The 144,179-nt window shown below is 34.7% G+C and overlaps 3 protein-coding genes across 3 annotated transcripts; 1 reads left to right on the top strand and 2 right to left on the bottom strand.

Moving 5' to 3' along the window:
* Positions 1-1,219: 1,219 nt before the first annotated feature.
* On the bottom strand, positions 1,220-29,644 carry LOC128983110 (uncharacterized). The gene is made up of 3 exons (XM_054402273.1): positions 29,609-29,644; positions 3,109-3,300; positions 1,220-1,530 (listed from the first exon to the last, which is right to left on the bottom strand). The coding sequence occupies exons 2-3, from the start codon at positions 3,297-3,299 to the stop codon at positions 1,371-1,373; spliced, it is 351 nt and encodes a 116-aa protein (XP_054258248.1). The 5' UTR covers position 3,300; positions 29,609-29,644; the 3' UTR covers positions 1,220-1,370.
* Positions 29,645-60,727: 31,083 nt separating this feature from the next.
* Positions 60,728-121,432, top strand: LOC128984787 (uncharacterized). Its single transcript, XM_054404157.1, has 17 exons — positions 60,728-60,859; positions 63,595-63,754; positions 64,165-64,266; positions 67,304-67,503; positions 75,973-76,179; positions 78,322-78,661; positions 81,175-81,330; positions 84,952-85,165; positions 86,336-86,524; positions 89,696-89,828; positions 91,375-91,471; positions 92,363-92,538; positions 93,114-93,279; positions 93,531-93,658; positions 99,258-99,613; positions 113,932-113,997; positions 119,844-121,432. The coding sequence occupies exons 1-17, from the start codon at positions 60,827-60,829 to the stop codon at positions 119,956-119,958; spliced, it is 2,838 nt and encodes a 945-aa protein (XP_054260132.1). The 5' UTR covers positions 60,728-60,826; the 3' UTR covers positions 119,959-121,432.
* Positions 121,433-123,954: 2,522 nt separating this feature from the next.
* On the bottom strand, positions 123,955-141,727 carry LOC128984780 (retinal rod rhodopsin-sensitive cGMP 3',5'-cyclic phosphodiesterase subunit delta-like). Its single transcript, XM_054404149.1, has 5 exons — positions 141,425-141,727; positions 138,978-139,040; positions 135,143-135,278; positions 129,987-130,108; positions 123,955-127,100 (listed from the first exon to the last, which is right to left on the bottom strand). Exons 1-5 carry the CDS (start codon positions 141,463-141,465, stop codon positions 127,019-127,021), a joined length of 444 nt encoding a protein of 147 aa, XP_054260124.1. The 5' UTR covers positions 141,466-141,727; the 3' UTR covers positions 123,955-127,018.
* Between the last annotated feature and the right edge of the window lie 2,452 nt (positions 141,728-144,179).

Raw genomic sequence — 144,179 nt, 5'->3', positions numbered from 1 at the left:
ACTTTGACAAATATTTCTCACTCATTCTCAGCCACTTCACTATTCTCACAGAGGTAAGGTATAGAGAAAACTTGCAGGACGACCAACCATGCACCTTCTGCTCTAGTATGTTTGCTGAAAAATATACTTGTGACGAGCAAGAGCCCAAGCACCAAGCACTGTACTGGACCTATTGCTCAGGGCACAGCGTCTTCCTTTACCATAAGCGTTGTGCAGTAGTACATGAGGGTGAGGAGGGTGGTGTTGGACTTTGCCGTAGACCCCAGCGGCTAGTGATGGACACCACTCAGGTCAACCATTGAGTGTTTCCTCTGGCCCTTACTTCTGTGTGCAAACCTGAATGCTGCTGCATTATTGGTTTTAATTTCTATCACTGTCTTTTTGTGAACTAACTGCCAATCAAGAGCACAGAAGTAGTGGTAGCTGCAGACTACCTCCTAAATGTGACACCCTCTCTATACGGAGGCCGGGAGCTGCCACCCAGAATAACAAGATGGTCTCACATGAAACATATACACTCTTTTGTTGGCGCTCTGTAATCGTAATTAGAACAAGACTCATGTTTTAGAACCCTGGTTTACAAATAGATGTAATAAGCTAAAAGTAAAAAATAAGTGGGTTGAATAATTTAGGATACTAGTGAATTATTGTTTTTGAATATTTTATGATCTAAAAAATCAATAGATTGGAAATATAATTTGTCTGTAGACTTACGTGACCATTTGTATCTATTTTTGTCATACTTGTCTTCAAATTTAACGGTCTTGTTGTGTTATAAATGTTTGCTATGATTCTTCTAACTTTTCTACCAATTTGTACAGTTAATTATATTCATTCTCATTTATAAGGAAAATCCATCCTCTATGTTTTCCATAGGAACAAACAACATATAACTCACATAAGCTTGGTTAAGAAGTGATACAACACGTATTCATATTAATTTTTATTAGTTTTTGTGTGTTATAATTTGCATCCCTTTGCTCAACAACAAAACATGCATCTGTAGTTTTACTTCAAAATGTTTGGTCTATTGAAAAGGCTCAATACATGACAGATATCCACTTTCTTAGACACCCTTGATACAATTTGACCTTTTAGTTCACCAATGTGTGTCATGTCCTCATTAGATGAATTCAAAGCATCTTCTTCATTTAAAACCCTATAGAAGTGATAGCTTGTTAAAAATATACAATTTCAGAGAAGGCGAGGGAAACACAACTTACCAAGAGAACCTTAAGTATTTACTTATTTTCAAATTGTACAATGGGTGATATCTAAGTTCACTCAGTCAAGTAAGTCTCATTTCACAAACACTACACGGACATTACTGTATAAAAGGAAACAACAAAACAAAACAGGTGATTGACAGTCTACTCTTGCTGACGAGGTTGGTAATACTGAAAGATGTCGTAAACATCTGGTGAGTCTGCTTGTAACGTCTTCTGGGCAGGAGCTGCATAGTTTGAGTAGCTTGGGATCCCTGAGCCCACAGACGTATCCCTTGATGCCGAAGACGTCCTCTTGCCGAATCTGAAATGTTTAAACTTGTTAAAATTCAACTCTTCCTGATCATCGTATTGTCATGTGAGCCAAATTAATGTGTTTACAGGGTGGAATGCTGAACATTTTTATAACAGCAAATTTTCATAGTAATTTGGTCCACAATGTGTGAACAGTATCGTGTCGTGGGGGTTGTTGGGGCTTAGGCAGTGGCGTCATTTCACCAAATCCTTGGGGGGGGGGGCAAAAACCGGGGAGTATGGAATACCCCCCAGCAACAAAGGGGGGTCCGGGGGAAATTTTGCAGTTTTGAAACAAAAAAAGAGGGGTTTAAGCTTATTTTAACTGTCAAAAACACTTCAAATAAAAAAAAAATTATGAGTAAAATTTATTTAAATTTAGAAAGAAAATTAATCAAACTAAGAATTATTGAAAACGGACAGAAACACAATAATTTTATGTTGGTAAGTTAGTCGTCTATGAAACGTGATCAATAGTTCCATGATGTATTAATATTATGTTTGTTACTAGATGCATGACCAATTTCTCTTGTACAACATTTAGCAATGAACATGGTTGTTCATAGCCTATAGTTTTTAACAGTTTATTTTGATTTTTAAATAAAATACAAGTATTTAAGAACTTAAAAGCAAATCAAATTTTATCACCAATAAAATAATTTGACACAAAAGTACAAAAGGTTCTATTTAACTATATTAAATTGGTAGTCTACAATGTTAAAAAATTACGTAAAATTTATACACATGTATAATTTTAATGCTTGAATAATTCATAAAAGTAAATGACAAAGCAATGCTTCTAAAAAATCTGAATTTTTATTTATACTGTCCAGCACCAAACAGAAAAAGTAAATGAATAACAAAACTACTAATTTATGTAAACTCAAAATGTGCTATCTAAGACAATAAAACAATAATAATTTTTGTTTCAAATTACTGTACAAGAATATACAGATTTTTGTCTGCTGTGCTTTTTTGGATTTGACAGGAGAAAATAATTGTTTATTGGCTAGTACAGCATATTTTTTTCTCTAGCCCAGGATCCAGAAGGGGGCAAATGCCCCCCCCCGCCCCTCCCCAAATGACGCCCCTGGGCTTAGGGTGAGATTTAATGACTCCACAAACTAGCTTATTCACTCTATCAACTACAACTGAACATGGCAAGAATCACGATCACAATAAAGTTTTATAGTGCCAATCATCTTGTGGCATTTGGAATAATTAATTTCACTTAAATAATATTCTTTACTTGATAGTTTAATGCAGGTATTGAGGAAATTTCTTAACTAATAAACAAGATGAATTTTGCTTTTCTATCAATGGACCAAACCTTGAAATGCCAATCTTTGATGAAATTTTGCTCACTATCAGTCAACTTGTAGGTCTTGTTTGTGGTTTAATGAAGAAAGATTCCAATTAGGTAAAGGCACAGCTTAACATTTTGAGAACCTCAAGGGCCTACAATACCAGTTCCTGTGTAATAGTATGAGCAACAGGAGTGACTATAAGTTATGAGAAAAGTAAACCTATACTCTTGGAACTATGACTGATAACAATCTACTTTTGTAGAAGACTAAATTATTGATACCTTGGTCTTCCGACAACAGCAAAGTACTGGCCGAGCTGATCGAGGTAGAGGCGCAGGTCGTCTGGGGAGGCAAAGGACTTGGGACGCGCCAGCCTGGGGTCAGGGCCTCCTAGGGGTTCGCAGCAGCAAGGTGCTGCTAGGACTAGCAGGCACAGCCATCCTGCCAATGCAACGTTTACGGTCCACAGCATCCTGCAAAATAACACCGAAACTAAGTCTACAGCATCAGGAAAGATTCAAGATTCACTAAAATCTAACAACATTCTTTACCACTGCCAAAAGTCGGAAAAGGATTAATACCTGAGCATAACAATACCTAAATAGCAACAATGTAGGCTAAATAAATATTAATGTAAACCATTTACAATTAATCAGGCCATGTGATTAGAAACAGACAACAGATTTAAATTTAGCTGAGTTGAATAACATTTTACTATTTAAAATTAAACCAGAGAGAAACTTTGTTTTTATTATCAAAAACAAATTCCTGTTTCATAATAAACTACAAGTTCCATTAGGTTTGCATCCGGCGATCATCTGATTTACTAATAATAGTTTGTAGTTTATTATGAAACATGCCCCAGGTGTGCCAATTCAAAATGTTTAAAACCCAGTTATGGTAAAATCTTTGGACTATGGGACTAAAAGAATTTTACATAAATATAATTTTAAATAATATTAGGTTAACGAGTGCTTAGGTTTGTTACTACAGGGAAGGTAAAAAGTTTTTTTTGCCAAATATTAATAGCTTAGAATGAAATAAATAAATTTGGCAATTCAAATTTAAAGTCCGTAAAATCCCGTTCCCATAGTCGGATCAGGGTGTTTCGTAAACTTGCTAAAATAAACGTAGTTTTACGCGTTTCTACAAAATTTCATCGAAATCGGAGCATTTTTACTCGAATTATCGTGTTAACAGACATGTATTTATACGTGAATATGAACTAATACTATGTAGTGTTTTTACACTCTGTGGACTTAAAAACGAAACAATAAATCGGTCCCAAAGGTCCAGAGCACGGTTTTTGGTAATAGCTTATTTCCTAGGCTATAGGGACAGCACAAATGTTCCAGACAGTTCTATTTACATCTCATACATTAATTGTTTGTCCATTTGTTTGGATGTGTTTAGAAATACGAGCAACTCTTCCTTTGGGAAAATATTACAAACAAAACATCAAGGACTGTAAACTTGCTACAAAATATTTATATCAGCAACGATTACAATGAATAGACCGTGCTTCTAAAGTAACAATGAATCATTGTTGATGACGTAACTCTCGTCTGAGAAGCTAACAATTGCGACGGTCAACCAAACCCAGCTGGATACGGTAAACAACATAGCTAAACATAACCCATACACACTAACACGATCTAATAGGACTAGGCATTCTTTTGTTGTTCTCTGATAACGAAGAGAGCTTAAGCGGTTCATTTCTCGGCGTTTTCGATGTACTGAATGTCCCTGAAAGACAAACGGGTTCTAAGCTCATTGCTATAATCTCATAGTAATAATACATAATGTATAATACGGAAAGTAAATAAAAGAAACGTCTTATAACACTTAAAACATAGATTTACGCTTATACTGTTACTCACAAGACGGTAAGTATACAAAAAAGATGGTAAGTGGTGATCGATTTCGATTGGAAACTCCAATCATCATCAGACCCAATAGGCGAATAGACGTTTCTTTTATTTACTTTCCGTAAATTTAATACGTACAATGCTGATCAAGAAGTTTTTTAGTATAATAATAATAATAATATACATTATTATGTATTATTACTCTGAGCTATCATTAAAAATGAGGTAATCTATAATGTTTTTCGAGAGCGTAAGTTATAAGACTCGTTTCACTTAACACAACATACAACGTCAGTGACTTTGACACACGATGTACAAATAAAAGTAATAATAAAAATAATGTTTTCTATATTTTGTATTATATTTTATAATTTTTATGCAGGTTAAGTGTAAGAGAGGGCCATGTGGCCCTAACTTTGCCTGTTGAAATCAAGGATTTTAATTTCATTTACAAAATTTACGTCAATGAAGGTTGCTGATAAAACGAAACCAAATCTTCTTACGAGTAATTTATTCGTTCTCCTAATTCATAGTTGTATTTTCTTTAAACGATAATGATAATTGTTTACTATTGTAGGTTATTTCAGATTCATGAGCAATTCTTTTATGCAGTGTCAATTCAAGTTGCACAATTCACTTCGTATATATCCCCTAAAGTATATGTAACATATTTTCTTGAGTTTTTTGGCACCAACACATTAAACAATTAGTGTACTTGGTGACGTTTTTATGGAAACTAGTTTTGTCTCAAATGGGCGTCTTGTCGCTTCACGTGAATTCTATAATCACGAAAAGTAAATTAGTTAACCACACATACATAGGCATTTAAAACAACAATATGAAATCTATAATGACAAGTTAACGGCACACGTATTGATCGGTTGTAATTAAAGTGTAAATGTAGACTTTTTAGTACAAGGTACAAGTTAATTTATTTGACTATGCATAATTGATGCAGCGATCTTTTACATATTATCTAATTGTAATAATGTAACCTAGTGGTTGGCTAAAAACACAGCTCTATATGGGTTTCCGCTATACTGTCTAGCGAGTGTAAGCTATGTTCAATCAATATATGGATGGTGATTAAATTAGGTCCAATTAGTTTGAAGTTGGTAGCAGTGTTTTCTAATGCTAATTAAAAATTTGATATTTTGGACATTGTTGTTTAATAACATTTGTTATTACGGTGCGTTATTCGATGGAAGAAAATGTTGGAAAACTTTCGGGTAATTCCCCTTATTTTCCTAAATACTCTGGGTAATGCAGTTAAAATCAATATAATGACGTTATGGGGAGACGATAAGTGATATTTTTTGAAACAGTTTAAAGATTCGGGTGGTGGTGCCAATTTATACGACTTTCGGTTTCAAATATACGGTAATTTAAACGTTTGATCTCTCGTTTTAACCATCAACATCGGCCAGCAAAATCATGTGGCCTCAAATCACTAGATTGTTTCCTTGGGAGTTACTTGAGGCAAGTTTATGCAAAAATGCTCAACTCTATTCGAAACTAAAGGGAAAGATTAACATATTTATCCACCAAATTCCAAAAAATTACCAAAAATACATTAAATATTTCACCAAAAGTGCTTAAGTATTTAGGGTACGGTGGTAATTTTGATAATTGTTTCACGTTCAATGCCAGAGTCTAATAAATACCTATAATTGCACTACGTATTATTAAACTTTTAAACTGTATAATCTTTAACTGGATCACCTTACATATACAGTGTGTTACATTACTGTAACATACTAACAACATAAAAAGCCGTAGGTGGATGTGGGAGGAATATCGGTTGAGGACAGACTCAGGTGCAGACAGAAAACTGTTGATCGTGCCTCTCGTTCGAATGTTTCTCACTTATCGAGAGGGACATGGAGCCTTTCAATTCATTACTAGATGCAATCTTCGATATTTCTTTCCCGTATGCTGCTCGAGCGTTTCAATTTCTCTGTATTATCTCCCTGTTATAAACGACGAAGAGCACTTCCTGCTTATTGTGTTCAAATTTAAAACAATGTTTCAGTTCACTTAGAGACTTACATCAAACATGTCTTTGTTTCGTGAACACTGAGGTAACGGTTTTTATACAAACATTGTGAGCAAAGTTTTGATGACAATTTAGACTTCGGAAATACATATATAACCTACCAGGGGAATATTCTCATGTTAAAACTAACATTTTAAATATAACAAAAAATGTATAATTTATTATTATTGTGCGAATATATTTTTTTATAACCTTAAGATTTACGCATTACCTACTGTACTTCTTTGAGGTGCATAAAATGTTTCGTATTTTGGCTTTAAAAGCTTGCTGGATAAAAACCATGTTAGGTTTCCAACAACCAAAATAATCAAGTTCTCTATCATGTTCAGAAATAAAAACCACAACTGAGTCTGAATTAAACCCAGTTATAGTAGTTAGTTTGCGCAACGATCGCGTAAAGATAGTGTTAATCACACGAGTAGAAATTTAAGGTACATTCCTTGGCGAGTTCCTTAAAACTTCTACAAGTATCGTTAAAGGTTAAGACTATTTACGCGAGTTGCTTACACTACTTTACCTACGACCGTTTTTTAATTACTAACAAATGCGCAACTCATAACTTCCAAGAGAGGTTACGTTTTCGTTTATAACCTCTCATTGCCACTGACAGTGACAGTGATGCAACAGCTCATTTGACCAACCACCAAAAATTACACCACTCATTAACAATTAAATTAGTCTGAACAGCTGATTAGTTGAAGTTCGAAGCATTGCAATTTTACTTCTTTTCTCTCAATCCTTGAACCTCATTTGGTACATTTTCTCGTGTTGTAATGTAAAACAATGCTGTTAAGTAAAAACAATGCTTTTAAGTGAATCTTTTCAATTCTAAGAACTGAACTGGGCTAGTTTCAAAAACGAGCGTAGGTAAAAACTGTATTACCAAATTAGGCCTATGGTCGATTTAATATCAATACACTACAACAACTATTTGCGTTAATATTACGTGTAACCAAAAGCAATAATCTCCACGACTTTGAGTTTATTATGGCGCCATTATAAGGAAACACTTTGTAGAGATAATCTCTTAAAGTATTATGTTTAGCTGTAAATACCAATTTCATATCGTTTTCATCTTACAAAGCCCATAAAGTTTTAGATATCCTTTTCTGTTTTTATAACAGTTAAGATATTGCATTCCAGTAAGGGGAAAGGCGGTATACTCTCCCACTTTATTACGTTAAGGACATTTTTCATTCTGGACATTGTTCAATTGACAGTTTCAACCACAACATAGCGCACTTAACAGCGTAAACGAGTTTTAAGTTTGAGGTAAGACTTGGCTATTGACTTTGCCGTTAGATAATCCGTCTATTGGAATGTTACCAATTACATGACGATGTTTACACCAAAGATTGCTTTTCCAACAGATGTAAATGCACTTTTATGAATAGCTGAAAATAAAATCCCTTACAACCTATGAATATAAATATTTTTTAATTCGATATGGTAATTTGGCTACCTATTCCTTATGTGAATTAGTTTGAATTGTAAGTGGAGATGAAACTGTGTTGATAGAAAATTATGTTGACAAATAAAAACCATTTCGTTGTCGGAAGCCTCAATTTAGCTAATATGTTCGTTTAGTGCAATTTTAAGCCAGGATTTTAGTTATGATAGTTTAAAAATATAACATGATAAAATAATGAGAAATATGATTCATGGAATAAGTTACTTTGTTCAACAATTTTTTTTCTCGTGTTAAAAAGTGATTGTAGATACCGGTGTGCTTCCTCTTATAGTGAACTACACTGGTCTTTAATCTTCAACCAATACATGAAAATAATTAAAATAGGATTTCAACTGTTATAATTTAATAATAACGATTAATAGTTGTTCAAATTGAATTCTCTAATTCATTTCTTTAGTTAAAAATATAATTTATATTTTACTTATTCTATACTACATCATAGTGTCCTAGCTTTGATTTAACTAACCTGTTCACTACTATTTAAAATTTTGAACATTAAACACGATTTATCACGATAAAAGAATTTTACAACCAATTACATTGTATTGTTAACTTTTCATATTAGTTATACAAGGTGAATAACAAGTCGAAGACCCCCATTTAAAATTGTTCTAAGTAATTATACAGAGATATCCTTTTGGTGGTCGTGCACCATTAGCAGGAAGTTTCATTTTATGATTTTGAAAGTTTTGAGTGTCCCCCAAAAATAAGGGATTTTGGAGGCAACTCAAACTTTTTAAATTTACACCCTTCAAGTGACACCTTATTTTGAAGTGTTTCCAAAAACTTGAAGAATGGTGAAGCCGGAGTCCGCTATCTCTTCTCTATCCAAAATGGTAGCCCGTCATAAGTTTAATGACGTCTACTTGTACATTAACTTTATTGTGTGAAAAAGCTATTTCCCCCCCCCTCTAATTTGTTCCTAGTTAAATATTACAGAGTTATCCTTTGGGAGGTCATGCAGCCTTGGTAGGAAGTTTCATTTTGTGACTTTTAAAATGTATAGCGTCCCCCCAAAATGCGGGATTTGGGGGAAACAAAAAATGATAAATGTAAACCCCCTTCAAGTGATACCTCATTTTGAAGTGTTTACAAAAACTTAAAGAATGGTGACATACAGATTTTGCTATCTTTTCTCTATCCAAAATTGTAGCCAATATTACCATTACATTGATTGCTCATTTTCTCTCAATCCTTGAACCTCATTGGTCCGTTACCCGTGTTGTTATGAGTAAAATGCTGCTAAGTGAATCTTTTTAATTCTAAGAACTGAACTGAAACCTCTAGTTTAAAAAAGGTCGTAGGTAAGTTTTTTATCAGGATCGGACCAGTGATTTTTTTTATTGTGAAATGATCACTATAAACAATCCGCCACTCCCTTATACTTATAATGCAAACAAATTGTTAACTGTATGTCTAACCCCAATTCTAATCGCTTTACAATTCCTTGTCACCTTAAAGCGATCCTTATTTAAATGTTGATGAGACAATCCGCAACCCACGAAGGAATATTTAAGAGAAACAATTTATGTCCGGGCTCTGGTGTCACGTGCGGTGTAGATGGCCTGTTAACATATTTCTTAACACATTGTCAACAATTGTAAGGAAACAATCTGCAATTTTCCAGCCAATGTAACCTCAGGTGGACTGTTAGGTGTAATTTGTCTGCGTTTTAGTGAACTTCCGCCATAGAGAAGTAGTTATTACCGTGGGTCTCATGGTAAGACTCAGGACCGATTTACTTTTCCCTTTTGATGTCCTGGGAGGTCAAGAACACTTCTCGTAAAAATTTGTATACATGTATACGGTGATTTTGTATACTAAAGTTTTCTGTACGATTAAAGGTTAAGGAGAAAATTCCCGAAAACTGAATTTTTAAAAATGACATATTACTCTTATGGAGAAAAATAACTGTTATAGTTTGTTTATGGATACATTCGGCAAATCTATCCATTTCACATTTCATATTATACTATTAACAATTTAAAAAAGCAAGTTTTCCTTTTCTGTTGCAGAAAATAAGTACTGTACTCGTTAAACATAATGTTATTTATATGGGGAATGAATCTGACATGTTTAACAAAATATTTTTCTACGTATAAATCTAACTAAGCAAATGCAAATTTGGTAAGTATGCAGGTTTCATACGAATATTCATTTTAATAAGAGCACATTTAAAAGAATCTTGAAACCTTAAAGAAGCTTATTCATAATCGTTATACGAAAGTAACAAACTAGTTGTGTACAATAAAAGGGGTTTCTTAGAGTGGTTTTACTAATCTGTTACATCTCTTGATAAAACGCAACCTAATTTAATAATATTTTGATTTATTCTAATACTATTGGAATATATGTTTTTGGTGGGTGAACATTTCTTTAAATGACGATTATAAGGGTTATACGGTTAAGTAAGGGGAGGGTTACACCTCATTAAGATTATAAGGGTTTATTTTTGGAATGTTTTATTTAACTTTACAAGAAAATGTTATTTTCTAAAGAAAATTATGATTTAAAATCTACGAGTTGTTTATAAAACCCCCGGACGAAATTACCCGCGCTTAGACTGTTTTATCCGAGAAAATTTATTTGTGAGGCACGCTTTTCGTAATACCCGGAATTTCGACCTCACAAGATACATTTATGTCAGAACAAAGGGTATCATGATTTATGTTGAATTGATATCAATGCATGTTATAATTAATCCATGTTAATGAATTTAGATTCATGTAGTGTAAATGTTTTGTATTATCTTTTTTCTTTGATTCCAATAAGTTCTGCCCTATAGGCGAATATCGCAGATACATTGTTAAATAAGATCTCAGAAAACCTTACAAAAACTTTAATTTGAATATTTAATTCATATGGGAAAATTCAAAGCAGATTTTGTAGGCACTACGGATATTCCAGCACTAATCATGACGTCAATTTTGTTCCTAGTTCAAATTCACTGAATGATTAATTTTGTACATATATTTCCCCCCCAATAATAATCACCAAAGTAGCTGTTTGAAAATTCTCTATGATACTAATAAAAATCACTTAAATCTTTTGCTAAACTCAGTTCAGGTCATCCAGGGCCTTCAAAGTTGAGTTACACATTTTTTCTGTGAATGCTATTTATGCTTGTAAAACATAACTCGATACAGTAATGTGAGACCGAATACCCGTGTGCAAGCATGTAACATGGCACATGGCACCGGTAGCAGAGCGCTCAACATGTTTTGTTGTTTTTAAACTGTCAAATTAAACAATTACATTGTCACTTTAATGATTATTTGATCTCTTTATGTTTATAACATATCCGAGGCTACTATTAATGTTTTATACGAAGATTTTTTTGATTAACTGTATTGTATTAAAAATCTCCAATCGGGGTGAAAATAGCCAGGTTTAGCTGATGAAAGGGTGACGTGGTTCCGTTTTTCCTGTATAAATAAATATTTGTATGTAAATAAAGGCTTTATTTAAGCTGTTGGATTGTGTTATGGATATGCTAAATACATTGACCTTTTTTAACTAGCCGTTTTAGTTCAGTTCTTAGAATTCAGTTAAATTATAATTAAGTCAGAAGATTCACTTAATAGCATTGTTTTTTTACTTAACCACACGAGTAACAGACCAATGAGGTTCAATGATTGAGAGAAAAGAATTAAAATTGTAATGGTCCGAACTTCAACTAATCAGGTGTTAAGACCAATTAATTTAATTGTTAATGAGTGGTGCAATTTGTGTTTTTTTACAATCGTTGCATCACTGCCAGTGGCAATGAGAGTTTATAAACGAAAACATAACCTCTCTTAGAAGTTATGAGTAATGATTGTTAGTAATTAAAAAACTGTCATAGGTTAAGTAGTGTACGCAACTCGCGTAAATAGTATTAAATTTCTACTCGTGTCGTTAACACTATCTTTACGCGATCGTTGCGTAAACAAACCACTATTACAACCTATTAAGTTATTGTTATTGTTAGTACAGTTTTTGAGGTATACAATATATTGAAACATTTTTAATAAACTAAGAAAAAATATCTTTTTTAGAGATGTTGTACTCATAATGCTTTGATGATAATAGGGTGGCATAAATCGTAATCAAAAAGAAAATTGTTTTCCTTCAAATTTTATTGCATTGTGCCAACATCAAAGCCTTCGGGGTATCAAATAGTTCTATGGTATTGGGTAGTGATTGAATATAAATATGCCGGGTGTTCCATAAATGAAGAATGTATCAAAAGTAAACTGGCATTAACACTTTCTTATTAAAGATAAAAGGTAAATTTATATTATATTCACATGGTTTCACCGCCTAACCTCTACATGTTCTCCATAATTTGCTCGAAGAAAGTCAATTCGGTGTTCCAGCTCTGACCACAAATTGTGGCGCATTTTATTAGATATTTTTCCAAAGTTTCCCTTATTTTTGCTTTAAGTTCAACTTTGTTTGAGATCGGCGGGCGATAGATACACTCGATCTTTCTCAAACCCCTGGCAAAAACAATCACACCACAGATTTCGTCTCTATAAACGCTCTAACAATAATTGAACAGCTGACTGTTGAAAGGTACTAAAAAACTTAAAGATGTGCCAGCTTTAAAATTAGCCATAGTTCACTTTTTTACGATCCTTGGTAACTCGTATGATTTGATCCATTCAACAGCTTTAGATTTGATCCATTCTTTTTGGGACAAGGTGTATATCAAATACAATTGTTACATTGCTTTTATTTGAAAATTTTCTTTAAATTTGTGACCGTTCTGACCATTGGAGAATTTTTTAAACATATCCGATCCTCATATGTTATTCCATTTTAATGGATTAATTACTTTGTTTTGGTGGTAACATACGTGATGGTGACATGGAATTAAAAAGTGTTAATAGAAGCTGAAACAAAGAGCATTTAAATTGATTTTGGAATTCTTTAGATTGTTTTTGTTTATACGTTCTGCGTATCCTCCATTACGAGCTACAGCGTGTATTCCATGTGGTTAGATGGATGACTAACATTATCAGCAAATCGATAAAGAGACATGTTTCCTGAAATCCCTTTAAGCTGGTCTTTTATCTCATCTAGATTTCATGGAAAAATGTGGATAGGAAAATCCTAGATTCAACCTTACAAAACCCCATTACAAAATTTTTTATCTAAACTTCTTGAGAAAAGAGATAGTTCAAGGCACTGGCCTAATGTGAATACAAAACTGAAGCATAGGAAAACCTATCCCGATATGTGACAATTTGGATTTATATAGAGAAGGGATACTTCTCCAAACCAAAATGGAATAGTATTTTTTCAACCCTAAGAACCCCTATTTCCACCTGTGCTGGACTACTAGAATGAAGTAATACAGCAGTAATCATATACTCTACACCATAAATACTCGTATTATACTTAAAAACATGAATGCAACCATATGTTCCAACATAATATACGAACACTGGAAATAATGCAATCATACAATCGATAATAAAATATATCCCTAATGATGATTATGCTTTGTAAAGTTTAGTAATGTATACCAGTAGGCAGGACATTAAAGTATGGAAATTTTAATACAACCAGAAGGACGCGTTTATATCTTGTACGTAAGAAATACACTAGAATATAGGAGGGTTATCCGTAAGTCTCCAAAGAGACCCGTCACTGTCAAGTGAGCTAGTTCAAATCCTAACACCAAGGTCACGTTCCTTAATTCATCCATCACTACCCATCGAGGTAGACTTCCCTCGATGTCACTACCTAGCCGATCCCCCCCCCCCAGGGACTATGATAGGTCGTAGTGTTAAAAAATGTTTTGATAGAAAATTGACTCTAACAAATGTATAAATCAAGTTATATATATTTCGATTTCGGACACACACACAGGTATCATGGTACCTAGACACAGGACAGGTCTCATGTTACCTAGACCCGGGATCGATTTACTTTTTCGTTTTGATGTCCCTATATGTCAAAAACACTACCCGTTTAAATTCATGTACTGTATATGAATACGCGAACCAGCATGATTGAACCATGGGAACGGGGTTTTATGGGGTAGAAATTGGGTTTTCTCGTTTTTGACCCTAAAAACATATTTTTTTCAATTTCTCTCTAGACCACTTTGAAGACCTTAAAAAACAAATAATTTTGTATATTAAAGTGTTTTTGTACGGTTATTGGTTAAGGAGAAAATTCTAAAAACGGTTAATCAAAATTTCCTATGCTATTATTATGGAGAACAAGTAAACAGGGGCCCGTTTCATAATAAACTACAAGTTACAAGCCGTCACTTGTAATTTGTAATTTCTAATATATTTGCATTGGGCAATCAGCTGATTTACTAATAATATTAGTTTGTAGTTTATTATGAAACAGGCCCCAGGTTGTAGTTTGATTGTTTATGGATACATTGTGTTCAAACTTGGATTTTTTTACTAAGGTATTAATATTTTACTAAAAAACATACTTTACCAACCTCCCTGTAGCAGCAAACCTAGGTACTCGTTAAACCTCGTGTTAATTAAGTAGACTTAGCAGACGCACAGGTAGCACTGCCTATGTCTGCTAGTTCCTTTGTTTATTGTTGAATATTTTGGCTCGTTAAAACTTGTACGTATTTTTAGTGTCATAAGTATTTGATTTTATAATCACTGTTTGTAGCCAATGTTTTTTGGAATAAACTATATATTCATTCATTCATTCATTAAGATTTCAGTGAAAATCCAATCAAGCAAATGGAAATTCGCTTTTATTCTCGTAAACATATGAAGGGGGTTGGTCCCGCCAGTTACGTACATGTAGCCACAAACAAATATATTTCATATCGAGACTCGTAAAACGTTGCATAATCGTGCACATAGATTTAATAATTTAAAACACGAATAAATTATTGGTAGATTAACTGTCACAATGTCATTTTATACTACATATAAAATTAAAATAATTTTAAAATTTTAAATTTGAATACAAAGACAGTAGGAAGCGGACCTTTAGCTCGCTGTGGGCGGTGGAATGCCCTATCAATCAATGGCTAGCGTCCATCTACTAATGGGTCATTTGTTAACTCTTTTCCCCACTACACCTGTTCCATCCTGACAAGGATACTTGACAACTAACACCATACAAAGTACAATGTCTACTTACGTTTTTGTTTATCTTCTTAGTTGTGTTTGATGTTCTTACTAGTTATCTTTCTAAAGTAATATTGACGAGTTTATTTAACATCTTACACTACAAAAAGTACAAAGTCAAATTTGTTAATCCACTTTAGTAACTGTGTAGGATTTATTTTTTACTGGAAGATAAAGCCTTATTTTTATAATTGTTCGAATAACCAGTGTGAATTGTTTGTCGGGTCAATTTTAAATACAAACTTTAGGTTATCAGTGCACCATCCTTTTATGCATCATCCGTTTACAAGTTACACAATTTTTTTAATGTTTTCTGTAAGTTTTATTGATTTTTTCATTATTATGGTACATAGTCGTGGTGCTGTTTTTTAATGCAAATTACAATTTTCTCGAATTTCTTTCTCACATTGTTCAATTGTATTGTACTATCACTGTATTATGTTATTCCTACACGATTTAATAATTTTTTAAAACAACCACCGATTGGTATTTTGATCACGATGATATTTTTTGTGGTGGCGATTTTTCAGAGTACCCCTAGCTAGTTTCTTACTATAGTTAGTATACTATAGTTTGTAATTTCGCCACGATTGGTTTTAAATACGTTCCGAGTAATCAAGCCTTTACTGACTGGTTAATCTTGTATTGTATTGGGGTTCCTCACCTGGATTTGTTTGTAGTGTTCCACACACAGGCGATGCCATTTTAATTGTGAAAAGATGTACGAAATGACATGATCATCTCATATTTAATATAGAGCTTCAGAATATGTATTTACAATTGTACCTTAAATAAAAAAAAAACTAGTATCAACCGTTGTCACTTTTAATGAAAATTCGTCAATTTACTGTGACGTGTATGTTTTTGTGAAGACACGTAAAACTGTACTCCAACTAGAAACTAATTCGTAACTAATAGAGAAAAATATGCCTTCTTGATCATTGTTGTCAAGTACATTGAATGGAATACCACTTCCAAATTACCACTCCAAATCCCTCAACTTTATACATAAAGGTTAACAATTAAAGGTAATGTACACTTAATAAAAACAACATGTTCAATGCGTACCCAAATCTACTTCATAAATAACAAAGAAAATATTTTATATTCTCAAGCCTACTATGGTATAAGAAAAATTGGTAAATAATTTGAATCTTGGATTGTCATTGCCATAATTTACATACTCTACTCGTAATACAGGGTGTCCACAAAAGATAAGTACAATTTCATACCTAAGCCATATTATTATTTTTTAACGTACGATGCTCTCTCTCCCTGTGTTAGTTGTTTCGGCCACACATCACAGTAGTTTAGTTTTACACCCAATTGTTGGCCACTTTACTCATCTGAATATATATTGTGACCTTAAGTTTACATTTTTGACTAGCAGATAAAATAGTCGAGGATGGCAAACAAACAAACTTCCTTCTTTTCCTGACGTCACCCCTTATGATAGAGTTTACCCTTATTATATAGTAAATAAGGTACATAGCCTACCAGACAAAACACCTCAGTTGATTAATTAAAGAAGAAAATTACGACAGCATTTTTCTCAAATCGAGACAAAATGCAAACAACCGATTTTTTACATGAATTTAAATGAAAATGGTGTTATTTGGAATCCTGGAGAAAGGCATTCATAATTTTCCCTCTTAGTTCATTATCTGAGATGTTTTTGACGAGTAGACAAAATCCTTTATTCACCCAATAAGGAGAAAACACAGAGTGATATCGAAAAACTAGGAAGCCAGTATGCCAACTCGTCCATTAAATCTGCTGGCAAAATTTTCTATTTGAGGTCACAATATTTATTCGGATGAACAAACTTTGGCAAAAAATATGAGTAATACTAAACTTTAGCATGTAGCCGATACAACAAAGGTAGAACATCGTGTGTTGAAATGTATAGCTAATGTATGAAATTGTACTGATCTTTTGTGGACACCCTGTAAAGCACATTTTATTGCCTTAGCTGCTTGTCGGCTGTAGAGGACCCTGGTCCTAGAATAGCCTCAGTAGGCTAATCACCTAACGATCGCGTCTGTTTTAGCATATTCATGCTAAAAGTTCCCTCTGCGTGGGACAACATAACTATAAAACACCATTCTCTGTCCGTGGGCCTTTGACACACCAAACCTGGCTATTATAGTACGGCGAGTGTCTATCATCTATCAGGGTTTTTAAAATTAGAAATTAGAGTTAAAAAAGAATCTAGAATTTAGAGTCTAAAATTAGAATTAGAAATTAGAGATCAGGTTCCATTTACATTAAACGTAACATAAATTTGTTCATAGGTCGTGACTGCTCCTTCTTGCATATGTTATAATTGTCGGGACCACATAAATTTGCAGTTGGTGGCAGCCAATCACAAGACAAGGCTAGTGCGACGTTGCCACATCGCCAATGACAACACTAATTAAAATACACAAAGCAATATTTTCAAATCAGCTGGTATAATTAGATTTGGCAACACTGCACCGTTCTCATTGGTCCATTCAAACCATATGGTATGGTAAATAGGCTCCTCCCTCAACTGCAAACATATGTGGTCCCGACTTTAGTAATCATTCAATTGATATTACCAACCGTACTATCTTTAGCAACTTAAATACCATTACTCATTGTCATACAGATCACTAAATATGTATGTATATATGGGCCGTATTTGACAATTTTATTAAGGTTAGAGCTCAATAATTCAACATTAGTGCTTTGAAAAACATTGAGGCTAACCTGTCCAAACACAAGCACTCCAGCTTGATCATTTAATTTTTCTTAAGGAAAACATAGGAGACATCATTGTATTTACCAATTTAACTATCTCGGGAAATAATACGCCTGGAATAATAATGAACAGCACTAAATTGTTTTCCCACTACAACTAAATTAATTGTTGAAAAAATAATTATGACTTTTAAATTTTGGTTGAACCATAGTATCAATCTACCAGATAACTATAGCCAATGGTAAATCCCAAAGGCCACTTTTGTAATGCAAAACAATCCCGAAATTCCCTTTCATGATCTGACCTATGTTGGTAAGCATTAATTGGTCCTAATTCTATCACAATCTTGAAGTGTTCTCAACAGTTATTATTGTACAATAATATTGTGCGCAGAAAAACGAAGGTCTCAGAACTAGACCATGAAGACTATGATAATCGCTACTTCCCTGTAGGGAAATTCGCTATAAATACTATATAATCATATCGCAACGGGGTTTGCGATAAAGTAGCTCAATAAATAAAGCCCAACCGGTGTCAAACGTCCTCCGGGCTCGTTCATCATCGTTCTTTGCCAAAGTAAATCCTTTCCTGTATTTACTTAATCTTTAAAATAATCTAAACATATACAAAGCTAAAATTGACCAAACCATATTTACCGGTTGTCTGGAAATTAAAATCCTAAATATATTCATTCTGTATTTATAAAAGCCAAAACCACTGTTTAGGGTTGCCACCAGCCATGAAAACCTTGAAAAGCTTGAATTATGCATGAATTCTTGTGACCATGAAAAAAGGCATGGATTATGCATGGATTTCTCAAATGGACCATGAATTTTCAAAATCAGGAACAATTATTCAACCAGTAGGCCTACCATTAAATTTTCCAAATAAAAAATATTTCATATTTAAAAACAGTTTGTAGAAACGAAAACCATGAAAATACTGCGTGGAGATGATTATTTAACATGTTCCACGGTCAGAAACAATTGCTTATTTCATTCAAAGTCATTCAAAGATGCTGATGTCAGCTGAGACTTCCCGAGGACTGTATATGGTTCGAAAAATCATTAGTAGGCCAACCCCTGCGTATGAAAAAGGGGTATGGGGACTTCAATCACAAAAACAGAAGTTTTAGACCATGCACGGAATTTAAACGGGGTGCGCAATAGAACCGAATTTCCGACTCTGACGCCTGATTTTTTTAGCTTTTTGGATAAAACCACCATATAAAACCGTACGTTGTGGAATAAGATAAACCAGAACGCACATTTTATGACAATTATGTAGGGGGATTAAACTGGATGAAACAGGACTTTTTTGGCTGGGTGAGGGATTTTTGTTTTATTCCGGTGGAAAGACTGATTTAGACCTAGACTTAATATATTTTACAATTCTTCTCCAATATCTCATATAGAATATGAGCTGGACCAGTTTTGTTGTCAACTTTGTTTTGAATGTTTATAAATCACTCTAATAATTTGTATATTAAGTATGAAAGGTTATTCAAAAGTAACACACAAAGAAACTGCCTCTTTAATGTCAGCATAGTTTATGAAATCAGCAAAACTCAATTGTGTTGAAATTGTATAAGCGCATCGACCATGAATTTTTTGTAAACTACCAATGAAAACCATGAATTCTGCATGAATTTTATCATCCCACTGTGGTGGCAACCCTAAAAATTGGATAATGACGCAATCGCTGGATTGAATTGGCCTTGAGGTTTAGAAATTCCATTCACAGTATCCTGAGTTTTTTTAGGTGAACTAAGGAAAGGTTATAACAATAATTGTAAGAATTGCCATAATCCCTATTTCCATACAGTATATTGGCTGAATCTTTTGTGACATAAGGGTCAAATTTCATTTGTCATGTTGTGTTTCTTCAAATAAATGTGTAATGTTTTAAAACTGTTGTTTTCATCCCATGGATAAAATGTGGCAAATTGTATTCCTCCTCACAATACATTTGTACATGACAAAAGCATCTGTAAACGATATGGAGTAACTATATTTGACAACCAGATGCAATATTAAGGTTGATCAAATCACCTGTGTTCTAAAATTAGAAGTGCGTCCTATCACAGCAGTTTCATCCTCTCTGTATTTGCTATGATACCGGGTGGCAACAAATAATTCACTCATTTAACATTGCTGCACATTTAGTAATTTGGTCACTTCAGTAGTTTATTTCATTTTAAATAGCCCGATTTCAATAGGCTGTAAGTAGTTGAATACAGTATTTCATTTATGCCGTGCATACTAAATCTTGCATATTGAACCTTTAGACTACTTACTAAATAACCTATATGTGTTAAATTTCTGCATAATGTCGAAAATGTAGCATTATTTGCAAACGGTAGGCTCTTAAATATGGAAATCTTAAACACTGTATGAGAAAATCAAATTGTTTATTACTTTAAACATTAAAATGTCGTGATATTTACAATTTAAGGTATAAAAATACCCCGAAAAGTCTTGTCAATTTTTATTTGACAGTCTATTTTGTTTACTGTGTGTTTCAAAAACCAAAAGCCTTACAATTTTGTTCATACTTAACATGTGCTTTTTCTGTTTTAATTTGTTACAATGATGTAATTTTAACTTACATTTATGGAATTCTCTAAACTTACTTATACAGTATTTGACTAAAAATCGTATGCATTAAAATTTGAGCATGTTTAGGCTGTTACTGTGATGAAAACCTTTTTATGCCATAAAATTCAAATAAACCATTGTACCTAAGATTGAAGTATTTAAATACTTTACTTTTTCTTGAAAATTTTATAGTAATGTGTTAGCATTTTTATCTGCTAGTTAACATGGAAAATTTACTTCTACATTTTGAGAGATATACGACATTATATTAATTCGAATTCAAGTCATAATTTTACTATAAACATCTTAAAGCGAACTGTAGTTTAACTCTATAGTAAACCAAATCAAAACAGTTTATTCAGATACAATTGACTAATTTAACAAGCTTCGTAATCATTGAAAATATTAACCACACATGTGTATCACACATATTACTTCTGAAAAGGTCCTTAGGTTAAGAGCTTTTAGCATTCTTAAAGCTTTTCTTGTGCATTATCATTCTATTTAAGCCGTTTTCAACCCAATCCAACTTTTGTGGTCAACAATTACATGATTGAAAATAACTTAATTCGTGAATGGACATCAATAAATATAAATTGGAAATAGTTCGTAAAGGGAAAGTTTTATTATTTTTTGAAGTGAGAAGACGTGCTTCTATCTACACTACCGACACTAATGGATATTTGTCTTTTGGTAACATCTTCATCGTAAAAACTGTTATGTCTTGATTTAGTAAATTTCTTTGTATTTTTGGATGATCGAGAATGCTTCAAACACAAGAAATACTTAGATTAGTGGAAAATACATGTTTTATAATGTTCAATAGTTTCGTAATCACTAACATGACAACAGAATTGTGTATTTGAATGTCATATTTTGGCTCCTGACCGCTCGTTCTCCACCATGCGAAGCAAGATAGTTATTTTTGAATATATCATTGATTTGTATTGGCTTGTGTCAAATTTGTATTATGAAATAATATTTTATCAAAATCAAAACTAATTAGTAAATGAGCACCTGAAAAGCAAATACGCTAATGGCAGCAAACCTACAGACTAAGCGAATTTCCGTCTGTCTGATTGGAATTTTACTCAAACATTTTCCTAAACTTGTCAGATTTATTCTTTTTTTAAAATAACATTGGATATAATGAGTGTTTAGGTTTGCGTCTTCAGGTAATAAACAGTGTAGTATAAAATAATTAAATTTTCCACATTTGATCATCGAGTTTAGGAAAGAAATTTGTTTCAAAATATGTATTTTTTTCGAGTCAGGTTTTCAATCCAGTTTTACTACTTAGCCTCATTTTCCTCTAAACATGTAAATTTCCCTACCCTTATTACGAATCGCTGTTTTCTAATTTGATAGTAAAAATTATTTATACCATATTATCATTCTTAAAACGTCTTTAAATTTCTAAACTATAATACTTAAACCCAAGTGGGCTGATAGGGCAGGTCCAATGCCTGGCCATGCAACTGAAAAGATTATCGTACGGTTTTTGTAGAGAAGGTCTGCCATTAAAGAGGAAGTTCTTCTTGAGAAACTTATTTTCCCAATAATCACACATTCGTATATCACATTATCAAATATCTACAACTGTTATTGACTTACATGATTTGAACCCGTTCCTCCCGGATATAACCCCTTTACTTCATCCAAGAGCATTCAAAAGCCTTCATACAGTGGGAACCAGGTATAACCATATACCTCTTTGAGTAGTAAAATTTTGATTTTTATAAGAATAATTTTCAATATTTTTTTTGATTGTCCGTTAATCCGTTAAATTGACAATGAACTACTTTTTGTAAACATTCTAAAATAAACTAAAATGTAATTAATGGCAAACATGTTTTCTTGTTTGACACTAGTACAAAGTTCAAGTATTGTGTGATAAAATAATTTTCTTTGACAAAAATCAATAAGTATAATGATTATACTATATCATATATTATCATTACCATTTTAGATGGGGACGCTACCTAGGTGCGTATTTTAACCCAAATATGTGTGAAGTATTGATGTCGAATGAAGCGTGATGATCTGTGTAGTTTTGTTACTGACTAAGATCAGCTGTTTCATTAGCCAGGATAATTTATTTAAAGCCCAATGATGAGGAACAGCTGGATCCAGTTTCGAACCATCAAAAAGCTACACACTTTTTCAGGATCGAACCGGTGACCTTTTGATTACTAGGCGAGCACTATAACCACTCAGCTACTCAACCAGTTTCAATGATTCACAGGTAACACTGTTCATGATGGTTGTTATTTAGTAGCTTTTATATTTGTGCATATTATTACAGAATAAATCATAATTAGTATCTATAATACGGATTCAAGCTTGTATAATAATGTTTGTAAATAATAAATACCTGAGGTTACAGTTTCATTGCACATCTCTGTGCATCAGAGCGTACAAGACGATACAACGGACATGTACAGACATGTCCAGTAGGGGCTCTGTCTTTGATCTCAAAATGTTGTCCAGAATCCGGATTCAATAGATGTATCAATCGTTATTTCAGGAACCTTAAATATAGGGTGTCCTAAAAAGTACTTTGACACTGACAGCTTGTAGAGTAATAATCATTATACTTGTTGACATGGTTTTGGTGATAAAACGTATCCAAATACAGTTTTAGTCCTATAACTAACATTGTCCTCTTCAGATGATGGTGTGGTATACTTTTAGGTGTATATAAATATATATATTTAATGACTAATAAATTGAAGGTGGTTCGCCCTTGTGTTGAGCTTTTATAGAAATGTTGGCAAAGGTGTGATAGTTACCTTAAAAAAAACTCCTGTAATGTAAAAAATACACCCACCTCAAAAAACTTGCCGACATAGCGAACTAAAAATTTAGCTAATTGGATTTTTATTTTCTTATTCCATTGACCAAATTTAATTCTTGAGCACGCAAAACAAAGATTTTCCAGTGTCACAAACCTGGTAAAGCAACGTATTGGTGTAATATACAATTATTTATGCTAACATCTGAAAAATATCAACGTTTTATAATGCTTAAAAATACAGTTGTGAACACTATTTGGACTTCGTTTATTGTGTTTGAAACAGCTGTAGTTGATGTAAATGTAAAATTAGTTTAATCAAACTATCAAACCGTTCTTGTATGTTTTCCGGCGTTCTCTGATTGGCCATATGTAGTCTGTTTTTTTTTTTTCAAAAATAGTTTTACAACAGTTTTACTGGTTCCTATAAAGTTGACAATTTTTGGTAAAGTAGTTGTTTAAGACTGTACAGCCCTTTGACATTATTTTGCTTGAATTCAAACCGTTTTAATTTATTTTGTATTACGTTTTCAGCAAATCATTAAGATTTTCCATATAAAAATTATACATTCACTTGATAATGTGTTAAAAGACAAAATTGATTTGAATGTTTAGAAAAAGTTATATAATAAAGAGTAGTTTTCCTTAGTTACCATATTAATTATAATTACAACTCTATATTGAAGCATTTCTTTTTAAAATTACATGTTGCAAACGAAACCTTTTTTATCAATTTTTAAATATTTTGTATGAATATCTTCAAATAATTATGGTTATGAACAGCTGAAACTAGAGCCTCAACAAGTGTTCAAATGTTCAAAGTTGAGAAACTCCATCTCGTGTGTAGATAATGTCCCTCAATGACAGGGCTGTTCTAACCTAATTAACTTTCTATGGAATGCAATTTATACGATGTTTCTCATTTAGATGTCCTGGCTGTGTAAGAAACTTGATTCGTGTTAATTCATTCAACTCTCGCTTATATTACTTAGCGTCTGAGATTTGTACATTTTACGTAATCAAAAATTGAATTTTTTTTAATTATATTTTTTTCTTTTATAGTAAACTAAGAAGCTGTACGTACATGAATATTTGCTGTTATGTTGGTGGGGTTGAATTGTAATGATACATTGATCAACAAAATAAAAATTGTACTTTCTTCTCTGAACAATAAGTTTACAATAGAATATACGAACATAGGAAGTTTATGTATTCAAAAAGTCAAAGTGCTTTAATTTTTACATTAATTCAAAGCATTTATTTAAGAGTAAACACAAATTATTGAAAAAATATAGTTTGACTATATAATGCAATTTTAGCGAAGTACTGAAGTACTCCATAAGGATCAGTAGCTATTGAAATCGTTTAATTTGTTATGTGGCATATTATATAAACCAAAACAGGTACGACAATACTCGGGAAGGTTCAATGTTTTCTAACGTATTATCATTATTGAGAAAACATTTCATAATTTTAGCGAATTTAAGTTCGTGGTAAGACCTGGACCCGGGATCGAATTACTTTTTCGTTTTGATGTCCCCTGAGGCCAAAAACACCATCCGTTCAAATTCATAATGTGTGTGTGTGTCCGTTAGCACGATAACTCGAGAGAAAATTATCAGATTTTGATTAAATTTGGTACAAACGTGTAAACCTTAACATAAACGTTTATTCGAACGAGTTCGTGAACCAGCGAGATCGGACCATGGGAACAGGGTTTTTATGGGGTGAAAATTGGTTTTCTTGTTTTCAAAACAGAAGATTTCCCAATTTGTCTCTGAACCATTTTTAAAGATCTTAAAAAAACAAAATGATTTAGTATATTGAAGTGTTTTTCTACAGTTATTGGTTACGGAGAAAATTAAAAAATTAAAATTTTAAATTCCCATGTTATTCTTATGGAGAATAAGTAAACCGTCGTAATTTGCTTGTTTATGGATATATTTTGATCAAACCTGGCAAATTTATTTATTTTATATTAAGCTATTAATATATTACTAAAAACACCATTTGGTTATGCTCTCTGTAGCAGGAAACCTAGGTACTCGTTAAACCTTATGTTATTGAATTAGATTTAATTGAAAATAAAATCAGGCAAATGGAAATTCGCTTAGTCTGCAGGCTTGCTGCGGCGGGGGTATTTGTTATTACTGTGTTTGAAATAATTTTCACTATAACCTCTGTCCACATGATAATAAGGATAGGCAGTAAAAATGCATAAACACATATAGACTCACCCTAGCCATTAGTTGACTTCCGTTAGCCAAGTCAACACCCATTTGCAAACGGTAAAAGTTTAACACTACACTTAGTTTTATGTTCACCTTAGAATAATAGTCAATAACAAGTTTGGAGTGCGGTAATTATAGTCATACATACTTAAAGAATTCCGCTAGTTCAAATCAGCTGGTTTTTTTATGTTAAATCTAAAATTTGTTTTGATGTGTTGTTTTCTGGTAATCATAGAAGGCGTTGATGATAGTTAATTGTGTCCCTCTTTTATCAGGGGAAATTCTACAAACGCGCGCTTTACCTTTCGTTTATAATACCGAAGCACAAGCGATAATTTACTATTACTACTTAAAAAAATTATATTAATTAAACAAGGAAATGTTTTTTTTAATGATTTAACAAAATAGCAAATACAAAACACATTCCACATAACTTGGAAAGCTACACATCTGACTATCTTCCACTGAACAAAAGATAAAAAGTATGACGGAGCAAATTTAATTTTTCCCATAGGCCCAAAACTGCATTTAAGGCCAGCTATATTTGGGCACTATAGTTACTGTATCCACTTTTATTTGATTTTAATTTGAAAGCTTAAAACATTCATTTGTGGGTTTGAGTAATTATTCATTTGTCACCAACATCCAGTTAGTGTAAACGATATTGTAACTTTTTAGGTCCCTCCAACCTTGAAAATAGAGTCAGATTCTAGACACTAAAAATACGTAACCTCCTGTTTTACTAAAAAAAGTCCACAATAATCTTCTAAACATACAACTAAATGAAGGTTTTTAATAATAGTTTAGGTAAAATTAGATTCGAAATCAGGTAATTTTTGGTTGAGGTTCACACATGAGCAAAGAAAATAAAAAAGTGATGCAACTCCCATGCTAGTTATAACTCCACTTATACGGGAGTATAGTTAAACAAATATTAAAACAAAACTTTTAAAACACAAGAAGACATGTAACATAAGGGCTCATACAACAATTTTCAATCATATTTTGATGGATCATAAATAGCATTTGTGTCTGGAGCATATTTTATAAATTTTATTTTTATACTTTGTTCACGATTACCAACACTAATTACTCGTATATGACGCTGATATGTTTTAAGCAACAAAGAGGGAAGCCTCTGCCGTAGTTTTTGTACGCATTATCTTAGGGAAGTAATTTTCTCCTGAGATTGAACGTGATTCAATAATGCTTTGCTTGAATTTCTTTGACAAAATATTGTAAATACTACTGAACAGGTTTCTCGTTGCAGCCGCCTGCATTCTCAAAACATGTTTTTAAGTCATTACTACAATAACGTGGTTCTAGGTACGTAGAAAATTGTGAAACTGATATCGAAACAAAATTATTTCATATGATTTGACAGTCTAGTGATCATGTAGTGAATGTGATGCAACAGAATTTTAACATCAATAGGATACATATAATCGACACAATATTTTTTTTTACTGTATCAATAAGGATATAAATGGAGAAAATAGTTTAGGGAAATGCACTAGCCAATCGGTTAACCATCCAATCCATCTTGAACTCGCGGTCCTCCATGCGGCTGGCTGAACCCACTCTACTTGAAAAATTTGGAATGATACAAATGCTGCACCAAACTTCATAAAAGTTGTAAAACAAAAGTAATTTACTAAAATATAATTCACAAAAACACAAATATTGCACATATTTTTTCCTGTTTTGCAACGTATACTAAATCCTTCCACTTCCACAATATACCCAATCATGTGTATGAACCAATGAAGCTTCATAATGGAATGTTTATGAATTGTATTAATTAGACTTTGTTATGTCAAAAAGAATACTTCGTGAAAGAGGTACTGTAACCATATTGAAATCTTAACTCCCTCTTTTAAAATCTTTATGTTTTGGGGTAACTTTAGTTATTTTATATTCGAATATTTAACTTAGTTGCAAATCGAAATTGAAAAACCAACACAATTCAAACCGTTGAGTTTATATGCGGTCTTATGCGTGGCAGTGATTCACAATTGATAAATCCAAACAATAAGAGTATATTCACAATCGCGACCGCTTTCTTTAGGCAACAAACGATTGGAAAATCGCCAAATGACTGTAAGCCCGACTTCAATTATGATGAACGATTTTATCTACAAAATCGATATTTCTGTTCTCATTTCCTTATCGTACCACTGCGTTGCCAATTTATTTGCGTACATGCACTTAACGATCATCAATATAACATATAAATACGTTACTTGAGATTATATATTCATCTGACGCTATAGTGGGTATGTTATAGTTTTACAATTATTGTTAAAGTAGAAATATAAAATGAACAATAACCAGTGTTAACGAATGGGAGGAAATTATATACCCTATACCCTATATAATATACAGCCTGATAATGACATAGCTATAAATTACCTATTAATTTATTGTCAATTATTAATTTAGCTATAAATAGTATATTTTTAACACGCTATGAAGACGTTCAACTTATCATCCATAAAAAAATATTTCAACGCATAGCAAACTTCGGGAATCGAGATACTAAAGACTTATTTAAATGACCTGTTATTTGAAATAGTGTTACTTTTCTGATAAAGACTTAAACACTGGACAATGTTCTAACTCTCACCAACAACCAAATGGTATAATACATCATAATCGTATTATGATTTTGTGTTGTTTTGCCCAGTCAACTAGTACTACTAAAATTTAGTAAATATGTTTAATTTAGATTCTTAATCTAGATGTGTTAAAGTAAGAACGGAAATTTAAGAGTGAACTTTATTCTATGTTATAATAGAAGGGCTGCGAATATGAAAGAGCCAGAATCTAAAAGAGTTGTTTTTTTATTAGTTGTATGCTTTGAGATTAATGTGAAATAAGTTGTGTTAGAGATTAACCTAAGTTGTAAATCAGATTTTTAGCAGTAAAAAATAAATGAACATTTAATCAAATCGATAGTCTATAGCATTAAGCTGTGCTCTGTCGATTGCTATTATGTTAAATTGTTTTAATAGATTGGCATGACACATTCTATAAATATTTCAATAGTAAACATATTAATGATAATTAAAATAAATCATATTTATGATGTATAGTTGCGCTCTATCAAATGCTAGTTTTCTTCTAAGTTGTTTACTTGAAACTTGCCAGATATCTTTTAGAAGGAAAACTATAATTTGTAATTCAAATAAATAATTCTGCAATAATACATAATTGTACCCTTTCAATTACTGGAGTCTTCTAAGCTGTTTAGAATATGTTTTTAGATCTTTAAGTAGTGAAAAGTCAAAAATATTTGTAATAAATTAAACTGTAAAATATATAGTTGCTCTTGATAAAAAAAAAACTCCATGATATGCTTAGGTAGATTTACGTGACAATTTTCTAACATTTCAGTAGCGAATAGGTAAAGGTTATTTTAAATAATTGTTTGTGTAATAATACATGGACCGTTCTACCAAATGCTAGTTCTATGTTAATGTTTTCTTTAGACGTTGTTCTTTTGACGTGAAACTTACAGAAACATCAGAAGTGGATAATTTAAGGATGATTTAGATAAATAAATGTAACTTTTGACTTATTTTTGTATGCATGATTGAGTGCATATCACTCTCCGAATTTTATTACAGCCTGTAAAGTTGATCTCTATCAAATGCTGGTTCTATACTAAATTGTTTTGTAGAATTAACATGAAAATATATATCAATATTTCAGTATTGAAAAGTAAAGGCCAGTTGAAATATATTTTACCTTAACAATACATTGTTGCGCTCTCTCAAATGATAGTTCTATAATAAATTGCTTTGGATATTTTCACGAATCTTCGTTCTAAGATCATGATAATGATTGTTCGTAAATGATAATTTGAATAAATGATAGAACAATAACTTGTAGTCGAGCTGTACAAATCATTGTTGTTACGTAGGTACGTACCTTAGAGCAGAGTGTAAAGAATGTGATATCAGAGGTGGCGCGCCGGACACTAAGAACTCAACGTCAAATTTTACACCTATATATCTCTGGGGGGGTTGAAGCCCCTCCCACCTACGAACCACCCACAACAATTCATCCAGCCCATTCCACATTTTATAATATCTATTTAAATTTCGCTTATATTTCATAGGGACATGACAGAATGGGAAACCGAAAATGCGAGAATGTAAACAACTCAGATTAAATCAATTTGAGATATAAGTGAATTGTTGTTACCCCCTATAATTTAAAAATGTGATTAAGAGGATGTTCTGAGAGCACTGGGACTCATTTTGAGGTATCTAAACGTTAAGTTGTATATTTTAACATCATGTATAGGATGTCACGTCCAACCCCGGAATTACACCAATTACATTAATTGACTTTGGGTGTTGCATGTAGAATTTTTGACTTTAGGGTATTACATGTCGATTATTTACCTTTGGGTGTTGCATGTATATTTTCGGTTTATGTTCGGTTAACTATATCCATGCTGAAGTCTACAAAATATTATCTTATTTTATGAAAAATTTTACTGTTATGAGCTTTACTATTCAATTGATTAATAATACCAAAGGACTATTATTTTTTAAGATTTAGTGGCATTTTTATTCTTTATACTTTAAAGTTATTGGCAAAGTAACAAAAAAGCAATATAAATGGTCAATAGTTTGTGTATATGACAGAAATATACCTGTATCTTACACTTAATCATGTTTTGGAGACTTATCTTGCATCGCAAAGCCACATTAAAAAGTATTTGGTGTCTTCCGCTGAATTGTATGAAAATTTACCATGAGATAAATTAATTGTGTGCAATTATTGTTAGTATATTGTAAATGCTAAGGTAGTAGACCGGCCTGATCGAACTAACAAGGAGTTTATGTTTTTTCGTAGTTTTGTTTTATTATTTTGTGTCATCGGAGATTTATTTTACAACCTGAAGATTGTAGTTTGATCTGTTATTGATTGTGACTCTTAATAGAGCCCAAACCAGTAGTGTTTGCACAAACCTAAATTTCTAAGATATTTTTTTTCTCGAAATCTTTTCTTTAGACATTAGTAGTAACAATAATACCACAAACAAATATGCAGTAATAGGTTAATTGATTATTTTATTTAAATGGCTTTAGAATGTAGTACAGCATAATCGCTTTCATAAAGTGTACATATGCTTTGTATGAATCAAAAGTTGATCTTCGCTTGAAGAATGAATACTGATCACAACTACGATACATAAATGCATGTGTGTTAAAATCTTTAAATTGCATTAAACATTTAGTTACCAATTTACTGTTAATTAACTTTAAGACAATTTATTCGTAAATGTTTACTATCTCTAATATTTCCAATGATAAATCAAACTATTTACTAAGAGAGCATTCGATAAAACGAAATTGTAGATTGAACTTTTTATTTTTAAACATGCAGGCGGACTACGACATTTGCAGAGAGAAGTAAGATATTTTTAAAATTAAATTAGTTTTCTGCATTAATAGCATTAATTAAAACAACAATTGTTTTGAAAATATTGAAACTCTTCAATTAATTGCTGAGGTCACTTGAGGCTTTGGATTAAACACACACCCTTATAGAAGAACAATTTGGATTCAGTCGAAGTCAATTTTAAGGAACCTGATGTTTGGTAATACTTGAGTGAATCAGTACTTTTCTTTGATTGATTGATTGAATCTGGGCGGACCTTATACTGGTGCACGTCAGCCACAGATGGGCGTTTTGTGCAACGGCAAACCGGCAAACGTGAATCGCTTGATGAACTGCAGCATCTTACCCATGAGCTCCTTTGAGGAAGGCGTCTACTGTTATCGCTTATTATTGTTCTAAGAGTGATTCCCCTTACCTCATTCAAAGCTGTTCAGTCCGAGATGATTATCTGCAGTCTAAATTTCCTACACGCAGTGTCTTCATTATAAATCCTCAAGCGATGCAGGTGCAGTTTCAGGAAGCCAAGAACATGACCCGTGACCATTCCTGGAATCTATCTTGGTTGCCTCTTGCCCAATCGTAGATCATTGGAGGCGACCGTCTGGAAATGGGTAGGAGTTTGCTTATCCTATGGTGTTGAAGCCTACCCATCTTCTCCTGTGTTTCTCATGAGCCCATGACATGTGATACGCATACCCAAGAGAAATTCCACTGAAAGGCTGTGGTCCCACAAAGTCTGCATGTCACCCAGTGCTGACATTTTGTCACAAAGTGGCTATGGGTGGTGCCAGCATATTTTTTTTTATGATTCTCATTTTAAATCCATCGGAATTTACAAAGTACTTAAAAAATTTCATTTTGTAAATATTGTGGAGTATTGAGCTATAATTTTGGCCCAAGAGGTTGTAAAGGGATTCTTGGCTTGTTACTACGTTCTAGAATACGTAATTAAGTGAGATTATAAGGACTTAAAAACATTTAAAGGATTTTAAGGATTTAAAAACAAATATAATCGAAAAATTCATTAAAAGATACGTAGTTTAGAAATGTGTGATTTTCGCTTTAATTTATGTAAACATTTCCGGGGGAGAACCCCCTTTTTGATGGGGGTAAGTCCGCCTCTACTGTCGCCCAGTGGAAATTCCTTAAAATATGCTCTGGAACGAGTTATATGCAAACAATTGCTTGCCTTATTATAAGCAATGTAAGCATGCTTGTTCTATTATAAACAAATATTAGGGAATACGCTGAAGAATTAAAGTACACAATAAGAGTTAACCAATCGACATAACTCCAGACAAGCTCAACTAGACATGAATACGACTAAAAAGGTGTTAGTTTCACAATAGGGTAACAAGTCTTCTTGCAGTGCCCAAAGCTCTGTTGTACAGGTAAATATTTTGAGGTTGTACTTGAATTTTAGAATTTGCTGTTGTTTATATTTTGAGGTCGTACAAATTAATGTTTTGAGAGCACAGAGACCCGAGGGAGGTAGCCGTCGGCACAGTTTTGGCTAGAAACGCTTTCCTTGTCTGGCCTTATCTAAACATGATTTCTACATTGTCGGATTACCCTATAAAATTATTATCAGATAGTAACGACCCATATATCAATTAGTTACATATTTGAAAGCCAATTCTTTGAAGTTTTTTTAGGCTTTTAATATTTCACTTTTATGTTTATATTATAAACAAAGTCTTATACTTAATGAACTTATGTAAAGTTTTAAATGTATGGTTTTTGGTGGGTAGAGTACTCTAACAGAGAAAGTAAACTTAGTCAGAGATATCCAGTCTTTGTTTTCTAGATGAGTGGACCTGCATACTGGGTTACGAACCACTACGATACCGCATTATAAGATAGCTTATAAACAAACCATTGGTTATTGGTGAGGAAGGAACTCAAGCCCTTAGGCTGGGCGTCTATGTTCTACCATAGACTAGTAGACGTCTCATCCCATTGTAAATTTTGAAGCTAGTTTTTCGTGTCTAGTTCAAGTACGTCGACACTGATCGCTAGTGTAGACGAAATTTTGTTTCCATTATATTAGGGGGTTTTTCATGATTTGTGCTTTACTGTTTGGTTGTACTTTTATATAACTAGGAGACCAGTTATTGTTTATGATTAGCTCGTCTTATTTTGTTAAATGAGGTTTTAAATGACTGAAATAACAAAAAACAATTTGTAAACATAACACGACCTCTATAGTGGGACGTACAGAACTAACAATAAAATTGGCTTCAGCTGTTCCATAAGGATGAGAAATCTAATGGTCTACTAACAGAACAACTACTACCTTCAAAAGTGGGCAATCCAGACAACTAATTTATCAAATCGAGTTGGGTATAAAGATGGGTACGTTAATTGTTTTTAGCGAATTTCCCTATAGGGAAGTAGCTATTACCGTATGTCTCATGGTAAGACTTAGGCCCGGGGCCGATTTACTTTTTCATTTTGATGTCCCCAGAGGCCAAAAACACCATTCGTTAAAGTTTTTATATATGTACATATATATATATACAGTGTGTAAATTAAGTATGGAAACAAATCTGTATTTTTAAAACCGAAATAGATAGAAATATTCTATTTGTGGCAATAATAGTTAACAAAGATTCCGCAATTTTTCACATGAAAAATATTTTTTTACCCCCCTAACAGGGTAGGTGGTAGGGGGTGACTTATTTTTTTCAAATAGCAACCCCTATTGAGTGACCCCTCATTTTGAAGAGTTTGTCAAAAGAAACACAATGACGCAAATCCGAGGTGAATATCTCACTCCTAGCCCAAATGGCGGATATTCCAAAATTTGATTTATTGTACGTGAAAAGCACCAATTTCACAAATAATGGAAAGAAATCTGTATTTTTAAAACCGAAATAGATAGAAATATTCTGTTTGTGGAATTGATTGTTGACATAGGTTCCGCAATTTTTTTAATCAACAATATTTTTTCAACCCCTTTAACAGGGTAGGGGGTGGGAGTGACTTATTTTTTTCAACAACAACCCCTATTGAGTGACCCCTCATTTTGAAGGGTTTATTAAAAGAAAAAGAATGACGCAAACCCGAGGTAGATATTTCACCCCTAGCCTAAATGGTGGGTAATGAAAAATTTAATTTTTGTAAAAAAAAACCCATTTTGGAATATCCGCCATGTTAGCTAGGAGTGAGATATTCACCTCGGATTTGCGTCATTGTGTTTCTTTTGACAAACCCTTCAAAATGAGGGGTCACTCAATAGGGGTTGCTATTTGAAAAAAATAAGTCACCCCCTACCACCTACCCTGTTAGGGGGGTAAAAAAATATTTTTCATGTGAAAAATTGCGGAATCTTTGTTAACTATTATTGCCACAAATAGAATATTTCTATCTATTTCGGTTTTAAAAATACAGATTTGTTTCCATACTTAATTTACACACTGTATATAGATTTATATATATGTGTGTCCGTGAACACGATAACTTGAGTAATTTTTATGCGATTTTGATGAAATTTGGTTTGAAGGTGTAAGGCGGGATTAACTTGAATGAGTTCGCGATCCAGCATGATCGGACCATGGGAACAGGGTTTTATGGGGGGTTTTATGGGGTAAAAATTGGTTTTTCTCACTTTTGACCCTCAAAACACAAAATTTCCCAATTTTTCTCTAAACCTTCTTAAAGAGCTTAGAAAAAAAAAACAATTCAGTATATCAAAGTGTTTTTGTACGGTTATTGGTTACGGAGAAAACTAAAAAAATTGTAAATTTAAAATTCCCATGTTATTCTTATGGAGAATATTGTAAAATGTTGTAGTTTGCTTGTTTATGGATATCTTTTGATCAAACTTGGCAAATATATTCATTTTCTACTAAGCAATAATTATTTTACTTAAAATACACACTTTATTAGTTTCCTTGTAGCAGCAAACCTAGGTACTCGTTAAACCTAATGTTATCTAAATTGATCGATTGAAAATCAATTCAGCCAAATGGAAATTCGCTTAGACGGCAGGTTTGCTGCGGCGGGGGTATTTTTTATTTTATACTGACCGAATGTCTACTATACAAATTAATTCCTTCTAACTTTTGCAAAAGAGGACGAAGAAAATAATTAACACTTAATCTTTAATTTATGTGAAGATACACTCCTTGTTCTGAAAGGACCTCACGTTAAATTAAGAAAGAGCATTTCTTATTTGTTATTTATACAGTACAAAGCCCGCAATGTTCGTAATGGTTATATGTACGTCAGGTTAATATATAGTTAAATATTAAAATTGAAACTGCGAAACTTTGGAGTAGACTGCATTACAATGATTCGATGAGTTTAAAACAATTTTCCTAATTACAATTTAATATTAGTACAACCAGATACTTTATATTTAAAGCTAGGAGTAATCTAATTGAGTGTTTGGGAATAAACTAATATAACTTTAGCCTAATACTAATAGCAAAGGTTTATTAGTTGTTTAAAATTCTGAGCTATGTACATCTGTGTGCCACTTAAGAAACAGAAACATTTTGCTATGATCAAACAATTATAAGAAATAGGTACAGTATTTAATAATATGTAAACAGCATTCCTTTAAAAAAAAAAACCATCTGAGATTCTAACGAACTGAAAGTCGTCAAACCCATTGCATACCAAGCAATGGTTTGTTATTATTATTATTACCTTCAAATACTTGAGATTAAAAAGCAGCCATTGGCATAGTGGTTCTTAGTTAAAAACTTTTACTACAACTGCATGATAGATCGTGTGGCGTTTTCCATGCCAACCTTCAATAATTACATCTACCCACGTCAGTGCGAAAGTAATTCAGCAGCGTTTATTGCGTGGAGGGTTCTTTCGACCTACCACTGTGACGAGTCTAGTATGATGCAATTCAGCAGCGTTCATTCGACCCATCCCTGGTGATAAGTATAGTATATGATGCTATTTATACCCTAAAAGGACTCCCAGGATGAAAACTAATTTCGTCTGATGAGAACCAGCCTAGAAGACCCACTGAGAAACGATCACCCAATCTTGAGGCTCTGAATTGTCAACTTTGAGTGGAACTTAAAGCTTGGAGGAAGTTTGCAATGCATCCAGGACTTCAAACTACTCCCTACTTGAGGAAGGGAATTCTAAACATGTATTTGAGGAGCAATGTTTTAATCGTGCATCTTTGAGTCTTGTGTCAGAAAGTATTGCACAAGACTGAGCCAACATCTTCAAAACTCAAAGAAGAAGCCTAGCTAGTGCACCACAACCGACAAATCACCTTGAAAGGGAAATACAACTAGGACGCAATTTGTAATACAGTCGAACCTCTATGAGACGAATTTCAAGGGGTAGGGGAAAATTCTTACTATCGAGGTATCCTTAATAAAGAGGATCGTTTTATCGAGGTATAAGTTATTCGTCTTATAGAGGTTTCTCCTCGGTCTGAGATGGAAGAGGGTGGGATAGGTGGGGGTTTCAAGTTGAGACAAGCTTCTGTTTCTTTTGAAAACTACATACTATCATTGGATATTCGTTGTTAATCAGTCCTATCCCATGTCACAAATGATATTATGGAGGTTTTACCCTAATGACCATGTTGTATTGAGGTGTTTTTAGCATTGACCTTTATCAAGGGGATTTAAAAAAAAACTCGTCTTATCTAGGAATTTGTTTTACCGAGGTTCGTACTAACAAAGTTTGGCCGTAGTGGTTTTCAACATTTAAAACCTCGTTCTTCCAGATGAAGATAATAAAGAATTTTTTGCCCCAATACACGAAATAACAGGTGATTACTTGTCTTACCATACATTATTTACTGCAACTTATTGATCTATGACATGACTGTGACTCAGGCGGGTATGCTCTAGTGGTCTCTAAACTATTGCTTTGGAGTATTTATATATGGTCTTCAACAAAATGTTACTTTGCCTGTGTAAATAAAGATCTTTTCGTTTAAAATTGTGGAAGGGTAGTCTAGGAGCAGACACGATCCGATTATTTTCTTTTAATAGAATATATTTGCTTTTGGCACCATAGATATAGCATGAAATCGAGCCGTAAACATAGTTTTTTAGATTACAGGAAACCTAAAGAGAACAATTACTGATTGCCTACAAATATATTGTAAAATAAATTAATGCCTTAACGTAAACGTCGGTCACACGATACCACGAATACTAGAAAAATACCGGTATGGATCATAAACAATAACAAATGACGTTGTTGGCCTGAATCCTTACTAATAGCATTGAACATATGTTTTGGCAGTACCATTTAAGCAATGTTAAATAATGTTTATTTTCGGGCCAAAAACGTAATTTGTTTATGTTTATGATCCATACCGTTATTTTTCTAGGATTCGTGCACGATACTCAATTTGAATGTGCCTTTCAGGATGGCTCTTGACAATAGTTACCATGCCACTTAATAGTAATCTTAAAACTGATGTAATAACCCCGCCGAAAAAACCTGCAAACTAAGTGAATTTAAATTTGTCTGATTGGATTTTTACTAAGATTTCCATAAACAAGTCTTACTTATTCCATATTTTAATAACTGAAGATTTAAAACGAGTCAATAGATTAGCTGCCACAAGGGAGGAAAGTGGTTTTATATGAAAAAATGTAAATAGTATGGTAAGAAATAAATAAATTCGCCTATTGGGTCTGATGATGATTGGAGTGTCCAATCGAAATCGATCACCACTTACCAACTTTTATGTATATTTACCGTCTCGCGATTAACAGTATAAGCGTAAATATATGTTTTAAGTGTTATAAGACGTTTTATTTTATTTACTTTTCGTAAATTTAATAACACGCACAATGCTGATCAAGAAGTTATAAATATATTAGCCAAATTTGATCAACGAGCAAACTCTAACAGTTTATTTTTTCTCAATAGGAATTACATAGGTATTTTAAATTTAGTTTTTAGCGAATTTCCCCTATAGGGAATAAGCTCTACCGTAGTAATCATGGTAAGACCTGGACCCGGGGCCGATTTATTTTTTGTTTTTAGGTCCCTAGAGGCCAAAAACACAATCAGTTCAAATTCATATATTTATATATGTGTCCGTTAGCCCGATAACTCAAGCAAAAATCATCCGATTTTGTTGAAATTTGGTACAAACGTGTAAACCTACATTTATTCGAACGAGTTCGCAAACCAGCATGATCGGACAATGGGAACAGGGGTTTTTTTTGGGGGGGGGGGTTATGGGGTAAAAATAGGTTTTTCCCATTTTTGACCCTAAAAACACAAACATGGTAACAGAGAAAATTCCAAAAAATTGTAAATTTAAAATTCCTATGTTATTCTTATGGAGAATAAGTAAACTTTTGTAGTTTGGTTGTTTATGAACACATTTTGATCAAATTTTTAAGGAGACGTTTTAGTGTAAATCCAATCAGGCAAATGGAAATTCGCTTAGTCTGCAGGTTTGCTGCAGCGGGGGTATTTTTAATGTTTTTTCGAAATTTTTTATCCTACAACAATACTTCATTATGTAAAATGAAGTTTTCTAGTTCTACATGATGGCTGTAGTAAAAACTGGACATTTCCATTTTTTTATATAAAAATAAGAAAGAATTGAAAATATTTAAAACCTTTTAACACATTCTTTTTCATAGACCGATTTTGCTGGTTCGAGAACTAAATCTAGTTTATTCAGCTCTACACATGCATGACAAATAATTGCATCAAAATCGGACCAAAATTACTTGACTTATCGTGTTCAAGGACACACACACACACACACACACACGGCTCTAGGTCTTCCTCTGCCAACTATGGTAATAGCTTCTTTACTATATAAAAATGTGGTAACCTAACATGATATACTTGAATGAGGGGATAACATGACTAACTTGAAATTTAAAGTAATTCATGGAAATATCTTTGACATTATTTGATAGGTCATAGTACAACACTGAACTGATTTACGCCAAGCTTCTTCTCACCTCACGATGAACTCTTGATAAGTGAAGAAGTTGGTCTTGCCAAGTTCTGATCATATTGAGTTTTTCACAGAGGTACTTTGACTCGCCAGAAATGGGAACTTTTTGGACATACAGCCAGTATCAGTTTCGTATACTACAATAATAAATGTGTTTTTATATTTGAGCATAGTATTAGGCTTTGGATTTGGTTCTAAATTGGATTGAAATATACAATTTATTCTTTACATTCCTACACAGCAATTTATTTTTACATCGAATTGCATATTTTAACACTTTCATTTGAATGTGTATCCGACCTGGAAAGTGACAGTAAAATCATACGGGGCAAAGGTGTTTCAATGTGTCACATGAATATACATTGATTTACCAAACCTAACTGTAGATGTAAAAAACAAGATTGACGTATTTAGCTTTCAATCTGTATGCTAAAGGGTTACACAAATGAATATTAATATTTGGATTGATCTCGTGTTTACGGGATCGATGCTCCGGTTGGCCCAGGAAATGGATTTTTGAACTTAGAATAAACAATTTATAGTTCTCAACTCCACAGTGTGTTTCTAAACGTAATATGTTTGCCAACCACACTTTAATTTACCCTACAAGCCTTATAGTAAAATATACCTTTCATGATTTGCTATAAGCCCAAATTGAGCATATACTTACAATTATTTATAAATCATAACTGAATGTTATTTTGTAAATGGCATTGCCGTGGAAAATAAAAATAAAATAAATTATTTTAACAAATATATTAAAGCCATTCGTTGCGGGAATTTGTGATTGAACTTTCTCTGCTAAGTACTTAATAATAAGCTGTATTTACACTATTGTTATGCGTATTTTATAAATTGCAATTACTATTCAAATTTCACGGCAAAATTTTCACCTAAATGCACCATCAGAAAATGCCGCGTGACTGCCCCAGGGGGCTCAGGCTGGCCCAGGTCAGATTCAGTCCTGTTTTCGCTTTACCTGGTAAGCAATCGTGTTTTAAGATTGAGGCGCAGCCGGGCTTTGAAATACGATTAAGTACCAAAAAGACACTTTCACTCCGTGTGGTGTACAACTATTTTCATATCATAATGTGGTAACAACCTTCCAATGGTTACAAAATTTGAACGCATCATTTGAGCCTACACATAGTCGTCCTCAATGTTTACATTTCTGTTGTTTACAAACAGAACTTAAATATCGCGTGATTAGCAGCGTTTTCATAATGCACTGATAAAATTTTGAGGTTAGCGAACCGAAAAATTTACCATATGTTTTTTTCTATTCCCTATTTTGAAGTTACCCGAAAACGATGATTTTGCTGACGATTTAGGGCAACTATAAACAGCTGCTTTCCGGACAGTATGACGAAAACCTTATTTATTATTAAAAACGTGTTACTCTTAATTTTTATTCCTGTATTAACTATTTACATTGTTTTGATTTTAGTTTATAATCTTCATAAAATCTTCATTGTAGGGAATAACTAGTATACTGTAAACTTACAGTCCAAAAATATTTTAAGTATTTCATATACAAATTATTAGTACGTGAGGGTTTGCCCCAAATCCCAAGATAAGATACTGGTTCCCCTCTCTGGAAAAAATTGTGCTGACCTTGTTAACATAGCACCTTAAAAAGAAATTAAATTCAACAGTTATGTCTTACCATCCAGTAGATGAAACGTTTAACAAGGTTAACATTTGCATGTTGGCAACATTGAAAAACTGAAAATGAGTTATGCACTATAGCCCGTTTGCGTAATGGTATTACATTTCTTTGCTGAATTTTATACTCTTCTGTCCAAGATGTGCAGTTTGAGATCCCAACATGTTATTTACATAATAACGAAATATCTTAATGGATGTACACTGTTGACGGTAGTTTAAAGTTTAAATTTCAACTTAAGTGAATTTATTTAAACAATTGTACAGTATCTCTTGTGTGAAATGTGTTGTAAATGTAAATACCCCGTCCCAGCAAACCTACAGGCCAAGCGAATTTCCATTTGCTTGATCGGATTTTAACCACTATACAGTAATATTTGTATTTTATTTAAGATGACAGATTTATCCCATATTGCAATAACATTAGGTTAAATGAGTACTTAGGTTTACTGCTAGAGGGAAGGTCATAAAATGTTTATAATGTAATGTTTTTAGCTCACAAGCTCGATATGAAAGAAATAAATCTGATAAATTTGATCAAAATGCATCCATAGACCAGCAAATTACAACAGTTTGTCTAATTCTGTAAAGAATAACACAAAAATTTAAAATGAAGATTTTTTTGCATTTTCTTCGCAACCATCGATGGCACAGCATCAATTCAGTGTACTTAATTATATTTTTTTAACTCTACAAAATGGTCCAGATAGGAAAATGTTATGATTTTAGGTTCAAAAACGGGAAAACCATTATTTACACCAATAACCCCTTATAAACCCTTGTTTCCATAGTCCGATCACACTAGTTCGTGAATACGTTCGAATAAACGCAGGTTTACACGTTTGCACCAAATTTAATCAAAATCTGATCATTTTCACTCCAGATATATAAATTTGGGCGAATGGTGCTTTTTCCCTATGTGAACATCAAAACGAAAAATTAAATCGATCCCGGGTCAAGGTCTTATTAGGATACCTACGGTAATAGCTTATATGGGGAATTCTAAAAAATATATTTGGTAGAATAGTTTAAAAATCAACAGCAGTTTCAATATCCTCACTTTCTATTATAATCATTATAATCGTTAATGTGCACGAATTACGTTATTTGATTGCTTAATCACATTTTGTAACGATTTTGATTTATAGTCATTTTATTTTTATTATTTATTTATTTTTGTATATTTTATATTACTAATTCGCCCGATTTCTCCTATGGTTACTTGATATTTACCCACAATTTTTGAATGAAATCAAATTCATCCCTTGATAGTAGAATATTTTTTACAATCAATGAAAATATCCTTTAGGCCAGGGTATGAAATGTAATTCCTATTTAGCATATTATATTTGACATAAACTATTTTACACGATCTGGTGTGTTCCACTTCGTGATCATACTTCTCTACCATATATAGATAGAAGTAGTCTAGATATGAACTAACCTATACTGTATTAAATCCTAATATAAGCATCTCATAAGTGTTTTTAAGGTCTCGATGAATGTTATGACAGCATATTAGAGAAGAACAACCTCACAATAATTTGATTACTTCCTTAAAATTGTTCTAAACCGTTCCTTTCGATTGAAAGTTAAATCAAATATAAATTTTCTGAAAAAAATGTTAGTGTGGTATTCTTGATTTTTAATGATTCATTGAAAACAGAATACAGGTGTGCGCCGCTTTTCAGCACATCAATTATTATAAAAGCTCGTTACGGTCTTTACACGGAACAAATCATAATTCCTTGCCACCCCAATAAAATACATATTTTTATATCAATACCAAAGCTTATCTCAAAGTTGGCTGGTCATAGATAACCTTAAGTTTTGTATTTCAGAACAACGTTCTTTGGAGAATGGATACAGAAAATACTGCTAAGGCAAACAATATTTACTAGTAGTCAAAATTGTTTTACCCTTCCTTTGGCCCGACCCTAACATACATCATCATAGTTAACTAACTACCCATGATGTTTTGATTATGAATATACACAGTATTTATCACGAAAATCGTCCGTGGAAAATGTATCTCCTTTAATAATTTCTATAACGTGATTCGGCTTGATTGAAAACTCTCAAGTGGCCAGGCAACAATAGAATGTACAATACAATGCTTTGATATTGTTTTGTCTGTTGAGAGGTATTAAGTAGCTGAAATCGCTTTCCTACACAATAAACTTACTGATTTATATTCCTGTTTACTTATTTATAATCTTTGCCTTTGATTGTTTTAAGTGTCTGTATCGAAGACATTTCTGACATCGAATCTAAGTAATAACCTAAGTAACCTTGATAAATAGTCTACTCGTGTAAATGACAGTTCTGGTGGTAAAGGATTGTTTGAAAAACAATAAACTCTTATTGCATTGGTGATTGAAACATTCTTGATTATTTTACTCATACTGTATCGGCTCATCCCTTGCTTGATTAGTCCTACTATTGAATATCGACTTAAAGTATAAAGTATACGAAAGTAGACTAGTTTGTATGTAAATGTTCAACTACAAAGGTTTCTATAGCATAATACTATTTGCTATGGTTAATGCCGACTACACTTTCAGTTTCATTGATGTAGGCTGTGACGGAAGAGCCAATGACAGCACAATTTTCAAAAACTCTGACTTAAATATAGCTTTGGAGAAAAATCTTCTTCAGTGGCCAAAGAATGGCTTATGTGTGGCTGATGATGCTTTCCCGCTACGTCACAATCTGTTAACACCCTATAGTCACAGAAACTTAGAATTAAGCGAGAGAGTATTCAATTACCGACTCTCAAGAGCCAGAAGGGTATCCGAAAATGCATTCGGAAATTCTGGCCTCAAGATTTCGAGTCTTCACAACACCTATTGCAGTATCAGTCGAAACTGATCACCGGCGTGTGGCGAGTGGCGATTAGGACTAGCAGAAGTGCAAACGCCGCGCTAGTTCGCTAGCGCTAGTTCGCTAGCGCTAGTGGTCACGTGACCACCCCCTCCACTTATTAGCGCTAGTAATATCAAACATGTTCAAAACGACTAGCAGCGAGTTAAATGCTAGCGCGCTAGTATTTTTTAACGCTAGTAGACCGTTTACACGGAGCGAATTTACTAGCGCTAATCAACTAGCTGCTAGTACTAGCCTCGTGTACACGGGGCTTTAGGTTGGAGCTCGTTTGCTACGCTCACTCACCTTTAGGTTGGAGCTCGTTCGCTGCGCTCACTTGCCTTCAGGTTAGCTCGTTCACTACGCTAACTCGCCTCCAGGTTGAAGTTCGTTCGCTATGCTCACTCACCTTTTGGTTGCAAATTAGCTGTTGTCATAAATGTAAAAGAAATAATAGTGCTGCACCCTGTTGGTAATCCTTGTAACTTTAATGCTATTGAACTTCATAGAACAGAACCAACTTGTTTAATTGAAACAGCTGTTAAGATTCATTAATTCCATTTCTCATAAGGTTAACATGGGAAACTCCAGAGCCACTGGGGCGGAGCCGATTGGACGGATCACGAAATTGATGGTGTATAAACCTATTCCATGAAATTCTACACGTATGTACCAAGTTTCGTGGCAATCGGTTCAGCGGTGTCTGAGTTTATCACTGCCAAACATATATATATATACAAACATCCTCTTTTATACTTATAGATTTCGAGAATTAAAAATATATCATATGATATACTATCAACAGTTTTTTTTTTTATTATTTTAGTTTCAGTAAAGTACATATTTTATTCATTGATCGCATACTATGCTTAATATTTATAGGCTAGTTTTAAGTCTGCAAAATCAAAGAAGAAAGGAAATTTTCGGAGGTTTTATGTGTGGAATTCATCAAATAAAAATGTTACAACAACCTTTTGGTAACTTTGGTTTATTTCAAGAATTCTATGACACTGTTTAAGCTATATTTACTAAAGTAATAATTTCCTACTATAATTACTAGGAACTTACATCTGGAGGGTACAACACAGAAAAACAACCCATACAATCTAAGGACTTAAATAGATGCCGTACTTCTATTTCTGTCCAAATGATCACAAAATTTAGGAAAGATGTTAATAAAGTATCAAAAACCTCCTACAAACTTTAAAAAAGTCATGTTTAACTGTGTCTACTACAGTCCGATTAACTTCTTTATATGCCTACCTTTAAATTTGAACTGTATACCTCTAAGTTTGAAATCAAACGCTTTTAACCTGTGTAGGAGATTTTAAAAACTTATTCACAAAGATTTACTTAGGCCCATTACCCCCGCCGCAACAAACCTGCATTTGTTCTATGCTATACTACTAGTATTACTATAGAATACTAAAAAGAAAATTCAATTTGTCTGATAGGATTTATACTAAAATATTTTTATAATCAAGTCGAAGTCATTTTGTGGGTTCCCTATTTAAACCTTATTTGATATAATGGTGATATTTTTAAAAGTAACCATATAACTCAAGTAATTCATTAATATTGATTCACTATTTTATTTAACATTAGATTTGACGAGTACTTAGGTTTGCTGTTACAAGGTAGGTAAAATGTATTTATTTTATTGAATTTCAATACTAACTTGGATGGAATCAATATATATAATATATGGATTGGACAATATATATAATAACTTGGATGGATTATAATATATGATATATATGGCAAAAGCAAGCAAACTACACAACATTTTTCAATTGTCCAGAAGAATAACAAGGATGAAAGTTTAAATGTAAATTTTTGGAATGTTCTCCTACAATGACTTGAAATTAATTTAAAGAACTTGAATTATTCGATTTTTAACTTTGTTTTTGTTGCCTGAGTTCATGTAGAATCAGCGGACAGTGAACTCGAACAAAATCCTTTAAAGTGTTGTTTTTTCAAAAGTGCTTTATGAACGGCCTAGTTTTGCCATTAAATAATGGTTTGGTTTACTTATATTTTTCCACACTAAACTTCAATCCAAATAAATACTTAACCTAACCTAACCTAATAAGGACAGTAAGGTATAAGCACTTATAAACATTGAGAAAATCTGTATACAATTAACATGGATTTGTTATTATTTATATTATGAATTTAATAGTGGGAACATTTTTATTTTTCATTGAAATCAAAACAACAAATCAACATAACATATATCCTTAAAATGGGGAGATTGTTTTACAAAATTAATTGGTTTAAAGAGTGGACCCCTGCATTTTATTGTCCCCTTCTGAGCAGTCCAGGGAAGAAATTTTAGTTATGGAAAATAGAAGGAATACCAGCTATAATGTCATCAATCATAAATTTGAACGAAGTAGCTGGAAAAATTAATGTACAGTCGGATACAGGGGATTTAAGTGGGCCAACTGAAACTCTTCACAAACATCGCTTGGCAATAAAATTCTCCGTTTTGAAAGAACGGTATATAGTGCAGTGCAGTAGCCTAAGCATAAGTACAAAGATTCAGCTGACAGCAGTCACAGAGCAATCCCAGGAAACCAAGGGTAGATGCACCTAAACTCAAAACTTCATCAATATTAACCATTAAAAAGAAAAGAGTTAAAAGAGAATTGCTTTCAGACGTGGAGACCTCTGATCGTGAATCTTGTGGTGAAAATTTAGTTTACAAATAACACAACTTCTTTGCCAGCAAGTATATACATTTTATGGTATAAAATTAAAAAAAAACTGAAATCCTTGCAAAATTTTACAAAAAGTGGATCACGATACCCATGATAAACACTTTGTGTTCCCAGAGAGGAGGAACTTCGAGAGAAGAGGCGCTAGTCGCCACAGTCATTCAAACTTGAACTTGGACCCAATCGAACAAGATGTCCAGAAGAAGAGAAGTACGGCACAAAGTGAAGTACTTTACAAAGTATCGGATCCACCCTTTTAACCAATGGCTCTCCGTTGTATATATGCAGTGAACAGAAACACTCTTCCCTGCGAGAACCAACACTTTGATCATCGTTTTTCTCGTCAACCACCTACAAGAGACCATGCAAAGTATGATTTCTTTGATGTTTACACTTTTCTACACGACTTGGTGATATTATTTTCCTTAAATATGCCCAAATAATCTGGGTTTATTAGTATAAAATCTGCATTACCGACACAATCGTTGTTACCTTGTTCGACCGATAGAGTTCGGGACCTGCGCTTCCACAACATAGAGAACATTGTAGCTATAGTACGCTGAGGACCGAGCTCACCACTGTCATTGTCTGGTCATTGTCGACTACCACTCCTTTTATCTATGCTACCACATAATAAACAAAAATTCTAATTTTCTGCGCAACCACTGATCTCCTACCAAATATTAGCAAGGTTAAGTTGGTCTACATAGAGCGGGGCTTTTTGACTATTTTGTTGAGCCAATAAAAGATTATATTTTACATGCTCCATCAAATAGTATCCTAACAACTAGGATTATTCGTTCAGTAGTTTAAACGTTTCGTTGCGAAGACATTTGTCAAAGATTTTAACTCGTCAAAACACAATTTAAATTGCAAAATATTTTTTTTAGGGTCCAAAATATTTTGGAAATCAAATCACCTGTCAGAAGTGCTGTTTATATTTATTTACTGAAACATTAATTGCATACTTGTTGAATCCATGTTTTCAGAATTTTTTTTTAAACACTTATAAAACCAAATTAAGGTCCAAAGATACCAATGACCAAGTTAAGGTCATTGGGGTTATTTAAGGTCCAATATGACCTTTATACTACAATAGTACCTTTAAAGTGCAGCGTACTTTGTACCTCTGACTCGTCTTTGGGACCTTAACTTTGTTTTGTATTGTATTTGAGAATAAGTACAAAAATGGTCTTATGGCATGTTAATGATTACTGTGCCAAACATTTTATTTTTACTAATGGATACAACAAAATTTATAACGTGCACAAAAATCGTAAAGACAATAATAGGTTTTTTACATACCTCAGTCAAATAGTCCAAAAATTAATACGTTACGAATACACGATAAACATTTAGATAGCGCTATCATGATACTGATTTGGTCCGGCACGGCGCGGGGCTGGTAGCAATGAAATGAAATGAAATAATATTTTATTTCCCATTAATTATTTACAGATAAGTACATTGGGTTTTTTTTCTTTACTTAAATATGATTCAGCAAAACATTACTAACTAGATAACAAAACAAAAATTATATACTGTAGAAATAAGTAAATAAAAGTGTAAAAAAATACATTCTATAAGAAAGGAAAAAGTCTACATAGGCAGGGCCTGTGCATAGACTCGAGTTGCGAAAAGATTAATTTAAATGGGAAGTAAAAAATATCTAGGAGAAAAAATAATCGTATAGTTTAAACTTTTTTTTATATGTCTTGCTTGAAACTGAATTTTTAGTGTTCAGGAATAAATTGACGGTAAAAAAAAACTGACTGAGAAATTGCGGATGCAACTGAGACTGAACTGTAACATAAGTTACTGATAAGGAACTGATAACAGTCCAGTCACAGTTCCGTTACAGTCCAGTCACAGTTGCATCCGCAATTTCTCAGTCAAACTGTCAGTTATTTGTTTGCAGTCACTCTTCCGTCACTTCATTTAGAGTGTTGTTAAAGTAAAAAATGTTACTTAAAACAAAATATTCTATCAAATTTTCATCGTCCGTCTTGTTGATTGTTACAAACATTGCTTAAAATATAAAATCAATCATTTAAATAAAAAAAGTACTATTTTATAACCGCAAACACGTCCGTCAGGCACCCGAACAATAAAAAATATCGGGGTATAGAAATCTGAAATTGACTGACGGACGCCTGCAGAGCTACTGACGGAACTGCAACGGGTGAGCGTAGATAGTGCTATAGAAAATCCATTAACTAAAATAATAGTTTTGTTAACTGCGATGTGCCTGAAGTGACTGGACTGCAACATGCCGTAACTGATGTGTGTGAATCAACCTTTAGTGTTTGTTACTGAGATAATTGACGAGGCATAAGATATGCAATATCTAACGCAATATAAGGTAAATGCACCAGTAGCTGACAGTGCTCCAGAAGCTGACAGTTTGAGTTTCTTTACATTATAATGTGGTCTCTTAAAAATATTTACACATGATTGCATTGTTAGAAGAACATATGTTTATTTTTGATTTGTTTACAAAAAAATCAGTGAAATTTAGCCCATACTCGCTGAATGGTGGTGGTTTGAAAGCGACCCTGTCTGTACACATCACATTTAGTCGATTCCCTTAATGAAATTGTTAAGAAGGTAAGTTTGGTTTTTAGTCATTTCGCTAAATTTCTTAAATAGTATTAATGATTAGGCTCATTATTTTTATCAATTATACCTTTGTTGACAATTTCATGATAAAATTGGGGTGTTAGGGGTTTTGGATTAAAAATTATATCAATGTCAGGCTTTGGTACACAAAAGCCATACAAGTTCCAATAGCTGACAGGGGATATTTGCTACTTGCACAATATTAAATTGGTTTTACCCATCGAAATTTGCATGCTATTTATAATTTATGTGATCTCACATTTTTATAAAATGATTTTAATTTTTTAATTAACAAGCCAAATTATCTAAAAAAATGTATATATGTTTTTAATATAAATAAAAAATATATACTGGGTGACAAAAAAGTCTGGAAACGGTTTAATATCTTTTTAACTAAGTCCGTTAGATAATTCAAACCTTTCACATCAACTCACATGTATAAAAACTACTTTTTCCAAGAATTATCATTTTTTACCTCTACCAGGGGACGACCCATGAGGAGTAGGTAAATAATCTTTAATGTAAGCATAGGTTGATATGCACATTTTTAAAGGTCTGGTCAAGTGGAGTTCATTGCCGAAAACCGCGTCAAAAAAGGTTTATCCGTTACAAAATGGCGGTTGTCCAAAGTTCTTGTTGAATATACCTGCACAGGCCTTACTATTGGTAAATACTCGTATTAAACATTAGCTTGAGAGCTGAAACTGTATTTTAAAGTCAACTAGCTCATAGACTAATATTATTCAATCTTCAAAACAAATTTAAACGGGTTTCAGATTTCCCGGCTAATTTTGAATTTGAGTATTTACCAATTCTAAGGCCTCTGCTGGTATTCCGCAAGAACTTTGGACTGCCGCCATTTTGTAACGGATGAACCTTTTTAAACGCGGTTTCCGGCAATGAACTCCACTTGACCAGACCTTTAAAATGACGTGCATATCAACCTATGCTTATATTAAAGATTATGTACCTACTCCTCATGGGCCGTCCCCTGGTGGAGGTCAAAAAATAGTAATGCTTGCAAAAAGTAGTTGTCATACATATAAGTTGATGTGAAAAGTTTGAATTTTCTAACGAATCTCTTTAAAAAGATATCAAGCCGTTTCCAGACTTTTTTGTCACCCTGTATATATTTTTTAATGTAAATATTTTTTATTTTAAAATATGTAAAATAAATTTTCTTAATAACGTTTTACATGATTTTATAATTTAATTATTAAGTTAGATTTTATTCGTCTTATAAATTATAAAACCCTTAGGTTTAGCAGCTAGTACATGTATAGTTCCAGTGTCAGCTACTGGGACAACTGACTGTCAGCTACTGGTACAAGCACTTTTTTCACTGTCAGCCACTGGAACACGTACCAAGGTTGAATTAAGTTTAAAAATGTTATAAAATATATTTAAAAAACCCTTTTTGTATGACAAATTTGAAAACTACACTAAATTTAGAATCACATAAAATCCGTAATATCTCTTTAGTTCCTATTTATTCAAAACCACGGATTATTAAGTGCGTATAGTTTCTTATACTGTCAGCTACTGGTGCGTTTACCTTATTTTGTAATATTTTTACAATATTATGATACATAAAAATATGCAATGTTTTAGTTTATTATGTCGTCATATACGTTTTACTTGGTTAATAAGTGTTCGGCAGAAATCAGTAATTTTGCATAAACGAACTACTGTATTATCATAGATTAAAAGAAGTAAACATACTCCTTTACTGTACTGTCTATAATCCTGTTATCTATGCTATTATTCAACTGCGTCCATGTTGATTGTTGATTCTAAAACTAGTGACATGACAGCAATAAGGGGACGGAACGTCCACGTCCCCATGTATATAGTCTATCGATATTTGAAGGTTTAATCATAGATAAACTACATTAGTAGATTTATCATCCATCCTTATGGATCAGCTGAAGCTAGTGTTATTGTTAGTTCTGTCCGTTGCACCGAAGAGGTCACGTTTTGATTACAATTTGCTTCTTGTGGTTTCAGTCATTTACTACCTTTTTTACCAAATAAAACTATCTAACCATAAGAAATAACTCATCCTCTAGTTAAATAACCAAACAGTAAAGGTCGAATAATAAAATGGACCCTAAAATAAGGGAAACAAAATTTTGTCGACACTAGTGATCGGTGTCACCGGACATAAACTAGATATGAAAAACTAGCTTCAAAATTTACAATGGGATGAGAAGTCTACTTGTGTTGGTTTTTTGAACTTAGAATAAACAATTTATATTTCTCAAATCCACAATGTGTTGCTAAACGTAAAATGTTGGCCAACCACACTTTAATTTATACTACCCTTCAAGCCTTATAGTAAAATGTACCTTTTTCTGTGTAAAATGTATAAATGCTATAAGCCCATATTGAGCGTACGAGTATTATTACAATTTTTTTATAAATCCTAACTGAATGTCATAAATAATTATGAATGTCGTAAATGACAATGACATAGAAAATAAAAATAAATAAATCAATTATTTTTTACAAATATATTAAAGCCATTCGTTGCGGGAATTTGTGATTGAACGTTCTCTATTAAGTAATTAATAATAAACTGTATGTACACTATTTCTATGCATAGTTTATAAATTGCAATTATTATTCAAATTTAACGACGAGAGAGAGGGAGTGAGGAGGGGTAGGAACTCAACCCAGGAACGTCCATCACCGATCCTGCCAGTTAACCAGATTCGCCTTCTCATTGGCTGATTGAATAAACTTCCGTTTTTGCGGTGTTCACCGTTTTTTGGTGCTATGCGTCGTCCTTTCTGTCCGCTTTGGCTTTGGATATCCACTTCGCTTTCCCATTTCTTTCATTTTCTACAAAATTTCTTTATTTAATGTAAACCATTTAAATGGGCATTATTTCAAACTTTTATTCGCTCCAATATATCGTTGTTTTGTGTAAAAATTCCAGTTGTCAGTGTTTTAATACCCCTTTCTTAGCGAGTTACAGCCTAGGAATCTTCTGCCTTCTACATACAGTTCGTCCTTCCGTGTCAGACAAAAAAACTGAACTTGTGAGAGCTCTCTTTACTAATAGAGCTTTCTCGTTGTGCGTACGGTTACCTCACGATTCAAGACATTTAGGGGCTTGAGTATATTGAGGATATTGTGATTTACTCTACCTGCCCCCCTGGATATACTAAACCACGGACTATAGAATATTGAATTACTTTACTTATTTCCTGTGACTCCTTAGCGAAGCATAGGGCCTCTACGAAACAGCGCCAACGGACACGATTATCAGCCAATGCCTTAACTTCTCTCCAGCTCTTACCCGCCTCTCTGATTTCGGCTTCAATTGTTCTTCTCCATGTTTTTCTCGGTCTTCCTCTCCTCCTCTGTCCCTGGGGATTCCAGCTCAAGGCCTGTTTTTCTACGGCGTCTTGATCCTTGCGCAGAGTGTGTTCTATCCATTGCCACTTCAGTTTTTTAATTTGTAGATCTATGAGGTCCTCTTTGGCGGATGTTCACAATTCTTTATTAGAGATTACGTCTTGCCAATGGATTCTTAAGATTATTCTTAAGCACCGGTTTACAAGTACATGTAGCTTGTTTGTGATTGCTAGAGAGACATCCATAAAGTAAAACTGACTTTACATTGGTGTTCTGGTTGATCCTGTTGTCGCAATCGTGTTTTACAAGTGAGGCGCAGCCGAGCTTTGAAATACGATTAAGTACCAAAAAGACACTTTCACTCCGTGTGGTGTACAACTATTTTCATATCATACTGTGGTAACAACCTTCCAATGGTTACAAAATTAGAACGCATCATTTGAGGATACACATAGTTGTCCTCAATGTTTACATTTCAGTTGTTTACAAACAGAACTTATCGTGTGATTAGCAGCGTTTTCATAATGCACTGATACCATTTTGAGGTTAGCGAACCGAAAAATGTACCATATGTTTTTGATGTTGTCTATTTTGAAGTTACCCGAAAACGATGATTTTGCTGACGATTTAGAGAACTATAAACTGCTACTTTCCGGACAGTATGATTAAAAGCTTATTTATTATTAAAAACGTGTTACTCTTAATTTTTATTCCTGTATTAACTATTTACATTGATTTGATTTTAGTTTGAAATCTTCAATGTAGGGAAAACCTAGTATACTGTAAACTTACTGTCCAAAAATATTTTAAGTATTTCAAATAACAATTATTAGTATGGGAAGGTTTGCCCGAAATCCCAAGATAAGATACTGGTTCCCCTCTTTGGAAAAAATTGTGCTGACCTTCTTGTTAACATAGCACTTTAATAAGAAATTAAATTCAACAGTTATGTCTTACCATCCAGTAGATGAAACGTTTAACAAGGTTAACATTTGCATGTTGGCAACATTGAAAAACTGAAAATGAGTTATGCACTATAGCCCGTTTGCGTAATGGTATTACATTTCTTTGCTGAATTTTATACTCTTCTGTCCAAGTTGTGCAGTTTGAGATCCCAACATGTTATTTACATAATAACGAAATATCTTAATGGATGTACACTGATGACGGTAGTTTAAAGTTTAAATTTCTACTTAAGTGAATTTATTCAAACAATTGTATAATATCTCTTGTGCGAAATATGTTGTAAATATCAATACCCCGTCCCAGCAAACCTACAGGCCAAGCGAATTTCCATTTGTTTGATCGGATTTTAACCACTATATAGTGTTAACTGGATTTTCTTTAAGATGACAGATTTATTCACTATTGCGTTACATTAGGTTAGGTTTACATTAGGTTAAATGGGTACTTAGGTTTACTGCTAGAAGGAAGGTAATAACATGTTTATAGTGAAATGTTATTAGCTCGGTATGAAAGAAATAAATCTTATAAATTTCATCAAAATGCATCCATAGACAAGCAAATTACAACAGTTTGTCTAATTCTGTAAAGAATAACACAAACATTTAAAATGAAGATTTGTTGGCATTTTCTTCTCAACCATCGATGGTACAGCATCAATTCAATGTACTTAATTTTTTTAACTCTACAAAATGATCCAGATAGGGAAATATTATGATTTTAGGGTCAAAATGGGAAAACCATTATTTACACCATAAACCCCGTATAAAACCTTCTATCCATAGTCCGATAATGCTAGTTCGTGAATACGTTCGAATAAACTCAGGTTTACACGTTTGTACCAAATTTAATCAAAATCTGATCATTTTCACTCGAGATATATAAATTTGGGCGAATGGTGCTATTGTCCTCTGTGGAGATCAAAACGAAAAAGTAAATCGGTCCAGGGTCAAGGTCTTACCAGGATACCTACGTTAATAGCTTTTATGGGAAATTCTAAAAAAACACATTTGGTCGAATGGTTTTAAAAATCAACAGCAGTTTCAATATCCTCACTTTCTATTATAATCATTATAATCGTTATTGTGCACGAATTATGTTATTTGATTGCTTAATCACATTTCGTAACGATTTTGATTTATAGTCATTTTATTTTTATCATTTATTTGTTTTGTATATTTTATATTACTAATTCGGTGGATTTCTCCTATGGTTGCTTGATATTTACCATAACACAATTTTTGAATTAAATCAAATTTATCCCTCGATAGTAGAGTATTTTACTATCTATGAAAATGTCCTTTAGGCCAGGATATGAAATGTAATTTCTATTTAACATATTCTATTTGACATAAACTATTTTACACGATTTGGTTTGTTCCACTTCGTGATAAAATCCCCTTTATACTCCTCTACCATATCGATAGAAAAAATCGAGATATTAGCTAACCTATACTGTATATACATTAAATCCAAAGAAAAGCGTCTCCTAGGTGTTTTTAAGCTCTCAATGAATGTCATGAAAGCCTATTGGATAAGGACAACCTCACAATAATTTTATTACTTTCTTAAAATTGTTCTGAACCGTCCCTTTCGATTGAAAGTTTATTAAAATATAAGTTTTCTAAAAAATTATTTAGGGTGGTATTCTTGATTTTTCATGATTCATTGAAAACAGAATAAAGGTGTCCGCCGCTTATCAGAACACTTAGGACACAAATTATTATAAAAGCTGGTTACGGTCTTTGCACGGAACAAATCATAATTCTATGCCACCACAATAAAATACATCTCAAAGTTGGCTGGTCATAAATAACCTTAAGTTTCGTATTTCCGAACAACGTTCTTTGGAGAATGGATACAGAAAATACTGCTAAGGCAAACAATATTTACTAGTAGTCAAAATGTTTTAACCTTTCTTTGTCCCGACCCTAACATACATCATCATAGTTAACTAACTACCCATGATGTTTTGATTATGAATATACACGATATTTAACACGAAAAACGTCCGTGGAAAATGTATCTTCTTTAATAATTTCTATAACGTGATTCGGCTTGATTGAAAACTCTCAAGTGGCCAGGCAACAATAGAATGTACAATACAATGCTTTGATATTGTTTTGTCTGTTGAGAGGTATTAAGTAGCTGAAATCGCTTTCGTACACAATAAACTTACTGATTTATATTCCTGTTTACTTATAATCTTTGCCTTTGATTGTTTTAAGTGTCTGTATCGAAGACATTTCTGACATCAAATCTAAGTAATAACCTAAGTAACCTAGATAAATAGCATACTCGTGTAAATGATAGTACTGGTGGTAAAGGATTGTTTGAAAAACAAGTAACTCTTATTCATCGGTGATTGAAACATTCTTGATCATTTTACTCATACTGTATCGGGTCACCCCTTGCTTGATTAGTCATGTCGTGGCCTTGTGTATGCACTCGTATTTTGTTGAGTTTGATAATTGAAAAAGGTTGCTTCATTTTAAAAGATTTATTCTAAATATATAATTGATTGATAAAAATGTGTAACGTTGATGACTTATTTAACACTAATTATTATTAAAAATAACATATGATTTAATAACCTCTTGAAATAAGGGTGTAGGATTCCCAGTCTTGAAAACAATATTAATTAAATGTGTAGGCTAGTGGTTAGCGTGTGTACATGAACAACTAATTTTATATAGTTTTGCTAAAGAGTCAACTTTCGTATTTTAATAGGTACTTTGTAAATGTAATGTTTCTCTATGCAATTATGTACAATGAAATTGGTCGCAAGGGTTTCCTGTATTTTATTAACTGATTCGTTTTATTATGTGATTAACAAAGGGATTATTTCTGATATAAAAAAGGTGCAATTAGTAAAGAAACGGGCAAACTTCATAGTATTTCGAGTTCAAGCCATATCCCCCCACAATATGTATTTTGGTAGATTTAATAATAAACGTAAAGAAATAAAATATATGCGTTGAGTAGTAGCTTTGGCTATTAATACAACTAGACATTCCATCCCCATGTTAAATTTGTAGCCAGTTTTTTTTGTCAAGATCGTCGTATTTGATGTGAGCCACCAACAGGCTGTGCTGATCTAAATTATTAAATTCTGTCAAATACACAAACTAGTTTATCAAGTCAAACTTAGAAAATGGCTTTTGATGGGTTATAGCAACTGTTACAAAATTTGCTACAGCTGGTCCATATAGATGGGAGGTCTTCTTCAGTGTCCAATAGTCAATGGTAGTAGTTAGATTTAGTATAAAAATAATAATGATCAAGTAAATAAATTCTCTCATGCGTTTCAAATTGGTTTACAAATACTCTCTTCAGATAACAGTAGAGGGGATAGCGTTCCGATTCTACTTTTGTTAGTAATTGTTTGGACTATGGTGAGCGTTCCCACACTGGTTAATTTACGATTACACCACTTGGGAATGTCTTGACGACAAATCTTGTAGTGTTTATATGATGTTGAGTGACGCCTCGTGGTTCCTGTAAACATTAACAATACACGTCACGCCGCGCCGTACCATGGAGCATAAACATAGCTGGGTCGTGGTAGAGGCCATAGAGTTATAAAACATTCCTCCTAAAAATAATTCAGCCATTGCATTTGTTAGAGACTATAATCTATCTATGAAATTACCAATGGAAATAAAATGTTGGTGTCAGATTAAAGAATTGACTAACATTTAACGAACATTGAATACATCGTAGATGGTGAGGTAACTCCTGAACCAACAGTATTCGTTTGAATTTTCATGTATTTGTGTATATTTGAACGCGATAACAACATTTTGAAGACATCGACGTGTGCTACACCTTAATGAGTCGCAAACCAGCGAGTTTGGTTAACATGAACAGGGTTTTATTTGAATAAATACATATTTAAACTTTCAAAACATAAACATATCCCATTTTCATTTCAGTCGTCACATCATAGTATATTTAGTATGCAGATGGTGCATTTAAATGTTTCTTTACTCGATATGGATAAAATTAAAAAAAACTGTATATTTAAAATGTGTAGGCCTCGGGGTGTACCCGAGTGTTACTCTCGGGGAGAAGAGTAAACTGTTGCAGTCTGGTTGTTTATGGGCACAGTGATAAAAATTGTTAAATATAATTTAAACTATTATATTTTAATTCAGAATATATATATATATATATATGAATTTAAACGGATGGTGTTTTTGGCCCCTAGGGACCTCAAAACGAAAAAGTAAATCGGTCCTGGGTCCAGGTCTTACCGTGAGTACTACGGTAATAGCTTATTCCCTATATGGGAAATTCGCCAATACATAAGAGTGTCGTTTATATTATTCCATAACATTAGCGTACCAACAACATAATATGGCTTTTAGGTTATGTTTGCTTTTTAGGTTATACAAATATTTGATCAACGGATATTTGTATTTTATAGAAACACGAACTGTTAAATCAGCTGATTTAGGGAGCGGAAATTAGGCATTCTCACTCTGGAGCGAAAATTAGCTAATTTACGAACTGTTTACAGGTGTAGCTATGTTATAATTTTCATGCAGTCGTAGAAAATAGTTATATTTTCCTACAGTCACCTGACAAAGTGGCCTTCCTTGCACTGATTGCATCTACTTACTTTTACCGCATACTTTTTACTTTTGCCGCACACCAGTATTTCAACAAAACAACACAAAACCGCTTGCTTTTATTAGGCACATAAAACTCTAACTTTTTCAAAACTCCTCTTATCAAAGCCGGATTTGCGGCATTATTTACCTTTTTCAACGCTCTTTAAAATGATATGCTACTTGACAGGGGTTTAAATTACCCCCAGCAACCCCTATTTAGGGGGGTAGGGGTAAATTTCAAATTACCACCAAAAAGTACTTTACATTATCCTAGTAACGTGTATCCTAGGAGAATTAATGTTTAATCCTCCTAGCGTGTATCGAAGCTAGTTTGAATATATGCAGCAGTTCAATTATTAAGCAGGGGGGACTATTATGGGACACCTGGTATACTGTTAACGTTACTTTTCCTGTAGCAGCAATGTTATTTAAATTGGGGATGAATATAACTTGTTTGTGGAAAGTCTTTTGTTTCTAATCAAGACAATTTGAAATTCGCTAGTCTTGCAGGTTTGCTGTGGTGGGGGTATTTTAATGATTTCGACATCAGATGGAATTTGATTAATTGCATTACATCCTACTACAATGGTACTTGAAATGGAAATATTTCAAGGGAATACAATTCATTTTTAAGACCGTAATAAGAACTGTGAACTATTCCTCTCCTCGTACCTTTAAACTAAGTTTTGGTACGTTCGAGAGTCGCGACGATACACTATCAAATCAAATCAAATCAAAATATACTTTATTTCCAAAAATATTCAACAGAATAAAATATAAACATAAACTTCCAGTGAAACAGACACCTTACTAGCTATTGCATGGATAAAATAAATAACTATAAAACTACATGTAAACTTAATAATAATAATAACAAAGGATGGAGGTTTCAGAGAAAGCTATGTTAATATAGTCATTTAGGAAATAAGCCTACATGGGCTGGAAGCCTGTGCGTAGGCTCAGTCTACTATGTTACCCTACTGTACAGGGAAGAAAAAAAGTTATTTTTTAGAATGTAAATATGTATTTAGGTATGAAATGGACCTAAATAATTGGTCAAATTAGATAAAAAAATATATATCCATAAGTAAGCAAACTGCAACAGTTTACTTATCCCCCTTCAAAATATTAACCCTCTGGCGCTGTTTTACAATCAACTCCGTTATATTGAGGATTCGAACTTAAAAATTGTAAGCTTCGAAATCGAAACTCGCGTTTAAAAGAACCTATTCCAGATGAAATAACCCCACAGCCCCCATGTCAATCCTTATCACTATAATATTCCTCCACTCTACTCCAACTTAGGAGGATTAAACATTAAGGAGAGGGCACGCGAATAGGAATAACACATGTTTACGGAGCAGAACACTAGAGGGGCACGCGGAGCCGTAGAGTGGCAAAAAGCCGCGGCTATAACATGGGAGGGATAGAAAAAAACGCGACGCGACGCACTCTGTTTCGAAGTAAAATTGCCGCTAAACTAAAAAACCTGTGTTATTCACCGATGGCATTCTTAAAGTAAATTAAATTTCCTATCAAACGATGTCAATCATTTCTATACAAACTATTATTTATTATTTATTATTGAAGATCAAAGTTGAAAGAATTGGCCTGGACTTTGAACATATGTTTACTTTAATTATGTGTTTAAAAAAAATGATGTATCTATACAAATTAACAATTTATTCGTGTTCCTCAAGAGTTTCTCTAAATAAAAAAATATATATTTACCTATATTTAAAAGTTGTATTTAGAAAAATAGTTACAATAAAATATTTTAAATTTTTCCAGTTTATAAAACAATCTTACTAATTATAGGTTAAAATGAAAAATTTAATTCGGGTGGTGAAATACATTTTAAATTTGCATTTTCACTGTTTTTTTAGATTCGTTAATGCCATTTTTTACTAGTTTTAAGTCATTTATGAGCTAGGCAGGGAATTTTAAATAGCCAAAGCTAAGAAAAAATGCAAAGCCGCTCTAACTTTGTTTACACCAACAGCCGCTACAATTAAAATACAAACATAAAAAGTAAAACAATTTCTTGACGATCATATTCTTCATTTTTTAATATCATTTTTCATATTGAACTATATTTGATCTGTTTGCCCAAAGAAACTTCGAGTAAAAAGTGTAAATGTTCAACAATCATCGCGTCTTCTGACGCCAAAGTTCGTTTATTTTATTTTATTTCTTTTTAAGACAAATGTTCAAATACACATACAGTACTACTCATGATTTGAATTTTAATTTATAAATAATAATATTATAAATAATACACAATATAAATATGGCAAAAAATAAAAACAAGGACAACGAATTCTAAAAAACAAATCATCCTTGTGTAAATTACTCACCTTTGAATTTAATGTCCTATCTATTGGTTCATAAATATGACTTTCCTCTTAATAGGTTCCTAATATTACAGTTAGAAATTAAGTTATTAATTTTCGTAGCATGATGTAGTCTAATTTTTTAATAGTTAATTGATATATTTCTCTACCAAATCTCCGAGTAACAGTAACCCATACAACGCAGTATGAGAGGGGGAGCCGTGGGAGAGTAGCGCTGCCTCCCCCCTCCCCAGTACGCTGGCTTCAACGAAACTACTACCATAGATAAAACCATAAAACATACTTGTGTTGGTTAGTCTATGCTACTACATTGTAATTGATATAATATCACTATTCACTATAATATATATATTTTTAGCAGTTCAGTCCCAGTCCAGTCCCATGTCCCATCTCAGTCCAATCTCGCTGTCGCTGTCGCTCCATTTGTAATTTAGCTCTGCTCCATCTCCAATCTCCCTCCCCACCCCATCCCTCCAAGCGATCGTGTCCGTTCCGTACTCGCGTACTCCCGTTGTCGTCGTCGCGTTAACCCGTAACCGCAACCGAACCGAACCCTAGGCTAGGCCATTTGAGTAGGCTATAGTGTCGGTGCTTCTTAAGAGAATAATAATTTCAAGTTAATTTCTATTCAACTACAAAAAATGGAAGAAGACGAGGAATTTAGTTTTGCAAGGGTGAGTTATATGTAATTAGTTATTAATAACTCAGACGTTCATATCCAGATAATCGACTAGGTTGAACAGGTTAGGTTAACCGGTTATTTCTTAGGTTAACCCATGAACATCAGTGCCAAGTTACTCAAAAGCTATAAGTTTTAACGGCAAAAGTTAGTTCAATTTCCCCAACTCACCTTAAGGGGAGTCGTTAAAAAAAAAAATCTTTCAAAATATTATCATATAGGCTAGGAAAAAAATGGGTTTTATTACAGGCATTTCTTATTACTAGGCCTATTTAACTACTGAACCAATTTTATTGTTTGATATCTCATTTTAAAGAGCAAAGAAAGCACAAACTTTCTGTGCATATTTACTCATGTTATTTTCTCAATAAGTTTATAGCCTACTTTATGGCTTTAAAAATATGTTCTAGAAAAATTTATAGGTGATAAATTTTTATATTTTTTTTTCATGTAGGCCTACTTAGGCCTAGGCCTACTTTTATTTACCCAATTACAATATCCATGCACAGAAAGTTGATTTATTAACAATGTGTGGTAAAAATTTCATAGCTGTAATAGTTAAAAAGTTATAGGCCTAAGAACTTATATATAAAAAAAACAAAATTTTAAAGTCGCGGAAAACAACAGTTAAAGTTTATACTAGACCTAAGGCCCTGTACACATGAGGGCGGCAGCCGCCGCGGTGGCCGCCTAGGAGCGTACACATGGCAGCGGTTGGAGCCGCGGTTACGCTGCAGTTGCAGTGTGAATTGACCGTCGCTCGACAGCCAGTACTTACCCAATTATTTACCCAATTACTTACCCAATTTACCCAATTATTTTTCTTTTAAACGCGTAACGCTTGACAATTCTTTTCAGCAAAAAACTCAAATAACTCTTGCCACGCATTCTTTTTTAAGTTTATGTCCTAAACGTACCTATCTTCTTTTTGTACTTCTTTAATAGACAGTTCATCAGTGTCAAAGTTTTCTGGTTCCACAGCAGCACGCATGGCCATTGTTAACTTACACTACGAGCACTACATCAACTCCAGCCACAGCTACACACTTCACCAACACAGCGAGAGAGAGAGAGAGCGATGTCCACAGGGCAAGCGCGCAGATGTCTGTGATCCTATAGTAGCAACTGCAGTCAACCGCGGCGGCTACCGCCCTCATGTGTACGCTCTCATTCCAACTCTAGTAACTTCAACCGCACGGGAGCCGCGGCGGTCGAAGGGAAATCTACGACCGCCGCGGTTCGTTGCGGTTGATTGGAAGTGGGCGGTTGCATGTGAACGGTCCCATTTGCTCCTTTGTACTTTCAACCGCCGCGGTTCCCGCGAAATAGCAGCCGCGGCGGCTGCCGCCCTCATGTGTACAGGGCCTAAGTTTAGTTGATGCCCCAAAAGAGGTGTGCACGCTTCACTTCAAATATTTTTTTCACAGTTATAAAAATATATATTATACCAAATGTTATGTTTTTCTAAAACCTTACAATCCATAGAACAAGATAAAAAAATAATAAAAAAATCATGTTTTTTACAAAATTAGTAGGCTAATTTTTTAGTAACTTAGCGACTCCCCTTAAACGTTCTATAAGACGTGTTTAAACTGTTCCTAGACACCAACACTGACACAACAATGACTTTTTTATCACTGAGGCTTCCTGTAGACACCACGCCTCCTAGATTACTAGACACCACACTTAGACATAGGCGAGGGTAGATTCCTGTAGGCCTACTAGACACCAAACCAAGATTACTAGACACCATGCCCAGACTACTAGAGACCATTATCATTACTAGTCTAGGCTTGGACACCATTACCTAGATTAAATTAACCTAACCTAACTGTAATCTGGGTCTGGTGCAGATTTGCCACCCGTCCCGATTCTGCCGGGACAGTCCCGATTTTGGTTCCTCAATGCCCGTATTTAAGACTATGTTTATCCGGGAGGGAGGGGGCATTGTCCAGATTTTTTCCTGGCCTAAGGCGGCAACCCTGGTGTGGTGTCTAGTAATTAAGGTATGGTGTCTAGTAAATAAAATTAGGCTTGGTGTCTAGTAATCGAGGTAGGGCCTGAGCCTATAGTGTCTAGTAATCTGGGGTGGTGTCTAGTAATCTGGGCGTGGTGTATATTAATCTTGGTGAGGTGTCTAGTATAGTAAACTGCCCTGTCACGATGTTTAAGCGAGTTTTTTCAGTGGTGGAGTCTAGTAATCTAGGCGTGGTGTCTACAGGGACTTGTTACAGTTTTTATATGTTTATGGTAATTTACATTGACATAAACAGCCATAGCTGCTTTAATTCCTTTTCCTTTATGTTAATAAATTACAGTAGGCCTAATAATATTGCTGACACATAAGAGTCGACATTTGTGTAACTACAACAAGTAGGCTACAATATAGGCCTACAAATCCAGGTGCTTAGTAAAATGCTATATTTTTTGTGTTAATTTCTCTTCGCTTAATTTTGTTTATAATATTGAGAATTTAGTTAAAATACATTTCAATGATGCAGGCCTAACTTATGTCATGACATAATAGTTAAATGATGAAAAATAACATAGCCTAAATAAACTGTTCAAGTGCTCCAACAATTTTGGCTATAATCAGCAGGTTTGATAAAACTCACAACTGAAAATAGCACTGTCACAGCAAACATGCAGACTACATGAATTCCCACTTGTATGGGATGTTTCCTAAAACATTTCCTTAAACAGGTAAATGATAAGTTAAACTTTTTCTAGCACAAGTGGAACAGAGCCCTAGAATGCTGTTTGGAAGAGTTAAAGACAAACATTTCAGTGCCAGAAGTGGTCATCAACAACAAGTCAGACTGGCTTGAAGAAAGGTCAAAAACCCTTTTGGAAACGACAGAGAATAGAATAGAATACTTCACCTACCTCTGTAAGTTAAAGATCAGATATTCAGATGGAATCTATTAGTATTACCATAGCCTGCCCTAGAGAAAGTTACTCGATTGAATTTGCATATTTTGGCATAGGCTACTATTACTTAATACTATAGGCTATAAGTTATTTAGAGTAATTGGAATGTGAAAATGAACTTGCAGTGAAAGTAGCGGTGAAGTAGGTTATTAGAATTGGTGGAATTCTGACTAGGCCTAATTAAATACCAATATTGTCATCTCAATCTTGATAAATATGAAAGTTTTATAGTAAATATGTGATATTTCGTTGCATCTTGTTATGGTATCTAGTTATACCACAAAATTGAAACAAGCTATTTTATTTGGAAGGGATAGTTTTTGTTTTGTTTTTGGTTATTTACACATTTTTTATTTGTTTTCTTTTAAGATAAATGGACAACCCTCTTGAAGGCTGGATTGGAAAAAGAACTTTTTGAGGCCCCGATAACCTTAGCATCAACCTATAACGATGCAATCGAGTATCTACCGAGTAAGTAAGAGTTTCTATATGTATGTTAAGTACAAATGGGTACTTTGATTAGTGGTACCCTCCTCTCCATCCTTCATGATCCAGAGAAGATTGTGTCAAAGCAATTAGTATTGCCAGCTTTATATTTAACTAAACAAAACTAGAACTATTATCTGGGCTGGTTTGAAATCGTTGTTGTTATCAATTGTTGAAATCTTTCTCTAAAGACAGGTCTCCTCAAATGGAGCCTGGAGAGTGACTTATAATAGAGCTAGGCCTAAAGGATTACTCCTCATTCTGACTATAATTATAACCACTTTTAATTGGTTGCATTTTTCCAAGTTCATAGAGATCACTAGTGTGTGTGTTTTTATTTTTATTTTACAAAAAACCCTTTAGAATGATGTCTGGTTAAGTTTTATTTCATTATTGTTAAGTTATTTTCTTTAACATTCTAAAAAAAGAGTATTTTAAAATGCAACTTTGTGAAGATTGTTTATTAACATTCAGCAGACATGTAATATGATTTGATTTTGATTAACACGTTCGCTGCTACGGACGTTCCGGAATGTCAAACGGGCCACGGCGCCAGGAGCTAGGAACGTTCCGGAACGTCTCCGTTCATTGTTGTTTAACGTTATGGATCAGCCAGCTCGTCACGAGCGTCCTATATTTCTTTGCAGCTCGTGGAGATGTACTTTTCTGACAATAAAAAATATAGTTTCCCAAAATCACCACTATGGTCGTTTAGAACAGGGCTTTGTTTTACCTCTTTCCTGCTAGAGCAACACTACTTTACCGACTGCAACCTGGGTAGTGCTGCTATCTATCAGAATCACTTAGTACAATGTCCAAAGCGAGTTTTATTGCAGAACATTGCCATCAAACATGCCATCAAAACAACTACTGTTGTTTTTACTGTAATTCAGTGGATTGGCAGCAATGTTTACACAGCGGTGAGCGTTAGTTCAGCTCCTGGCGCCGCCCTGTCATCTAGCGGTCAGCAGCAAATGTGTTAAACAGACAAATATGCGACGCTACTTTCTGCACTGGAAAAATATTACAAGTAAGTCTAGTCGCAAACGTTTGCCGGGGATAGCTCAGCCTACAATGGCTGGGTAAAGTTCCAGGGTCTGCGATAAGGTCAGGGAAACCACTAGGCCAATAGCCGGGTCTAACCGGTATAGGACTGGCTCATACACGGGCACTGTGAACAAGTCAAAAACAAGTCACCAAAACAAACGTGCAATAATCACTACCAGGCCTACGCCGATTCTCCACACTCCTAGGGGGTCGTTGCTGACTACGCAACTCGGGCTTCGTCCTAACTATCCAATAGTTAAGCCCAGAGTGCCTAAAACACAGTGAGTTACACGACGACTTGCCAATAAAAATCACAACGCGAGTTATCACCAGGCGGGGTCTACTGGGCCACTAAACTACAATACACAACTCTAATGCCCAAGCTAAGAATCAAACAGTTCACTCAATAATAATACCATATAATAATATATAAGTATTCTATAGGCAGAGTGACTAAACCTCTAGTAGCTGGTCTCAATAAATACCAAGCTAAACAAGGAAAACTAGATGTCAATTGCACTACTATTAAATTATTGAGCTACTTAGTAGCAGATACATAAATATTAAATACGTTCCAAACACTAGATAAATATGTTATCTGATAGCCGGTACTCCGCTATCCAAGCTACCAAGATAACGTGTTGGATTAATAAACAAGCTGTTCAGGTTAAATTAAAATAATCAAATGATTAATCAATAACAGCCCTACTGCTACTATATCAACGTTATATTACTTGGCTGGGCTTCTGTTAATAGGCTAATAAAATTAGCTACTAGCCTACTGGCCGCGTGCTTCCAACTACGCACGCCAAATCGTGCAGCCTAGGTTTGTCGGGCCTCAGAGTTATTAGTAATGTAACGAACTCTTGGTACAACGCAAAATAATATCTACCAAAGTCAATAAATTATATTATTTGCGCTTTAGCACCTGCCCAGAACCGTCAGAAATATACTTTAATATTATTCCTGACTAATAAATAAATCCTAACTACCGTCAGGCTTTGACCAGCACGGCTACAACTCTAACTCTCGCAATAAAATCAGATATTAATATCATCAAACTAATAATATCAACTCCTTAACCAAAATCAAAAGAACGTCGTCCACTCACCAGTAGCGGGTCTCAACCCAACTTAACACCAACACTGTTCACCGCTATCACCACACTCCGATGCCACCCAAATCACTTGACGTCTCACTAGACACACGCTAACTCCCTCACTCTTCGGGATCCAAGACTCGAATGTCCTTCTCGGCTATCCAGTAGTCCCAGGATACCCAAGCTTATCCGAACTGATAAGCCGGGTCAAAGGGCGCTAGGTAGCTTCGCCACCGCCGCCTGCCTACCTCAACAACCGGTGCGCGGCCAAATAGCGAAAATTTACCCCCCTAGGAAAAATAACTTGTTACAAATAGTTTATAAAAACTTTTAAAACATCTTAATGAACAGGTGTTGGTTGTTATTGAGTAATTTGAGATTAATAATTTAAAATGTCCAAGTAAGTAGTCTTTAATTTTGGTAGAAACATAGTACCCTGACTGTTATTAAGGAAAGTAAATAAAAGAAACGTCTTATAACACTTAAAACATATATTTACGCTTATACTGTTACTCACAAGACGGTAAATATACAAAAACGATGGTAAGTGGTGATCGATTTCGATTGGACACTCCAATCATTCGCCTATTGGGTCTGATGATGATTGGAGTGTCCAATCGAAATCGATCACCACTTACCATCGTTTTTGTATATTTACCGTCTTGTGAGTAACAGTATAAGCGTAAATATATGTTTTAAGTGTTATAAGACGTTTCTTTTATTTACTTTCCGTAAATTTAATAACACGTACAATGCTGATCAAGAAGTTATTTTGTTATTAAGGCGAATATTCTTCTAAGGTTTTTTACTTGTAATCACCATGATGTGATCAACTGTGTTTATTGTTTTTTATGCCAATCTAATTTGTTTTTGTAGTTAAACTACATGACAAGGACACAACATGGAAGTACCTCATACAAAGTATGTATGCCCACATCATATGTGGGGATATTGAAGACAATGATAAAGTTGCCCTACTCACAACTTGTGAGAAAAAGTTTGCCAAGAGCTTTCACCATGGAGGGACATTCTATCTTGTGATGATCAAGGGCGAACGGCTTATTGCCAAAGATCAGGTAAGAGTACTATTACTCAGAAGCTATTTGTGTCACCTCTCTATTGCCCAATTGTAACCTTTTTTTATTAATATTAAATGTTGGTTAATTGATCTAAGCCCAGGTTAACTCAGAGTACAAGGGATTCAATGGTAACGGTGGGTCTATTAACAAGGTCTGAATTCCTACTTTGAGAGTTCTTTAAGGGGTCCACCAAAATTTCAGTAGCGGGGCCCCGAGCTTATACGTTTTTTTGGTCGGCACTTATTACAATTTACTTTACTGACTCCATGTGTTCCACAGGTGTAGCAAAACTTCTTGCGCGGGAGATTGCAGTTAGTGAACCTATGCCCTGTCTTTTGACAATTCCAACACAACATAGTTGAATCATCCAACATTTGTGGTCTTTGACTATTTAACTCACTGCGGTTGTTGTTGGGTATATCCTGGTTACTGTCTGAAATGGTAGAGATCCTTCCGGGGTTAGAGAAAGGTTTTCGAACACCATTGGACCTGTATGGTGGAACTGAATAGGCTAGATCTGGTTCTAAAACTTGATTTGATTTTGGAGGAGGACGCTGCCTCATAGCCCTCATACGTCCTGCTTCTGCCTGACGACCAAAATAACGCAGATCTTCCATTGAAGTTATCTTGACTAGACATAATTTGCTCTGTAAGAAACCGTTTTTTCAAAACTTGTTTTAGTTTATCTTTTTCGGTTACACCTTCATTAAGTCGGCTGTATAGACCTTCCATGGCCGCCAAGTATAGATCAATAGCTTCTTCCTCTCCCTGTGTCCTTTCTTTAATTTCTTGCAGTAGCCAATCATCGTAATCCGGATTCTGGAATTCAGATTTTAATTCCTTGCACAATTCTTTCCATGAAGAAACACGTTGATAGGCTCAACGGTACCATATAGGCCTAAGTGCTTGTCCTGCGAATAAATCCACCGCAGATTCACAAAGTTCTTGTTCGGAAACTCCCCGTGCTCTTCTAAGCTCCTCGACTCGTACTAAGAATGCTCCGATGCTCACAGCTCCATCATTATTAAATTTCAAGTTCCACTTGTAGACTGGGACAGACTTGGGACCATATCCTTGATGTTTGGATGGTGTTTCTTTAATCGCCCTCGAGGGATTCAAGGTGATTTCCTGCATCTGATCATGCAAGGTATGAAGGTCATCAACAAGTGGGGTTTGTTTGCTTATCTCTGAGAAGCTTACATCCCTAGACCTAACCGGTGTAGAAATCTCTTGAATATTATTGCCTAGTCCATGGTTGGTTTCAGGAGGATTAACGCTCTTTAAAGGATCTTCTTTCTTCTCACACCCAGTGCCTTGGAAAAGATCAATAAATTCTTTAGTTTTATCTAATAATTCTTGCTGGCGTTGCGTGGGACTGAGGTCCGAAGAAGGTGCAATCGGGATCCTCTCAACTCTATAAAACAAATGCCAAAGACGGGCAGTCAGTCTCAACGCCTCGCTATCTTTATAGTCACCATCACATGCTTCAATCAGGAAAGCCAGGTCCGAAAGTTTCTCTTCACATGTTTCCAGTTCTTTCAGTTCATCTAGCCCATTTACTACATTTAGAAATGACTATTTTAGTAATGACAATCTAAAATGTTCTACTTCAAACCTTCTTTTACTCTTCAACCACCCCCTTTGTTGATGGACGGCTCAAAACACCCTTCAGAATCTAATCTTTGCATGAGTTTCTCAGCCATGAGTCGGGGCACCTTGAGAGTAGTAATTAGCTTGTTGAAAGACACTTGAGTGTTGTTGCAACAGACCATGAGTGCTTGTCTGTAAAGGGCTCCTTCCTTTCTGTTATTGTCAGAGAGGAGGTCAGGAACAGTGCAGGTCTTTCCCAGCCCAGGGTTGTGGCAGTTTACACAGATATGACTATCAACTTGGTGGCATTCTAGTAGATTGTAGCATACCTTATGTTGAAATAGTGAGCACGAGCTGCATTTGATGATTTCATCTGAAACATCACTGCATTCACAGATGCAGCACACTCTCTTTTCTTGCAGACTGACCATGGATAGTTTGTCAGATAGGTTTGTGCCAGCACTGCTGCTTGAGTTGTTGACAACTTCTATGTTTTTGTCAGATTGATCTTGATGAACTCGGATAGCCTTGCTTGAGAACTTCCCTTTAGAGAAGGAGGCACAATCTCATCTTCTGAGTCCTCCTGAGGTTCCCTTCGGAGAAGGAGGCACGATCTCATCTTCTGAGTCCTCCTGAGGTTCCCTTCGGAGAAGGAAGCACGATCTCATCTTCTGAGTCCTCCTGAGGTTCCCTTCGGAGAAGGAGGCACAATCTCGTCTTCTGAGTCCTCCTGAGGTTCCCTTCGGAGAAGGAGGCACGATCTCGTCTTCTGAGTCCTCCTGAGGTTCCCTTCAGAGAAGGAGGCACAATCTCGTCTTCTGAGTCCTCCTGAGGTTCCCTTCGGAGAAGGAGGCACAATCTCGTCTTCTGAGTCCTCCTGAGGTTCCCTTCGGAGAAGGAGGCACAATCTCGTCTCGTCTTCTGAGTCCCCCTGAGGTTCCCTTCGGAGAAGGAGGCACAATCTCGTCTCGTCTTCTGAGTCCCCCTGAGGTTCCCTTCGGAGAAGGAGGCACAATCTCGTCTTCTGAGTCCCCCTGAGGTTCCCTTCGGAGAAGGAGGCACAATCTCGTCTTCTGAGTCCCCCTGAGGTTCCCTTCGGAGAAGGAGGCACAATCTCGTCTTCTGAGTCCCCCTGAGGTTCCCTTCGGAGAAGGAGGCACAATCTCGTCTTCTGAGTCCTCCTGAGGTTCCCTTCGGAGAAGGAGGCACAATCTCGTCTTCTGAGTCCTCCTGAGGTTCCCTTCGGAGAAGGAGGCACAATCTCGTCTTCTGAGTCCTCCTGAGGTTACCTTCGGAGAAGGAGGCACAATCTCGTCTTCTGAGTCCTCCTGAGGTTCCCTTCGGAGAAGGAGGCACAATCTCGTCTTCTGAGTCCTCCTGAGGTTCCCCTCGGAGAAGGAGGCACAATCTCGTCTTCTGAGTCCTCCTGAGGTTCCCCTCGGAGAAGGAGGCACAATCTCGTCTTCTGAGTCCTCCTGAGGTTCCCTTCGGAGAAGGAGGCACAATCTCGTCTTCTGAGTCCTCCTGAGGTTCCCTTCGGAGAAGGAGGCACAATCTCGTCTTCTGAGTCCTCCTGAGGTTCCCTTCGGAGAAGGAGGCACAATCTCGTCTTCTGAGTCCTCCTGAGGTTCCCTTCGGAGAAGGAGGCACAATCTCGTCTTCTGAGTCCTCCTGAGGTTCCCTTCGGAGAAGGACGCACAATCTCGTCTTCTGAGTCCTCCTGAGGATCCCTTCGGAGAAGGAGGCACAATCTCGTCTTCTGAGTCCTCCTGAGGTTCCCTTCGGAGAAGGAGGCACAATCTCGTCTTCAGAGTCCTCCTTAGGTTCCCTTCGGAGAAGGAGGCACAATCTCGTCTTCTGAGTCCTCCTGAGGTTCCCTTCGGAGAAGGAGGCACAATCTCGTCTTCTGAGTCCTCCTGAGGTTCCCTTCGGAGAAGGAGGCACAATCTCGTCTTCTGAGTCCTCCTGAGGTTCCCTTCGGAGAAGGAGGCACAATCTCGTCTTCTGAGTCCTCCTGAGGTTCCCTTCGGAGAAGGAGGCACAATCTCGTCTTCTGAGTCCTCCTGAGGTTCCCTTCGGAGAAGGAGGCACAATCTCGTCTTCTGAGTCCTCCTGAGGTTCCCCTCGGAGAAGGAGGCACAATCTCTTCTTCTGAGTCCTCCTGAGGTTCCCCTCGGAGAAGGAGGCACAATCTCGTCTTCTGAGTCCTCCTGAGGTTCCCTTCGGAGAAGGAGGCACAATCTCGTCTTCTGAGTCCTCCTGAGGTTCCCTTCGGAGAAGGAGGCACAATCTCGTCTTCTGAGTCCTCCTGAGGTTCCCTTCGGAGAAGGAGGCACAATCTCGTCTTCTGAGTCCTCCTGAGGTTCCCCTCGGAGAAGGACGCACAATCTCGTCTTCTGAGTCCTCCTGAGGTTCCCCTCGGAGAAGGAGGCACAATCTCGTCTTCTGAGTCCTCCTGAGGTTCCCCTCGGAGAAGGAGGCACAATCTCGTCTTCTGAGTCCTCCTGAGGTTCCCCTCGGAGAAGGAGGCACAATCTCGTCTTCTGAGTCCTCCTGAGGTTCCCCTCGGAGAAGGAGGCACAATCTCGTCTTCTGAGTCCTCCTGAGGTTCCCTTCGGAGAAGGAGGCACAATCTCGTCTTCTGAGTCCTCCTGAGGTTCCCTTCGGAGAAGGAGGCACAATCTCGTCTTCTGAGTCCTCCTGAGGTTCCCTTCGGAGAAGGAGGCACAATCTCGTCTTCTGAGTCCTCCTGAGGTTCCCTTCGGAGAAGGAGGCACAATCTCGTCTTCTGAGTCCTCCTGAGGTTCCCTTCGGAGAAGGAGGCACAATCTCGTCTTCTGAGTCCTCCTGAGGTTCCCTTCGGAGAAGGAGGCACAATCTCGTCTTCTGAGTCCTCCTGAGGTTCCCTTCGGAGAAGGAGGCACAATCTCGTCTTCTGAGTCCTCCTGAGGTTCCCTTCGGAGAAGGAGGCACAATCTCGTCTTCTGAGTCCTCCTGAGGTTCCCTTCGGAGAAGGAGGCACAATCTCGTCTTCTGAGTCCTCCTGAGGTTCCCTTCGGAGAAGGAGGCACAATCTCGTCTTCTGAGTCCTCCTGAGGTTCCCTTCGGAGAAGGAGGCACAATCTCGTCTTCTGAGTCCTCCTGAGGTTCCCTTCGGAGAAGGAGGCACAATCTCGTCTTCTGAGTCCTCCTGAGGTTCCCTTCGGAGAAGGAGGCACAATCTCGTCTTCTGAGTCCTCCTGAGGTTCCCTTCGGAGAAGGAGGCACAATCTCGTCTTCTGAGTCCTCCTGAGGTTCCCTTCGGAGAAGGAGGCACAATCTCGTCTTCTGAGTCCTCCTGAGGTTCCCTTCGGAGAAGGAGGCACAATCTCGTCTTCTGAGTCCTCCTGAGGTTCCCTTCGGAGAAGGAGGCACAATCTCGTCTTCTGAGTCCTCCTGAGGTTCCCTTCGGAGAAGGAGGCACAATCTCGTCTTCTGAGTCCTCCTGAGGTTCCCTTCGGAGAAGGAGGCACAATCTCGTCTTCTGAGTCCTCCTGAGGTTCCCTTCGGAGAAGGAGGCACAATCTCATCTTCTGAGTCCTCCTGAGGTGGTATTTCATCTTCTGCTAATAGTTCTTCACTAGCAAGTTCCCTGTTCATAGAGGACTTTGCTGACACAGAAAAGGTAGTGTATTTTGACTGAACTTTTCCAAGCTTGAGCGTTTCTGCTTCGAAGGGAAACTTCAACTTGTCATCATCAGAATGCTCGAAAAATTTTGGAACCAAATCTGCTGGAATCTCTTCATCAATGATGAGTCTCATTGAAACGCCGCAACCGTTGGGCAATGGAGAAAGAGTTGTGGAATGAGTCAGTATAGAACGCATCAAGTGTCTAACTGACTGGGAAATATCTTCGGGCAACCCCTGGCTTTGTTCAAGCAGTACTTCCTTTCCACCGATTTCACCCATAACATCACAATTTATAGCTTCATGATCATATGAGAAATTAAAAGTATCAAATCAAAATCAAATCAAATCAAAACATACTTTATTTCCAAAAATATTGCAGAATATAAATTATAAACATAACTTCCAGTGAAACAGATTGCTATTGCATAGATAAAAATAATTAAATATAAAAATACATGTAAACTTAATAATAACAACAAAGGATGTAAGGTCTCAGAGAAGCTATGTTAAACATATACACTAAGGAAATAAGCCTACATGGGCTGGAAGCCTGTGCGTAGGCTCAGTCGCTATCAGTGACTTACGTATTTGTTGGAAAACAATAATATTCATAAATATTCAGAAAATCTTAAAAACAAATAATTTAATATAATTATAAAACTATTCTTTAAGCTTTAAGCTTATTAAGCTTTAAAGCTAGTATAAACTTCTAGAACGACATTCTTCTTTGCAATGATAAGCATCAGTTTCTTCAGGTGATGAGAGTGGACGAGATCAAACCCACTCTTTATCCATCCTATCATAGTGGTCGTCCCAGGAATTTCGTTTGATGCCTTTAATACGTGAACCCTCTGGTTTCGTCAGATGGGAATACACCACGAAGAAAAGCGATTGAAGAAAGTGACACAACCACAATTTTCTTCATAAATTCAACAGAATTGGTGACTGATATGTTTGGATTCACCAAACCAACATGAGTGGTTACCTTTTCTTTTACTAATAATTTCTGGGAAGTCATCGCTCTCTTTTTGCTGAACTAGGCCTAGGCCTAAGTTATGCCTAGATGTTTTGTCACAACTGTCGAAATCAAATCAAGCTTAGGGGTACTAGCCAAATTGTGGAACAACAAAATTAGGAGAAATAATTCGTATTTGTCAATAACTTAAGTGTTCAAGGCTAAATTTAAGTTTTACAATGAAACTGACAATAAAAATACTATCGATGTGCATGAAAAGTAGAACGCCGACTAATTAATTAGGCCTAAACGATCGTCAACAACGATCATCACCAAGCGTCAAGCGATGTCACCACGACCAAACCACACCATTGAGTTACCACAAAGCTTAATACCACACAATACTATCACAATCTGAACCTATTCAAACAAATCTAACTAAACACGAGAACGCGACTAAACTAAGGGACCTAGGCCTAACATGTCTACACATAAATTAAGACAAGTATCACAATAAACAGAAAGAAAAAATACAAGTTAAAATATCAGTAATCGTTAAGGGACCAAATTGTCCAAGGAAAGGGATGATTTACAATAAGAACAAAGTGAGTGATTTAGTGTAACTTAATGACTGTCTACTTAGCGGTAATCGTATCCAGGTCCTTTCACAAAACTGCACATGTCGAGACGAGCAGGATTGACTAGTAGGCTAGAAGATAGGACTAGTCTTGTAAACGTGACTATGTCTCATCCAGCAGCAAAGGACATCCCACGAACCAGCGTGCCCCGCACATATCCCTCGAGGGTGATTCATTTTAAGTAAATTTGGTTGACATACTTCTTGATTTAAAAAAAAATTCAACTTCTCATTTTTTTTTCTTCGTCACATAATCAGGGCTAGAGGAGAAGAAGGAGGAAGCATCGGTTTCAATCCACACATCCATCGAGTCTCATTATTGAGTCCAAACCACCAATCAGAGGTCTACAACTTTATCGATTGAGTGAAGATGGGATGTAGCAACCGTTGGAGCGAAGAGTATGAAGTGGTAGAGGCGTACTATATAAAATATTTTACAGTGACGAAATGAAATTCAGAATGCGGTCAGGCAGTCGATGCGCGCTTAAAGACTGAGATGAAATATTTAGCGGGTGATCAGTCCGCTAGTCTGTATGTAGGCGTTACTGAATTTCAGAGCGTTACACAATCATTGGATACAGTTTTTAAGATCTCATCTGAAACTTAGCACAAACTGTCCCTGCTGTGATAAATCGTTACTTTATACATTACAATGATGCTTGACTTCTTCCCACCATCTTGGAATGATTTTAATTTCATAGTAGCTCGTTAAGTGTCACCACCAAGCAGACATGATAACAAACAACATAGATAACCTTGTGTCTTTTGGCTCTTGCTGTTGGATTTCCAAGCATTCAATGGTAATATAAACGGCAGGTAAAACATCTCTGAAATGTATAAAAGTTGCTTTGCAAAATACATAACCTAAAAATTGCCTTTTCAATCAGAAAAGGCTTATACCAGAAATTTTTCAGATTTCTAAAAAATATTTTAGACAAATCTTTAAGAGTTTCTTTTTACATTGAAACGGGTGAAGCATGTGCCTCTCACAGTGACTCTTTGTATAGAACCTGTTTGTAACAGCAATGGCTATTAATTGATTTACTCAATCTAACTTAAAATAATATTAAGTTTTTTTTTTCGTTTTAATTATGAACCAAATTTAATACTTCCCTGCCCTGTCTCTGAAAGAGAGTTCATTTTTTGCTTCGAGTGAAATGATAATAGCTTAGTATGAAAACACTTTTAACTTCCCCTTAGCAGCAAACCTAGGCACTTTTTAAAACTTATGTTATTTAAATGAGAATTAAATTTGTCTTGTTTAAGGAAATATTTGAGCAAAAATCCAATCAGACAATTTGAAATTAGCTTAGTCTGCAGGTTTTCTGCTGTGGGGGGAGGGGTATTTTTTATTTTCTTAGTAGGCCTAATCATTGAAATATATGCTTTTATGGGAAATTTGCTCAAATCTATTGAATTTGGTATTTATTTAGTTAACAATACTACATTACAGGCGTAGAGCCCAATTACAATGCAGCATTAATCTTTAAGTCCATTTTAGAAAGTCCATGCAGTCTTCTTGGTAGGTACTCACAACATCACAATTTTACATAATATTTAACTACTATTGTCCTTTTCCTTGTTCCTTTTTTTGTATTAGTATTGTCCTTTTCAGAACCTGGACCTGGACCATCACATGCAGACCAACATGATTGAAACTTTTCAGAAATGTTTTTCATTTCCTTACCTGACCCAAGACAGCAATACAATCTTTGAGTTATTCAATAGTTCGACTAGAGGGTTTGAACCAGCCGAAAAATTACGTGATGTATTCTACGAAACACAGCCGATTCGAAATGAAATAGAAGATTTAATAGAACAGGTCAGTATTTCTTATTGATAACTAACTGTGAATGTTCTAAAGACTTGTTTTCAGTTGGTTTCAACTAATTTCAGTAGGTTTTTTGTGTGTTTTAGTTATGTACCGTATTGTATGTATGTGTTTGTATGTACCGTATATACCTGTATTGCACATTTAACTTATGTTTTGAACGATTTGTGTTAAATCTCCATGTAAACATTGTTACGTTTTACACTTTTAAGCAAATTCAGTGGATGAAAATTCTCTGTTGTCACATAAATTTTGTGTGATTAGAAAACTAATATTGGGGAACAATCCCGTAGCTAACAAAATTCTGTAAAGTAGTTAGTCCCCTGGTGTCATTGCAATGTTGCGAGGTGAAAAATACATTGGGTCTTGTGGAGAGTTCTCCAGGGGATTTGAAAAAAATTGTTATGTCAAGCAATTTGTCATATTGAGGTATTTTTGCCGTTTTCTTCTCAGAATTGTGTTTAAAAGCATTATTTTAAATTTTAAAATAACCATTGACATTAATATGAACTGAACATCAATAGTATCCTACTTTCATGGTGTTCTTATCTAACAACAATACTAGACCACACATTATTAAAACCTCTAACTCCTAACAGGATTGTGTCAAAAAAAAAAAAAAAAACACAGTTAAGATAAAGGCTTTACCTATTTTACTCTGAGATACTCTGAATGGCCATGATAGTGGTTTTAAAATTAGGATAAGAATTTTCAGGAATAAACATGTTTGAAGCAACATTTTTACCTTAACTTAATTATTATTGTTCAAAAGTTATTGCAACTTTTGTGATTTTCCATTATGTAATATCATAGTTACTCCTGACACTTACCCATGATAAAGGTTGTTAACAAGCTTATGGGAGAATGTTTGTGTCAGATTACTCAAATTGATGATACCGTTTATTAGCGAATTTTCCCTATAGGGAAGTAGCTATTACCGTAGGACTGTAGCTCTTGTTTGGTAAGACCTAGGCCTGGGACCAATATACTTTTTCATTTTGATGTCCCTAGAGGCAAAAAAAAACTCTTCGTTGACATTTTTATATGTATAAACTGGACACGATAACTTGAGTAATTTTTGTCCGATTTTCATTAAATTTAGCTTTAAGGTGTAGAGGGCGGGTTAAACTTGAATGAGTTTGCAAACCAGCATGATCGGACCATGGGAAGGGGTTTTATGGTGTAAAATCTAGGTTTTCTCATGTTTGACCCGCATAACACTTGGAACTTTCCAATTTCTCTCCAAAACATTTTAAAGAGTTTAAAAAACCATGTAGCTTAGTACAGGGTGGCGCAAAAAGGATGTTCGGTTTTGAACTGCGTAGTACTAGTAGTTGGGGGTGGGTCGGGTCCACTGCTATCTGCTGTCTTTAATTCGACCATAGTATCCAATTTGGAGCGAGATGGTGCAGTGGACTGTCAAGCACAGCGTTTTTGATGTGGAACGGTTTTTTTTTAGAAACAGTGAATCTTTTATGACTGTGCAATGGCTGTTTCTACAATATTTTGGTGTAGCCCATACGTAAGGGACTGGTTCCTTATCGCAGATCATATCACGTTGGGTAACTGCATTTTAGACAACAGGGTCCGACATTAATGGCAAATCTACTGAACCACAAAAAATAGAGACCGTAAGAGCGTCAGTGCTTCAAAGTATGCTTCGTTCTTTTTATGTTGTTTTATTTTAATTTTTAATTTTTTATGGTTTGAATGACATAGGCTACTAGCAACTTTGTAATTTACAAGGTTTTTTTTTGTAATAGGGCATTTGAAAGTGTACAGAAACGTAATTCATTAAAATTTATGTGCAAAATCATTAACGTTATGTTCATTTAAAAAACTACCATCTTTTTTGCGCCACCCTGTATATAAGTGTCCATTAATGGCAATTGGTTACAGAGAAAATTAATAAAATTGTTAGGCTATTTAAAATTCCCATGTTATTTTTATGGAAAAGTAAACTGTTGTAGTTTGATTGTTAATGGATATATTTTTATCAAACTTGGCAAATTTATTTATTTTATATGGAAATTCGCTTAGTCTGCAGGTTTGCTGTGGCAGGGATATTTTATATCTTTTACACTCAGTAAAATAAGTTTTTTGTAAATTTATTTGTGTTTTATATTTTTACAGGCCGAGACAGATAAAATGCATAACATCTTTCATGGATTAGTGGACAACATTTTGTCAAACTCCTCTATTAATCTTTTGCCTACATTAAACTCACTTAGTGAATGGATGCTTGAATTGAGGCCTTATTGTCCCTGCTTTTATTTTAAATATCTAAGTGCCCTTTCTACTGCCATCACTCAGAACAAGATAGAACCAATGCCAGATAAAATGGATGATTTGATACGTCTCGGGGTCGACTCGGACTCAGACACTGACCCATGCTGTCCAATGACGAAAGAGAGCTTTTGTGAGCAGGCAATTGTCATCGCTGGCCTACACCTTAGCATGAGTAGGTTCAAAGGTAAATATCTCTATTTCATAGTTTATTAATTTATTGTATCATTTAGAGCTTATGTAATTTAATTCCTCTGTTTCTAAATATATTTTATTCCAAACATGAATTAAAACAGGGTGTATACCAACCGGGAAAACCGGGAGAACCGGGAAATAACCTTGAATTTGAAGGGACCTGGAAAAAACCGGGAAAAAGCCGGGATTTTTGGACCGATTCCGGGATTTTTATTTTAGCCCCGGTAGAAGATTGTAGTCGTAAAATGCGTCTTGCCGCGATTGCGGGCGACGACGATGACGTTTTCGTGACCGCGGGAGACGACGATGACGTTTCCGTGACCGCGGGAGACGGTGATGACGTTTCCGTGACCGCGGGAGACGACGATGACGTTTCCGTGACCGCGGGAGACGACGATGACGTTTCCGTGACCGCGGAAACGACGATGACGTTTCCGTGACCTCGGGAGACGACGATGACGTTTCCGTGACCGGGGGAGACGACTATGACGTTTCCGTGACCGCGGGATCAACGATGATGTATACACTGCCGCGGGAAATATTCATGATTTTGCCGAGATCGCGGACGACCACGATGACGTTTTCGTGACCGCGGGAGACGACGATGATTATGTCTACACGGCCGCAGATGTTTATGATTTGGCCGAGATCGGGACGACGGCGATGACGTTTCCATATCTGCGAGAGGCAATGATGATGTCTACACGGCCGCGGAAGATTTTCGTGATTTTCCGTGACCGCGAAAAACGACGATGATGATTTCTACACGGCCGCGTGATATGCTCATGATTTTACCGTGATTGCGGCCGACGACGATGACGTTTCCGTGACCGCGGGAAACGACGATGACGTTTCCGTGACCGCGGGAAACGACGATGATGTTTACACTGCCACGGGAAATATTCATTATTTTGCCGAGATCGTGGATGACGACGATGACGTATACGTGACCGCGGGAGACGACGATGATGCAGACACGGCCGCGGGAAATATTCATGATTTCGCCGAGATTGCGGACGACGACGACGATGACGTTTCCGTGACTGCGGGAGGCTATGATGATGTCCACACGGCCGCGGAAGATATTCGTGATTTGCCGTGACCGCGAAAGACGACGATGATCATGTCTACACTCGGCCGCCGATGTTCATGATTTAGCCGCGATCGCGGACTACAACGATGACGTTTTCGTGACCGCGGGGGTCAATGATGGTGTCTAAACGGCCTCGGAAGATTTTCGTGATTTTGCCGTGATCGCGGTCAATGACGATGACGTTTATGTGACCGCGGGAGTCAATGATGGTGTCTACACGGCCTCGGAAGATTTTCGTGATTTTGCCGTGATCGCGGTCGATGACGATGACGTTTATGTGACCGCGGGAGTCAATGATGGTGTCCACACGGCCGCGGAAGATTTTCGTGATTTTGCCGCGATCGTGGATGACGATGATTACGTTTCCGTGATCGCGAGAGACGGAGATCATGTATACATACCGCGGGAGATGTCCAGGATTTTTCTATGATAACGTAAGACTGTGATGACGTGTACGTCACTGTGGGAAGCGACCACACGACCGCAGGAAATTTCAGGATTTTGCCGCCGTTGATAATGTGTTCATAAAAAATGAAGATAATATTCAGGATTTTGCTGCTATCGAGAGAGACGATTTTTCCGTGGCCTTAAGTAATGATGATAATGAAAATTATTACTATAATAAGGATTATTACTTTTTAAACACTAGCTCACTGGACTTTTGATGTAAGTTTATATTGTATACTTAAGCTGCAAGTCTTAAATTGATTATATTTTAAGTGGAACCAACAAATACGCGGGAACCTGGAAAAACTTCGAAAAACCAGGAAAAAACCTGGAATTTCACTTTAATAAAATAGTATACACCCTGTAAAAGAGGATTGTGAGTCCGTGGTTCAGTCATTGAGGCCACTAAAAATTAATCAGCAATGCTCATTCTTGTTTTAATTTCCTTTTTCTGCGGGAACTTTCCACTCACAGGACAAGAGGCCCATGTGGATTGGCAAATGTGAGGTTTAAAGCCAATGTGAGGTTGCTCTTGGAAGTGCAGCCTCTCAACCATAAAACTAGAATCTATGATTGCAAATAAAATAAAATCTGACCCAGTGTATACTTTAAAATTGATAACACAGTAGAACCTTGATAACAAAACACCCTTGATAACAAGGCTATTTTCAAATCCCCTTGAAATTATCTCACCTCTAAACACATGTTATTGTAAACCTCGATAAGAAGTCAACCTTGATAACAATTCTTATTTTATAATCCCTAAGAGAGTCTTGTTATCAAGGTTCTACTGTAATAATATTCTACAAAATCATTTATTAAAGGATGTGTTTTATAACAGTTGTCTTTGCTCTTGTCATATTGTTATTACTGTAGTTATGTTATTGTTTTTAGGCTATATTAAATGTTCATTTTGGAATTATATCCTCGTTTTCAGTTTTATGTTATTTAATTATTGATTGCAGATTTGATCTTTGGCATAGTGAGGGTCGTAAATATAACAACGAACCCCACAAAATGGCTTGGTGTATCTCGAGGATGTCTAACAGCCCTTGGAAATAAAATACGGGCAGGGGAAGAAGTAAATATTGATGAATATTTAACTGAACTTATCAAACCATGTAAGTACTACTCCTATGAGATTTGAATTACACACAATTTTAACTTCAAATTACTAACTACAGAAGTATATCATTTACTGTAAAACCAAACTCTTGTAATTTGAACCACCCGTTGTGGATAAATGTTACTGGATTTATATTCAGAACAAAGCTATGCATTCTGAAATACTAACTAGGGTTTCTGTTCAACCCGATAACTGGAAATTGTACATGATATACAGTATGATGACCACGTAAAATCCAAAAACTGTGGATTTGGTGGATTAATTAAAACCTAAAACCGTAGATTCTTGATAATTAGTGACTTTGGATCTGTGGTAAAGTCGTGATTATCTACTGTCACGGACATATTGATCGTCCTCTGTGACTGCAGAAACATTGTGAATTTTCGATTGTGGGCTCTTCAGCGTCTGGCTTTTTCATAAAAATAGGTATTGATACTCAATGAGGCATATACAGGGTGTCCCACATAAGGTGTCTCAAATTGATTACGGGTAAACGGCTTAACATACAAGGATGAAATAAAATTATTTCCCGCTAATTCAACCCCTAGGAATAGCTTAAAAATATTTAAATATTTAAAATAGCCAAAAACAGAGGGTCACTAGTTCCAATCTCGGAATTTTCAAATGTAAACATATGTCATATTATACATCATTTTAAAGGTGTTTTTTAGACAAACATTTTGGCGACGAAAACAGAAATTAATTCTCTTTTTCCGTTTCAAAATGGCGGCAGTTTTTTTTTTTTGGAATAATCAATATGTTTTTAATACTCTGTGTTTCCTATACCAATGCACTTAGCCCTTCTCTAATTGAATTTTCTTATTCGTTGTGAAATTAGCTTTACTGTGATATGCTACAAGTTACATCTTTTTGATAAATGAAAATTCCCAAAAATTTATTTTTGAAAATTTGCTAATTCGCATTTTTCAAAATTTTCAAAAAGCAACATATGTCAAGTGGCACAACATTTTATAGGTTTTATAATTTACACTTACTTTGTATCTCTTTTAGTTTTGGTGTAAATAACAAAAACATATTTTTCCTATATCAAATGCATGTTATTTGGGTTTAACACTAATGAACCCATTGCATTAAGTGTTAAACCCAAATAACATGCTTTTTATATAGGAAAATTTGGTTTATTGTTATTTACACAAAAACTAAAAGTTATACGAAGTATGCCTAAGTGTAAATTAAAAAGTCAATAAGAATTAAAAAAACCTAAAAAATGATGTGCCACTTGACGTATGTTGTTATTAAAAAATGTTAAACAATGGGGATTTGCAAATTTTCGAAAATCAATTTTAAGTTATTACTTAGCAGGAAATAATTTTATTTCATCCCTTTACCTTAAGCCGTTTTCCCGTACTTAATTTGAGACACCTTACATAGGACACCCTGTATTAAGGGAACTTTTTGAATTCATTAATGTGAAATCTATTTTGTCAGGTTCTTGAATAGTAAATCACGCTTTTGTATAACATAACCCTGATTTGTACAAATAAGTACACTGCAATTTATACTGTAGGTATAGAGAATAAGGATTAAAAATGAAATTACTTATACATATATACATATATGTATATTGAGGCAAGCATTACGACCACATAGTTCTTTCTTACAGTTAACCTCGTGAATAAAATATAAACTAAACAATGATTTCCTATAGAAAACATTTTTAAATTTTTATTCAAATTAATAACCATAAATTGAAATAAAAATCATAATCCCTGACATACGCATTCAGACACACATTCACTCTCCGCCACACCTAGGCCTATATTTATCTCATCTTTTCTGACCGGTGCAGGCTGAGACCATGAAGCATTTCATCCGAAAAGTTTAATTATTGATAGACCCTACAGATTCAGGCATCCTATGAAAGCCTGTAGTCTTCCGGTAGATTCCTCCTCAGGAAGGTATCTACATCTTACCAGATAACCAAGAATAATTCTAGCTTTTCACAATCAAAGAGCAAGTGATCGGCTGTCTCCTCTGACCTAGTGCATATCCAAAGATCGGTTCGCCATCAAACAGGCCCATCCGTTGTAAATGTTTCCTGAACCGCCCATGGCCAGTTATCCGTTCTGCTGTTAGTAAAATTCTTCGTCTGTTTAGCCTCAAAAAGTCAGCGGCATCCCGTTAAGAAGACGTGTACAACTGTACAGAGTAAGCTTGCTAACACTAAGGAGGGGCGTTTCAACCCAACGTTTTCAGCGCATTTCATTGGCCCATGACTCAATAGAAGTGCACACGCTTTTTTGTGATATACCACAGATGGATTGTGGACCAATCATTGTTGCTGAGGCAGTATTTGTTCCTCAATGCCTGAGTGTCCAGGCACCCAGCAAAGCGTAAGATCATTCCTCCGACCCAATTCAGTCAGTCGCAGAAGCAAGACAATCCCACACGAGGCTTGAGTTGAATTCCTATGAGTTATATGAATTTAAGATAGCTTGACTATCAGGGTAGATATTAATTGTTTTGTCTTAACTCTTTGTTAAGATTTTCTCAAGCACAAACCAAGATAGCAGTGACCTCTGCTTGAAGAACTGTCAGGTACACTCCCATGGGAAGGCTAGGCCTAACGCTTGCCATCCCATCAAGCCATGGCTATCCGATCGAGGTAGTACGCTTTCAGTGCCATCATCAGTCTGGAACGGGCACACCTTGATAACCAGTAGGTCGGTATTCCCTGCCTCTCTGACAACTGAATATCTACAGGTTGTTGCGTCACTGGTACTGCTACAGCTGGTCTGTCCTGTCCGCTAACGCAGCTTCCACCTCTTGTAGTCTTCCTGACAGCTCCGTCAGCTGACTAGCCAGTTCCTCACTAGCGACTGTCATGGCAATCTTGACTGCAGACTCCACTACCTCCTTCATCTTGTCTGATAGTTTGATGATAAGGTTGTCTAAGATACTTGGTCCCACAAGATGGTTAGAGACATAGTTCTCGATGAACACAGGCTTAATAACACCGGTCCCCTCGTCCTTTGACATTGTTTGGCTAATATGATTGCAAATCAAACAAAATCTGACCTAGTTAATACTTCAAAATTTATATTAATGATACTCTAAAAAATCATTTATCAAGGATATGTTTTATAACAACTGTCTTTGCTCTGTCCCACAATGATGTGTGAGGCTTGGTTGGCGTATCGCTCTTGTTTTTTTTTATCAGTAGCAGACATCAGAACTGGTTTGGGCTTTGAATTGGAATGCAAATTAGATTGCAACCTAAACATTGATTTTAAAATCACTTGTTAATCTGTACAACAAAAACAAATTGCCAAATAGATCTTTACACAGGTAATACATTTCTGAACGTGTTGGTTTAAGATCAAACAATTTAGTTATTTTACAACGAACCCCCATTTTAAAAATTTTACAAAACCTCATTTTACGACGAACAGAAAACAATGAAAAGAGGAGAATGAGAAAAAGGACTAATGACACCATGAAAAACATACGATATATGCTTAAGGGAAATCAAAGACATATAATTTAAAATAACTTGCTGCTTGGTATCACATAATTAATATTAAAGAATTGTTTAAGTATGCTGTGCCTGTAAGATAGAATGTTATTTGAAATAAAAAATGTTTCTCTTTTTCAGTCTCATGGGAGTACTTCAGTGCAAATAATAAACCTCCATTAAAGTATGAAATTCCCAATCACGAGATATGGTTTGTAGAGCTGCTGCGTCTACGCATGGCAATAGTTGAAGGGGTCTACAACAGCAAATGGGAAGATTTGTTAAGAGAGTGGACTGGAATTTTCATTGATTGCTCCAACCCAACCCTCTTAGCAGGCTACGTTGAATATGTCAAGTATGTATTCTAAATTTAAGGAATTAAACTACTGATATGGTGTGTGATACTGGGGGTACAATCTGTGTATGATATGTACTAATACTACTAACTATACCTCCGATGTATCAAACCTGCAGACTAAGGCCTGGCGCACACGGTCGATTTTTTATCAACCGATTAAAAAATCTGCCAAAAATAAATCGCTCTTGATTTATGTCTAGGCGCACACGCGGCGATTATTTTGTTGAGAAATGGATGTTTTCGAGTGTGTAGCTATCCTAAGAAAATTGACTTTGTAGAATTACCCTGTGTTTGTGATCTTCTAATTAGGTCTAAGAAAAAAAGAAGACAACGTAAATATTTTGCGTCCATCCAATCGTAAGTCAGTAACTTTTAAATGGACAGTTTAATAAACTGTACACTTGTTTACGTGAGGAATTTGTTTACCATCAAATTCCTATCACTATATTCTTTAAAATTTTAACCATACAGCTGCGACCTTTTTTTTCAATTTTTATTTATAAATAGTTAAGTATTGAACGCTGCCACTGTCATGGTAAAAAGCAAGAAAAACTAGGAAAGGAAAACTATGACAACATAACTCACGCTGAGACGTTTACTGACTCCTGCTGAGGAGAACAACAAGCGACTGGCCGATTTTTTTAGTCGAGCGTGTGCGCCGACTGATAACAACCCTTATATTACAGATTTCCGGTCAACAATCGCCTCGCCTACGAATCTGCAGCAAAATGCAGATTTTAAAATCGGCGCAATTCTCAATTACCTATGTGCGCGCTTCCATTCCACTTAAAATACCTATATAATTGTGAATATAATAAAATAAAATAAATATATAAATACTTTTTCTTCCCTGTAGCAGCAAATCTATGTACCTTTTGAACTAATGATATTTAAATATGACATATTTAAGTCATGATATTTAAATATGACTAGGGAATAAATATGACATTTTCAAGGAGATATTTTAGTGGAAATCCAAATAGGTCAAAGGAAATTCTGTTAGTCTGCAGGGTTGCTGCTGCGAGAGTATTTATTTTATTTCTTAGTGTAAGAGGTGGTGTGTTAAATGTATTAAATAATTAATTTTAAAACCACACACTTAAAACTGAGAACGGTCTAAACTTATGTATTTACGTTATTTGAATTGAACAGCATTATTACTTTCAGGAACCGTGGGTCCTCAGAACAAGCTCTTGAAGCTGTAAATTTTGCTCTGCAAAAGGTCGAACCACCCAAAACTTACTCACTACCTTTGATGAGATGTCACATCAAACTGCTAAAAGACAAGTTGGATATTTTGAGATCAACAGGCACTGCAAGTCAACAGATTGAGGCATCAGATGCACTTCATAAGTGGTATGTCATAGAAATTAAATGCATTACAATTTGCATGATGATAATTGTAAAAATGGTGTACACCGTATGAAATAAATAAGTACATTAAAATATAAATCTCCTTTAACCACACACAGGTTGACTGAAACCATGGTAAAAATATTCTCTGTTAAAGCGTTTGACATAATGAAACTGCAGCTTTTATACAATTCTTTAATATTAAAAACAATTAAATACAACTTTGGTCATAGTAAGTCAAACTTAGGTAAAAAAAATAGGGTATTTTCAGAAAAAAGTAGTCATATGAATGTTTTGATATTTGTCATAGACGATTAGTTGTTGAACACTGTAACGTTTATGGAAATCTAATGTAAAAATTATGTCCTTGGAAACTAATGATGTTAATGAAGATTTCAAAAGGATATTTAAGGGGATTCGGATATCCGAACTGAACTGAATCCGACCTGATTTTTCGAATATCCGCACACCTCTACAAATTACCCAATTCAATAAAGAGCTTATCTCCTTATGCTCCTTGTAGACTGTTTGGCTGTAAATAGGTTGTTCATTTTTTGAATATAAATTAATATGTGTAGAAAATGTCTTGTCAAAATGCTTTTTTTGGTCAGAGACGTTTTGTCAGTAAAATGTTTGTAGCTAATATGCTTAACATACAGTTTTTGGCACGCTAACTCATCTTGACCCTACGGTTGGGACAGTGATCTCTGTTTTCATAATAACTATATACACGTTTGAAAGAATGGAGAATATTCGGATTTTACATATTACATCATTAGGTATGATCAACTCGTATATTATTAAGATGGACATTCCTCCAGATTGTGTCAGTACAGATCTTTTCACTTTGGGTAGCAAACTTCCTCATTTCATGTCTAAAGTTTCAGCGAACCAATTGACACCTTATAGTCAGTGTTGCCAGCAAGTTTGTTATTCATTTAAAGTGATTTTTCACAAATCAAAGGTCCATGATTGGTTTCTTGCCAATGCACCTGCATAACCCATGTGTACACTGTGGTGTCGGTGTCTTCAATTCCTCGTTTTCAGTAATTTTTATAGTTTCTTAATGTAGAGTTCAGTTCCTTTTAATATCGGATATCGTTGCATTTCCAACTCCATATTCTTGCTGATCTCAATCCACTTTTAAACCACTCCAATATTTTAAGTTTATCAAGAATACTAAGCACTATGCGTTTTACATTTGGATAAACCATCTATTAATCTGTACAAACTGCCACTGAGTAACTCAATGGCAGTGCCATGGAGAACGAGAGTTAAGTCACTAAAGCAGCAATTGAGCTGTGGAAACTTGTGCTTTGTGTGTGATTCAATTTATATATTTTAGTTACTTTCTTCCGTTAAGTTAACCAAAGTTTTTAACAGGTTTTGAATAAATGCTCCACTGTATATGCAAGAAACTCGCTCAATATTCCCTTCCTATTACAAAAAATATATATTTATGCTCACAATTTATATGTACTAATGTACTACTTTATACGATAATAGTATATTTCATTACAAGTGCCTAAGGTAACATTTTTAGTGTGCATTCAAGTTTTATGTGTGAGGCAAAGTCAGATACAGGAATTCACTGAGCATGTAAGAGTGAGTTTCACCTACAAAGCGAAGACAATAAGGAAAGGAATAATTGGGGCAAGGGTCTGAAATTCACTTACCGTACTGCAGTAGCTATGAACGATACGTTTCATCACAACATAAATATCTATTTGTGGTTTCATAGATTAAACAGTAGAATAAGCAGATTTAAATTATAAATACCCCCGCTGCAGCAAACCTGCCGACTAAGCGAATTTCCATTTGCCTGGATTGATTTTCAATTAAATTAACATTATGTTTAACGAGTGAGTACCTAGGTTAGCTGCTACAGGGAAACTAATAAAGTGTGTTTTTTATTAAAATATCAATAGCTTAGTAGGAAATAAATAAATCCGCCAAGTTTGATCAAAATATATCCATAAACAAGCCAACTATAACATTTTACAATATTCTCCATAAGAATAACATGGGAATTTTAAATTAACAATTGAAATTTCTCCGTAACCAATCACCGGACAAAAACACTTTGATATACTAAATTATTTGTTTTTTTAAGCTCTTTAAAAAGGTTTAGAGACAAATTTATAAATTTTGTGTTTTAACACTAATACCGAAAAAAACCGGTTTGACGGGCCCACGGGAATTTTCAAAAACGCATGTTGGCAACACTGTTTACTTGGGAGATTCCATTCCCCCAATACCTACCCCCCTTTTCCTCCCCTATTGATATATTGTTTGTTCATTTTGCATGGGTGCCATGACCTTGACAGGTTGTCTGTTCATAACATGCCCGTCTCAGAAGCCCATCGTTAGTGTATTTTAAAGCGGGGTCCCACAGGCCGAGGGTTTCGGTTTGTGTGTGCCTAAGCGGGGTCCATTATTTTTCAAATGGGGTCTCACAGACCGGGGGTTTCGGTTAACGTCAGCCTAGGTAGGGTTTCGGTATTAGTGTTAAGGGTAAAAAATGAGAAAAACCCATTTTTATCCCATAAAACCCCCCGTTAAACCCCGTTCCCATGGTCCGATCATGCTGGTTCGCGAACTCATTCAAGTTTATCCCACCTTACACCTTCAAAATTCAAATATATTCAAATATATTTATTATGGAAATTACAACAGCTTGGCCTCGCCAAGTTTAAAAAACTTGTCGGTGAGGTCCAGTTGATACAATATAAGGCTAACAAACAAATAGTTTACATTTTTTTCTCTTTTTTTCTTTAACAAAGTTTTCTTAATATACTATATTTCTACGGCGGTTTGTGGCAGGCACTTTAACTTAAAACAAAGTAGTTGGCATCAAAATGAAAAAGTAAATCGGTCCTGGGCCTAGGTGTTACCATGAGACTTACGGTAATAGCTACTTCCCTATAGGGAAATTTGCTAAAATAGTGCATGTGTGTACTAGTGTGCGTAGTGGACAAATTGATAGCTGATTGACAACACTTGTCATGGAAAATAGTTACTTTCTGTACAGAGTGCTGATAGTGACATATTTTTTTATAAAAAAAAACTGGATAAAAAAGTATTAAGAAGTCTACATTGATACATTTATTTAGGGTGCTATGCAGTGTATTTGTTGGTGCTTTTGCTTTTTATTAAAATACCAGGTATTTTCAGGCTTGCCAAGTATAACTACAAATATCCTGACAATTTTGATGATCTGATCTCATCATCTATGATCAATGGATTTTTTCCTAATGGATTCTCTAAAAGATCATATAAAAAGCCGTTGAAGTCGATGGAATCTCAGGTGAGTTAAAGTGTCACAGACATAAAAAATACAATTAATTGTTTACTTATTTAACTAGTTACTCATGTGGTAATATCAGCAAAATGTGATTAGATATAAAAGCCATTTTCCATTTATTTAATTCAAAATAATTAATATCCATACCGTATACATACATATGACCTTTTATGATGGTTGGTCGAGGTTAAAAATCCATAAGAACCATACAAAATTGTGGGAGCGTTTCATAAACTCCAAATTTCACAAACTCCAACGCTTAAAATATTAAATAAACAGAGCGTTTCATAATCTCCAAATTTCATAAGCTCTAAATCTATAACATTCAAATAATCACCGTTTCACAATGTCCAAATTTCACAAACTCCAACGTTTAAATACCAAATAAACAGAGCGGTTCATAATCTCCAAATTTCATAAGCTCCAACGGTACAGTCTGAGCCAGAAGTCTCTACAGTGGTTGGCACGGTCAGATAGCAGGCACCGTCCGCTGGCGCTAAACTACTGATTATACGTGCATTTTAATGATTGAAGAACACTTAGCTGTGTGACTCAAATATGTGTTAACACATAATGTGCAAATTAAATTTACATTTTTATATTTTTAATATCTTTAATTCAAACTTTCAGCTGAGTTTCTTAACTGTTCCGTCTCTCAATCAAAAAGCCATTACAAATATCGCAAGAGATTTTTTTTACCGATGAAAAATTTTAAAACTATAATAAATATGTTTTATAAGTATATTTTCTCATAGCTGTTACATTTTCATGATGACTGACTACATCAGTAGTTTTTTGTGTGTAAAAAAAAATAGCCCGCTCTTAGAAAAGTGCCGAAAACCTTGCACTTTATTCATTCTACCCACTAAAAGGATGAGTTGAAACTTAATTACATAAAAAGGTAGAAACTAACATACATAAACCCAGAAATACATGAAATACAAAGAAAACACACACACAAACTTTCAAATTTATAATATCAGTTAGGAAGTACGATTATATTAACTATTATCCATGTTGCAATATATAAACTAATAACTTCATTGATACGTAGCTTCATTGAATCACTTTAGTGTAAATCAAATAAGGAAAATGGAAATTCAATTAGTCTGCAGGTTTGCTGCAGGAGGGGTATTAATAACAATACTTTACACTCTTAACAAAGCAACTACAGACCAACAATGATATTTCGTGTCGCGCCGCTACAACACTAGAACGTGTAGGGCCTACATACCGAACCACGGCAACCTCTGCAGCGACTTCTGGCAGAGACTGTACCATTGGAGCTTATGAAATTTTGAGATTATGTACCGCTGTGTTAATTTAATATTCTAATCGTTGGAGTTTGTGAAATTTGGAGGTTGTAAAACGGTAAGTATTTGAAAGTTCTATTTTTGGAGTTTATGAAATTTAGACATTATGAACCTCACCCAAAATAGTTTCTTCAATTGAATTTGCAAACGTGCAATATTCTTTCAAAGTTCTTATTGATGATATTGTTTTTCTACTGAAAAGACTGTGAATTCCAACATTTGATTTGCTGTTCTAGGAATCCGGTAATGCCAACTTCAAGTATGACTCCAATTCTCTGTCTGTAGTTAATGGTGGACAATATACACCTTCAGAGACAGAACACAAAGATTTGGGTAAGTGATCCTGAGATCATTGACTCAATATTCTTCTTCTATTTGGTTTTTTTTTCAAAATTAAGGAGGCTGCTTCGGTATTGTAAAATATCAGTATTTCCTAGAGGTTTACTGGAGTGATCTAGTTCAACATTCAACTTGAGTCTCAAGTTCTTCAAGAAAATTTGTATGAGTTGCAGCTATTAGTATGCTTGTCATAATAATTAATTGTGATCAATACTCTGGTTGTGATGCATTCTTGCTATAACATGAAGTTGTAGTGTTATAGATTATTCGTAACTGAAAGCTTCAATTACCGACTTTCAAATAGCTACACTTCAGTGACAAATAGTTTACAAAAGCAAGTCTGTACATTAAAGAATGCAGTAAATAGGTTTAGAATCATAGGCATTAGATATCCAAAATATTATACATACATTCCTTTTGATAATTTGAATATGTTTACTATACAATCAGCATTCAGGTTTGATAATAGGCCTTTTGTCCCAAAACTAATTTTGAAGGTTAAAGACAACAATAGATATTGAGAATAAACAGTAGTGGTCTATGGTTTATACATCTTTGTAAACATTTTCAGAGTAAGATTGTGTAAGATTTTCTTAAACGCAATAATCACCTGTGTTGGGTCTAATTTTGAGAGATATTGTCTTGAAATCACTTAATAAACAGGTCTTGGATGTATTTTATTTGTAAGGTTGCGGCCGGAACCCTCATTATTTTAATTTGATTTTAACGTATACTATACGAATAAAACTGTTTACAAAAATAGAAAAGAATTAACTCGATTCAATTACAAACAATACAAATAAAGTTTGAACAATTTACTTAAAAACTACAACTTTTTTATAATTTATGGTTCCACCTATGTATCAGAATTTCAATTGGTTGCAGAAACTTTTGAGAATCAGGAGTTAAAGGTTTTTGTCGTGAACTTAGACTACAAGGTCAAAGAAGAAGACTTAGTAACCGCACTGAACAGTGAAGGGGTTTTTCCATCCTCTACAAAAATCTTGAAAGATAAATTTGGCCAAAACCGAGGCCAAGCTATCTTGCAGTTTCCATCAGCAGTAAGTTCAAACATTACAAATTGAAATGTTAATCCATGACATTTGGTGTCAACCTAACATCTACTTGTAGTTTTCAAAAGAGATATTTCCTAACAAATATTGATTCTATAAATTACTGTATTGTTTGACTGCTTCCTGTTGTACAAAGCATAATATTGTGTCTTTAGGGGAACGATCTACGGAATTCTACGTGTACAATATTGTCGTGATTTTCTCCCACAATTATCACTTAAGTGTGCATCCACCTACATATATGAAATCATAGTGGTTTACTTGCCTTCTTCATGCTTTACTCCCCCAGTAATGATATAATTGTGCTTTATTTTCACATGAAATCATGATATCACAACTTTGTGGAGTTTTAACTTGAATTGTTGACTACTGTGCAAACATCTTCCGCATTTACAATAAAGGCTTTTTAATGGATTTCTGTCCTAAAAAATAAAATAAAAAACTTGAATAAAACTTTCTTGTATACTTTCTCTGGGTTTTAAATTTATTGAATAAAAAGTAAACATTAAGGTTTCATTTTATTGTTGTGGACTTTGATACAAATTTGTTTGATCTGATTGCAGGAACTCGCTGAATTGGCTATTAAAGACTTTGACCATAAGCTAGTTGGTAGCAGACCTGTAAAAATGTTCCATTACATTATAAGAGAACAGTCTATTATTCCAAAAAAATTTAACACTAGGACAAAAGAACATGAAAAAGCAAAACCTACTACTGTCACTATATTTGGTAAGCTTATTGTTTGTTTTTTTTTAATTTTTTTATTAGAATACCTTTTGACTAAAAAAATGTTCTAATATAGGACACAAAGGTTTGAGATTTAAAGATTTTTGTTAGGATAAAAGACTCGCCTGAATTAATGGTAAATCTGCACCTAGTTCAAGAAACACACAACTTGAAAGAATATACCAAAATTAGAATATGTGACTTGGGTACGGTATTTGATTATTCAATGTAAAATATTGTAATGAATGTTCCAGGCCTGGATCCAAAGTATAAAGACAAAGAAGCAGTTGTGTCCAAGCTTTCTGCTTATGCTCATGTGAAAGATGTAGTGATTAAAGATACCGACTCAACTTTTACTGTTCAAGTTGAATTTCACTTTACCGTAAGTTGAATTAAATATGTATAGCACTTATTTATATATATAAATAATTGTCTTATATTGGTAGCAACTTTTTATTTTATTGACTGGAATCTGACTGCTAACTTAATACACATTTTATCAAAGGAAAATTAAATGTTCAATGGGTTTAGATATAAACAGCTCATAGATTATTGATGAAATGTATTCTAGTATTGTTTAATGTATTTTAGTTAAGAGTAATTTTATTTTTTATTTTTACCCCATTTCCATTTGTATTATTTTTTTTATGTTTAGTAATAACAATTCATCTACCTTTGACTATTATCGTCATGTTACCTTTAACTTTTCAAATTCTAACTTGCTATACAATTAAAATATCAATGGTTATTTGGGAATGTTGCTGGAAGTCAACAGTCCCGGAAGATCAAATAATTTATACCTGTGCCGCTAGGTCAAAAACTACAATGTTTGCAGTGTCTGTAGATCAAAAGTCCCAGTAAGTCAAATAATACAGTCCGAGCTAAAAACATGGTCTATGTTAAAGCAATTGACTTATTGGGAATTTGACCTAATGCAACAGCAGTTTTAATATAACGAAATACGGTAAAATACAAGTTCAGTTTCGCTGAGTCAACAGTGCCGGAAGATCAAAAGCAATAAAAGTGAACGTCGATTCAGTGTAAAGTAGACCTCCTGCAACGCTTACTACACCAACAAAACTCGCTTTTAGTTACTTCGTGTTTTGTCATAATTAGAATAGAGATAAAATTACCATATTTGGTACATAGCTTATCTATTAATGCTTCTTGCCAACTGTTTGGTCAACACTGTAAATAGGTATAGCCTTTCGTCAAAATTTGTGGCATAAAATACCCGCGAGGACGATCTGAAAATTTCTGGTTATTATATACGTTTGTAAAAGGAGATCCATTTAATTGTAGAACTATTTTATGATTTATAATGTAGTCTACATATAAACTGTGTAAATGTATTACGCCTCGGAAGGGTTGAAACCTGTCCAAACTATCATATGTATTATTAAAACGTAAATGGGGTTTTTTCACGATTCTGAATGAACCAGACGATGGATTTTCATTAGTTTTGTGTTGAAAGAAAGACAATTTTGAGAACTAGGGAATTTCAAAGCTGTAATTTAAAATTAGTGTCCCAGTTTTTTATAAATTAAGTTTTAGTTTTTAAAAAGTCTAGCAGCCGATGCTAACCTTCTCCAATAAGTCAATGCTTCTAGCTAGCTTTTAGTACAATATAATTTGCTTAACATAACAGCTGTAACATTCAGCATTTGTGACACAAATTCAGCATTTGGAAGAAAATTCAAATACATACTTATGGTTGGCTTATTTATACTATGTGTAATGCTGACCATTGATACATTTAATTCTTCGGTACGAGGATGGCAGATTAATTAATTATGGATAGTAAAATACAGTAGTAAGATGTTCAAATTATTTTTTTAAGTATTCTTTGTAATCATCGATTTGTTTTAACTAACAGCTGGTTGAATGTGCTATGTATACTTATAAAAAGCAAAGCCCTCACTGACACACTCACTCTCACTCACTCATCATCACTAATTCTCCCACTTCCCATTTACCTAGGAGGCTGAAATTCGATACACCGATTCTTTGGGAATTAAATAGGAAAACTGAGTAATTTTTATTATGATAGGGCATTCGAGCTTCGCCCCAGTGGCTCTGGAGTTTCCCATGTTAACCTTATTATTTTTCATATTTAAAAGGAATTAATGAATCTTAACAGCTGTGTCAATTAAACAATTTATGACAACAGCTAATTTGCAACCAAAAGCTGAGTGAGCGTTTCGAACGAACTTCAACCTGGAGGCGAGTTAACCCCAAGGCAAGTGAGCTCAGCGAACGACCTAAAGGTGAGTGAGCGTAGCGAACGAACTTCAACCAGGACGTGATTGAGCCATGCGAACGAGCTCATCTTGAAAATTAATTAGTTAAACGGGGCAAAGCCAGCGGGTACAGCTAGTTATTCTATAGAATTATTAGGTTTTTAGCGAATTTTGCACATAGGGAATAAGCTATTACCGTAGTACTCATGGCAACACCTGGACCCAGGACCGATGTAATTTTTCGTTTTGAGTCCCTAGAGGCCAAAAACACCATCCGTTCAAATTCATATATATGTAAGTGTATAAGACATTTTGTTGACTTGACTTTTTCGGGTCTCAAGAATTTATACGAAAATACACTATTGCAATATTTTGAGGACTTGAATTTCTGTATGTGTATAAGACATTCTGGGCACTTGACTTTTTCGGGACTCGAGAATTCAGTAGGTACTTTTCTTGGACCTGTGCAAATTATTCCATTATCTTCACCCTTGTGTGGGCCTCCCATTCACTGACGGAATGTCTCGTGGCGTATGACGACCGGATATAAATAGTCACTTTACACTCACTTATCTCGTTATTTTTTCAGCATATTCGTTGACTCGTCTGCAGGTCTTATGTTGTCAGGTCTGTTACAATAACTGGAATTCCTTATGTATGTTTGCTGCTGATTACGGTGAAGTATTGTTAGAAATTCCACCTAATCTTTAAAGTTACCCATTAAATTCGTAGAAATAATAATATTTAACTGTTTGACGAGTACCCCTATTGTATTCAAAATACTAGACGGCCCAACCCAATATTTAATACAAGCCAAAGGTGTCTTATAGATTCCGAGTAAATTATTATAAACTATCAAATGGAAATGGAGCATGTAAAGTGCATTATAAATCAACAAACCCTAACATAATTGACTATTGATTCAGTTACTGATTCGGGAATTACAATTGCTGATGATAACTGAATGCTCTGACCTGAAGCAGTGTTCTTCTTTACTTCTTTACCTATAAAACACATGGGATACAGCCTTTCTTCACTGATCACGTAATGCGTGATTTTCTATAAAGTCTTGGAAAAATAAAAGGAAAAATAGATAAAATACAGGTGTACTGTATGTGGTTTACACACAAATATTCATCAAACTGTGTGATAGTTTGTTATAGCAATGAACAATTTGAGAGTATCGTATTGTTTAAGTCGATGGAAAATCTCTGTTGATCCTGTTTTACAAGCAAACCAAAAAGATACAGTAGTCACCACTCTATGCGACATATTCTAACCAGAAAATTGTAATCGTATGATTCTATAAGCATTGGTAGGATTGCAAAGTAGTACACAAACATTATTTTAAGGGTAATAACAGTCACAATTTCCGCTGACTTTAAAAGAGTCAACTACATTATTATACTAATGGACACACAACTAAATGGAACAACTAATGGAAATTCTCACGATGTACATTCGTTCGATATAAGCATTGAGTATACACGTCAGTACAGTACATACGTGTATACCCAATGATATAAGCAACGGTTCTTGCAATTTATTGCTTATTGTTTTTTAGAGTTGTTTTCGGACTTACTCTGTTTTCGGACTTACTCACACTCGTATAAGGTTTTCCACGTTTGTCATTGATAATGTAGCCATGTTGCTTTGAAATGGCGACCATACAAATGTATGCATTTTAAGCCAAGTATGAATGGAGATGAGTGAGGGATGAGTGGAGTGATCTTTTTGTCCTGTTTGTGACTAAGGCCGACATAATCCTTAGACACAGCTGTTAATTAATAGTGTATACAGTCAATTAATAGCAGCAGAGGTCAAGTTTGGTATCAAATTAAAGGTTTTATTCATAAAAATACATTGCCGCAAACCCAAACTCAAACGATGATGATGATGATAATAACGTTAATGATGTCGCTAAAACGTATCGTTTGAAATTTAACAGCTGAAAATAAGTGAAATAGAAAATGTTTTGGTTAAATCCATCAAATTGTAATTGGACACTAGTAAATACTAGTGCACTTGTTGCTACCTCCCCCCTTCGGTTTCATGTATTCCTCTCAATCAGTTCAAACCTAGGAGGATTAAACATTAATGTTACCTAATTAATGTTAAATCCTCCTAGATTCAAACCTGAAACACCCAGATCAAAACTCGCCTGTCGTTATTTTACCATCGCCTTTTTTTTTAAATATATTTTTCAAAAGAGAAAGATTATATTGATTTACTTTGGATTTTAAAAATGTTAACGTTTTATTTTGTTAAAAATTTATGGTGATACGTAAATATTGTGGTGTAGTAAAGTATATTATATTGTAGTTAAGTGTTAAATTTTGAAATTTTAGGGTGAATCGAGATGAATCTTTTTTTATAACATGGGTCTCTCCTACCTTAACATACATACCAAGTTTCATAAACATTGGTTGGAAAAGTGCAAAGATAAATATTTGTATGTAAAAAATACAAAATGGTGGATATCTGGTTAACGAAACGATTTCGGAAAAAATGTTATCCTTGATTTTCTGTTTATTTTGACCCAAGGAATTTCTAGGTAAAGTATCTCCCCGCTTATTTTTAACACCCTGTTTATGATGTGTTCTTATAAGTGAAAAAATGTATGCTGGTAATACAGAAAGATGTTTTATAAATAATATGAATGTACTGGTGATCTGTATATTCATCTTTTTCTTGTTCTTAGAACTGTAAATTAAAAGTCCACTCAGCAGTCGCATCGTACGATGTAGTTCTTTCCATGCATTGCGAAATGCTAAATTTGCCATCCTCTTCAACCCAAGTTATCTATTGAACCACTGATTGTAAAAAATTAAAAAAAATATATTTTACGCGTCACACTTTTGGCTACAACTTTGCCACAGACGAAACCTCTCTAACCCAAAAACAACAAAAAAATCTCGCATGCTAACTTTTTCATGTTAGAAATCACGATTTAAAACTATTTCACCATACATATCAATTTTTATTAATTAGATCGGTAAATAGTTTAAAGTTCCAACAAATTAGTCATCGAGTAGGACTAACCAAGAAGCTCTGTGCCAATTTTCAAAATTTTAGCACAACTTTAAGTACACCAAACACAAAATTATTGAAGTCATGCGTCGAGAGGACTATCGTTGTTTTTAACAGATTATACTTTTGACCTTCCGGCACTGTTGACTCAGCGAAACTGAACTTATATTTTATCTTATTTCGTTATATTAAAACTGCTGTTGCATTAGGTCAAATTCCCAATAAGTCAATTGCTTTAACATAGACCACGTTTTTAGCTCGGACTGTACTATTTGACTTACTGGGATTTTTGATCTACAGACACTGCAAACATTGTAGTTTTTGACCTAGCGGCACAGGTATAAATTATTTGACCTTCCGGGACTGTTGACTTTCTGCAACGCGTCCGTTATTTGGGAATGGTTATTTTACCACTTATAAAACAAGCAACCAACAAGCTGTGAATAGTAAAATAATGTACAATAAAAGTATTTAAAAAATATAATCTTGAAATGTTTTATAAAATATTTTTCCCAAAGATGTTACATGATCTTTAAACTTTTTTGTATGTAGCGGAATTTTGTTTTATTATAAATAAGTGCATCAGTATTTGAACTGAATTATAATCCTCAATTGTAATTAGACACAGAATTGCAATAGACATTGTCAAAGCTATAACTAATAAGTTGTACAATAATGTAGCTATAACAGAAAACTATTTTTTGGTTCTAGGAAGATGCACAAACTGTCCATGAAAAGATAAAAGATGGTGATTTGTTTGGGGAGGAAGTTAAAAGCCGTTTGGGATTTATTTCACAAAAGAACGATAAGAAGAATGAAGGAAAGAATGTGAAAAAATTGCCAAGAAAGGGAAAAACTGGGCCATCATCAAGCAAAATCCCTGCTGATAGTTCTGGGTCATCTTCCCTCCCTGACAATTTAAATAGTGAGATCCCGAATATTGGTCCACAGATTCCACCGGAACTATTCAAAAAGTTAAAAGAAAAACCAAAAAATAAAACCCCGTTTGTTCCTAGGTCATTAGCTGCACGGGATGAGCCCAAAGCGCCAAAAAGAACACATATGAGGTAAGTAATTGATTAAGGAAAACTATTTTCTCCTAAATTGGTTAATTATTTTTAATTTTTTAATAGCTAAAAACTAGTTAACATTTTGATCCAACATATTGATATAGGCTAATTTGAATAGGCAGCTTACTGACATAAACTTAGAACAATGTTTTAATAATTGTGTTGAGGTTTTACGGTTCTGTAAATGTCTAGACTGTACTTTGGTAATGAATTTATGTATGTCATTCATTATGAATGAATGGTTTATTCCACATGAAATTTTTACATTTAAATGCCATGGAATGAGCAGGAAAGTGGCACCTTGGTACCGCGAAACGTCTGGTTACTGCTCTAGCACCTGCCAGTCTGTCTGAAGAGAAGGCGGATATATCCGCTTCCCGTCCGGAACATCAAAAACCATAAGCGGATATATCTGCCACCCGTCTTTTATCGACAAAGACTTAGGCGGATATATCCGTCACCCGTCCGGGAAGGGTTAAATTTTGAAAGCATTTTACTTTTCACAATTGTTTTATGAAAAAGTTTCTTGAACATCGTGTATCTTGACTCAATCAGGTGATTTGGTTGTTGACTGCAAACGGCGATGGTTGCTGTAGTGTCTCAACGGCTACTCTAATGTTATAACAGCCACTCGCATATTTATTTACCATGCCATTTGTCATTAAGGTCTGCTATGACACGCTGTGATGCCACTGCAATTATGCTTGTACTCAAGCTTTCCCTGGGAATTCCCATAGTTCTGATAACTAAAGCTTCGATGCACGTTTAATTCTAATAGCCCCAAAGAAATTCTTGTAAGCCTGATAACAAAACTGAAATAATACCATAGTTCTGTGGATAATATTATTAATATTCACATAGCTCCAATGGAATTTTCATAATTTTTCCTCAAGCTCGATAAAAGCCAGAAACTCTCTAAGGTTTGAATAATGCATGGAAGTAACTGGAATGAGCATGTGAGCGCTAGTTTTCTCTAGAACAACCTTCATTTGAAGTGCCCTATTTCCTGTTATAGATTAGCTGCTATATTTGATTTAGTAAAGAAATATACTGGTATTTTCTTGCCAACAATATTATGGCAAATGTCTTACCAAGACGCTTAATGAACCTGTAATTTTCTGTTGTATCGGTATACCAATGTAAATTATTCCTCAATAAATGCAACTAACTGATAAATCACACAATAATAAACACAAATGGCACTACCAAAAACAAAATGGATATTTATTCCTTTGGTTCATTTGTCAGAGCATAGGAAGAGTATACACACATCAGAACTATAGGAGTTTATAAATGTTTCAAATCCCAAAGGTCTGATGACATATTTATTTGGAAATTGACAGGAATAAATAAGTCCATAGAGACACATAAAATAAATATCACAGAAGTAGGAATTTTCGTGGTCACTGATCACTCTTTCATCCACTGGAGAAATGGCAATTTCAGTTACAATTTGAATCTATTACACCTTTCAGGGTTGCCAACACAGTTGAAGAGTCTAAAAATTGTTTTTACTGTTGCATATGTATGAATATGTTAACTCATTATGAATAATCCACTATATTTACACATGTACACACATATATAAAAAATATATCTACACTAGCCTGCCATGAAAGGTGAGGAATGGGGATTATCTTTTATTAAGGTTTGGTGGGTTTCTAGAGTGGGTGAACCATTGGTAGCTTAGTTCCCATCTTCTCAGTTCTGAGGGGTTGTAGTTTGGAGGCAGTTGTTTTATTAGTCCGAACATTTTATAAGTCCGAAAGTATTCATAGCAAATTGAGGCTATCAGAGTTATGAAAATTAAAGGCCCGTGTACACGTAGCCTTCAAAGATTGAAAAAGTGAGGTTAACATGATACAGCACTGACTGTTTGTGATCCTAAAAATTGTTATTTTTCTAAGTTTTAAAGAGGTTTTATTTTAAAATTTGTGTTGTATAATCAAGTCTTACCAATTTATTGCAAATTGAATGGATAGACTGCATTTTTTAGTGAAAAGTTTTCTTTAGAAGCATGCAAATAACACCACATAACCTACAATGAAATTTAGGTAAATAATCTACATGTATGATATAACAGCTATAAACAAAAAGTGCACTTAACTGTCTCCAGTGAATATTAAGTGAACCACTGTAACTGAGATTATCAACTTACTAAAAGATAGGCAGAGAAATCAACATAAACTGCAAGGTCATTGTGCCTAGGCCAACAGTGAAACAGAACTAAAAGGTCTTATCTCTTATCAGTGGGCATATTTTGTCAATTAGCAGGCAATATTCCTGAGTCTGTGTAAACCTATTGACCTCTATTTTTTATTTAACAGAATTTTAAGGAAAGGAACAATTTACAATAATTTACTTTGGTAAAATAAAAATATAACCCTATCACCCTACAACTATTTTAAGTGCGCTTCGTTTTTGTAAATTGATTATGTCTCTTTTATGTTATAATATTTGATTTTCTAGAGAACTAAATATATGGTTAAAATATATGGATATTTGGTTTGCTTATTGTAAAACTGAATTGAACCATATAACTTATAATATTTAGGGGTACTGGTATATTTAACAATGCAGGGACAATAGTTATTATAATGGAGCACAAATTCCATATAGGTGATAAAGTATTTGCTAAGGTCAGAGGACATTCACCCTGGCCTGCTCTGATAAAAAACATAGATACCAGCAATAAGTTACCTAAATATGAGGTGTACTTTTATGGAACCAAAGAAACAGCTACAGTCAAAGAAATTGACATTTGTTTATTTATAGAAAATAAATCACGCTTTGGTAAGAGAAAAAATAAAGATTACATACAAGCTCTAAAAGAAATTGAAACTAGTTTCAATAAATCACAAAATCAAAATAATTCTTACACCACTCTAGAAAAAAGCAATATTGAATTTGACACCACAGCACTTTCACTCTCAACAATGCCAGCAACGAGCAGTCCGATAATTTGCTCAAATCTACAGTCCCCAATAATCGTGGCTGATATGACCACAGATAAACACAAAATTGACATCAATGAGACTCAAGAAAAAATAGGCACTGGAAATGTTGTGAGCTTATTGGGACCTAACTGGATAGTTGACGATGTAATTAGACAGTATTATGAACTGTTAAGTAACAGTATAATAAAAAGCAATGAAATAATGTGCTTAAACCCTGTTATCTGCCAGGCCGTAAAAATGTTGGAAGATTATCAATTTGTTTTGGAACCACTGAATATCAAGCAAGCCAAATATATTTTTATTCCTGTTAATGATAGTACAGATGTAATGGACATAACAAACAATGAAACAACAGAACCATTGAAATGTGGATCACATTGGAGCCTCTTAGTTTTTGATAAAAATAATGCCAAGTTTTTTCACTATGACTCTATGAAGAATTATAATCTGAAATCTGCACAGACTCTTGCAAATAAGTTCTACAATTTTCTGTATCACACTCCAGGAGAGAAAGCTGATCTATTAGTAGTAAAGCAGTCACCCCAACAACAAAATAGCTACGACTGCGGTGTTTTCATTCTTGCGATTACTGACCTTGTCATTGGTCATCTACTTTATGGTGGCAATACAATAGTCAATCTAACCAACCTCAAATTTCCTACACATTTTACTGCAGTGGAACTAGTTACAAAAAGATCTCAAATTGCTTATCTTTTGGCAAACAGAAATAGTGTTTCTGAACAGCTGGTGAAATCTTTATTGACACAACATAAGGTTTCACTGAGTACACAAGCAAGCAACTGCCAAATCCCGAAAAATAACTGGGTATTAGTAGATAAAGGTCCTAAAGCCACTAAACTAAAGCAAAATGAAACCGTTAAGTGTTCCAACAGGTTCAGCGTTCTGAAAACTGTGGGTGAGGATAAATCGGAACTGCCACTTAGATCAGAAGCACTGCCCACGTCTCTCTCAAAAAAATCATTTGTTCCTCATAAGAAAAAGCATAGAGTACTGCTGTTGACTGATAGTCATGGACGCAAGTGCGGAGAGTTGCTTCAAGACCAGCTGGGTAGTGCTTATGGTGTTACATCTATAGTAAAGCCTAGCGCACCACTGAGAGAAATCACCTCAGATGCTGAGAAACTGTCAAAAGACTTCAGTACCAAAGATTATGTGGTGGTTGTCGGTGGTACAAATGACATTACAGATAAGAACAACCAATCTGTGAATTTGGACTTAACTTTTATCAATGAGGTCTCTAAGAAAACAAATATCTTAGTTCCAGGCATACCGAAAAGATTTGACAGGCCAGCACTGAACGGGACCATAATTGGAATCAATAAAAGTGTTAATAAACACATCCAACAGCTCACAACAACTAATGACAACATAATACCTGTTAACAATTTTAAATTGAATATTAAGGATCACACTAGGCATGGATTGCACTTTAATAGATCTGGGAAAGTCAAACTCTGCAAGGCAATCTCAGCAGCAATTTTAAATAATTCCAATCAGAGGCGAAGAAGAGCAAAGATGGACGAAAACAAAGAAGAGAAAATTATAAATAAGGAGGAGAATTTGCTCTCTGATCATATCCAGAACTCTAGTGAACAAAATAGTACCAGTTTGCACCCTACACATTTCTCTACACAGGCACCAACACAACAGCAAGATGAATATGCAAAAGAAAAAAAGAATTGTTTTGAAAGAGACCACCTGACTGCCAACCTACCACTTGAAGGAATTCATGTTATTGAAGCTGACATGAGGGATTTTTTCTCTAAATTTAAAGACAATTCTCTCGTGGCATTTAGTCATTGCATTTCAGCAGATCTAAATTGCAACAAACAAATGAGTGCAGGTGTAGCGCAAGCCTTTAAAGAACAATTTGGGAAACCTTTAGCTTCCGACCGCCTGAGTAACCATTTGACATGCCAGAAAATCAGTGGAGGGACTACAGTATATGGGTTGGTAACCAAGTCTGTTTACAACGGCAAACCAAACTTAAAAGACTATGATTTAGCATTCAATGACTTATGTGAAGATTTCAGGACAAAAGGACTAAAATACCTATTTTGCTCCCCAATGGGATGTGTACGTGATGAGGTACCAGTACAACACTTCGCAGCTAAGCTGGAAGAATTTCAGCAGATCACAGGAGCAGTCATTCAAATAGTCACATGCGATGAACGTTCCAGCAGAAAACTGCGAGGAGGCCTGTCCCACCCAGACTTCATACATCACCTGCGAGACATCTTCTCAAACATTGCCAAGAGTAACCTGCCGTGTAATAATGTGTGTGGTGATAAAATCATGGTCAGTCCAGTGTCATGTGCGCAGGAGGGGGAAGCTTTGAAAGAAATGTCTGTAAATAGCTCTAACTTAGAAAAAAACCATAATAATAGTTTGAATAAGGGTATTTTTGATAACAACAGCAATAGTAATAGTCAGTCGGAAAAACCTCACCAGACCCAATCATGTAATTTAAACTCACAACTGACCAATGTCATCAATCTGACCTGAGCTCAAAAATTCATAATAGGTCTAAAAATTTAAATTCATCTGAAAAAAATTCTAAATTCTCAAATCTTTTACAAATCTTTCACCAAAATATTCAACATTTGGATTCCCGAAAGGAATCTTTAGAGATCGTTCTAGAAGAAATTAAACCTAATATAATAGTATTAACTGAACATAATATGACAAAATGTGAAATGGAGAGATTTAATTTAAACAAATTTTCAGTAACTTCAGAATACAGTCGAACAACCACATCTGGGGGAGGAGTGGTGATATTGTCAGAGGTGGGTTTGAAAGCTAAATCATTGAACTTACAAAAAATAGATGATTTGACAGAGGATAAACTTTTTGAATGTTGTATAGCAAAATATAAGGTGAACAATTTTAAATTTGTACTTGTAGGAATATATAGAAAACCTCAAATGCAAAATGTTGAATTTCTATCTAGATTAGATAGGCTATTAGAAATTTTACTTGATTTGAAGGATGAAACCAACTTTATAGTAGCTGGAGATTTTAATTTTGATGTTTTGAGTTCAAAAGCAGAGGTTAAAGATTTTAAAAACATTCTTTATGCGAATGGCTTTCATTATTTGGTTGATTTTCCTACTAGAATAACTCCCAATTCAGCAACTGCAATAGATAATTTTATTACTAACTTAGATAAATCTCAAACAAATGTAACAGGAATAATAACTGCTCTTTCCGATCATGATGGCCAGGTTTTAGAAGTAAATGTGCCCGTAGACCATAAGTTAAAAATTAATTTTAAGTATATTGAGAGGAGAGATTTCTCAGAAAGGAATATGAATGTTTTTAACACGTTGTTGCATAATGAAAACTGGTTACCTTTGTATATCGCTAATGTAGAAGATAAGTTTACAGTGTTTGACAACATATTTCAATATAATTTTAATTTAGTTTTCCCTAAAAAGCGTGTAAAAAGGTTTTCAAACAACAAAAATGACTGGATGGATTCAAATCTGATACATGAAAAAAATGAAATAGCGGAATTGAAAAAACAAGCCAGATGTACAGGTGATAATGAGCTTCTACATATTTGTAAGCAGAGAAGCAAAGATTATAAAAATAAGTTAATAAGACAGAAGAAAAGCTTTTATGATGGAAAAATTAAAAACTCTGACAATATTTCTAAGAAAACTTGGGAAATAATAAATAAGGAAACAGGAATAAATGCAAATAAGTCTAATAGTTCAATCACTGTTTTGAAAAAGGAGAATAATATTATAAATGATCCCTTAACCATCTCAAACACTTTTAATAATCATTTTATTGGAGCCATTGAAACATTGATACAAAAAACAGCATTAAATTCACACTCAGCTACAGGAACTAACCTACCCAAAAATGCAATAACAAAGCCATTTCGTTGTAGCCCAGTAAATGAAAATGAAATAAGTAAAATAATTTTATCTTTTAAAAATAAACTATCTTGTGGTCATGACGAGGTTCCACTAAAATTAATTAAATATGTCAGAAAATCTATTTTAAAACCTATTGTACACATAATTAACTGCTCTTTAATAACTGGAGTTTTTCCTGACAGTTTAAAAATTGCTAAAGTTATTCCAATTTTCAAGACAGGGGAAAAAACTGAGGTAAAAAATTATCGACCTGTGTCCTTGTTGACTTCCATATCTAAAATATATGAAAGAGTAATGTACAACCGTGTTGTGGATCATTTAGTAAATAACGATTTCTTTGATGATGAGCAACATGGTTTTCGAAAAGGCAAGTCCATAACTACTGCTTTAATGGATTTTACAGACACTATAATTGACGCAGTTGATAAAGGAAACAAAGTAGTTGGTATTTTTATGGACCTTACAAAAGCTTTCGACAGTATATCACACAAAATACTTTTAAATAAATTGCAAAATCTGGGTATAACAAATCGTTATATAGATTGGTTTGAATCATATCTCTCTAATAGAAGACAGTATGTTGAGATTGTGTCTGAAACAACTGGTAAAATCTTAAAACATAACTCAAAAATGATAAACATCAAACATGGAGTTCCACAAGGCTCTATTCTTGGGCCTTTGTTATTCTTGTGCTATGTGCAAGGAATGCCCTCTATATTAAAAAGCTTCAATGGTAGCAATAGCAAGTTAGTTCTGTATGCTGACGATTCAAATTTAATAACATCATCTAAATCTTATAATGATCTTGAAATTGTGTGTAATGAACAATTAAAATGTTTTCAATCCTATTTCTCAGAAAACAGTTTATTTTTAAATCATGGAAAAACAAATAAAATGTTCTTCTCAACAGTGCAAAATAAAGACAATCCGGAATTGTCCATATCAATAGAGCAAAGTCAAGTAGAGACAATAAAATTCACAAAATTCTTAGGTTTAATTGTGGATAACCATTTGAATTGGGATCTTCATGTTCTTCATTTAGTAAAAAAGATTTCTTCAGGATTATACGCCTTAAAAAGAATGTCATTTTTATGTAATCTAGAAACACTAAAATGTATTTATTTTGCTCATATACACTCACATCTGTCATATGGTCTAGCAATCTATGGGGGCACTAGTGCACAAAACCTAGATAAAATACTTAAACTTCAAAAAAAGGCTTTGCGAATAATGTTAAACCTGGAACCTAAAACATCTGTAAGAAACTACTTTTCACAATTAGATATACTAACTGTCTATGACCAGTATATTTTAGAATGCATTATCTCTGCCAAAAATAACATTCATAAGTATGTGTTTCGCAAAGATATACACGTATATAACACAAGAAACAGAGATCAAATAGATATACCCCGGCATAACCTCACTTTTTTCTCAAAGAAAGCAACACAAATCGGATGTAAATTTCTTAATAAATTACCATCAAATCTGAAAACTAATATACACACAAAGGGATTTAGGAAATTAGTAAGAAAACATCTCCAAGATAAAACTTGTTATTCTATAGAAGATTTCTTTTTATAGCTCTATTAATCCATCCTATAATCAAGCTTATTTGCTACCAGCAAACTAGAGCTGGTTGTAGGTATATATTTACAAAAATAATTTCAATGATAAAGAAGAAAAAAATACAAATTGCAAAATCTAGTGACTGGTGAGCGAATTTAATAAATTTGTCTTTAGCCTTTTGTTATGTAGGACTAACTAACCAAAAGAGTAAAAAAAGTTTTAACTACATTCATAAATACACAGCATTAATAAAGGATTGTATTGCATAGATTTAGCAATGTATGTAAATAAAATAATGTTAAAATAAGAAACATAATGTACTTGTTAGTTCTTATTTCTGTGACTCTATTCATGTATGTATGTACAGTTTGAATAAAGATGATTTGATTTGATTTGATTTGATTTGATTTGTAGCTAGTTTACTAGCAGCTAATATTCGCTATTAGCACTAGCTGGGCACACTAGGTCAAAAATGTCCATCTACACGTGGCTAGTTATTAGCGCTTATTATTAGCGCTAGTCACATAGAAGTGAAGTGTTCATTGGTCGCAGTTGTCATTTCAGTTTGTACAAAATGTCTTCGGTTCCTTTAAATCAACAACCACTTTTATCTTGACAGACAAACAACAACTGTACTGGCACTGGCGTGTGGAGAATGGGGATTAGCACTAGCAGAGGTGCAATGGTGCAAACACCCCGCTAGTAGCGCGCTATTTCGCTAGCGCTAATAGTCACGTGACCACCCCCTCCACTTATTAGTGCTAGTATTATCAAACATGTTCAAAACGACTAGCAGCGAGTAAAACGCAAGCACGCTAGTAATTTTTTTCGCTAATAGACAGTTTACACGGAGCTAATTTATCAGCGCTAATCAATTAGCAGCTAATACTAGCCTCATGTACACGGGCCTTAAGTGTGAATAAGAATTAAAAGAATTGTGGCTATGGCATAATTGTAGAATCGTAGCACCACAATTTTCCTGGCCCTTTTCAATGACACAAATAATGCTATTATGACATGAATTTAATTTTTAAGTTGAAGTGAAAACCCTGTTGCAACATAAAATAATAAACGGTATCAACAATATGACACATAATTTCCCCCATTAACTTGTCAACAACCTTTATCATGGGTAAGCGATGAGAATAACTATGATATTTAATAGGTAAAATCACAAAAGTTTCATTAACTTTTGAATAGTATTTTTTACAGAAATGAAGGGATGCACTATTTTGTTTAAAATTATAAGGACCATAATAGAAGAATTTCAATTTTTTTATCGGTTTTCCGTTTTTTTTTTTTTTAGTTTTTATGGGAAAATAACATAAGTTACAATAACTTTTGAACCATAACTTTTACAGCAATGGGGGGGTTGCACTATGTTGTTTGGAATTATAAGGATTACCACATACTAATAAAAAAAAATCGGTTTCTTTAAAAAAATATGATTTTCTCTTATTTTATGGGGTGTTTTATAAAAAAAAAAAAACATAATTTACAACAACTTTTGAACCGTAATTTTTACAGAAATGGGAGTTGTACCATTTTGTTCAGAATCTAAAGGGCTACAACATACTAAATTTTTATCAAAATTGTTCTTGCCATTTTCGAAGAAATCTGATTTTTCCGTTATTTTATGGGTTTTTATGGTAAAATCCCCATTAAAAATCAAAATTTCAAAAAAATTAAAAAATTGTCTGGAGATACCATGGATTAGTACCTTCATACCAAATTTCATCAAAATCAGACTACAGTGTGGTCTGTAGCTCTCTACACATCCAGACACACAGACATCACTTCAAAAACCACTTTTATGGGTTCAGCGGAACCCAAAATGGATATTACCACTCAAAACTCAAACTCAAAAATTTTGGCAATACTTTTTTCTCTATATAGGCCTAGTATGTATAGGGGGAGAAAGTAATAAAAACAGTAAAATGCAGTAATAAAGTAATAATATGCATTTATGATTCAAAATAATTATCAAACAATAATCTAAACCCTAAAAAAATAACAACCTAAAAGTTAAGAAACAAGTCCGACCATTTGAATTGGGATCTTCATGTTCTTCATTTAGTAAAAAAGATTTCTTCAGGATTATACGCCTTAAAAAGAATGTCATTTTTATGTAATCTAGAAACACTAAAATGTATTTATTTTGCTCATATACACTCACATCTGTCATATGGTCTAGCAATCTATGGGGGCACTAGTGCACAAAACCTAGATAAAATACTTAAACTTCAAAAAAAGGCTTTGCGAATAATGTTAAACCTGGAACCTAAAACATCTGTAAGAAACTACTTTTCACAATTAGATATACTAACTGTCTATGACCAGTATATTTTAGAATGCATTATCTCTGCCAAAAATAACATTCATAAGTATGTGTTTCGCAAAGATATACACGTATATAACACAAGAAACAGAGATCAAATAGATATACCCCGGCATAACCTCACTTTTTTCTCAAAGAAAGCAACACAAATCGGATGTAAATTTCTTAATAAATTACCATCAAATCTGAAAACTAATATACACACAAAGGGATTTAGGAAATTAGTAAGAAAACATCTCCAAGATAAAACTTGTTATTCTATAGAAGATTTCTTTTTATAGCTCTATTAATCCATCCTATAATCAAGCTTATTTGCTACCAGCAAACTAGAGCTGGTTGTAGGTATATATTTACAAAAATAATTTCAATGATAAAGAAGAAAAAAATACAAATTGCAAAATCTAGTGACTGGTGAGCGAATTTAATAAATTTGTCTTTAGCCTTTTGTTATGTAGGACTAACTAACCAAAAGAGTAAAAAAAGTTTTAACTACATTCATAAATACACAGCATTAATAAAGGATTGTATTGCATAGATTTAGCAATGTATGTAAATAAAATAATGTTAAAATAAGAAACATAATGTACTTGTTAGTTCTTATTTCTGTGACTCTATTCATGTATGTATGTACAGTTTGAATAAAGATGATTTGATTTGATTTGATTTGATTTGTAGCTAGTTTACTAGCAGCTAATATTCGCTATTAGCACTAGCTGGGCACACTAGGTCAAAAATGTCCATCTACACGTGGCTAGTTATTAGCGCTTATTATTAGCGCTAGTCACATAGAAGTGAAGTGTTCATTGGTCGCAGTTGTCATTTCAGTTTGTACAAAATGTCTTCGGTTCCTTTAAATCAACAACCACTTTTATCTTGACAGACAAACAACAACTGTACTGGCACTGGCGTGTGGAGAATGGGGATTAGCACTAGCAGAGGTGCAATGGTGCAAACACCCCGCTAGTAGCGCGCTATTTCGCTAGCGCTAATAGTCACGTGACCACCCCCTCCACTTATTAGTGCTAGTATTATCAAACATGTTCAAAACGACTAGCAGCGAGTAAAACGCAAGCACGCTAGTAATTTTTTTCGCTAATAGACAGTTTACACGGAGCTAATTTATCAGCGCTAATCAATTAGCAGCTAATACTAGCCTCATGTACACGGGCCTTAAGTGTGAATAAGAATTAAAAGAATTGTGGCTATGGCATAATTGTAGAATCGTAGCACCACAATTTTCCTGGCCCTTTTCAATGACACAAATAATGCTATTATGACATGAATTTAATTTTTAAGTTGAAGTGAAAACCCTGTTGCAACATAAAATAATAAACGGTATCAACAATATGACACATAATTTCCCCCATTAACTTGTCAACAACCTTTATCATGGGTAAGCGATGAGAATAACTATGATATTTAATAGGTAAAATCACAAAAGTTTCATTAACTTTTGAATAGTATTTTTTACAGAAATGAAGGGATGCACTATTTTGTTTAAAATTATAAGGACCATAATAGAAGAATTTCAATTTTTTTATCGGTTTTCCGTTTTTTTTTTTTTTAGTTTTTATGGGAAAATAACATAAGTTACAATAACTTTTGAACCATAACTTTTACAGCAATGGGGGGGTTGCACTATGTTGTTTGGAATTATAAGGATTACCACATACTAATAAAAAAAAATCGGTTTCTTTAAAAAAATATGATTTTCTCTTATTTTATGGGGTGTTTTATAAAAAAAAAAAAACATAATTTACAACAACTTTTGAACCGTAATTTTTACAGAAATGGGAGTTGTACCATTTTGTTCAGAATCTAAAGGGCTACAACATACTAAATTTTTATCAAAATTGTTCTTGCCATTTTCGAAGAAATCTGATTTTTCCGTTATTTTATGGGTTTTTATGGTAAAATCCCCATTAAAAATCAAAATTTCAAAAAAATTAAAAAATTGTCTGGAGATACCATGGATTAGTACCTTCATACCAAATTTCATCAAAATCAGACTACAGTGTGGTCTGTAGCTCTCTACACATCCAGACACACAGACATCACTTCAAAAACCACTTTTATGGGTTCAGCGGAACCCAAAATGGATATTACCACTCAAAACTCAAACTCAAAAATTTTGGCAATACTTTTTTCTCTATATAGGCCTAGTATGTATAGGGGGAGAAAGTAATAAAAACAGTAAAATGCAGTAATAAAGTAATAATATGCATTTATGATTCAAAATAATTATCAAACAATAATCTAAACCCTAAAAAAATAACAACCTAAAAGTTAAGAAACAAGTCCGACCTCATAATGTTTTCTTGAATCAAATCAGCTTTTTTCCACACAAAATTACCATCGCTTACACGTTTAGTAAAAAACATACTAATATCTAAGCGTTCATGAAGAAAGACACTGAGGGTCCAGTCATCAATTCTGGAGGGTCAGATTGCGCTAGTGTAGAAGCAGTCTTGCATTTGCTGTTCTAAATAGAATATTATCAAGATTATTTAGGCCTACAGTAGAATCTCTCATATCCTACCATGATGGGACCAGGCCATGGTCGGAACGGCCAAAAGGTCGGATATCGTGAGGAACTTGCGGTCCCGCGTCACCAGTAATTGTCACCTGCGACCACGGCAACACCCGTGAGCATGTCTTGCTCTCTCAGCAAATCCAGTAATCGTCTCTCGCGACCACGGCAACACCTGTGAACATGACTTGCGGTCTTGGCGATACCGGTAAAGCCTCGTTCTCACGACACGTCGTAGGGATCTCCCTGGTTCGTAGATTTCATGATCCACTGATGGGCTAGGAGGGAAATACCTAGCCATTGAGTCCTGTTTGTAGGTTTTTTTGGGGTCTTTATTGTGTAGATTTGGTAGTTAAAGGGTTAAGTAATAAAAATGTGTTTTTCATCCCGCGCGTGCTTTGCATGGCACATGAGATTATGTATTTAATTTAAGAAAAAAAAAAGGTTTATGGAAGCAACCGGCTTAAATGTATGCATGTCAGTGAAGTTTTAAATTGGTTTCCACGCATCGTACACTTGGTCTCTGTCTTTATGGTGTTAATATTGTGGATTCCAAATTACAGCTTACTGTTCATATAAGTCCAAAAACTCAATCATAGTTTCATTATTCCACTCCATTTTTATGTCAATATGAGCCCCTGCTCAAGGATATCCGCGGTTTCGCCCTTCCACGCGTCGTGATAACAAGGCTTAATTGTCTCTCGCGACCATGGTAACACCCGTGAGCTTATCTTATGGTCTCGGCAACAGTAGCGATCTTCTGCCGCGATATCGGAAACATCCGTGATCGAGTAGACGGTCGGACACAAGGTCGGATATCCCGAGGAGGAGGTAATGACGAGGTTGGATACGAGGGGTTCTATTGTACTTTAAAATTGTTTTCGTTAATAGAAGTAAGTGTTACTATTTTGTTAGTTTGATTACATAAATTCCCATATATCCTAGGAGTACTGTACCTAGTACTATATTAATTCTTTAAATTTAATGTTTTCTAATGTCTAATATGATTTCAGTCGGAGGGTAGGGTTTCGTCAGAGTTCACCAACAGGCGATAGTGTTCCTAAGATCAGGAAATTAGGGTGAGTACATAAATGAATTACTGTCTTTAATAAACAGCTTTTCTTAACTAATTTGATTTGATTTATTTACTTACAAAAAGTACAAATTTACAAAACACATACAATTTAGCTACAAAAGCCGTTTATGGCTTGACTGTAGCAATTATTATAATTGTTGTTATTTCACAGTGCTTTTTTATTCAATCAGTCTTTTGTTTCCCTTGTTTCTTCTGACAGAACTCAATAATATACCAAACCAATCATATAATTTAAAGTAGTCAGATTTGAACAATTAACTAAAAGTTGAACTGCTGCCACTAAGGGCACATCTGAAATTCATAGCTCTATTGCTCTAATCGTAAATGAATCAAAGACACAGTTTTCATAAAAAGTATAAAATTACCTGAGTACTGCCAGAGTGAACCTATGTAATCCGTATTGATGACACATTTCGAGGACTCGGATACACCCAGTTAAATTATTCCAGAACTATGTTTGATTTGCCGTGTGGGGTCAGGCGTTGTCGGCAATTGTTTTGCAATACCTTACTGAGATGGTTGTTATGTCTCGTTCCATGAAATCCACAAGAATCACACCTTTCCTATCCCAAAACTGTTGCCATAACCTTCCTTGCCGACATGGCTTTAACATTTTATGGGCTTATGAGAGGTACAGCTCGTGACATCTAATCTGGCACTTGGCCGATCGCTACTAGTACCTATTTCAAAAACATTATGTCCCGTCATGCGGGTTGCATCAACTGTCCTCGCGACCCATATGAAGGCGCTAAAGTACATAATACAAGGGGAGTCAACCCCGTTAGGTAGCGGAAATGTTTGCAGTCCGGTCTTTTCCCTACCTCCACCCTCCTCCTGCCTACACTGCCCGCGCTAGGCCAACTGCCAGCTTAGATGTCACGAGCTGTATTTGTGTGCCCCCATTCCATTCCACCAATTTAACTTTAGTCGGTTCACATGCCTAACCCATGGTTCTTTAATCAAATCAATCAAACAATTAAATAACACAATAATTTTCAATAGATAGAGAGAGAGAGAGAGAGAGAGAGAGAGATGCTTTATTTGCAATCTTCAAGATTGAAATAGTGTCAAAAATACAAAGTGTATATACAAACAATTAGATTGACATTCTTCTTCCTTTACAATAAAATGTTCGAAATATTCAGTCGTTCCGCCAGTTGGTGAATTCAGTAATCGTGTAGAATGGACGACCTAGCAGCCACTCCTTCAGTTTTGTCTTAAAAATTTTAGGTTTTGAAGTTTTGACTTCATCTGGTAGTAGGTTGAAGAACTTCGCTCCGTTGTACGATGGCTTCATTTCAAACCGCTTGCTGTGGTGGACAGGAAGGTTGAAGTCTCCTGCGCGCCGAGTGTTGTACTGGTGGGTATCTTCATTTTTGGGGAGACCCTTCAAGCAGGCGAGTGAAACAACTTCCAAGATGTAGATGTTCACCACAGTGAGAACGTTCCACTGTTTGAAAGGCTCTCGGCAGCTCTCCCTCCAGCCAAGGCCAGCCATGACTCTTAACGCTCTCTTTTGCAGGACCAGCACCCGTTGGATGATGTGAAGGGAGGCACTTCCCCAAAGCTGAATGCCATACCTAAGATGACTTTCAAAGAGAGAGTGATACGATGTTATTAGGGCTTCTGTCGTACTAATGCACTTGATGCGTCTTAGAGCGAAGGTTGCGCTGCTTAATCTCATGCATAGTTCGTCTATGTGATCAACCCATGAGAGCCTGTTGTCAATAACCAAACCAAGATGCTTTGATGATTCAGTGACCTGAAGATCTGGACAGCCAGAAATCTCATCTCTCTTCGTTCCCATGTTTACCTGCTTGGTTTTCCCCGCATTGAATACCAGGTCGTTCATGTTACAGTAATCAATTGCTAGGTTTAAGGCAATGTAAGAGTTAACTTCTAGATCTTCAACTGAATTGCTTGAAGTTACTAAGACTGTATCATCAGCGTACATTAATGCTTTGCTGTACGGCTCGATGTGTGATGGAAGATCGTGAGTGAATAGGATAAAAATCACCGGCCCCAGGATAGACCCTTGGGGTACGCCTCTTGAATTAGGAAGCAGTTCTGATCTGTATGTAGAGACTCTCCCATTCACTTTCTGTCGTAGTTGAACAAGTTGGTTGCGTCCCACTAGGTAGCTCTGAAACCATTTCCAGGCAACACCTTGCAAACCAAGTTCTTCAAGTTTTGCAAGGATCAGATTATGGCTGAGGCAATCAAAGGCCTTACTCAAGTCGAGGAAGACACTCGTTACATTCTCCCCCTTCTCGAGTTTGTCCACAATGTGTTCAATCAATTCTACCAAGGCTGTAACTGTAGATTTATTCTTTTGGAAACCATGTTGAGAATTTAATCTTATCCTGTTGATTTCTAGATGATCCGTGAGCCTAATAAGAACTATCTTCTCCACAAGCTTCGAGAAGGTAGAAACCAATGAGATGGGCCTATAGTTTTCTATGTCGTGTTTACTTCCTTTCTTGTGTATCGGAATTACTATTGAGCTTTTCATCTTGCTTGGGAAAATACCTTGGGACATACTTAGGTTTATTATATGTTGTAGAGGTGTTACTAGTTCATCTTTGCAGTGTTTAACCATGATTGACGAAAAATCATCTAAGCCTGAGGAAGTCTTGTTGTGTAGACTGCAGATAATCTTGAGCAGTTCTTGCTTAGAGGTAGGTGGAAACGACATCAAGGGAAATGGTACATCAAGTTGGGTGTGTTGTTCGATTCGTGGCTTCTGGTCAGGGATGTTTTTTAATGTATCTTCAGCAACTGATGTGAAGTAAGCATTAAAGCAATCAGCAAGTTTCCTGGGATCTTCTACTTTGTTTGAGTCCACCATGAGGTATTTACAACTTTCAGGTCCAAGCTCTTTTGACTTCCGCTCACTATTAATCACATTCCAGATAGCCTTCGACTTTATTGAGGACTCCGAGATGTAGTTGGCAGTGGCTGTACGACGCAGCGATTTCAGCTTTAGGTCGTAGGTTTTCTTTAAATGATTTGCCTGAAGTTTATCTTCTTCTTTTCCTCTTAGGATGTAGAGGTCTTGAGCACGAATGAAGTCTTCTCTCATAATTTTGGCTTCATCATCGTAAACATGTTTTACCGGATTTTTCTTCTTGCTTCGGGACATTGTTCGGGGGCATGTAGCATCAAGAGCTAAAGTAATGATTGAAATGAAACTATTGTAGGCATCCTCAACACATCTGTATTCTAAGATAGTTGTCCAGTCTTGAAGTGATAAAAGAAGTTTTAAATTATCTAAGTTATGTGGTTTGAGGCTACGGAGAGAGTAAATACAAGGTTTTGTTTGTGCTACAGGTAGGTTTATACTGCACAATTGTCCAGTATGGTCCGAAATTCCAGTATTGATAACTTGAACGTCAACCTCTTGCATGAAATTTGAGGATACACAGCACATGTCGATCGATGTTGAAGACTCCTTAGAAATTCTTGTAGGAGGAAGCTTAAATCGGTGAACGTTAAAAGTCGTTAGGAGTTCTTCCAGTTGTTTGCTTCTTGCTGATGATACTAGGCAGTCGATGTTGAAGTCACCCATGATGAGAATTATGTCATGCTGTGTCACCCAAGGGTCTAGAATTTTTGAAAGAGTCTCCAAGGAAAGATCAAATGCATCCTTGCCCTCTCCTGGGGGACGATAAACGCCCAGAACAAATAATTTTGCATGTTTATTAAGTTTTACAGCAACCGCAGAAACTTCTATTACCAAAGGGGTGCTTGCGAGCTCTAAGTTTATTATTTCAACCTCATTCTCAAGGTCAGTGTGTTTGAAGATGGCAACACCCCCTTTACTAATATTTGTCCTACAGTAGGCTGAGAGAAGATTGTAGTTGCTCAGCCGCGTATTGTTCAGACGATCATGATCTTGTCCATGTTCTGAGATGATGACAATATCTGGAGAAGTGGAATGGAGGAGGTGATTAAGTTGTTCGATTTTATTCCCCATGCAGTCAGTATTTTGGTGAAATATCGTTAGGTTCTTGAGGCTCTCCTGAAAATTCGTGACATTTTCTTTCGTGGTTTTATCTTCATCTTCTCCCGAGTATTGACAGTTGCTTCTAAAAAAGGCGTTTGGTCTTCACAGTCATTTGGAGTTGGATGTATATATTCTTGTTTTTCTAGTTCACTTGACTCGGATGTCTGGATCATGTCTTCATCGATATCAAGGGAACGTACTGAGTCATGTTTAGTTAGATGTTTTCTGTAACAGCTGTTATTTTTTAAAAATTCTTCAATATTGTTGCTAAAGAAATCTTCAAACGTTTCATTACATTTTAAAAGCATGGCGGAGCATGGTGGAGTTCGAGGCGCTTTCTTCGTCGCTGGAGTTACAGGGTCTGATGAAAAAGGATGAGTAGACGGCTCTGTATTTCTGGTACTTATACAGTTAGACATAATTAAAGAGTTGGATTCCAGGGTTGAAATTCTATGTTCTAAAAGTTTGAAGTTGTTGGATAGACTGTTAATACTTTTACTTATCATTTCAGTATCAACTTGTGAGGCATTGTTTGTAGTGTCATCTTTCTCTACGACGTTATTATTCTGTTTGCGGATGAGTCTTTTAAAATTTTGGATCTCTTCTTCTTGCTTTTTAATGACTGTCAACTGTTCAAAGTCATGTTCTTCAAAGAATTTCGTTTTCTTAATGATTTCTTCTTTTAATTTTTCAGTTTGCTTGTTGTTCTGTTCTAAGACATTCTGAAGCTCTCCTATAATATCTTGCAGCTCGTGAGCTCTGTTGAGTAACCGATCATTATCACGTTGGAGGTCTTCTATTTCCATGTCTTTTGTTGCAATATTATTTTCATGTGACAGAATTTCCGATTTCAATTTTCGATTTTCTTCTAGCAGAGCCTTACCAATCTCGCCAGCCATTCTCAAAGAATATGATTTATCTGTTTCATCTGTTAATATATCTGTCTGACTAAGTTCTAGCTTCAGATCATCTAAAGTTTTGTCGAAATTGTAGTGAGGAGTTGGATGAATCACATCTGGAGTCGATGCTCCTTCATTAAGTACACTGATTAGCGTACTGTTTAAATCGGGAGCAGATGGGACTTTTAACTTAGATGACACATCAGCCGTAGCGGGGAAGATTAGGCAAACAGGGCATTCCCAAGCCGAAACTGAATCTTTAGTCAATTCTTCGTAATGAATGTCTAACATTCCCATGCAGTCCTTGTGATACCACGTAGAACACCGGCCTTCACAAAACACAGCTTTATGCTTAGAATTTACTTTTACATCGCATAAGGGACAAACTATACTCTCCATTGTTTCGATAATGTTTATAGTATGGCTTTAGAAAGAGGATAGTTTACAAAAGTGCATACCATAAATGGTTTGTCTGCACATCCAAATTTTTTTCTATATAATATAGGTAAATTTTTGAGAATTTGAATCAGAAGTATGCAGTTTTCATCACTTGTTACAATGCTAATGAGTAGTACAGTACAACCTTGATAACAAGACTCTTATAGGGATTAAAAAATAAGACTTGTTATCAAGGGTAACTTGTTATTGAGGGTCTACTGTATGTCCATCATTGTCGTTATAGAGTCAATAAATGTATAGTTATCAAGTACAATGTATTATTTATGAGATCCAGGCTTTCATGATTTTAATACTTCTAATTCCAAGCATTAAAGGTCAAAGTATTAGTTTGAGACGTGAGTAATATTTGATTACAGTATTGATTTTTCTCAAAAATGTGTATTTTGTTACATTGACAGTTTTTCGTTCAATGCTAAACTGTGAACATTATGTGAGCAATTTTTAAACTCAATGCATTTTTTGCAGCACCCCAGCTCCGTCAGAAGAGGAATTAGTTCACAATGAGTCCCAGCCAGGCACGTGCCATCAGAGTAAACCTCTCTCAAACAAAGACTTCCAAGACATGTTGAAAAAACAATAGTCTCTTACATCAGTTGTACTTGACGTTTACATTAGACTAGTATCAATCTTTACCTATAAGGTAACCTTTGTAAGATACCTTAATGTGTTTTTAAATTCAAAGTTATCTCTCAATATTAGTTGGTATTAAATCAGTATAAAAAGTGTATTTGAATAAGTCAGTGCTTTCATCTAAATCGTAGTGTAGACTCCAGGTTACGCTATAATGTCGATGGACTCCAACAACTTCGATAATTCGTCCGTGATCTGCCACGTACTGATGGTTATTAATCCAACCAGGTGATATCACAAATCACATGCTCAGGGATGTAAAATGGAGCCTTTAGCACTCGAGCAAGAGCTGCAGGCAGTGAACACGTGTCTCCATATAATAACAACAGTATTGAAAAACAGTGCTGTGCTGTGACAAACAATGGTGAAGTGAATGAAGACTGTGTGAAACATTCGATGGTGAAAAAAAGTTTAAGCTAAGAAAATTATATATTGTAGTATGTAGAAATTATGTTCCAAAAGGATAAACTGAACATTTTTCATCATGACCGATATGCCTGTAAAGAGTAGTAGTTATATGTTGATTGAGCTTATTGGCTTATTCTAATACTTTTAGGGCATTTTTCATATTCTGTTATTTTGTGATTGTGTTTATTAGTTTATTGGTCCACAAACAGTGTGTTACCAACTTACCAATAAGCCTACAATGTAATATAACTTGCTAGACTACTATGTATGATTCGATGTAGATATATGATTGTAATAGTGATGGCCAAAACCAGAAATTTCTAATCTAAAACAAAAACCGAAACTCAATAAATCAAATCCTGAATCCCTAATCTCAAAACCCAAACACTAAGCCTTTTTAGTTAAAGTTTTACTACAATAATACGGGTAATAATAAAATATTTATTATACAATCAAAACTGAAAGAAATTGAGTCCTGGCCCTGACAAAGCATAAATATGTGATTGATTAAATTCAAACACACACAAAAACATAATTTTTGACCTACATCAAACATTAAAGTAAATTAAACTACTGACCCCAAACATAAAAATGATATTTAGAACATTTAGTGGTCAATATTTATTTGTGTTTAGTAAATATGGGTATAAAACTTAATTGTACGCTATTCTAGTTATTAGTATTTAAGATAGGTACCTTTGTTAGGTCAGAATGTAATTTACGGTAATTGATTCATTTTTCCAGCTTGTGTGTTTAAACAACAATAATGACACCAAAAAATGTCGGTAGTTTCAAAAACAAAGATACCAAATCTTCAATTTCGAAACTTTTGAATCTCGAAACAGAAACTTTTCCAAAGTTTTGATGGTTTTGAAATTTGAGATTCGGTTTTGACACATCACTAGATAATAATATTCTTATGATATATACATGACAACTAGGCGTTGGCAACTAGTGGGTTTTTTTTCAATTGAAACAAGAAACAAACACTTACTTTTATTAGTTTTTTTTTTTTTGTGTAAAAATTGTATAACACAATTGTGATTGAATTTTCTCTATTCACTTCAGTTACACTATATTTTGTATTGTAAAATGATATTATACAGTAGACTCCCTCTTATCCGGACTCCTCGGGACCGAGGCCAGTCCGGATAACGGGTTTTCCGGTTAAGCCAACGTCCCCAAAAACTCATTAAAACGGACTATTTACTGTGATATTTGACTTAAATTTATGAGAGCATTGTATTTAGACATGTAATCACTGGTCTCAAATCTTTCTCACAAGAACAGTCGTTTCAGTACCGCCCACATTCTGTCGATCTCCTACGGTTAAACCAATGTGCTGGTAAAAATTGTCCGGTTAAAGAGATGTCATTTCTGTCGAATGTAGTCCGGTGAAAAGGTGTCCGGATAAGTTTACTGTATTATATATATATTACAAGACTGGAAATAATACATGTTAAAAATATATATGTAAAAACGTATATATGTAAAAATAAAACTTTTATATGTTGTTGCTAATGTTGTTAATTTTGTTTTCCATTCATTATATCCTACACTTGTTTTTGCTTGTGTGTAATACAGTTTTTCACAAGAATTTATGAATTGCATATATAGGATAAAAGTTCCATTACATCCCAAGTTTTATTTGATCTTACAGAAATTTAAAATTCTGCTGGGTAGGAAAACTGTGTATGTATTTATGTATTACTCTTTTAATCTTAAATTTTAAATTTTTAAAGCTCTTGTTCATCATTTTAAAATAGACTTTAGTGTGTATTGTTTTACAAAAAATGTGCAACCCCTGCTTTAAAAGGATCTACAACAAGAAGTGTTGAATATTGGAGAAATCTTGTTAAAAAGTTTTTCAGTTAAAAAGTTATTTCCAGCATATCTCAAATCAAAAAGAATTATTTCTTTGATTTCTTTTGTCGTATAAATCAAACAAATTAAGAGAGTTGGATGTAGCTTACTTATGATAAATGAATGAAAGAGAAGTTGAACTCTTAACAAACACTACTTGATTTTTCTTTAAGATGCTTGTTGTCACTGATAGTACGGTGTGATTAGTAAAAAAAGGGCTTAACCCAGAAATCCAAAGTGAAAGCACACTTTTGACTCCAAATTATTCAGTACAATCCACATAATGTTCGGTAAAAAAAGGTTACCCCTATTTGAGCATCAGGTTTGGGAAGAGGTCAAAGTTGGAAAATGGCACTTTTTTGTTTTTATTGAATATCTCAGAAACTATGCATTTTAGGAAAAAATCCTTCCTTTAAAAAAATAATCTACAAAAAATTCTAAACAAGAATTGTCCTCTTCATAACTTGTAGTGAATGGTTACAGAAGCTTAAATATGGTCATTTTTTTGGCTATCTTTAACGCTTTAAAAGTCCAGGAGGTAGCAAAATATTTCAACAAATAATAAAGATATTGCTACAAAACTTGGAACAAAGTCACTGGATACAAAAATCATTTTAATTCATTTTTAATGATACGCTGCCTTCTCAAGGGGGTGGCCCGCTAGGATTCAGAAGAAAACGTTTAAGGTAAGGATTGATTGATTTGATATGTACATCAAATTAAAGATCTTTGTTCGTAAAATACAATGCCGCAAACCCGAACTCAAACGGGCAACTGAGTCAAAAATGGCAGTCGTTGAAAGATTTATTGTTGTTGCAATTTTTGGGCGCCCGCTAAAGGTCAGAAGGAAATCATAAATTGTAGGCATGGCTTGATATGCATATCAAATTAAAAGGCCTTTATTAGTGGGATACAATATCTCAAATCTGAACTCAAATGTACAAGTGAGTAAAAAAAGGGAGCCGTTCAAAGATTCAAAATAACAAATTCAATAATTATTTTACGGTGTCTATTTTATCAGTCTTTATTTAAATTTCTCTATTGCGTAGAAAATTCATTTACGATTACAGGTTGCCTGTTCAGCTTCATTGTACGCCTTTGACTCCTACTTTGCAATTACTAGTCACCATACCTTCCTGGCCTGTCACACCCCCTCTCCCTTACATAGTCTTGGCTATGCTACTTACTCAACCCTCAATATCATATTTTGGATTGTTCTTTTCTGCAGTTTTATTGAAATGCTCTTTCCAGGAAGTTTGGCAACAGTAAAAAAAGAAATTAAAAGGCTAAAGCCCGCATTTGCTTATAAAACTCACTGCTTCTGTATATAAACTTCAAAATCCATAGACCCCTCAACCTGGCAAATGTTCGCTTAATATTATGTGATATTTGGTCTAAAAAACTTCTTTGTATAAGATCACTCCAATAGTTTTTATCTCGTGACAAGTCGCCTGGAAATGAAGCTCTCAAACCTCTCTTGAGATTCTATGTGTCACACAGAACACAACAATCTGATGAAAGGATAATGGTATCCATAATAGAAACACTGTTTCATTAAGTAACATCAAATTTATTTGTGAATAAAGATAATTATAATAACAATACCTTTATTGCAAAGAACAATTTCACAAGATAATGCATCAATAAATATGTATCTATAATAATCCAAGTCATGACATAAATCTTAGAGAAATAAATATACGGAAAGTAAATAAAGATACGTCTTATAACACTTAAAACATATATTTACGCTTATACTGTTACTCACAAGACGGTAAATATAAAAAAGATGGTAAGTGGTGATCGATTTCGATTGGACACTCCAATCATCATCAGACCCAATAGGCGAATCTACATTCGCAAATTTAACAACACGTACGATGCTGATCAAGAAGTTATTTAAATAAATATACAAAGTGAAAGTAATAAATAACTGTCCCCTAGATATTGTGATTTACAACATAAAGATATATTTTTAAAATTAATAACTAACACATAAGTACAAATATTAACATAGTTTACAACAGCGGCATATTTATAAATGGGTGTAAAGGTTTGTGTAAATGACACATTGCATATTAAAGCATTGCCTTTATTTTTTGACAAGCAAGAGCTGTTCAGAACGTAACAGATATTTGAACGTAACAAGCTGTGAAAGACAGAACCAAAAATTGACTGTACTGCTCAGATTTAAATTGCTGAGTTCATTTCAACAGCTGACATTCAAAGAGAGTAACTAGTTATTTGTGCAACTAGTGAGCAAAGGGAGCAATTGACTCACTTGAGAGAAATACTTACTCACGAGCTGTAGGCGAGTGAGGAATGGTTTCTAGAGTGAGGCAATTGCACTTTGCACTCGAGTTGCACATATATATTTTTTCTACAGTTACCATAAAACAAATAAATTGGTAAAGAAACGTGACATATTTTTACACAGATATGACATTTAATGTGAAGTGACAAATACAACAGTACAACAGCTGACCAGCTGATTTACAGCCAGTGCTGCCAACGTATTTTGCGCGCATACGACCTTGTCTGCATGTTACGCGCTCACTATTTTGTGCCTTCATGTTGCAAATCTGGAGAGAGACAAAGTAATTAGAGTGAGACAATGTTAACATCAGTGAGACAATGTTAACATTGTCTGTTAACATTGATGAGCGAATTGGCCACTTTGCTTTCTCAAATCAGTAAGAGAACATGTACATTGTTAGGTAACTGTAGGAAATAGTTATTTGTGCAACTAGTGAGAAAAGTGAGCAATTGACTCACTCGAGAGAAATCCTTACTCACGAGCCGTAGGCGAGTGAGGCAATTGTACTTTGAACTCGAGTTGCACATTATACTTTTCCTACAGTTACCATAAAACAAATAAATTGGTGAAGAAACATAACCTATGTTTACACAGAAGTGAACTTTTAATATAACATTTAACGTGAAGTGACAAATACAACAGTACAACAGCTGACCAGCTGATTTACAGCCAGTGCTGCCAACGTATTTCGCGCGCATACGACGTTGCCTGCATGTTACGCGCTCACTATTTCGTATCTTCACGTTGCAAATCTGGAGTGAGACAAAGTAATTTGAGTGAGACAATGTTAACATTGTCTCACTGATGAGCGAATTGGCCACTTTGCTTTCTCAAATCAGTGAGAGAACATGTACATTGTTAGGTAACTGTAGGAAAAATATATTTTCTTATACAGTTACAATTTTGGAAAACCAAAAATACAGAGTTTTTTTTAAGCAACAGTACAATGAAATCAGTATAATTAAAATGCATATTATAAAGAATTTTTTAGTAAGTAAAATAACCTATTAAGCTACTTAACTATATGATTGTGCATTACAAATAATAGACTTCATACTTTCTTAAATTCAGCCAAATTATTTTATTGTTAGCGAACTTCCCTATAGGGAGGTAGCTATTACCGTAGGTGGCACGGTAAGACCTAGGCCTGGGACCGTTTTACTTTTTCATTTTGATGACCAGTATGCTGAGGAATTCATGCTGAGGATCCAGATTTGTATTATTGTCAAATGATAATTACATTGCATATAAAATTGTCACATATCTTAACAAAAAACAATAATTAGTAACTCATTGATCATAGTTATTTATATAGATAAAAAATCATTAATATCAAAACATACAAGTTAAGATTACAACAGGGAAGTACATAAACAATGTGGCATTTAAATAAAATTCACATTAACACAATAATTACAACAGATAAAATAAAACATTTCTTAGGCCTAGACTACATTTAAGTTAAAATTCATATTTTAATAATTGAAAACACAGGACTTTCTTACTCAAACACATCATGGACGTCACAGTATAACGTGAACAGTCTAAAAATACCTCTTCTGAATTAAATGCTTTTCCTTCACCCATTTTTTCATGATCTTATAAAAATTTTCTCAACACAAAAAATTAGGCATTTTGAAGTGTTGTTGTAATGGTTACAGAGAAAGTTTCAAAAGTATCTACATTTAAGTCCTGTGTTACTCTTATGGAGAATTAAGCTGTAGCATTTTACTAAAAAACCCTTATTTCCTTTTCTGTAGCAGCAAACCTATAAGAACATGTTGAATCTACTGTTACTTAAACAGGGAAGCAGTTGTGTTTGCGTCAAAATCAATGTCTAGCTTGCTTGACTGGGTTGCTGGCATTAAGGATAGGGAGAATTTAATTGCTTATAACCTCCCCACTAGACAGAAGCGGACCGTGGAATAGTTATCGAAATATGGCCATGGATCAGATGAGATCTTTTTCTGGTTTCATAACAGCAATTAGTTTTGATATTTGAAAATACCGAGCAGATCACCTGTTTCCAGTATTATGTTAAAACTATCACAAGCCAGTACTAAGCTGCTGAGCCTTATGTTTGGCAACTACCTGGTTTTTGTAGCAGATAATTCTGCATCTAGTTTTTAATTTCTTCTCAAACCTATCCTCAATGAAGATGTAAGAGATCACTTGATGTCTTGGTTTTCCTAAACCCAAATTCAGTGACTGATGCAAGCGGCAGTAATTATGCCCAAGCATGAAACCAGCCTTTAAATTGTAAATGATCAATAGTTGTGTCATGTAGTTTTGAAAAAAGTAGCTTCGTCTTATTTAGTTTTGAAATCCTTCAAATCATTAGAAACGAAAGCCAACATCTTCCGAGGCCACTTGTGGTGATCAATTTGCATACACTAAGACGATAACTTACAAACAAAGTACACTAAACATAAAACAATCTGACTCTGGAGGTTGAAATGAGGGTCTGGTCATCGAAGAATTTGGTTTCTATGATCACATTGCCACTGAAACAAAATAAACAATTTATTCAACCTTTCATATTTTTTTTACTTTTTATTCTATTTTTTTTCTACTGTTTGTTCTACTTTATTAATTAATAATTACTATAAGAGGCAGTTATACAAGTATAAAATACTGTTGGTCAAATAGTACAAAGGAGATTAATATTTGTTCCAAGAGATATTGAAATGCTGTGATTCTTATACAGTGTTCATGAAATTTGACATTAAAGATTTTATATTACCACCATTTTAAATAGCTTGAGATATTGGAACAAAATGTTTAAGCTCTTTTTACCTTCTAATCAATACTTATAAAAATTTTGAAATTTATATCTTGAAAAATGCCCAAGATATAAAATAGTTTAAAAAAAACACAAACCGACCCACATACAGAAATCCAGGCATTTTAGACCCATACTTATATGGCATTTTATGTTTGTCTTATCCCAAGGAACGAGTCCACAAAATATGTCCCAGATAATTTGGATACACCATGTATAGCCTAACAACAGCTGTAGATAGAGATACCTAATCCAATTTCTTATATTTATGGATGTAAAAATGCAAACAATCAGTTGGGAACTGTGCAATGAGCTACAACCAAACTATAAACCACATGGTCTTATTTAAACCCAGCATTAGTAATAGTAATTTAGGAATTGAAAGTGATTATGAGTGAAAATTTAAAAACGTACGTTTTCAGGAAAAGCACTTTGCAAATTTTTGTCCCCTTTTTTCAAAACTTTTATTATTTTTTTTATTTCATTAACATTTGAAGTTTCATAAAATGTCCATGGTAACGCAATATCTTTGGTAGTTTTTTTTTTTAAAGAGCATCTTTAGTAGAAAAACACAAAATCCTGTCACGACCATAACGGACCTTTAAATGAATATTAAAAATAGTTAATATTATTTTTATAACTATGTTTTGCTATAAACTAATTTACTTTAATGACCATTATACAATAAAAAGGTCACTGAGCTTTTGGTATATTTGGTCTTTCAAGAAAAAAATAAAAAAAACTCAAAAAATATAAAATAGCCAATAAAATCTTTTTAAGTTTGTATAACTCCGAAAAAACTTACCTGAGACCCGAAAAATCGTTATGTTTGTATAGAGGTGTGCTTCTTTTGTGTATAAAACATTGAAATATGACGATATTTTAAGTTTTGAAATTTTTATGATAGAAATCATAAACGTGATGGTCAGGGACAAGCGGTACGGTCGTGAATTGTCTGGGATAACCTAAATCTTTCTAAACAATCCTTCAATTATACTGTTAGTTATAATAAAACTATGTGTTTCAATTGAACTAAACTGTTCAATTTACAATTATATTAAAGTTATTGTCACGACCAAACACACTATAATCCATAAAGGTGGATTGGTCGTGAAAAAAACCGCGATGGTCGTGAAACTTTGGTCGTGAAATTACGTGTTATTTGGCTCTGTTCTGGCGGTAGCCCTGCACCTCATGTTCGAGGATACAAAGTGGACTTCTAGGTTAATCTAGCAATTGAAATATCTTATAAACAAAAATTAACACCATGTCTACTTCATCGAATGACTACGTACGGTCATGGACACACCAAAATTACAAAAAACACAATCTTTCCTTTATTAATCTTGTAATTCCTCCTTTCAACTCGAAACGACCGGCACTACAATCCTGACGTACACCCCGAACTAGTCTCTAAAACCAACTGACTCCATCGACGCCAGGCTTGCCACTGTCGTGCTCCAAAGTTCAAAATTTTTCCCAAATGGTCGTGACGCCAAATCGAGGGACAGACTTATTTTGTCATGGTAGTCAGTCTGCAATGACAATAAAATTATAATATGCTCCTTTTTTGTAAGTTTAATAACCATTGATGACATAAAAATATGGCTTTATATATTTCGGCATGAATAATTAGTCTAAAAACATCGTGAAAGTTGGAAAATGTACCCTGGGGACACGTCATGGTCGTGAATTTCGAGACTTTAAAAATACGAAAAAAATACCAAGAACCGATTTAAAACCAAATAAATGTGTGTAACATGTTGCCCCTGTCCCAAAAAATATTAAAACACATAATAATAAACTACAAATCCAGTATCTACGAAGTAAAAGGCCAGGGACATGAAAACGTACGTTTTTAAATTTTCACTCCTATATAAATACATTAGAGCAGCGGTTCCCAAACTATTTTGTCTGGCAACCCACCTTTATCTTTGACTTTTTTGTGACCCTCCTAAATGATAAAATGATTATTAATCATCATGTATAGAGAAAAATATCTTTGAATAAAGTTATGAAGATAGTTAAACTAAAACCTTGTATTTCATAAAATGTAAATTGTTGAGGCTTTTGTAGCGCCGGAGTTTACTATTTACAAAATACTAAGTCTGATTAGAATGTTGACAATTATAGAGGGTGGAAAATTACCACTCATAGCCTATCTCTGTTGTTATTTTTCAAGTACACCAAAAAGGGCGATACAATCTTACACATAAACATTATTGAAAATTGAATAGGCTTTTGACTCTAATGAATTGATGCAAAGTAGTTTTTCTTTTTAACATACTGGTGCACCTCTCCATGTACTTTTTTAAACAATATGCAGCTTTAATTTATAGAAAAATGTTTTATAATTCTGTAGCTAGAATTTAATGAAATACCGTATAGGCCTATTTCATGAGATATGTTCAATTTTCTATTTTAACCAAATTATTTTTAGGATATTTTGGGTCCAGGCATGGCCATGCGGACATAAATATTTAGAGTTACACTAAATCAAAATTGTATTAAATCCAAACAAAGAAGAGTTTAAGGAAATATATCAGTACAAATCCAATCGGGGAGTAGAATTTGCTTTGTCTACAGGTTTGCTGCAACAGAAACTTACTTGAGTACATTTGCCGGCATCATCTGTGACTCAGGTGCGGCCTCTATCAGAGATTGCCATGTGTTGGTTGAGTTTGGTATCACAAACCCAAACTCGAAATACCACTCTTCCATCACTCTCCCCTACAAAAAAAACTCAAGTTTATCACTGATGACAGTAAATAGTATTTGTTTTGTTGTAGTGCAGTAAAAACGACTGTTTCCAATACATGCATTGTTAAAGAAATTATTTTTATCCCTAAGATGGATAAAAACCAGCACGAGTCGAAAACATTTGCAGATTTTTCTCACTCGTTATTCCCGACTAATAAAAGTTTACTTGTGTTTACATGTTGAGTTTATTATTGTGTTACATTGAATGTTTTGCTTCCATAAAATCCAATTTTTATTAAATTTGGTATGTGGACGTATCCATGGTATCTCCAGATATAGTTTTTTAACATTTTGACTTTCAATAGGTGATTTTCCAATAAAAAGACGGTAAAATCGGATTTTAAAAATAAAAACAGGTCAAAAGGATTTTGATTACAACTTAGTAAATTATTGCCCTTTTTAACTCCAACAAACCGGTAAAACCTCCCTGTAAACATTACAGTTAAAAAGTAATTAAAACTATTGTTATTTTCCCCATAAAATATCAGATCACATTTGTATTTCTTGTAAAAACTATCAAACACATTTGTATATTGTCTCTATCAAGCATCTAGAACAATAAGTATTTTTGGAGAAGAATTATTTTAAATCATAAACTATATGTGTTGCATGTTTCGTCCTACAAGTTTAGGTTAACTTAGTCCTAGTCCAATATTCCAACTTTGTCTGGATTAGACCGGGAGATCGATCATTGAACTTCACCAAGTCACCGATAGCTATGACACCGAGTTTGCGAAATCGCTCGTGTAACAAAGAAGACAAAACTGATGAATCTAAACTGTGTGGGACATGTAAAATTGAGGTACCAGATGACTGTGCCATGCTATGTGACGGCGTGTGTGAAAAATGGTTCCATATAAACTGTGTAAACCTGACAAATGATGACTACATCTGCATAAATGACATGGCTGATAAAGTCAAGTGGTTCTGCTCCGAATGCGACTCAAGATTGGATGACTTCTTCAAAGCAGAAGGCTCCAACTACAGATCCAACTATGAACTAGCGCAGCTGCGCAATACTGTTGACCTATTGCTGAGTGCAGTTAAAGGGGTTGTTGACGACAATGTTAAACTAAATGACAAAATGGATACTATTATTGAAGGGTTGGTTATGCCAGAGGTAAAGACTGTCTCCGAAACTCCAATTGTTAGTGAACAGATAATGCCAACATGGAGTCAAGTTAGAAAAAGTGTCGGTCGGGGAAGAGGCAGAATCGGTACTCAAAGACCTGCTGCCTCAGGTTCATCTAATGTAAGGCCTACTTCAAATTCCAATATCGATTACATCACGACTGCCCTGGACTCAACCTCTGACGTTTCGATCCCTCCCGTCCTTGACCTAACCAATGAAACTGAAATTAATGAAGAAGACAAATGGCAAACGGTCTACCGTCGCAAATCCAAGCAACACATCCGCTAAAAGAATCTTGGAAGCACCTCGAATAGTAGACCTAAGTCATTAAACGATCGTGCAAAGTGTAAAAGATACAGTGAAATGGTGATAGGCAAGAGGACTGATTGTGCAATTAAAAGTGCTCAGTTGAAACCAGCGATCAGAAAGAAGGCTATTTTCCTCTCTAGGCTGAGCCCAGAATCTACCACTTTGGATATAGACAGGTACATCAAGGATGAACTAAACCTTCAGTTTCTCAAGTGTACCCAAATTAGGACTAAATACAAGGGCTACTCTTCCTTTCATGTTGAAGTGCCAGAATCTGATTTTGACAAACTATTAAGTGCTGATCTATGGCCTGAAGGCTGTCTCTTTGCTCCATTCAAGGGTATTCTAAGAAGAGACTTGGTGGTGAAGAGAAGTGAAGACTCGAAAAACTTATCTACTCTTGCGAGTCAAGAAAATCCAGTTTGATTGCGCGTGGGCCCGGAACTTCGTGGATCTGGGTAGTAAGCCTATGTTAAGTAATGCTAGAGATGTAACAATTCCCACCATTGTAAGCAAAAATAATTTTAAAACATTCGCTAAAACTGATAATGATAGGCCTAGCGAAACTTTTTTAACTGTACTACAAATAAATAGCCAATGCATCAGAAATAAAATTTTAGCTGTAAAACACCTGTGCCATTTACATAATGTTGATCTAATCTGTGCCTCAGAGCACTGGTTGACTCCAGATCAGGCTGAAGTTTTTTTACCCCAAAATTTTGTTTTGGCAAATGTTGTGTGCAGAACTAGCTGCAAAAATGGTGGCTCAGCTATTTATGTCAAAAAGATTGTCATTACCAAATAGTTAGTCTTGATAAGTTTTCTTCTGATTTACATTGTGAAATTTGTTGTATCAATCTTGTTGACGAAGATCTGATTATAGTTAGTTTGTATAGGTCACCCAATGGCAACATGTCCACTTTTTTTGATAATTTTAGAGGAGCTATGAAATACGTTCTCAGCCTTGAAAAAAAAAGTAATAGTCTGTGGGGACTTTTAACATTGAAATGGCCAAGATGGAGGAACAAATCTCAATTAATTTCACTAACCTACTACGATCACTTGACCTAAAATGTAGTAATAAATTCCCTACAAGAAACGATGCCTGTTTAGATAACATATAAGTCAATTTTTCTCAAGATTTTTACAAAGTTTCAATTTTGCAAGGCGCTTTGGCCGATCATGATCCACTGCTTTTTAAATACCATAGACCTGCCTGCAAAAGCTCACAAAATGTAGGCCTATCTATTGAGCAGCCTAGTGTTCTTGTTAGGAAACAAAATCTCAATCTTTTCCATGAGGTACTGCAGAGCGAGTCATGGGAAGACATTACAGAAAATGAGAGTAGCCCAGTTACATTGTTTGTTAGTTTTTTTGATAGGTTTGTTAACCTCTGGTACTATTATTCTCCACCTGTTAAGAAAAAGCTTAGATCAGATAATAAGACTAATCTAGTGAAAAATAAAATTACCTATTATAGTGATAGTTTAAAAAAAGTAAGGAAACTATGATGGCTTATAATTCTTTGTACAAACATTTTTTTTTAATTGATTCTGTAAAGGCTCAGGCAGCTTATATCTACAATAGCTTAAAAGAACAGTACAGGAAGGATTTAAACCCTGCTAAAAAATTAGCCTAGGTGCAAAATACATTAACAATTCAAAAAACGAATGCAAGGCCCCTGGGACATAATAACACAGGAAAATACAACCACACGCACATCTCATGTTACTCTTGACCCTAACAAATTAAACACATACTTTACAGATTCAGTTGAGGAACTGGCCAATCAAGTGGGCCAGACTCAAGACACACCAAGAGAACTACTGGAATCTACAAAAAAATTGGACGTCTCTAAATTTGAATGGATACCTATTATACCAAATGAGGTAACAAAAAGTCTCAAAATTTTCAAATTCTAAATCTATGGATCACTTTTGGTTTTCAAACAACATAATCAAGAATATTATACACTACATCTACACCCCTCCCCACTGTATTTAATAGTTGTCTCCGTAATGGCTATTTTCCTGACCAACTTAAAGTCTCAAAAGTAACTCCAATTTATAAAAAGGGTGACAAGAATCCATGTCAAAACTATCGCCCAATCTCGATAGTACCAATCTTATCTAAGGTTTTTGAAGCTCTCATGTTAAAACAGTTAAATAACTTTTTTGACTCTAATAACTTGATGACTGATTCTCAATTTGGGTTTAGAGCTGGCAGATCAACTACGATGGCAGCCTCTCACATTTCCAATTATATTATTAATGCTTTTGAAAATAAAAATACTGTTTCCATGCTACTTTTTGATTTAACAAAAGCTTTCAACTGCGTCCCGTTTGACATCTTGCTGGCTAAACTCAAATTCTATGGACTTAGCAAAAACACAATAGAAATGCTTGAATCATGTCTGACTAATAGGAAGCAATATGTTAGTGTGGAGGGTAAAAAGTCAACATTGACCACAATTAAAGCAGGAGTTCCGCAGGGCTCGGTCCTAGGCCCTTTCCTTTTTATAATCGCAGTAAATGATCTTCCATGTAACACTCCTGTCGAATGTGTAATTTACGCAGACGGTACCACAATTTTTACTTCTGATAAAGACCAAACAAAGCTCTCAGAAGCTCTTTCTAAAGCAGAAAAAAGTGTTTTAAACTGGTTTTCTGCAAATAAACTGATCTGTAATCAATCCAAGACCCAGAAAATTGATTTCTCCTTCTCTATTAAACAATCAGACCACTCAGTAAAAATTCTTGGCTTCCACCTCGATAGTAAATTAAACTGGAAAACTCACATCACAAATTTAAGCAAAAAACTATCGAGAGTTTCATGTTTATTCTGGAAACTCAAGCCTTTTATCGATATTGAATACCTCAAACTAGCATATTTTGGGCTGTTTCAATCCCATATTCAATATGGAATCCAACTTTGGGGCCATTCCCCCCTTGTCCATGAGCTTCTACTAATACAAAAAGAAGTCATCCGCACAATGTTAGGGGCTGACCCTGCGGAGCACTGCAAACCACTTTTTATCAAACTAAACATTTGCACAATCATTAACTTATACATCTACAATGTACTTATATACACTAAAGCTAATCTCAATGAGTTTTCCACCAGGCAGAATTACCATTCCCACCATACACGAAATAAGGAACAACTGGATATACCACATCACAGGCTAGCCATCACAGGTAACTCTTTCAAACTCAACTGTGTGAAATTTTATAATAAGCTACCTGAGCCTCTTCAGGCAGACAGCCTTTCTCTTCCTCTTTTCAAATCCAAAATTCATAACTGGCTTGTAGCAAATCCGTTCTATTTAGTCAAGGACTTTTTGAAACATAAAATTACAATGGAATCATTCACACTGTAAGTTAGGAATTCTCAATCTTTGTTAGCTATAGATATAACATACTTGTTGATATTTTGTTTAATGTAATTTGACAATGCCTATTCCTGTATACAACCAGGTCAACGGCAATAAACTTTCTTATTCTTATTCATATATACACAAAAATATAATAGTAATGAGGAAATAAATTATGTTTTACTCCAACCTTAAATAATATCTTCTGCTCTAGTCGAAATTTTTCTAATGCTTCAACCGAAGAAAAGTTGATTTCTCTTGATACTGCTCGACACTTCAGAATTTTCTTTGGGACTCTGGCCATGTGCTCGACATCGGGTGAAGATCTAAAACGTATAAAAATTGTCTTAGACTTTGATAACCAAGCATTTTTACTAGGTAAATGAAAACAAAAAAACATTCTAGGCTTATACAGGGTGAGTTTTAATTGTCCCCCCCCCCAACTTTTTTCTACATTTTTTCAAATATCAATCCCAGACCACTTCCAAACATTGTTGGGTAGTAAGTACTTCATTTTGACAAGGTGGCCATTTCCGGCCGCCATCTTGGATCCGCCATATTGGATGCAAAGTTTTTTTTTCAAACGTAAAGGTGGGGTTGTGACCCATTATTTCGAACTAAATTTTTACCCTGATTACAATGCTGCAAACCGTTTAAAAAAATCTTGATTCATTTTAAAGTTATGAGGGCTTTTTAAAACTTTATTTTTAGCCCATTTTAACACTGTGCATTTACAAACTAAGACCATAATCTCAAAATAGTGCTAGATAAAGATAAGTATACACTACCAATAATTGTCGACCTATTTTCACTTGGTTATGACTAATGTATTTTTTTCGGCCGCCATCTTGGATCCGCCATTTTGAAATGTGATAAATTATTTTAAATATGAAGGGGGTGTTGTGACCCATCATTTCGAACTACTTTTTTAAGCTGAAGACAATGCCGCAATCCATTTTTTGTTATCAAGTTTTATTTATGAAATATTGAAATGTTTTTGTTAAAAATGTCAATATTTCAAAATCAAAAAATGAAAATGAAAAACGGATCATGGAATTAAGTTCAGCTTAAAAAAGTAGTTCGAAATGATGGGTCACAACGCCCCCTTCATATTTAAAATAATTTATCACATTTCAAAATGGCGGATCCAAGATGGCGGCCGAAAAAAATACATTAGTCATAACCAAGTGAAAATAGGTCGACAATTACTGGTAGTGTATACTTATCTTTATCTAGCACTATTTTGAGATTATGGTCTTAGTTTGTAAATGCACAATGTTAAAATGGGCTAAAAATAAAGTTTTAAAAAGCCCTCATAACTTTAGAACGAATCAAGATTTTTTTAAACGGTTTGCGGCATTGTAATCAGGGTAAAAATTTAGTTCGAAATAATGGGTCACAACCCCACATTTACATTTGAAAAAAAAATTTTGCATCCAATATGGCGGATCCAAGATGGCGGCCGGAAATGGCCACCTTGTCAAAATGAAGTACTTACTACCCAACAATGTTTGGAAGTGGTCTGGGATTGATATTTGAAAAAATGTAGAAAAAAGTTGGGGGGGGGACAATTAAAACTCACCCTGTATGTAATCATCTGGTAACTTAGGGCCTAACTGATAGTGATGTGACGAGTCGAGTACATGACTCGTTAAGTATCGAGTCCAATGAAGTAGGCCTATCGAGTCGACTCGATTCAAACCTACGGTACTCGAGTACTATTACTCGTTAACTAAAGCTTACTAGAACCGCCACTACAAGTCCATAGCGCTTGGGTTGGGTGCATTTAATACTAGAACTTTTCTACTCGAGTCGAGACTTGATGTTATTCCAGATTTAACCACTACGAGTCGACAGCGCTTGTGTGCTTGACAGTTCGTAATAACACACGATGAAGATATAGTTTCAAAACCATCCGCTACAAGTACATAGCGAAGATACCGTTTTTTATTAATCTCTTTCATTAATCCAACAAAGTTTTATTTCAAACAATAAAACCCATAATTAATTATCAACTCTATGTGAGATGAATAACCGATCTCGCTCTCATCTTAAATCTACACAGACAGACAGAGTATAAAACGAATCTGAGCCAAGTCTGTCTGACTTGAGTAAAGAGACTCGAGTCAAGACAAGATTAATTTCCAGAATTCGCAGCTACGAGTCAACAGAGCTTCGGTGCTATACAGGTAAGAATCGAGTCCAGTACTCGAGTACTGACTCGAGTAGTTGTGGTATCGAGTCGAATAGACTCGAGTCGGGAAAGTACTCGACTCGTCTCATCACTACTAAATGATCCAATTTTACAGAATCAAGTTTATTTTTAATAATGTTTGCACTCAGATTTAATATGTTAATACTAATTTTAAAATAAATAGAGTGTTTAAACAGAAATAAAGACAGTACTATACAGGGTGATCAACTCAAGGAGGCCACCATTGGGATATCGGAAACGGTAAGAATTAGAGAAAACTTTAAATGTGGGACATTCCTTTATTTTTTGTGGCAGGTAAAAATATGATTTTATTTTTTCGAAATTAAGCCGGCATTTTCCAAAATGGTGGCCAACTTTGAAATTTCTTATGGAACACCCTATATTTTATCATGTTTTCGGATAGAGCAGGCAATTTAAAAACCTTTTTATTCTTGCAAGTTTTTCGATAAACCCACTCGTTTAGGAGTTACAGCCTGTGGAAAAATGACTTCCGGTGTACATTTTATATCATGTAGCTCATAAACAAGTAGGTTTATAGCGAAAATGCAAAAAGTAAATAAGTCAAATAAGTCTTAAAATTGCATTCACATTCCAAAAAGACCATAAAATACACAGTTTTCCACTTTTCAATTTTGCCGCCATTTTGGAAAATGGCCGCCATTTTTAAAATAATAGAATTAATAGTTTTAACGAATTTTATGGTCTTTTTGGAAAGTGGATGCAATTTTAAGACTTATTTGACTTATAAACTTTTCGCATTTTTGCTATAAACCTACTTGTTTAGGAGCTACATGATATAAAATGTACACCGGAAGTCATTTTTCCATAGGCTGTAACTCCTAAACGAGTGGGTTTATCGAAAAACTTGCAAGAATAAAAAAGTTTTTAAATTGCCTGCTCTATCCGAAAATATGATAAAATATAGGGTGTTCCATAAGAAATTTCAAAGTTGGCCGCCATTTTGGAAAATGGCGGCTGAATTTCGAAAAAATAAAATCATATTTTTAACTGCCACAAAAAATAAAGGAATGTCCCCCATTTAAAGTTTTCTCTAATTCTTACCGTTTCCGATATCCCAATGGTGGCCTCCTTGAGTTGATCACCCTGTATAATGCTTCCCCATAGGTTTGTATGGATTATTTTATTTGTTTATTTTGAGTTGATTAATCATTGCATAATTAGACTTTATGACAAATTGCCTATCAAAAAGATTTATGTAAGTTACCATAATGTGATGATTGTGACTAAGTCAGTAAAGCAAATTCCTTTTAGAGGAATTTCCCATCTATAGCTATTAAACATAGTTTTATATAATGGGTGACATTTTTCAGACCTGTTAGATTAAAGAGGTGCATTCTCTACATGTAGTACCTACTCATAAAATATGTGCCTTAAAAAAAATAATAAAATGGAATTGTGTATAGCCTACTTTAAATCATTGGGATTGGTTAAACATTTTTTATTTTATAACTAACCTGATCACGAATAAATATCAACAAAATATGATATTCTTGAAAAAAAAATTATTTTGATTAGTTGATTAATTGTTCATAACATTAAAAATACAAACCGGTGTTGATTGGCTATTTTATACGAGGGCCATGTTTAAGAAGAAAGAATTTACCATTAGGCCTGCAAACAACAATTCCTAGGAACTCACTCCGATTTGGCTTTTAGCCATACAAGATTTGTTTAACATGTAATGAAGTACCACAAGTTTTATGTTTTGTTTGATGTACCTATACTACTATATTATTACATAAAATGTGTGCTTTACTACAAGATCCAAAACAAGATTTTTGATACTTACAAATCTTCATTTCCTTGCCATAAAATTTTACCAGTGTCAGCATCTCTCAAGTTCATCCAGTTACTGAAGATATTTGGTTAAGAAAATAACTGCAAAACTTGAGACATTGATTGGCATTGAGTAAAATTCAGGGTTCGCACTAGATCAGTTTAGCGCTCAAAGAGTGTTGAGTTGCCCCACAGTCTATATTAATAAGGTTATTCAAAGGTGAATAAACAAAGTTCATTCCATATGTCTGTGCTACAACAAAACCAGTTTTACTTCATTATGCATAGGCCCTACTAAAGGCATAGTTTCAAAACCGAATAGTAAACAACGGAGGTATTTGTAGTATATTTCATATAGTACTGTGCATTGTATGAGCATTGTAAATTGTAGGCCTATGATAGCAAGTTTGGCCTAATAAATGTTACAGTGGTCAGATAATCTCGCCACCTCAACCAACTAGGCCCAAGAACACAGACTGGCCAAGCAACGCTTTCCCAGCAAGTCCTTCCCCAGTCTACCATGAGCTCCCGTGATGTCACCTAACCTCCGCATCACTCCTGTCTGTATCAGCCTTGTCATGTTAACTAATGATGTTCTCGTTCTATCGCCGGTAATCTAACTACTACAAAAGTTACAATATTAGCCTGCTTCTAGGATTTGTTCACTTGAATACTGGATTTCTTCTTCTTTGACCAAACTAGTCAGATATAATGCATCAGTTTAGTATATATTTACACAACATTTATATTTACATTCACAGAATACAAGTCATATTTTGTTAAAACACTTGGCAAATGTGACTTAGAGGGTAAAAGAGTTTAGAGTGGAACCATTTCTCTATTACTTTTATCATTGACTATACACAGAATAGACTTCCCATGTACCGTAATGTAACAATTTGAAGCCAAGGAAATAGATAAAGTTCAGCATCAGAAGGTATTAAGTGTATTGAGTTGAATATTAATTAAAATCAACGCAGTATCATAGCAAACAGGTCATTTAATTATCACTTAACACAGAATATTGTTCTCAACAGATTGCACCACGTTTTTTGGCTTCAAATTTTTACATTAGCCTACATGGGAAGTCTATATTGTGTATAAAGTCTATGCTTTCATATAATTGGTGAGTGGATTTTGACAGGAGGTTGAAGCACTAAATACTTCACAGTCTTGCTAACCCAAACATGTGACCAATCCAAACCAATTTTGGGGGGAAACAAACCTGTTGCTGAGTTTTGGAAAAACTAGGGTGTACAGCCAATTGGGAAACTAAAAAAACTATGAATTGACTGGAGGTTTCTTGCCGTCATTTCATTAGCGGTATTCTTACCGGTTATCTTTTTAGGTCACTGTGTGTTACAAAGAACTCAATAAAGGGGGTCAATCATGTGTGGTGCCAGGATAGTAGTAGATAACACCTATCTATATATACCTCACAGAAATATCCATGACTGTGGGAGTAATATATAGCCATTCTCAGTCATTAAAATAAACTGTTATTTTTTAGAGAAATTTTGATGTAATGTGTACGTTATTCTCAATTCAAAAAATGTAGTAGCCTAAACAAGATCCAGTCCTAATTAGTTTGGTTTAGCGGGGGCTCTGGGTTACCTAGCAGGAACACGATTAAGGCATCAGAGGATTTACGAGGGCGGTTTTCTAAGTAAGGGCCACTTTTGCGTATGAATTTGTAGTTTGCTTATATGTCGCAACAAGGCTCCACACCACTTACTACATCATTTGTGAACAGAATTACACTATTTGTAGCTCTATAGCTGACATGTATGCTTCGCTGTGAGTTTAAAATATAACTGTTACAACATAGTGTTACTATCGAATCGCCGGATAAGGTCAATGGTAAGTTTTTTTATTACAAGACACATATTCAATGCCGACATTATGACTTGAAGATTCAGGCCCTAATGCAATGAGGGTTAAGTGCGGAAATGGGTTATGGAGTGTTAGGCCTACTTAAAAAACCCCCCTCGTAATTGATTTCACACATTCCAATGTTGTTTAGCAAAAATGAGGATTGTTGACGTCTGATGGTGTAGAGAGGCACTAAACAAGTTACGTTTATCGTTAACAATCAAGATGAAGTGTCAATACAAAAAATCTCGGCAGTGCTACTATGATGCATACCGGTTATCCTAAAAAAAGACATATGCAGTTCTCAACATGTCATGTACGGTTTCTTGGCATAGGAACGACTCAATTGAACCTCGGATAACCGATGAAGAGTATTTTTCTCCAAGGTATCTTATGATCTAGGTAGGCCTAGTCAAGTACCTAACCAAAACATTTTGTGACAATAGCCGATTCTACTTTGGTAACTTGTTATCACCAACATAATAGCTAACTAATAGAAGAAATACTGTACAGAGTAAATAACCTAGGTCTATAAAATACTCAATTAATGCTTCAATACTAGTGTTGGCATATTCTTATAAAGGATACACTTGAAATCCACTCAATATGTCAGTAGTTTTAGGCCCCATTGTCTTTCAAGAACAAATCAACAATAGCTACAATCTACGATTCCAAGCGAGATCTTTACAGGACCCAGATGCCATTTATCATTTTTTAAATGTCTAATGGCGTGGACACACAAATAAAATAATTAGTTAATATACTGAACTTGTTGTAGGAAACCGTATACAAAATTACTTTAGTGTTCTAACTTCGATGCACAGACACTATTAACCATTGGTTGTTTATACTAAACCATTTCAGTATTGACAACAACTTACAGTAACAGAACTGTGAACTGACAACTGACACTGACAAGTGACAACGACAACGACAACAAGCAAAGAAAGACGACGACGACGACAGTTGGAGACTTGGAGTGGAGTTGACAGTTTGTTCGACCGCGATACAAAACAAGCTGATGGACCTTTTTTGTTAGTAAAAGGGCAAGCTATATTTCCTAATGTACAGCTCTACAGTTGGAAGTAGACTAAAATGTAAACGTAGGTACTGGTACCCATTGTTTATTTGGAGTAAATATAGGTTATTTAAATTGTTTTTAATAGCATCATAGACTAACCAACACAAGTAGAATTGACTTCCCATTGTAAACTTTAAAGCACGTTTTTCGTGTCTAGTTCATGTACGATGACACTGGGCGCTAGTGTCGACAAAATTTTGTTTCTATTATTTTAGGGTTAATTTCTTGATTTGTGCTTTACTGTTTGGTTATATAACTAGGAGAAAAGTTATTGGTTATGATTAGATCGTATTATTTGGTTAAACGAGGTTTTAAATGACTGTAATAACTGGAAACAAATTGTAAACAAAACACAACCTCTACATGAACCGTACAGAACTAACAATAAAATTGTCTTCAGCTGTTGCATAAGGATGAGAAATCTACTTGGGGGAGTATGTTTTATCTATGATAGCATCTAATTGTTGTGTTTCATTTATATCATACTTGAGGTGGTCCACAAGGAATCAGAAGGGAATCTAAATGACAGCATATGTCGAAAATTAATTAACAGTCTTGAAACAGGGGAGTACAGCGCCGCAACCCAGACCCATAAAGGTTCATCCTTCCTAGCCAAAATGACGGCAGTTTCAAAAAGTAGATTTTTACTTTCTCCCCCTATACATAGTATATAAATGGAGAAAGTAAGTATGCCTATTGCTTTCATGAACATTAATTTTCGAATTTAAATTTTTGGTAGATATATCTGTTTTGGCCCCCTGAACACAAAAAAGTTGTTTCGTAGTAATGTATGTGTGAGTGTTTGGGAGGGGGGTTGGACAGAGTAACAACACAGAGAATTGAGGTAGAAATGTACAGAGGAAACACGCTTACGGAACGACCGTGTGCTTTCCGCTCTAGTATGTTGGCGGAAATATACTTGTGACGAGCAAGCGAAGAGTCGGAACGGCGAGTGTAGTGCTGCTGTGCAGAAATTCCTATCGCACAGGGCACAGTGGCCTTCATCCACCATGAACGTTTTCCCTAGACGTCAGCGGATACACAGACACCATGTTAAGTGTACTATTGTTTCCTGTACCTTACTGCGGTTGGGTACTTTTCCATTGTATCTCCTGGCGTTTTGCATTTCGATTTTTAATGGTGATTTTCCCATTAAACCCCATAAATAACGGGAAAACCGGAAAAACAAAAGATTCGAATTATTTTAATTAAAACTATTGTTTTGGTATTTTTAACTCCACGCTAAAACGGCAAAATCCCCTTTGCTGTAAAATTATGTAGGGTTCTAATTTCTAAAGTTATTGATACTTTTGTTATTCATTCCTATTCTCCATGAAATATCATTATGTTAACCCCACCTCTCACCAATGAAGTAGGGTTGTGCCAATGGGAGACAGTGTGTCAGATTTCTGATGCCGTTTAGGTAGGCCTATGTCGTACTTATTTGCAAGCTTGATAGTTGCATTATTTGCAATGGTTAAACAATGAATGCCATTCTCGAACTTTTTGTGAACCCTAAATTGTAGGCATTGACTTTTGACCAGTTTGGATTAGTTTGCTTTTTGATAGTACTGTACTGTGCATGTGCTCTCATCTTTTACAAAATTTGGAAGTTGTTTTGATGTGAGTTTAATTTCCGATACTTATCCATCTAAAGGGTTTATTTTTAATTTATTAAATAAAGTAATAAAAAGGGAAGACATTTAAGTACTGGTACCTAAGTGTTTATAGAGCATATACACAATTTGTTTTCAGCTGACCCTGAATAACCCAACCACAGGGTGAAACCTATGTGAAGTAAGGAACAATTTTTTTTAGTCTAAGTCATTGTTTTGTTTTTAATTTTACTAGGTGGTTCATAAATGTAATTTTTATTGAGATGCAAACAATGAGTATGTTTCCTTATTAAAGTGGACATTCTCTATTTGTGTAATGTATTGCCGGTACCATCCGTGGTATTACATTCAAATAGAACAGTGGTACTGCTTTGTCATGGAATTTCAAACTAATATCATAAATTAAAGGAGTAGACAGATTAAAGATTAAACAGTAGTTAGATTAAAGTGTCTACTACTTTACTCTATGATAATATTGACGCAAAAAGGGTAAAATTTTCACTCAAAAATAAATTTTCCTATTTTTATTTGACACTCGGACATAGCTTTATTTGACATGTAACCCACACTATAAGAAAGCTTAAGGTTTTACTATAGGATGAGGATAAATGAACTTGTAGTATCCAAATCCAATAGTGATAGCATG

Source organism: Macrosteles quadrilineatus, unplaced genomic scaffold (assembly GCF_028750875.1).
Source record: "Macrosteles quadrilineatus isolate MER2022 unplaced genomic scaffold, UCM_ALF_1.0 Scaffold_1__1_contigs__length_201487025, whole genome shotgun sequence".
Taxonomy (NCBI): domain Eukaryota; kingdom Metazoa; phylum Arthropoda; class Insecta; order Hemiptera; family Cicadellidae; genus Macrosteles; species Macrosteles quadrilineatus.
This window is presented reverse-complemented; position numbering and strand designations above follow the sequence as displayed.

What these genes read in the sequence shown, in the direction of transcription:
- LOC128983110 (XM_054402273.1), bottom strand. Translation starts at nt 3,299, where the DNA reads ATGCTGTGGACCGTAAACGTTGCATTGGCAGGATGGCTGTGCCTGCTA. An exon ending in GCTGTTGTCGGAAGACCAAG is followed by an intron (nt 1,531 to 3,108) that starts GTATCAATAATT and finishes TAAACATTTCAG; the next exon opens with ATTCGGCAAGAGGACGTCTT.
- LOC128984787 (XM_054404157.1), top strand. Translation starts at nt 60,827, where the DNA reads ATGGAAGAAGACGAGGAATTTAGTTTTGCAAGG. An exon ending in TCAGATGCACTTCATAAGTG is followed by an intron (nt 86,525 to 89,695) that starts GTATGTCATAGA and finishes AGGTATTTTCAG; the next exon opens with GCTTGCCAAGTATAACTACA. An exon ending in CCAAAAAGAACACATATGAG is followed by an intron (nt 99,614 to 113,931) that starts GTAAGTAATTGA and finishes ATATGATTTCAG; the next exon opens with TCGGAGGGTAGGGTTTCGTC.
- LOC128984780 (XM_054404149.1), bottom strand. Translation starts at nt 141,465, where the DNA reads ATGGGGCCTAAAACTACTGACATATTGAGTGGATTTCAAGT. An exon ending in TGGCAAGGAAATGAAGATTT is followed by an intron (nt 135,279 to 138,977) that starts GTAAGTATCAAA and finishes TATACGTTTTAG; the next exon opens with ATCTTCACCCGATGTCGAGC. An exon ending in AGCAGAAGATATTATTTAAG is followed by an intron (nt 130,109 to 135,142) that starts GTTGGAGTAAAA and finishes TTTTTTTTGTAG; the next exon opens with GGGAGAGTGATGGAAGAGTG.